Source organism: Scophthalmus maximus, chromosome 1 (genome assembly GCF_022379125.1).
Source record: "Scophthalmus maximus strain ysfricsl-2021 chromosome 1, ASM2237912v1, whole genome shotgun sequence".
In the NCBI taxonomy this organism is placed as follows: Eukaryota; Metazoa; Chordata; class Actinopteri; order Pleuronectiformes; family Scophthalmidae; genus Scophthalmus; species Scophthalmus maximus.
In genome coordinates this window covers 21,866,418-22,006,091 of record NC_061515.1, presented here as the reverse complement: position 1 = coordinate 22,006,091, position 139,674 = coordinate 21,866,418, and the positions used below count along the sequence as shown (strand labels likewise).

The 139,674-nt window shown below is 44.2% G+C and overlaps 10 protein-coding genes and 1 long non-coding RNA gene across 28 annotated transcripts in view; 6 read left to right on the top strand and 5 right to left on the bottom strand.

Moving 5' to 3' along the window:
* Positions 1-1,382, bottom strand: part of LOC118302493 (cell adhesion molecule 4) — a 4,853-nt gene extending 3,471 nt beyond the window's left edge. The window contains exons 1-2 of one of the 2 annotated variants that reach the window (XM_035628708.2): positions 1,231-1,382; positions 349-454 (exon numbers count right to left, since the gene is read on the bottom strand). In XM_035628708.2, coding sequence (XP_035484601.1) covers positions 349-442 — 94 coding nt within the window. In that variant the 5' untranslated portion in view covers positions 443-454; positions 1,231-1,382. Of the gene's footprint in view, positions 1-348; positions 455-1,031; positions 1,054-1,230 lie in introns of those variants that run through there. The other variant, XM_035628785.1, reaches the window with a different exon arrangement.
* Positions 1,383-2,596: 1,214 nt separating this feature from the next.
* s100b (S100 calcium binding protein, beta (neural)) lies at positions 2,597-5,353 on the bottom strand. Its single transcript, XM_035628911.2, has 3 exons — positions 5,226-5,353; positions 4,414-4,579; positions 2,597-3,992 (listed from the first exon to the last, which is right to left on the bottom strand). The coding sequence occupies exons 2-3, from the start codon at positions 4,549-4,551 to the stop codon at positions 3,846-3,848; spliced, it is 285 nt and encodes a 94-aa protein (XP_035484804.1). The 5' UTR covers positions 4,552-4,579; positions 5,226-5,353; the 3' UTR covers positions 2,597-3,845.
* Positions 5,354-20,469: 15,116 nt separating this feature from the next.
* On the top strand, positions 20,470-39,660 carry sh3bp4a (SH3-domain binding protein 4a). Of its 3 annotated transcripts, none has more exons than XM_035636234.2 (5): positions 20,470-20,688; positions 27,053-27,220; positions 27,623-29,970; positions 37,118-37,306; positions 37,454-39,660. In XM_035636234.2, exons 2-5 carry the CDS (start codon positions 27,097-27,099, stop codon positions 37,676-37,678), a joined length of 2,886 nt encoding a protein of 961 aa, XP_035492127.1. In that variant the 5' UTR covers positions 20,470-20,688; positions 27,053-27,096; the 3' UTR covers positions 37,679-39,660. The 3 variants fall into 3 exon arrangements, with proteins under 3 accessions (XP_035492127.1, XP_035492120.1, XP_035492137.1); XM_035636227.2 differs by having other exon boundaries at positions 20,470-20,778; XM_035636244.2 differs by having other exon boundaries at positions 20,478-20,546.
* A 3,608-nt stretch (positions 39,661-43,268) lies between these two features.
* Positions 43,269-46,764, top strand: arl4ca (ADP-ribosylation factor-like 4Ca). The gene has a single exon (XM_035638516.2). The coding sequence runs from the start codon at positions 43,727-43,729 to the stop codon at positions 44,309-44,311; it is 585 nt and encodes a 194-aa protein (XP_035494409.1). The 5' UTR covers positions 43,269-43,726; the 3' UTR covers positions 44,312-46,764.
* Positions 46,765-53,335: 6,571 nt separating this feature from the next.
* On the top strand, positions 53,336-66,202 carry aox6 (aldehyde oxidase 6). Of its 3 annotated transcripts, none has more exons than XM_035613697.2 (35): positions 53,336-53,444; positions 54,194-54,251; positions 54,393-54,489; positions 55,594-55,702; positions 55,882-56,008; positions 56,241-56,302; positions 56,917-56,994; positions 57,303-57,383; positions 57,566-57,710; positions 58,111-58,203; positions 58,385-58,536; positions 58,624-58,717; positions 58,813-58,922; positions 59,414-59,598; positions 59,823-59,985; positions 60,101-60,178; positions 60,265-60,434; positions 60,538-60,664; positions 60,800-60,922; positions 61,026-61,122; positions 61,367-61,491; positions 61,819-61,952; positions 62,083-62,170; positions 62,548-62,634; positions 62,731-62,922; positions 63,042-63,269; positions 63,420-63,515; positions 63,738-63,866; positions 64,000-64,074; positions 64,198-64,250; positions 64,420-64,534; positions 64,637-64,702; positions 64,854-65,042; positions 65,232-65,399; positions 65,939-66,202. In XM_035613697.2, the coding sequence occupies exons 1-35, from the start codon at positions 53,391-53,393 to the stop codon at positions 65,987-65,989; spliced, it is 3,999 nt and encodes a 1,332-aa protein (XP_035469590.2). In that variant the 5' UTR covers positions 53,336-53,390; the 3' UTR covers positions 65,990-66,202. The 3 variants fall into 3 exon arrangements, with proteins under 3 accessions (XP_035469590.2, XP_047187614.1, XP_035469673.2); XM_047331658.1 differs by having other exon boundaries at positions 59,823-60,023; positions 60,073-60,178; XM_035613780.2 differs by lacking the exon at positions 54,393-54,489 and having other exon boundaries at positions 53,361-53,444.
* On the bottom strand, positions 65,740-79,594 carry aox5 (aldehyde oxidase 5). 5 transcript variants are annotated; one of them, XM_035615148.2, is made up of 35 exons: positions 79,479-79,594; positions 77,901-77,958; positions 77,450-77,546; positions 77,242-77,350; positions 77,010-77,136; positions 76,465-76,532; positions 76,258-76,350; positions 76,075-76,155; positions 75,815-75,959; positions 75,501-75,593; positions 75,096-75,247; positions 74,910-75,003; positions 74,598-74,707; positions 74,108-74,292; positions 73,792-73,954; positions 73,609-73,698; positions 72,951-73,120; positions 72,617-72,743; positions 72,014-72,136; positions 71,796-71,892; positions 71,308-71,432; positions 71,076-71,209; positions 70,891-70,978; positions 70,478-70,564; positions 70,011-70,202; positions 69,510-69,740; positions 69,245-69,340; positions 69,029-69,157; positions 68,489-68,563; positions 68,332-68,384; positions 68,097-68,211; positions 67,694-67,759; positions 67,026-67,214; positions 66,752-66,919; positions 65,740-66,405 (listed from the first exon to the last, which is right to left on the bottom strand). In XM_035615148.2, the coding sequence occupies exons 1-35, from the start codon at positions 79,533-79,535 to the stop codon at positions 66,355-66,357; spliced, it is 4,038 nt and encodes a 1,345-aa protein (XP_035471041.2). In that variant the 5' UTR covers positions 79,536-79,594; the 3' UTR covers positions 65,740-66,354. The 5 variants fall into 5 exon arrangements, 4 of the variants coding, with proteins under 4 accessions (XP_035471041.2, XP_047187613.1, XP_047187612.1 ...); XM_047331657.1 differs by having other exon boundaries at positions 77,242-77,546; XM_047331656.1 differs by having other exon boundaries at positions 76,075-76,350.
* On the top strand, positions 75,677-80,179 carry LOC118288763. Its single transcript, XR_004785922.2, has 2 exons — positions 75,677-75,794; positions 76,981-80,179. It is a non-coding gene; the product is annotated as an uncharacterized LOC118288763 (long non-coding RNA).
* A 474-nt stretch (positions 80,180-80,653) lies between these two features.
* bzw1a (basic leucine zipper and W2 domains 1a) lies at positions 80,654-86,144 on the top strand. Its single transcript, XM_035614676.2, has 12 exons — positions 80,654-80,796; positions 82,139-82,212; positions 82,338-82,514; positions 82,693-82,787; positions 82,899-82,964; positions 83,463-83,598; positions 83,729-83,838; positions 83,993-84,163; positions 84,361-84,507; positions 84,829-84,967; positions 85,117-85,239; positions 85,423-86,144. Exons 2-12 carry the CDS (start codon positions 82,149-82,151, stop codon positions 85,452-85,454), a joined length of 1,260 nt encoding a protein of 419 aa, XP_035470569.1. The 5' UTR covers positions 80,654-80,796; positions 82,139-82,148; the 3' UTR covers positions 85,455-86,144.
* A 2,512-nt stretch (positions 86,145-88,656) lies between these two features.
* si:ch211-246m6.4 (transcription factor 15) lies at positions 88,657-92,134 on the bottom strand. 2 transcript variants are annotated; one of them, XM_035614807.2, is made up of 2 exons: positions 91,445-92,134; positions 88,657-90,524 (listed from the first exon to the last, which is right to left on the bottom strand). In XM_035614807.2, the coding sequence occupies exons 1-2, from the start codon at positions 92,126-92,128 to the stop codon at positions 90,498-90,500; spliced, it is 711 nt and encodes a 236-aa protein (XP_035470700.1). In that variant the 5' UTR covers positions 92,129-92,134; the 3' UTR covers positions 88,657-90,497. The 2 variants fall into 2 exon arrangements, with proteins under 2 accessions (XP_035470700.1, XP_035470781.1); XM_035614888.2 differs by having other exon boundaries at positions 88,657-90,458.
* A 2,625-nt stretch (positions 92,135-94,759) lies between these two features.
* Positions 94,760-117,235, bottom strand: si:ch211-246m6.5 (von Willebrand factor D and EGF domain-containing protein). Its single transcript, XM_035615008.2, has 33 exons — positions 116,820-117,235; positions 113,863-114,047; positions 113,523-113,751; positions 113,164-113,229; positions 112,853-113,085; positions 111,644-111,733; positions 111,349-111,490; positions 110,419-110,636; positions 109,332-109,405; positions 108,904-109,177; positions 108,508-108,710; positions 107,448-108,343; positions 107,235-107,371; positions 106,992-107,153; positions 106,798-106,902; positions 105,537-105,651; positions 103,917-104,188; positions 103,547-103,766; positions 103,312-103,449; positions 101,524-102,012; positions 101,111-101,281; positions 100,075-100,466; positions 99,457-99,964; positions 99,192-99,287; positions 98,987-99,082; positions 98,613-98,708; positions 98,344-98,439; positions 98,155-98,250; positions 97,899-97,994; positions 97,451-97,546; positions 96,447-96,542; positions 96,199-96,296; positions 94,760-95,518 (listed from the first exon to the last, which is right to left on the bottom strand). The coding sequence occupies exons 1-33, from the start codon at positions 116,917-116,919 to the stop codon at positions 95,498-95,500; spliced, it is 6,306 nt and encodes a 2,101-aa protein (XP_035470901.2). The 5' UTR covers positions 116,920-117,235; the 3' UTR covers positions 94,760-95,497.
* On the top strand, positions 104,953-129,353 carry kynu (kynureninase). Of its 8 annotated transcripts, XM_035614138.2 has the most exons (18): positions 104,953-105,089; positions 105,549-105,695; positions 106,811-106,928; positions 111,342-111,524; positions 122,033-122,179; positions 124,424-124,619; positions 124,746-124,866; positions 124,960-125,042; positions 125,492-125,553; positions 125,831-125,902; positions 126,029-126,103; positions 126,603-126,749; positions 126,873-126,971; positions 127,101-127,174; positions 127,450-127,502; positions 127,828-127,913; positions 128,187-128,417; positions 128,684-129,353. In XM_035614138.2, exons 5-18 carry the CDS (start codon positions 122,156-122,158, stop codon positions 128,798-128,800), a joined length of 1,440 nt encoding a protein of 479 aa, XP_035470031.2. In that variant the 5' UTR covers positions 104,953-105,089; positions 105,549-105,695; positions 106,811-106,928; positions 111,342-111,524; positions 122,033-122,155; the 3' UTR covers positions 128,801-129,353. The 8 variants fall into 8 exon arrangements, with proteins under 8 accessions (XP_035470031.2, XP_035470101.2, XP_035469942.2 ...); XM_035614208.2 differs by lacking the exon at positions 106,811-106,928; XM_035614049.2 differs by lacking the exons at positions 104,953-105,089; positions 105,549-105,695; positions 106,811-106,928 and adding exons at positions 108,220-108,405; positions 108,502-108,973.
* Positions 129,354-139,674: the final 10,321 nt, after the last annotated feature.

Here is a 139,674-nt window from a genome sequence, read left to right as displayed (position 1 = left end):
CTCTGAGGGTTTCTGAACTATTAGGAAACATTGTGTAGGAAATACACCTACATGTACTGACTCTGTATAACGGCCTTTATAAATCCAAGTTCAAATTTTTGGACTGTTATTATTTACTGTAATGTCCAAAGTCAGATGAGGCGATTGATATCACTGTCCTGTCTGTGCCGTTTCACATGGAGCAACAGCAAGCAGCTGGTTAGCTTAGCTTAGCATCAAGACTGTTTGTATATTTTATATTTAAAGCACAAATTTGGTATCAATCCTGCCATCTAACCCTCGAGGAGTGTCTGTCCAAAATATTGTTCATCCTTCAGCGGCGTTGCATCATCGCGCTCTTGAACGTACCCTTTGTCAGTACGAAGGTCACAGCCTCTGGAAGAGGAGGATGAGTTCCCGCCGACATCGGAACTCCTGGGCCGGGGGTCGTGTACACGTTCATGCTGACGTCAACCTGAACAGACAAAAAAAAAAAAATCTGTTTCTGAGGCAGGCGTGAGAAATGGTAACTCAGTGAGCTGAGGAAAAAAGGCTTGGGATCATCCTCTGAGCACCACGAACGTCTGTGCAAAGGCAATTTGTCCAGTAGTTGTTGTTGTTGGTATATTTTTTTCGTCTGGAAGTTCTCTTGCAATGATTTTGATCAGGTGTTCTCCTAAAAAACCTGAATGTGATCTCAGTGATCTATATCATAAACGAGGGTATACAAACAGTAGATATGCAGCTCCCTGTTTGTAAGGACATTTTTACTGCAAAATGATCAATTGTTGTTGAGTTCACCAAAATGTCGTAGTCAGCCTGCAGTTTTTCCTCATACTGAACCACGACACCGAGCTGCATCAAAAGTGTCGGTGTTTGTCTCTGTAACAAGAGTCATGCCGCTCACAGCTGCAGAGCATCAGGATCAAACCACATCTCAGGGGAGAACTAAATGTCCCCTTCTCTTCCACATCATCTTAACATAATTTAGGTGTGCAGCAAAGTTAACCGTATCTTACAAAAAATAATAAGCAAACCGGGGCAAAGGTTACGTTGAGTGAGGGTACACGACTTTATCAGCATCGTCACCGGCTGAGTCCGAATAACAGCTGTAAGTGGCTGTCGCTGTGGAGGGTGAGATTGCGTCTGCCAAATGCATGACGTGAGAATATCACACAAAAAAACGAAAATGAAAGTAATTTATAAGAAAACTTCAAACTGTATTAAAGATAAGCAAAACAAATAACTCACCACTTCTGAGAATCTGCAGGCAGCTCCTCATCCGCCAAGAACGTCGAGAAAGAGAAGAAGTGTGCTGCACCACGCACACACACGCACACACACACACACACACACACACACACACACACACACACACACACACACACACACGGATGGGTGTGGTGTCGGTCCCCAGGCTCGGGATCCGTTCCCCTGCTGGCCAATAGTGAGGATGGCTCCACCTCTCTGATGCTAAACAGCCTGCAGATGTCTGAAACTGTGCAGCACGCAACGCCTCTTACATCATATGCTAGACATCACACACACACACACACACACACACACACACACACACACTCTCACCAGATAGTTTGTGTGTGTGTGTGTGTGTGTCTGTGTGTCTGTGTGCATGTCACAGTGTTTAATATTCATGTCTTCCGCCTGTTTATTAATCGTCTGTAGTCCTGCATGTTTTGCATGGTGCTGTTTTAATAAATTGCTGTTCGACAGTGGATTAATCTGTGGTTGTGCCTCAACTCCGGGGACACACGGAGGCCGACGGGAGACTTTTCAGTTTAGTCAATTACGTGACATGTTAGCCGTTTGTGTTGCTTTTGCTTTTTTTGCTGCGTTTATCACAGGTGAAAAACTTTGGAATATGTCCAGATTCCATGTCTGAAAAACAGCTTTTTATACTGACCTGGGAATATTCCGTTGTCTTGTCGTTTACTATAATCTACATGAAGCAGTAAAATGCAGGAATTGATTTAGGAAGTTTTGTTTTTTTAAAGGCTAGAAGATGATCTGCTTTCACCCCCATGTCTCTGGTTGACTTGTCATATTTGAGCTGTAAATGTGACGTCACAGGGATACGCTAAGTCCCGGCACATGTGTGAATCATATTTCAGATACTCACAGGGGAAATCAAAAAATAACTGTCGCTGGCTAATGGCTAAACAGCGTCGCACTTTTGAAGGCTTTTCAGGCTCCGGTTGGTGTTGTTCTTATCAAAACCAGACTTCAGACCCTCCTATAAAAAATAAATAAATATATATATATATATATATATATATATGAAAAAGAAACTGAGAACATTTTTAGGGATTAAAATCAGTCCTAGTGTCTTCGACTTCGGGAATTCTGTTTATGTGAACCAGGAAACATCTGCAGTGGAGGAAAACACTGAGAAAAACAACATTGGACAGATGTTCCTCAGTTGAAGTACGTCGTCGAGCATCTGTCAGGATCGGCGCAGATTAGTGCCTTCAGAAAACGTGCGCTACAGTGTTGTTAGTCAGCATCTCCACATTTAATCAGCTTTCATTGTGTAAACTCATTTGAACACATGTTCGCTGTACCTGCATCAGCTCTATCCCACAAAAAACAAACTCAAGAGTCAGTGACACATTAATTTAATCCCTTTCATTTCATGTCGCCAACATCCCAGAACCAAACCGGGCTCCACATTTCAAAATAAACACCATCGTCACAGGCTCTCCTCCTCCACGCTGTTTCGATCAACACTTTCAGAGCTAGGATTTATGTTTTTCTCTGCATGGAGAGAGTTCTCTTTTGTTGTTGTTTAGATTGTTTAAAAGTTTATACTGCACTGGACTCTATCAGGATCAAACCTGCGGCAGAAGCAGGGAGGGAAACTCGACTCATCTCGTCTACAGGCGACAGCGGCTACTAAGCGCCAACATTTTCTGATTCTATTTCAGCAGCCAACTTGACATTTGGAAAGTCAAATGACTCGAATAACTGTTGATTACTCGCTTAGCAGTTACCTAAATATGAGGTAAAAATATTTTTCTATACAAAAAAAATACTACCGAGCACAGATCGGGCAAATTGTCAGCCACTCTAACTATTTCACGGGCCTCATTGTTAATACAGACATCAAAAATTTCCCAGGCATTGATTTGGTTTTCTGCCCAAGGGGCAGCTACAATAAAAACTGAACAAAGGGGTTAACTGGATTCAACCAAACTAGCAGCTGGACCGGCTAAAACTCAAAACAACAAATTTAGAAAAACGTCTACGAGCCGATCCGAGTGTTTTTCAGATCGCGACAACACTTGCATGCCACTTTCTTTCTTTAATTGGTTATTCTTTAGGCTTAAGATTTTCAAAAGAAAAAAAAAAAATCTATTTCACGACCAACCAAATGTTTTTAGTACGACAACTAACTTACTAGTCTCTGTAAATATTTGAGTCAACCATGATCTTAATAATTAATTGATCCATGTGGAGCCACCTGGATTTTTAACATGTACAACAAATCTCAATAGTGTTAAAGAAAGCCAACATTTGAACTACTTTAATTCACTGGTCGACTTTGAGAGTTTAACAAACGCTACACCAAAATAATATTGACAACTTTCAAAAAAACGTCTAGATATTGAGAGTACGAGTAGAAAGTGGGAGGATTTCTGAAAACATGGTTGATATCAGCCAAACTTGACAGGACTGATCTCCAGCCGCCAGCCCAACCAGATTGCTGGCCGGATTTTTGTTTTCCCACCCTGCGCTGCTCTGAGGGCACCGACAGGCCTGTGCGTCGCTGGGCTCCTGCTTCTTTTTTTTTTTTGCAATTCACTGTAGCCCCCCCCCCCCCCCCCCCCCTTCACCTCCGTCCCGCCTTGCTACTCGTCCCCGTGCTCGAAAAACTCGTGGCAACAGACGGTAACCACGGAGATGAATGTCATGAACTCCTGGAAGTCGCACTCGGCGTCGCCGTCTGCGTCCAGGGTTTCCATCAGACTGTCCAGCGCCGCCTGGTCTTTCACATGCTGCAGGGGAGGGAGGAGGGGGTGGGGGTGAGAGGGGGTTCAGATCGGGCCAAACACAACAAGAGACCAAATCAATGTGTGGATTCAAATAGATACCCAACCTTTCAGATATTTTTCATTTGTTGACAAGAGACTTGTGCTTGAATAGAAGTCGCACAATCTAAGCCCGCTAATACAAATCTTTAGCCAGTTACTTTTGTCATTTTCTTCTCTCTCTGTCCTCTGCCCTCATTTTCTGCCTTAAATTCTTTTATTCTTCCTTAAAGTTTTCTTTCCTTTACCAACCTCCCCAGAACAACTTAACTGATCTAAAGTGTTCCAAAGTGGAAGATTTAAATATTGACTATATTCTCTCTCTGCCTCCTCTACATCCTCTCCACAGATCCATCTCTCGTCGCCGGCGAGTTCGCCTGCGTCTCACCGCCATCAGATCCGGCAGCTCGTCGTGGAGCAGGTCTTTCAGCTCGCTCTTCTTCAGTTTGTGTTTGTCCCCCTCCCTCTCGGAGTACTTCTGAAACACCGCGATGATGGTCGCCATCGACGTCTCCAGGTCGGTCATTGTCGTCTGCCTTTTTTTTTTTTTCCTCCTTCGACATGAATACGAAAAACAGATTTACGTTTTTAAATCACAAACGGCAGAATTCAGGATTCCCTTAGTGCTGCGCTCTCCCGTGGCAAAACTCTGAATTTTCCGAAGGTAATGTAATGGTGCAGAAAAAGTTGTGAGAAGTCAAGACTTCTTCGTTTCCCTTTGTCTTTGACATTTAAAATCAGCTCAATTTTTTCTGATTGCATCTTATTTTACTACATATATTAAATAGAAATAATTGTGTCTCACATGAGGAGATGTTCTTTGAAACAAAGCACTGTGCTTGTATCCATTTTAAAATATATATACCACCATGTATTCAAATGACAAGAATTGATATTTTAATATCTGATTTGATGCTATAAAAGAAAAATCTGTTAAATATAATCCATACAATATAGAATTCATATCAGCATCCTCCAATGACAAATCACATTTTGACAAATATCTTGTCAATGGCATCAAATCATGTTTTAACCAGAATGACGGTGCAACTACGTGAATTAACTCAACTCATTTTTTTATGCTTTATACTTGATATGTTTAGCACATTGGCAGAAAAAAATATAATAAAGCCTACAAATCTTCCTTCTGTCAATTTGTTTCTTATTACCCCTTAATGAAAAAAAGGCTGACGAGCTTACCTCAGGGCTCGTCCGGGCAGAAGTCTTGTTGTTGTGTATCCAGGCGGTGGAGGCTGAGGATGGAGCGCAGGCTTTATACTGCAGCAGTGTGGTGTGGGCGATGGTGTGGACGGTGCAGTGCTGAGGTCAGCCAGCCTGTCAATCAAACCCGCCGACCAATCCCGTCCATCTGACCTCCCCCTCACTCCACTGCCACCCTGCACATGCCAGCACTGATCTGACTGACAAACCGTCGTGTGCAATAATGTAAAAACTTTTCCCGATGAAGACAGAAAGAATGTTTATCTTACTCATGCTGCTTTTAGAGAATATTGGGTTTGATATCATGAGACATTTTAAAATGTACTTTCAGAGGGAATTTGATCAAGGACTTTTTAAGGTTCTTAAGAACTTTTTTAGCTTCAGTCGTTCATGTTTGCTGCTGCTTTGATTGTTAATAAGCAACACCAAAGAGACATGTAGCCTTCATTTATGATGAAACTTTGACTATTGCCCATTTGTGCTCATATATCACATTATTTTCACATAGCTGGATACATCAACACGTTTTTAACTCACCATCAGTTGTTCAGTTCATTTAATTTGCCTGGAGGCTCAAAATTGTAGTAAAGAAAAGCAGGCGACATCACCAACCTTTATTAAATAACTTTTTGATTATTGTAAGTAAGCTTTTCTGTTTTTAAGACTTTGGTCCAGATGGAAATAGCTTGACAGGTATTATATGGACTGTAAAGAGATTTTATGCAGATATTCATGGTCATCAGAGGATGTATCCTGCCGACTTTGGTGAGCCCCTGACAATATGTTCACTACTTTGGATTATTAATGAAAACCTGCAAATAAAAAGCCATTAGCCTCAGGTATTAGGATGATAACTCTAAGATGTTGACATGTTGTAAAACACACTGGGAGGGAGCTGTTAATGAACCTAACGTAATGACTCATAAGATGGCATGTTGGATAAGTTACAGGAGGAGCAGCAGGTCTTTTCCAATGGAGATACCAAGGCCTTGCCAGGCGGCACCTCCTGAACTTATTAAGATTCAATGAGATGAACAAACAAGCGTAAAAGGTGCCAAACACCTCGCTGTGTATCTCTGTCTGTCCATCGCGGATCGTATACCATCCATCTGTGTCCCCCCCTTTGATCCAGATCTGGCTCTCCTCCTCGTGTTCCAGCATTTGCTGGCCGACAAAGGCCCGTTTCAGAGGAAGTGCATGGCCGTGCATGTTAATGAACACGTTCTTTTCACAGTCAAAGTCGCCCAGACGTGTGCCCTCCTCTCACAAACACCGCTGCTGCAGCCAAACAGGCTGAAGTTCAGTGACGTCCCAGTGGCAGGCTTTTTGCCGTAGACAAGCTCATGGGACTTTAAAGAAAAAGAAAGCTGTGGAATTTATTTCATGTTAAACATTTGAGCCAGTAAAAAGTTTTGGGGAAAGGAAAGAGGGAAAAACCTGAACATGATGAATTGCAATGTAACATTATAACAAGGCAGGTATATCTCGTGAATAGTGCATCATGGGTCAATAGTCTCCACAATTTCCCGAACGCCCCAGATGACCACACCCGTTCTGAACTCTGACCTTCCTACACTCTCTGTATTTTCTGTCAGGCAGCGCTTTGGATAAACGGATAAACTGTTTCTTTGTTCGATGATAAATACACTCCTCACGCGGATGGCTACAAACTCTTTCATTGTTTCCTTCAAACACTGAAACTCTGTGAAAATGGATCGAAACACAGCCAACAACATTGGAAACTAGAGTCACACAGCCGGACGAGAGAGCATCATCTGTCTTATCTTCCTCTGTCTCTCTCTCTCTCTCGTTCAATGTGTCAGGGGAATAATGGATTCGTCATCATCACAGGAAGGGAGAAGAAATACGATTTTACTTTAAAATATAATTAAAGCAATTACATTTGCTTAAATGTCTCCCTAAAAAGTAGATACAATTTTTTTTTTTTATTTATCAGTTTCACCAACAAAAAGTTTCTCACAGCATAAAACCACAACCCAGAGAGATTTTTCACCTCAACATTTCACACTGAACCTCTCTCTCTCCTCCCTTGTGTTGTGTTTCTTTCAGCATATTTGCTCCTGGGAGATGGCGTCCTCAAACGCCCCACGGCGTCCCCAGAGCCCAGCCGGGTTCCTGGAACTCAGCCGTCGCTGTGGCAACCACTCATCGCCTCCCGCTGGTCCGGAGAAGGTCTGCCAGGCCGCTGAGTCACCACCTGGCATCCCAGCACAACCTGAGATTAACACAGAGGCAGGTGCACGCACGCACGCACACACACACACACACACACACACACACAGACACACACACACACACACACACACACACACACACACACGCGGTTCCTTTTCTTCCTTGAGGATTTTTTATTATATTTTTAGTTAAATTTGTTTCTAAGGTCAAGTAAATTGTGACCTCTGACCTTTAATCCACAAGTTTTTCCTCTAACGTTCTTAAAGTCTCTCTGGAGGACAAAAAAACAAAACACTGGGATATATTTGAAATGAAAAATAATACCATGCATTTCTCTGTTCCTTCCGTACTTGTCTCAGTGATAACTGACCATTAGAGGGCAGCAGCGTGTCATGCACAAATTATAAAGTTCTGGGGAAATGAAGGTGTGAAGGAGGTTCTACTCCTCTTTCTGTCTCCTCCTTCAAGGTGAGACCTCACGGTGGCACTACAAGACAGTTTGAGACTCGATATTAGAGATTAGGCATTATTTTGTTGAATCGTTGAATCCAAATTCTCATCACCTACCTGAATGATGCATGGCCAAAACTAAAAAAGGCAATCAGTCAATCAAATTTTATTTGCATTGCCCATATTCACAAATTACAAGGCTTAACAAGCTCTACAACATGATGCGTCATCCTCTTTCCTAAACCTTCGATTCGAGTGAGGACAAACTACACCCCTCAAAATAAAATCTTTTAATGGGGAAAAAAATGCAAATAGTAAAATCTAAATTATACTTCAGCTTCTCCATAATGATGTTTGCTTTTTGCGTCCTTTTTTTCAAATAGTATAACCACTGCTGGTATTTTTTTACTTTACTTGTGTTGCGTCACAACAAGCTTCTGACGGAGAAACACAATATCCATCCATTCATCACCATGATGGACAAAGGCCCGTCCTGGCTGGTGTCGCCCTCCGCTGGGTTGCTCCCTGGCAGAGCATGCATATGTCTGGCTACCAATCACAGCATAATCTGGACGAATCCCCAATATGTCATTCAAACCCAAATCCCATCTGGCTCATTTGGTTGTTCACGCCGCAGCGGCCGACGAACCGCCATAAACCTGGATAATACGGAGGTGGAAAGTGTTTTGTAGGAGGGTCAGGGCTGCCGTGAGTGTTACTCTGCCGGGTATAACACTGAGTTATGGCTGCAATCATGCCACTCGGATGATTTGTGTAGGTCGTCCGTTGTTGCCCGGGGCTCGCAGAAGATGATTTTCCGTCTTTCTGTCTCCTCCTCTCTCCCCGAACACACTCCGCAAAACAACATCCATCTTGACAAGTTATTGAGTTTAATATTTTCACCCTTTAGTCAGATTTTATTGAACGAAGAAAAAAACTTGAATGAACTCAAAAATGACAGGGGGAGGGGGGGGGTTACTAAGTTCAGAGGCTGAATGTTGAAAATACAATCGTTTGCTTAAAAATATGACTCATCTTATGAATCTTTAAGATTCGTATCAATTCAACTTCCTCATAGACAGTTCATCATCATAGACATCACTTTTATTAGGACAGTCTGTCCAAGAAGATGTCCAAGTTGTTTAAATGTTACCAGGCAACGAAAAAGTATGTTGACGTTATTGACACCAAAACTCGTCATGTATTTTGCAGATGCGTTAGTAGTTTGGTGTTTTTTAAGTCAAAATAAGCCTCAGTATGTGTTAATATTCGTCTTCTGTGTGAAAGTACTTGAAAAAAATATATTGACGAGGCGGATAAAAAGGAAATTTTAAATAAATTTGGTAAAATAAGATTAAGATGTTATTGGAATTCATTCAAAGTGTGCTAACCAAAAAACTAGCATGGTTATATCAAGCAATATTTCTCGTTTCATTTTGGTTCAGTTCACTTCTAGGTCGTACTTGGGAACTGTGGGACATTTATTATGTTGTCGTGTTTGCGTTTGCCACTATATAACGGGTGTAAAATGTTTCCCCTTACCAGTATTAACAGATGTTTATAAAACCTAAGAATGCTCCTGTATGCAGATGATGCGAGATTACATTTGAACTAACGAAACTAACATTCGTCATTGGTGTCGTAGTGAGCCACTCGCTGTGACAGATTTAAACTGCGGCGACCCCGAGCATGCTAGCTGCAGAGTGGCCATCTCATGTCTCATCTCACCCTCCCTAATCCTCTAATCTTCTGCTGCCACCACTCTCACCCCCCCAACCACCCACCCGATCGGATTATAGGCTCCTGGATCAGATCAGCGTGCCCTATCCTACACACACACACACACACACACCCACACGCACACACACACACCTGATGGCCTACATATCTACCTGCACCGACGGGAAATGTAAACTGCGAGACAATAAACCGGTTTACACACTAATTACAACAGACTCTACACTGAATGACGGTCAGCGAGGAATCACTACGAGCAACAGCAACACTAAAATCTTCTTTTCTCACAAAATTCTTCACTTGTTGAAGGACACACTCTTTAAAAGACAAATCTATGTGCTCCGAGTGCTTCCTTGAATAGAGACATTTTGTACTCGATTATATAACTCAGTAAATGTCTCAAGATTATGATTTTTTTGTGAAAGTGTTAATGCTAAATAAATCAATCTAGTACCAGTCTAGATTGATTTATTTAGCATTAACACTTTCACAAAAAAATCTTAATCTTGAGACATTTACTGAGTTATATAATTGAGTGAAGTGCATAAATCTGGGATAGATTGGGGGGATGGTTATTTGAAATTTGAAACTTTTTTTATTTTAAAGTTTATAAGCATAACACAGAGTCAGAATCAAGGAATACATTAGGGACCAACTTTCATCATGATCATTTTATCTTAATAAGCTTGAACCTCACTTTGTCACTTTGGAACTCATTTCGATATCTAAAGCTTTCAGGAGCTGTTTGAAACAAATACAACGAGGACCACTTTGTGAATTTTTTAATGCATCAAACAGTCATTATTATTCTATCCTCATGACATTCCCTACGGCTCTGTGTCCGACCCAGTTTCTCAGTTTCACCAGCAACAGATGAATCAGGCGGACATGTTTAACGTGAACGATTTTGATACAAATCTATGCAAACGCAGAAAATCAGAGGAGCATAGTGCCCATGATTTTTGGCCTTGCTGCACCTCAGGATCTCTTGGATCTCCTCAACGTCACCGTCGCTGGCAGGGTCACCAGAGCCATTTTTAACCCCGTTAGCCGGTCGATAAAGTGAACCAGATCACAGACAGATCTCACAGCTGGTGGAAGTCCTGCCGGAGAGGAAGGAAGGAGGGAGGGGAAAGAAGGAAGTGGCACGTTTGGACTAAAGCTCCTCCTTCATAAGCAGCCAGCACGGCTTCAGGGCCTGATTTAGCTGACCTCGTCCCAGATGCGGTTTTCAGACCAGAGACGAATGTATCTGCGGCCGAAGCCAGCGCTCGTTTCATCTGAGTGAGCCAGACGCGCCTCAGGTCTGACCTCAGGTCTGACCTCAGGCCTGAACGCAGGTCGTCATGTGAAGGAAAAAGCTTGGAGAAGAGCCCACTACACCATTGTGAATGATTTGATATTGTCTACATTTTCTCCATGAAATGTTTCTATGAACTCACTTTAGACATGTCAGAGATTGAAAAAAGATGGACAGGAATTGAAACGTCACCTTTATGCAACTGAGGCTGGAATTCTGCCAAGGAAATTGTGGCGGAGAATATTGATATTGTACCTTCATGTAAACAAAAAGTGCTTTTTGGAACAAAGTCACGCAGGCTGCCAATGCGACACACCCGGGACACACCAAGAGGGGAGATGTTGAGTTGTTCCTCGTACAGTTTATCACGAGAGGATTGTCCGATTTATTATTCTGAACTGTGGAACAACGCGGGAGCTGTAAATCCATTTACCCCCAATTAAACCGGATGTGACTCCATCAGCTGAAGAGTTGGCTGGGGACGGCTGTTATCGCCGAGAGGACGTCATGTTGTGCGTTCGACGCATGGCCCAAGTGAGACAAACCATGTCCCTGCAGCCACAGAACCCAGCGCACGCGCCTGAGGACCAAGCTGAAAACACACACTCAAGTTTGATCTTGGTCAGCATAGCTCAGATTTCCACCTTTTTTTTCCACCGCAATACGTCTGATTCGGAGCAATGGAAGAAGAGTGACCTTACAGCTTGCAGTGCCTTTACAGCAAACAGAAAGCAATTTGTCAGACCCACTTGGCACTTTATTAACATGCGTCGTCTCCCGTGTTGCGACGGCGTCATAGGGGACACCGAAATCTCCCCCACACACACAAAAACAGCTCTTACAACCACAACACCATATGGCAAAACGCTAAGCCCCTCGCAGGTCAAACAGTAACAAAGCAAAGCTTCAAACCTCTGAGGGAGGCTGACACGTCGCTGCCCTGACTTCACCACGGGGCCATCGGGGGGGATTATTGTAGCTTGGGTCCAAAGATTTATTTATGATATATTATAATGAAATGAAGAAGCGATGAAAGTGATTTCTTTCCTCTGTTGTGTCAACCTATTGTGAGCTGTGTCAGTGTAGTGAAACACTAAAGTATTCAGTCCCGTGTGGAGTTGGAAGACTCCCCTGTCACATTCAGAGGCGGATTTCTCCATCTCGCCGTTATCATCCGACGACCGACGCTGTGATTTACATTTCACTCTCTGGATTTCAAAGTGGCTCGCGGCTGAGCGGTGCGACCGACAGACAGGTTAATGAAGTCGTTTTTGTTAATCTTGCCGGGAAGCTCCCTGGCTGATTTCGTAATAAGCTCTCTTGCTCCTGTTTCAAGTCCACGCGGCGGCGGCCGTTTGAATGTTCACATCATAGAGAGAATGGAGGGCACTTCCTGTCACTGGTGCAACCGTTGATGGCCACGTGTCCTTGAGCGAGGCCTGAAACTCTTCTGATCATCTCTAGTCCATGAGAAGGAGAGTTCGGGCCGAATTGTGCAGCCTCTGGCTACTAATTTGATTTTTTTCATTTGGCCTCAGGCCAATGTATCTTCCTGTAAAGTCTGAACTTTTTCATGTAGTAATTAGCTCTGACAGTTTCACTCCCTGCAAGGCCAAATCAAGAGAATATAATTCATTTAATATATAAAGATAGAGCTTGTTTTCCCTCTGCTCGTGACACTTGGCGTCATTGCTTAAAAAATGTACAGGCTCAAACACGCACACACTCACACACACACACACACACACACACACCTCACACACACACACACACACACACATACACACATACGCCTGTCTCCTCCGTCTAATTCACACATTACAATTAAACGGTTTCATAACTGTGATGAATAAATCTGAATAAGAAATTGCTCAATCCTGCAGAAAGTAATTTATCGCTGCTCTAACATATAAAAAACACAAAAAAAACCTCACAGGCGAGCCCGTCGGACAGCTCAGGTTGCCATGGTAAACCCCTGGAGAGAGGGTCTCGTGTGTAATTGGTGTTGAAGTTGAAGTAGGTTATGGCATGGGTTGGGGTATGATGATTTTACAATGGAGGCCCAACAGAGAGGAGAATTACATCACCTGGACAGAGACTCTGTATCTGTCCCTCTATTGATCAATCGCCGGGTGTTGTTTGAGAAGCCCCGGATGAGATTTAGCTCCCGGGCCGCAAAGTATCTGTCTCCGCACTGAAGTAATCACCTCAGACCAGAGCGAAACAAACAGCCAGAGACAAAGTTCACCTTTAAAAGGTAAATGAGATCTCCTGTACATTTCCCGCAAATCCTCTCCAATGTTTTCAAGTGAAATTCTCCACAGTAAACATTATGAATGATTTAAAAGCTGCGTTCGGCGGTAATAGTTTTTAATATTCAACAAGTTCTGCAAGAACTTTGAAGTTGAAGTTGAAGAAATGGAGACACGTCTCTCCTTTACTTTTTTTTGAAGCCGCAGACACCCTAAAATGTTTAAAGTTTGGTTTTAAATGTTTCAGTTTATTTATGATTTCAAGTAGCATGAGGAAACTTGGTGGCACAACCTCAGTGTTGTAATATTTCTTTAGCTGCTCATTGCAACATCTGTTGTTGTGTGTTGAGTAATCCACGAGTTCCCCTTTTGCACTTTTCCAGGAAATGTCAATATCAATTTCATTGTTGACTTAACAGTGTTGGTTAATAGCTTTTACAGAACTCTATACTGTTTTTTTTGTAACGTAACACAGAAATGTGTTGTATGGAGGCGGACTGATTGATTTATTTACCCAGACTAAATGATTAATCATTTGTTGTAGGGAAAGCGAGGACGATCCAAAGCGTCCGTCGGCTGCGGAAACACTGAGCGCCGAGTTATTCAGAGCAGCTTTTTGCAATAGCATAAATCTGTCAAATACGTGCATGTATATCAAAACCGCTCCGCCTCCTACAGCCATTTACAAGGTTATTCTATATCTTCGGGGAACTATCCAGAGAGAGAGCAGTGCTGCTGCAATTTAAATTGAGTGAGCTATAAAATATTTGACCCCATCAATATGAGACATTGCTCATTTTCATCTTACAAGATGAATTTGTATCGTTTGAAGCAGCTGCCAAACACTATACATCCATTTGTGAGGAGGGGAGAAGAAAAAAAAATCATTAACCTTTGTAAATCGTCTTGTATCTCGACTTGAGTGGCCTTGAGCAAAACTCTAAAATCTCCTTCCCCTTCCTTACTCTCTCTGCGAGGTTTGCAAGCTCCAGGCAGTGAAATGGAAATCATTTAGTAACCAGGGGATTTGGGGATTTAAGGATTTAAAGGCCACCCTTCGGAAAATAGCATCATTTGGGTTTTGCGCGTGTTCACAAATTGGGGGTTTCTCTGTAGTTCAAACTGCCGATGGGGGGTCTCCGCTTGCAGGCAACCTGAAAACACGACATTGTGGACATTCCGCTTTACCTCCTGTAACTGACCTTTAACCGAAACCTCCAGTGGATTACCGACATGATTAATGGCTTGCTTGAATGCAAATGTTCTAATTCATCTTACGGAATTAACTCTAAATCCTGAAAATGCTGCGTAGGGACAGAAGAAGCTGCAGATTTCAGGTGGGCATTTTTTATTGTGTGTGTGTGTGTGTGTGTGTGTGTGTGTATGTGTGTGTTGGCCCAAAATAGGGCGCTCTAATCCGCGGCCTTTTTCCAACTGCTACGGCCGAGGAAATGATGAATAAGTAATTTCCCCATGAACAGGTTGTGCAGCCCAAAGTGTGGAGGGGCAAGTAATCGGACAAATGGAGGGAGGAGGATGAGAAATGGGATGTGTGTGTGTGTGTGTGTGTGTGTGTGTGTGTGTGTGTGTGTGTGTGTGTGTGTGTGTGTGTGTGTGTGTGTGTGTGTGTGTGTGTGTGTGTGTGTGAAGGGGGGGGGGTTTGAAGATGTGTTTGAAGATGACTCGTTCTGTCTGCAAAAAAAAATCTAAATTTCCTACTTTAAGGTTTAAGGTAGAAACAAGAGATGTAATATTACAGGAGAGATGGCTCGTTGACGGATGATGCATGATGTGCAGATTGGTTTAATCTCACTTTGTCTTCCTAATAATAATTTTATTATCTGATGGTTTCCTGAACCCCTTTTCCAAAAGTGAGGGGTCAGAATATTAGAAACCACTCACTATTATTCACTTTGTCATCACTGCTAAAAGCTATACGTTAATATAATAAACAACATAAAAACTCCTTTTCAACTTAAGATCTGTCGCCCCTTCCTTTTCGTCACTGGTATTTTCAGCATTTAGAAACAAATTCTTTGTCACCACATTTTTCAGGAAATTCTCGCATTTGCATTCAGAAATGGACCGAATTCCTGGAGTTTTCTTCCCATAACCGACCTGGCTGACAAGCGGACGCTCGGTCATTCTGATGCAAAGTAGCGGGCCGCACTGATAGCGAGGCTCCTCGCTAGAGCGGTGAATAGAAAAAGCTCCTTTTCAGATCCCCGCAGGCCCCCATTCAACCTCGGATGAATAGTCGCGTCAAATCCAGTCTGGGCCTCTCATAAGAGCTGAACTACGAGGGCAGCAACGGCCGCGCTGGCTGAAAACCTCTTTATACAACTCCGGACTTCTCAGGAAGCGTCTGCACGTCTCCACTCTGTTTAAGGTTCTTTTTAAAAATCCAATTCAACAGAATTAAATATTAAGAACTATTTGACCAAAACTCAGTGTATTTAATCTGTAGACTGTGTGATTGTCTCGGCTGACGGTGTACAGTAGTCATGTTGTCTTGTCTCCATCCTGATGCGACTTATTTTCATATCTACCAACCTAAGGAGTAAGATTTGCAGATACTAGCCTCACCAACATGTGTTGATAAATTTGGAGATTGCATAAAATGTCAGTGCAGTTTGGTCGAGACAGTTGCAAAGCCCAGAGGAGGGATTTTCTACAGACTTTGATGATCCTCTCACTTTTCGCTGTTGCGACATCATTGAGTTTTTACATTTGTGAACAGTGAAATGTCTCACTGGTTGGTTTGCCTGTTGCTTCATGAGCCATTTTGGATACAAGCAACCAAAACGATTCTAAGGGTCAGGAAGTGAGGAAGTCGGACACGAAGAGCCAGGAGCTGCTCGGCCCGAGATAAGCTGCACATCTTTTCATTTGAGAAGCTGGAACCAGATTATATTTCACATTTTTATCCTTTGATCGGCTTCTTAATTGACTCATTGTTTCGTAGTGGAAGTCGCCCCGAGAAGGTAGAGTAAGAGATGAAGATTTTTTGATTTGAAGCAAATGGTGGAGGCTAGACTGATTTTCGGTCGGCGGCTTCTTCAACCCAAGACGCTAAAAAAGAGGTGCCGGCCCAAGGTGACTCAGGGCGGCGGATTGTATATCAGAGCCCCTTAGCTGATCTCCACTCGCTTCATAACTCGCCGCACCGACATCCATCACACCTCCCTCGGCCCCCGACGCCCGCAGAATGACGCGGGGAGCACGAGCAGGGCGGTTTGGATAAATCGCGCTGCTTCTGCCGCTCCGAGGCTGCTGCTGCTGCAAATCAAAAGCTTCTTGCTGGGAAAAGTGAAAGAAATACGGATTTTTAAGTTGAGGCAGATAAGAAGAATGTGGCCTGACTTCTGTGAGATTAATTAGCACGATGCGATTTTCATTTCGGCTTTTCGAAAGAGTCGCTCCTCTCTCCTCTCCAGCTGTTGTCTGACTGTCGGTCTAATTAGCTGCCTTGTTGGAAACTATGGGTGCAGCCTTTTAAAGGCCCCCCCGGAGGGTGACCGGGAGGGGTGTGTGTGTGTGTGTGTGTGTGTGTGTGTGTGTGTGTCTCGCTGCAGCATGTGGGATCTTTTTCTCTGATCGTCCAGTTTTCACAGCTTTCCCCAGCAGAGCGGATCAAAGTCCAGAGTTCTCTCGGAGCCGCGGTCCACCCCTCGGTGCCACTGAGCTATTCACTTTCCGTCGTCGAAAAAACCTTTTTGATTTGATCTTGTGTATGTGATGGCGGATTTGGTGCAGGTCAGAGTCAGGGCTTCAGGCCCGTCGGGGATAGTGTTGCTGGTGATTAGTCAAACCCATAACTTTCTAAAACAGAGGCCACGGGTGGGGGGGATCGAGCAAAGGAACAAGTTTGAGAGTTGAGGTCTTTGTGATTTTTCACACCTTGTGATGCGAACAAGCGAACGCAAAACTCCCGAATGCCTCGAATGAAGTTCCCGTCTGAATCGAGCGAACCTGAGAGGCGTCTCTGAAGACAAGACCATGATTTTACTTGATTTATCTGAAGCAGTAAAGTATTTTTATTTTTTTTTTATGTCAGCAGCAGCTGACTAAAGATAGAGAACTCGATTAAGCACTCGGCCAACAGAGGTCAGCACCTTCTTGACCTCAAGGGGTGACAGCTGGCTTTAAACATGCTCCGCTGTGCTGCTGTCACTGTTGCCTCAAACGCGTTTGAATGTGACTTTAAAAAGAACCCACGTGTCAGAAAACACTGCTACGTCCTGAGCGGATGCACTTTCTCTGCTGAGGATTAAATAACGAGCTTAACAGGTTCTGTCTTGTCTATACTGGGACGGAAATCTTCATCAAACTCAAGCCGGACTGTGGAAAAATGGTGGCTGGGAAGGTGTCCGTTTAAATTATTGGACATTTCTGGAACTGGAACAACAGGTTTGAAAAGCACCCATTATCACACCCCTCACGCACAAAAGGTTTTCCATAAACAGTGTGTCCTCTCCCCGCTGCTCTTCTCCCTCTACACTAATGACTGTAAAACTCCTGAAGTTTGCAGATGACACCACCGTCATTGGGTTGATGGTGATGAGTCTGCTTACAGACAGGAGGTGGAACAGCTGGTCCAATGGTGCAGTCAGAATCACCTGGAGTTAAACCCCAAGAAGACTGTGGAGATGACAGTCCCCCCCCCCCCCCCCCCTCCATCCAGTACCTGTACCGGTCCAGGGTCAGGAAAAGGGCAGCAAAAATCTCTGCAGACTCCTCACATCCTGGTCACAAACTGTTCAACCTCCTTCCAGCTTCTTTCCCAAAGTAGTCACTCTGTTGAACGCTCAGAAATAGCCCCCACCCTCACACTGAACAAAGTCAATCAACACAGTTCTGCTCATCTACCTCATGTATATTTCAATCTTACAATTACAATATTGTTATTAATATATTGCCATTGCACTTAACTGCCTTGCACTATATTTATATTTATATTTAAAATCAGACTATACTGATATTGCACCATTCCTTCCCGCTCTTCAATTGTTATTATATCTTTTTTTTGTAAATTTGTAAATTCTATTGCATTGTTATACTGTGTACTTAACAGTATTTTTTCATATTTCTTTCTGTCCTTTCTGTTTTATTCTTTATATGTTAGGTGAGTGTTGTACTTTGAGAGCAAAGATTAGAGCAAAGATTAACAGAGTCAAATTCCTTGTAAGTTTACGCAAACCTGGCCAATAAAGCTGATTCTGATTCTGATTTCCAACACGTGTCAGTCCCCACATACAGAACCCTCACATGCGCGTCATCTTCTCTTCTGCATATCTGATCGATTCTGCTTCAGAGCTCAAATCATTTGAGCGGGTTATGTCAATGAGATGAAAGAGGAAGGTCTATTAGACCGATGGCAGCTGTTTTTTCTCCATTTCTGCCATGGGAGGAATCAGTAATATTAACTCTCAAAAAGGCATTTATAGAAGTTACTTTTGAAATCAAAATATCGTCTTCTGTCATGAGGAGTTTGTATTTTTTTCTCTCTCAGAACTGACGTGTTTGGACAAAAAGTACATGGAACTTCTATTGCCCCTGGATTTATTTTTTTCGAGGAACCACTGCAGTCCACCAGGCGGTAGTGACGCAGAAGTACTATACAACAACAAATGTGGAGATTCAAATCCTGCTGCTTCGGATTGTGATGTACTGCTTTGCAAAAGTGGAAACACTAAACGAGCATTCAGAAAGTCGCAGAATGCAAGACTTAAAAGTCAAGAAGCAGATTTGACAAGCTATTGAGCAGAGACATTGCACTGACATTGGAGTACTCAAACCAATAAGGCATCTTCAGTGCTTCAACCCTCAGCCCAAAGATGTGTAGAACCCGCCCCAGAAAGATTTCCGCAGAACTTGGTGAGTTCCTGGGTCCTGGGGGAAACTTCCCGCAGTGGAAACGCAGGAAACTCCTATGCATTTCTTTCAATGGAGACATTGACGTTTTACAATTTTTTTACGTGTGAAATTCACATCTTTTTTTTTTTCATGCACGAGACAGAAGGACATCCTCCCGTTTAGCGGCCACTTCTTCGTGTTGTTTGTGCGTTGACGGCGTCACACAGACCCCTGCGGCCCCGAGGACGGATTTAGTCTCGCTGGTGGCATTTAATCACCGAACTCTCAATGAACTGAGCCTCATTAATTGGAAGACCGTCCTGCTGCCTGAGCCATACACCCTTCGTCTCCGCTCCACTTTATTTATAGAGGCTCTTAAACGCCGCGGACAATTTGCACGACGCGTTGATCGTTACTTACTCCAAAGGCAGGTTTATTGCGTTTATTATTTTATGTTCTGTCTGTAGAGATTGTGTATTTTTATTAATTGATAATACCAAAACCAGTGTGGTTAAAAAAAATCTGATTTCATTGCAGTGTTGAGTGGTATTTGAGATGTAATGCGCAATTTGTTGTTGTGTCCGTTTTTTCGCAACTTGATTGAATTTTGAAGCGAGTCCAAATGAACGATTCAATCAGCGCGACTAGAAACGACAGAATACTGATGGGTGAGAGCAGAAGAACCGGGAAAGAGGAGCTGCAGGGGAGTCGGGAGGAGGTGAAAAGAAGTTGTGGACAAAGAAGGAATCCGCTTTTGTGCTTTTAGATGTCTGTATCTAATTGGATTTTGAGTTGGCCAAGAGAGACGGCGGACTGATTGTTGTTGTGTTTTTTTCCCTTTACAGCCTGAGTAATGTGAAATGTGAGGATGTGGCGGGAAAGGCCAGAGATGTCAACAACCTGTCGTGCCCGAAGCATCATTTAGCCCGCTGTCGCGAGAAAGAAGTATTTCTTCCATTGCAGCATTTGCACATTTGTTGCAAACTCTATCAACACAAAATACAGTGTTTATTGCAAATGGGATTTTGTGTAAGTCGGACCTGTTTGCCCCTCACTCTTCTGAGAGATGCGCAGGACAGAATGATGATGATGATTTACCCAACCTGAAGATGTAAATTAAGTGCTCCCAGACAAGATATGACGTGATATATGGCCGTCATATAGCACAACAAAAAACTAAATAAAGTCCCAGGCGAGCGATGAGTAAAGTGTTGCCTGATTTGCCGAGTGTGTGTTTTCCTATAAATCATTCAACTGGGTTAAGAGCTGATGAGTGAATCAAGTCATTACAGTCGTGGCGCACGAGAACATGGCTGCAGTTGGGCAGTGTAGAGAGAGAGAGAGAGAGAGTGTGTGTGTGTTTGTGTGTGTGTGTGTGGCCCCGCCCTCCCCGTGACGTCACCGCCCCTCATCCAGCGCGCAGCCTCTCCTCCAGTCCTCCGGCAGACCGGAGCCCAGACGCACAGGAGCGCGTCGCCTCTCGTCTGTCACCGGTGGAACAACTTCTTGGTACTGGAGAAAAGAAAGCTTTTTTATTTTCTATTTTTTATTTTCCTGTCCTCATTTGAATTCGCACGCTATTTTGAATCTCGGAAGACAAATGACGCGAGGGAAATAGCGAGAAGAGGAGGAGGAGGAGGAGGAAGAAAAAGTGAGGGCGCGATCTCCATCGGCACCAGTTCACCCTTCTTCTTCTCACACCGTCTCCCCTCTGCGCGTCCGGGCGTCCGGCCAACGAGAGGTCGGTTCACACTCAGATCAAATTCAGACTTCATCAGCGCCAATTATCTTTTCCACTTACTATTCACACGCGTGTATTGTTAATGAAGCAGAACGAGGCGGTGCAGATCAATTCGGCTCTGCTCTCGTCGCCGTGGTATCCTTACATTGCCCTGTCCTACTGTTCTCTCTCGCTGGGGCTCTATAATACATGTTGGTGTTGTTGTTCTAATTATTAGACCATGGGTTCTGTAGTAGTTTCAGAATATATAATTCTTTCAAGGATTGATTGTGGGAATTATTACGGCTTATTGCGAGTTGTGCTGCTTGTACGAGAGAAATGACCGGAGATGATGAAGTTGACAATTAGCAGGGCTACTCTCACGTGTTGTGCACGCGAACACGCGCGTGCACGCCTGCCAATAAGGTCATCTGATAAGCTGCAAATCCCCCCTCTCTCAAAGCACACACACACACACACACACACACACACATGGGTCTAATAGGAATGTGCATTTCTCTTTCACTGCCTCCTCGCTCTCTTCCCTCCCTCCTTCACCTCACTTGTTTCCCTTCCTCCTTCTCTTCCTCCTGTTTTTTTTGCTTCTCATCCCTTGTTCATCGTCGTCTGTCTTTTTTCCCTTCTCGTCCTCCAACTCCTTTTTGTTTATCATCTCCATTCTTCTTGTCCTCCTCTTCATACACCTTCCACCCGCCTCCCCTTTTCTCCCTCCCTCTCCTCCTTGTTTGCGAGTTCACCGAACTTGTCTCAGCTTCCGTCCTTCTTCCCCTTGTTATTTCTTTTCTCCCTATAGTTCCTAATCCTTCCATCTCTTCCTGGACTCTTCTCTTTTTCCTCTTCCTCCCATTTTCATCATATCTTCACACACCCCACACCTTCAGACACACACACACACACACACAAACACTCTGTTGTCCCCACCCCTGAGGCTTAGCCTGAAAACAAGCATGTCATCGTTTTTCGGCCCCATGTGAAGGTGCACTCCATTTTGTGATGAATTGCCACTCAACACACGCACACACACACACACACACACACACACACACACAGCATGCTGTTCCTTACACTTGCACAAATACTACTTGAGAGTATTTTGTTCCTATACAGAACTGAGGTTTTATTTTCTGCTCACTTTTCTGATACAGAGACACACACACACACACACACACACACACACACACACACACACACACACACACACACACACACACACACACACACACACACAGCATGCTGTTCCTTACACTTGCACAAATACTACTTGAGAGTATTTTGTTCCTATACAGAACTGAGGTTTTATTTTCTGCTCACTTTTCTGATACAGAGACACACACACACACACACACACACATAACAGACCGTACAATAAGCCAAACTCATCAACAAGTATAATGAACTGATCAGACTCATTTGCCTTTGCTCCCACTGGGATGTTGAAACCTTAACACAGCATCTGATGAACTTCAGTCAGAGGTGCACAACTGTTCAAAAAACTTTTTTAATAGCTGACATATTTCACACACAAACCCTCAGATAAACACGCAAAACGCTAATAGTTTTGAATTTTAAACTCCCCATTGGTAGATTTAGTCCACAGGCTGCAACCGATGAGGTAGTTTCAGTCACCAAGTTTCATTCACAGTGATGTACGACCGGGAAAAGCAGCACATTTGAGATGCTGGAGGGATCAAATGTTTGACTGTTCAGCTTTAAAATTGTCTTACATTTTTCATTTTAACCGACTTCTTGTTGCAGCTGCCTCGAAGGTAAAGTTTGGTAAATAAAAATGCAGCAATAATGAAGAAAAAAAAATGAGAGAGATGAAGCCCCTTGTATTGTAGTCCGGTTCAGGTTGAAGTGAAATATTTATAAAAAACCTGTTTGAAGATTAAAGTGGAGCTAAAAAAATAATTAGTTTTTAAAAAATCAACCACAAATGCCTTTGAAATGTTTTGGCATCGCATTGTCACATTACTGTGGAGGATTTAACAGCTCATGTCATAAAAAATAAATATGCTGAAACCTTTTCAAGGAATCATAGATGCTGCTTCATGTGAAAGTTGTCTACTCTGTGATTTGCTTCTGCGCCAGTGAAATGTACCGAACACTTAATGTTGAGAGTTGAACGACCTGCTGCCCTGAAGTTGACCTTGTTGACGTGCTCCAAAATGCCACTTCCTCTTCCCCTCTTCCTAGACTGTGCGGCTGAAGAATTTTCCTTCCGCGCTGCGGTGGAAGCGCCACTAAAAACTAGGAGAGAGAATGGTTGTGTTGTAATATTTTTTGGGATGAATTTCTCCGGTGATGAACAGCAACAGTTGGGGCAGAGCGGCACAGCAGACTGATGCACTTGACCTTGTGCCAAGTGAAGGTTTTTTTCATTTATTCATTTTTTTCGGCAGGTCAGATATCAGCAGGTGTTTTTCTGGGAAAAAACAACTGCAGGACAGTAAGAAAAACCACCAGAGAGGAATCAATCACTCGGCCTGCAGGAATGTAACGTGTGTCTATGTGTTTTACCTCACACCAAAACGCCACTTTGAGCCTTTAATAACTGCAAGTTTATGACATTGTACTGTACACTTTGGAGGAAGAAATGTATCAGCTTCCCGCCCTCCATTTTTCAATAATTCTTTCTAAATTAGCAACAGCGTTATCTTTGATTTATTAGACGTCTCATGATGACTCAGAGGCACGTTGGCGATAAGGGCCTTTTCCTCGAGGAAAGGCGCGAAGAAGCGCCGCACCATCGCACTGTCGAAAAACAGAGCGGGATGCATATTCTCGTAGATTATAAAATGCAGACGAGCGAGCTCAGAGGAGATCTCCGAGCGTGATTCTCCGCATCGCAAAGAACGAAGTGCAAAAAAAATAAACAATTTAAAAAGTTGCAGCCGAAGCAGTTTGTCCATTAAAGACAACTGTGTGATAGTGTACAGTCCATTAATGAACTATGATGTTGATGGCACTTCTTTCCCTATAAAGTCCTATAAAAATGGGGGGGGGCAGCGGGTGAAAGGTCAAGGATTCAAAGGCTGCAGAGTGTTTCTCAACTCTAACTGGATCAGGCTACTGAAGGATATCTTTACCTATAGGGCAACATTTCTCTGACTTGGGCATTTTTTAATCGGTATCTCAGAGGCACTTTTATTTCATTTCAGGATCACATTAGAAACTACACTTAGGTGGCTCACACGGGACAGTGGTGCACATCTGAATTGTCTTTGGTCATTTTTACTCCCAAGGACATTTTTGTTCCCCCTAAAATCGCCGGTCAGGTGTCTTACTCATCGAGACCTAATGTGTCTCTATCCCTGAGGCTAAGACTGACTTACATCCATTCAGTGCCCGTATTCAGTTTTATGCAAAATACTGCACATGAAGCGGGACGAGCACAACGCGCAGAGAAGGAGACAGGAAAGCTGCAGCTTGTTGCACTGATAAAGAAAAAGTTAAACAATCAATCACGTTCAGGGTGCTCTACTTTTTTCTTTTCTTGGCGGACTGAAACGAGAAAGAGAAAGAGCCCGCGTTGACCCAGCTCACCAATAATTCGGAGATATTGAAAAATAGACACATTATGCAATAGGTTTTATCGTCAGCAGGTGACACAGGGAGGGAAAGGAAAGTGATTTTTTTTAATATAAAAAAAACATGGGGAGTTAATATTTGTAGATGTTGTCCACTGATATCCTAACGTCTTCATTTCGTGTTATTAAACTGAATGTGAAGAACCGTGACTCAGGCTGAGCTGCACTGGAGCGGAATTTCAATTTAAATATTACATACCGTTGACGCGGTGTGATGTTTGACAGGACAGGTTTTTGTTTCCCAGCCACACATTTGACAGCTCCGTGTTGCTGCGCCTCTCTCTCTCTCTCTCTCTCTCTCTCTCTCTCTCTCTCTCTCCGTCCTGTAATCTGCTCATTTTAAAACAGCCGCGATGGGGAAGCGATAAACCCTCGGCGTGCATATGGCTGCTGGAAACGGTTATTACGGCGACATTCATCCAGGGATTAGGGCCGCCTGACTCTCGGCTAATTAAACCTTCGGCTCCCCGGCGTGCCCACCGCTCCTCCACCCTGTCAGTCTCACTGAAACAAGTTAATAATTTCATCCAATCACATATGAGTGCACCGGTGGGGGTAAAGAAATATCCCTGTTATTCTATTTTGAGGGCGGCCAACCCACAAGCCCTCCAGCAGTCTGCTGCTGATCCCCTGAAAGCTTCTTTTTTTGGGGGGGGGGCATTTCCTTTCTCTGTAATTGAAATTTCCCTGCTAATGTGAAGTAGATGAAAAGTAAAATTCATTTCCCCCAAATTCTGCATATGCTGTAACTTGTGTGACCCGAAGAACCCTGTCTGTAAAAGTCTCATCGTTTCAGACAAGGTCATACGCAGGTTAGATGGCTGATGTTTTCTCCTGCAACAAAAGCTTTCAGCTTCCAGGAGGCTGAGTGTGAATCTGCAGAGGTCTTTTAGAGGAACCCAGCGAGCTGCTCAGCCTCCCGCTGCGTTTCCTGTCGCAGAAGAACAGCAGCATCCAATTCCCATTTTCTTTTCTTCTTATGTTTTTTCTCTCTTCATCTCTCAGTCGTCCTCGCCTTCCGCTGCATTAAGCAGGGGATCACCTCGGTGTTGCATCAAAGCGGGCGACGGTGTCTTTGTCTGCCGGCTTGTTATTGATCACAGGCTCGCTAAGTGCTCACTTTTTATCGACGGGTGCCCAGCGCCCTGACGAGGGGAGACGGTGCAGATTGAAAATGAAATGTCACCTCGGAGGAGTTGGACTGGCTTTCGGCTTGGGCTCCTGGGTGAACAGATGCAGCCCTTAAACAAGCAACAATGCTCTGCTACAGTTTTACTCATCAGCCAATGAGAAAGTGCTCTGAAACAAATCTCAGGTGTCTTACAGAATTATCTGCAGTGCTCAGTGCAAAAAAAAAAAAGCTGAACTTTTTATTGTTTTGACTAAGTATGCACGTTTTTAAGCCTCATAATTGATCTCTAACCTTTGAAAACTTTAATGAGCAGTCTTGTGATTGACAAGTTGTCAGAATTATGTGTCGTGGGTCTAGATATGTTTGCCATGAATCTAAGTTTGCACATAGAGCAACAGGTGCATCACTGTGATTTTATTATATTAGAAGTAAGAATCAAGATCTCACAGGAACCTCCTCAGTGCGCCAAATTGTTAGTCATATTTTTCGGTTGATTGCATGGATGTGTGTATTCAGAGTTGATTTAATAATTTGGGAAGTTCTGGCCAAATATCTTGTATCTCATTGCTGGGGGATTCTGAATAATTTATATCAAACCTTGCTCATAAACCTGATGGTCTCTCTCCGATGGATGCTGGTGTTGTTGAAAACATTGCACGTGAATTAAAATCCTTTGTAATGTGAATACTTCCCGCTCCAAACGTGAAAGCTCTAATGAAGATAATCAGCGAAAAGGCGTTTTACACGGCGGCCTCTGCAGTCTGTGTTGCTTTTCATCAGATTAGAACGGCATCATTAGCGTGCAAATGCAAATGTTCCTGCTGTCGCCCCCTTCGCCACATCCTGTTGGATAAATAAATAACGAAGTCTCCTGCGACTGGGGGGAGCAACGTGTGCTGCTAAACAGTTTTGTGCAGCCTCTAATCGGATTACAGTCCTCTGCTGACTTTGTGTTTTCATACACAAATTGGTTACTTAGTTGATACAGTGAGAGTTTGTATTGCATCAAATAAATAAATGTTATGTCACCATTTTGAAAAGTGTGCTCACGACACTGTTTCCTCGTGCTCTACATTTATGTTTCCAACCTTCTTCATTGTCACTTTCACTCGATACTTGGATACCTTTTGGTTCTGTGCCTTTATTGCTTTTTTCGATTTGTCTCTCTCGCGAGTTATTTGCATTGATTTTTGGGATAAAACTTCCCCTTGTTCAGCTGGTAGCTCATTTCTTTCCTCAGCGCATCTTTCACTCAGTCCCCCCCCCAAAAAAGCAATGCTATTCGTCAACTTTATTTTCTGCTGCATCGCTCTGACCCTTGTTGCTGCTAAGTATGCTACTGATCTAGAAAATTAAGCTTCGTACTCCAGCATTGCTTTTGGATAATGGAGCGATACCAGAGTAGAGCGTCAGCTTGCAGCCTGAATAGATAGACAGATAGATAGATAAATACTTTATTCATCCCAAGCTGTGAAATTCTGGGAATGCAGATGTGTGTGAAATTTGCTGGCTGCTTCCACCGTGAAATCCTTTGTGTTCGTTTCCCATCCAGATGAAAAGCTGCCAATGAGCGAATGCTACGGAAAGCACTAGGCCATGGCTGCCCATCGAATCGTGAGAGTGACAAACAACAACCACGTCCTCCCTCGCTGTAAGTCTGAGGGAACACTCATTGACCTCAGCGAAGGGGTCACCGGGGCCAGTCTCAATGATGTCAAAGGTCAGTCACATGTTGCCTCACATTTTGTTGCTTTTTTTTTTTGTCATGAAAAAAAAAAATCTGTTATTTTAATGATTTGCTTTTCATCTTTTGCAAATAAATGATTTCATGAATTGAAAACAGTCCTATTCATGTTCTTGCTCTTTCACTTCACTAGTTGAATTAGAGCTTTGTTTACATGCTCCATATACGCTAATGAGGTGGACTAAAAATAGTCAATTATGCAGTTCATCTGCTCATACAATTAACTAGTGATGTGTAAATGTTGTAGCTGCATTCAGATGGTGATGATGATAATCAGCCCATGAATGATTAAGTGCACTTGTCTAAAATAGGTCCAAACCTGTTACAAAACACCTTGCAATCAAGACAAATAGAAGACCATGATTTTTTCCTTTTCAGTGCCTTCTCCCAGTGCCTTAAGGCTGGACACTTCATCCTCCTATGGAGCTGCACAGGAAGTGGTTGCCATAAAGGATTACTGCCCCAGCAGCTTCACCACACTGAAATTCTCCAAAGGTGATCGCCTCTATGTGTTGGACACGTCAGGTGGCGAGTGGTGGTATGCCCACAACAACATGGAGATGGGCTACATCCCAGCTGCTTACGTCCAACTGGTCAACGTCAGGAACTCTTCGCTTAGCGACAGCGGGATGATCGACAGTCTCGGTGAGGGAGACGAGGATGGGTCAAAGGACTTTGGAGATTTGGGGGAGTGGACAGGGATGACCTTAAAGCCCTCCCCAATTTACAACAACAGCCCCTTCTCTTTGAAACCCCCGATCAGTACTTTAGATCAAAACTGCAAAGATGTGGGTATAAGGAACTCATCAGACCTTATTCTGTTTGACGCTCTGGCATCACCATCATCCTGCACCAACTTTAACACAAGCACAATAAATGGATTCAGCAGCTGCGATGTTAACACAACCAACCCCACCAGCCCAAAGCAAGAGGTTGAACCTAATCTCTCCAGGGATAATCCATTTTTCAGGAGTAAACGGTCTCATAGTCTTTCAGAACTGTCCGTTCTGCAGGCCCAATCTAATCCAACCTTACCGTCTTCGGGGTTCTTCAAGGGCCTTAGTGCTCCTTCACCAGAGCAGTTCCAGAGCAGGGAGGATTTTAGGACTGCTTGGTTAAACCACAGAAAGCTAGCCCGGTCTTGTCATGACCTTCACTCCTTGGGCCAGAGTCCCGGATGGGGCCAGACACAGCCAGTGGAAACCAACATAGTTTGCAGGTTGGACAGTAATGGAGGGGTTGTTCAGCTTCCAGACACCCATATCAGTGTGCACATCCCTGAGGGCCATGTCAGCCATGGAGACTACCAGCAGATCTCCATGAAAGCCTTACTGGACCCTCCACTGGGGCTTCACACTGACCACTGCTCCGCTGTGAGCCCTGTGGTGGAAATAAAGCTAAGCAACATGGAGACCAAATCTTTCATCACGCTGGAGATGATGGTATCAGTAACTGTGAAGAAAGACGGTTGTCACACTGCTGAAGTGCTTTGTGTTCGCAGTGATTGCAAAGAAGGGCCTTACACACCAATCCCAAATGCTTACATTTACAAGGATACAGTCCAGGTGCAGTTGGATAGTCTAGAGCCTTGCATGTATTTGGCTGTTGTGGTTCAGTCACAGTACCTCAGCCACAATATGACTGTTTGGGACCATGTTCAAAGGAAAGTAACTTTGGGCGTCTATGGCCCCAAGCACATCCACCCTTCCTTCAAGACAGTTTTGGCTATGTTTGGGCATGACTGCGCCCCCCAGTCCTTGTTGGTAAGCGAGGTGGGACGGCAGGCTACTTCGACTCCCCCAGTGGCCCTTCAGCTGTGGGGGAAGCATCAGTTTGTGCTGGGGTACCCTCAGGACCTCCAGGTGGGATTGTACTCCAACATGTCAAACTACCAGGTGAAGGCGATAGAAGGGGCTGGGATGATTCGTGGATTTCAGGTCAAACTGGGAAAGGTCAGCAGGCTCCTGTACATGATAACATCGCACAACCCCAACAGCATCTCAGACTTCACTCTCAGGGTTCAAGTCAAGGATGCCCTCGACTGTATCATCACCCAGTTCTGTGTCCAAACCCCACAGCCACCACCAAATACTGGATCGAGGACAACAGGCCAGAGAAGGTTCTTGAAAAAGAAAGAAGTGGATAAGATTGTCCTCTCACCGCTGGCCGTCACCTCCAAATACCCAAAGTTTCAGGACCGGTGCATTACCAACCTAAAATTTGGGAAATTGATCAAAACAGTGATCAGGCAGCACAAGAGCACCTATTTGTTGGAGTACAGGAAGGGGGATGTTATTGCTTTGCTTAGTGAGGAGAAAATCAAACTGCGAGGGCAGCTGCGGACCAAGGAGTGGTACATTGGATACTATCAGGGGAAGATGGGGCTTGTCCATGCCAAGAACGTTCTGGTTCTGGGTAAGGTCAAGCCCATTTATTGGTGTGGGCCAGACCTAACAACCGCCATGCTGCTGGAACAGATCCTGAAGCCTTGCAAATTTCTTACATACATTTACGCAACCGTGAGGACGGTTTTAATGGAGAATGTAGGAAACTGGAGAGCGTTTGCCGATGCCCTGGGGTACGGGAATTTGCCGTTGAATTATTTTTGCCGGACCGAGCTGGACAATGAGCCGGAGAAGGTGGCGTCAGTTCTGGAGAAACTCAAAGAGGAGTGTACCAATATGGAGAGCAAGGAGAGGAAGTCCTTCCAGAGGGAACTCATGATGGTAAGAAGAACATGGCTGTAGTAGTGTTTTGTAGTGTAGTTTTCAATGTTCATAAAAGTCATCACTTTTTTAAGTACTTATTAAGCATTTCTCTACCAAAGTACTTATTAAGTATTTTGGCAGAGAAATGCTGGAGGAGAAAGGGAAAGAACAATAATTTTACATTAAGATGTCGTTAAGCAAGGCAAGATTTCACATACAGCATGTTCTTCCTCTTTAACTCCATGGTTATTTAACCAGCAGTTCTGAAGTGCATCGCTTTTTTTTCTAAAGGTCAAAACAATGAACCTGATCTTTAAAATTATGGCATTGTGGAGAATATTTGCAGTTATGCTTGAACACTATAATCCTTTTGGAAAGAATAGTGAATTGTCCTTGAGTAGAGAAATAACATTAAAAAAAAATAATTGGGGCCATTACCCTATTATCCTCCAACTCTGCCTCTGAAATAACATTCAAAGCATTTGCATCCCAGATAAATATAAAGAAATAAGAACTACATTACCCTAACAATGCTGCAATAGATTAAATGATGTACATTATGAACCGAGTGAGTGATGACTTCTATCAGTGTCTTTCAGCTGCTTGCTGCATCATTATTTAAGCTTTGTCGAGGCCTAAAAGAACAAAAATGCAATTTACTAAACAGTTTGAGTTGCTTGTTCCCTGATTTACGAATGCATTTTGACAACCACGGCTCCCAACATGATTTCTTCCTCCTCAGCCTGTGTTGCAGTCGGACAATGTGACATAGAAGGTGCCGTTGATTTTCACTCCTGTCAAGTCCCATCACATTCCCATGTAGTATCTATTCAGTGGGTTAATCTTTTGGCAATGCAACTGTTCTCCCGCCCGTTCACATTGGTATGTTTTGCTGTCTCATCCCAGTTTTGTATTGAATAGGGAAACTGACTCCCCTTCCCGCAGGAATCCGTGACCCATTCGATTCCAGAAAAATGTCAGCGTCTGACGCTGGGAGGATCTGAATCCTTGCGCCCAGTTACATGGGTGGTAAACAACTTGTGTTAGAGCCTGAGGTAGCTCACAGTGGGAACAGACATCACATGGAATATGAGGGGTGGGGTGGGGGCTGGAGGGGAAAACCCTATAAAGGGAAAGCACAGTAAAAATAAATTAACATCTGGAGTTTGAGCGAAAACAATTCTGTCAAGCGGACACACACAGGCCTCGGTGTGTTTTTCTATCTGACAGCGCTGGCACCCCTGGGGAAGGAAAAACGGTCCCGAGACATTTCCCTCATTAGACGCCATTATTCAAAAAGTACTTTAGCAAAATATATTTTTTCGCAACTGCTGTTTATCCAGACAGAGTTGATGAAGCGTGCACTCACTTCTGTCACAGTGACATGCTTCGCATGGCCACAGGTGTTTCGATGGCAGCTACGCCGCAGCAGCTCGAGGGTAAAGTGCCTTTGCTGAATAGCAGCTGTTACGATCAAGGAGAGTGGTACTTATTTAGTGTGCAGTTCACATGTAGCTGCCTCTCCTTGTTTGGCTACAAGTCATGTGACCTCCCCACAATCTCACTGAGTTTAAAGCTAAGGAGGCATGCTTTTATGTGGCATGAAAGGCTGTACCTGTACTTTACTATCTCTAAACTGGGCTTCATACTTGACTCGACTGAGCTCCTTGTATGGAACAATGTATGTAGTGTAAAGTGTGACAGCACATACAAAGACCAATACATGGTTTGTAATTGTATGGAATTTGACCCTCACATGATCATGGCTGAACACAGCAACAGAAAAAAACTGATTTTAAACCCTGCCATTGTGTTTAATAGTGAAATATATGGACACTTGCCTTCAGCGGAATAATAGATGAGATTCTTAATTTGTATGTAGCTATTTTTCTTGTACCCTACTTTGAGGATAAAAGAATTTGGTTCGTCTAATAAATTAACATTTTATATACCTGGTAGGGAAAAAGAATTTGAATTTGCCTACTCCCGAAGTGTGTGTGTGTGTTTGTGTGTGTGTGCGCGTGTGTGTGTGCGTGTGCCCTGTGAATGAAACATTCCTGCAGTGAGGACCTCTGGCTTTAATCCACGATTAGCAAACAAGGCATTTGTTGTTTTCTCTTAATAATGTCGCTTTTATCTGCTCTACCTTAATGCAAACTACTGTACCCTGCATAAGGGACAAACATTGTAATTATATTACACAACATGTCGGTCCACATTTTTGGAGGACCACACCTTCTTTTTTTTTCAAATTAGTTCATTGGGAAGACGTATTCGAAAAAGATGGGATGGAACATTCTCATCTAAAGTGGATCAGTGGAGCGTCGAATGAGAATCGATGAAGGGCGTGGGCGGGTAGAGGTCATGAGACTCCAGGATTCCATGGCCTCATTGTCTCTCACCTGGGGTTTCTGTAATGAGAGGAGGAAGCGAATGAGAAGAAAAAAATTTTTTTTTTGTGGATGTGAGAACTGATACAAGTGGGGGAGAACGAGTTCGGACACATTTACCGCAGGTAAAAAAAAATGGATTCTCACACACACTGCTTGTGGAAAGGCGCAAGGATTTCAAGTGTAGTTGGTAAAAGTGTATACACAATCTGAAATAAATAGAGCTAAGTTTTCCCCCTCTCTTGAGGTTCAAAGCAGAGCGGTGCTGCATTTCAGCTGCCCGACTTCAACGCCGCATCTCTGATGAATGAAAGTGTTGCAGCAGAACGAGCATTCTCCCCGAGTCTTCGGCGTCAGAGCAGCTCATCACGCCTCCCCCTCTGTGCCACGCTGTAGCCGACAGGTGTTCCCATGTGAAATGTGAGCAGCTATTGATCAGGACTGAGCTCCGAGGCCTGTCCGTTGGGGGGGGGGGGCATCCGACACCGCCCCGGCAGATCTTTTAACGCCGCGGCTCGAGTTACGAAGGCCGAGGACAGAGCGAGAAAGACATCCCTTGTGCTTGTCAGTGGCTGAAAGGCCGGGAGAGTGTTGTTTAATAATAGATCCGCGCAGAGAAGGCGAGGTGAAGCACTCCTGCAGGGGACGTAATCCATCCGCTGCTCGTAGACTACTCCTGTCTGAAACCGGGGCCTTCGGCCGTAACACTTTACAGCACCACAGTGAGCAGAGTCCACAGCTCAGAAAATGAGACTTTTTTTCACAAGTGTGCAGCCGCCTCAGTCCCCCTGTCACAACCAATAAGAAATAGCATGTTAATGTTAAGTGATGTGTCACTGAAAGCCGGCCGGATTATCTAGAACTGGCTGCGGCAGGTGTGTAGGACCACGAACTAGAAACAAGACGTCATGTGCAAGCTGAGCAGGAGGAACGTTTGTCAGAGCCGAGGGGGTTTCAAGGAAAATCACAGCGGAGAAAAACCTGCTCCAGAAAGGACGAGACTGGTCCGAAGTGACGAGTGAAATAAAGGGTTTCCTCAACCAAAGCAAGTGAGAACGCTTGCATATCTGTTTTCTTCATTCTTCATTTGCATTCTTGGCCACATCTGAAGATTTGGCAAATTAGACTGATACCGGGATTGAGCTGACATTTTTGAAGGCAGCAAGATACAGTTGTGTGACCGCATTTGTTGTTTTGAAAATAGTTTAATGTTGGAAAAACAGAAAGATGAGAAGTATATCCACAAAATACAAGGCGATGGGGTTGTTTGTACATAACTTCCCTGAAAACGTGTGCCAAGTTTAATGTGTTTTTCATTTTCATTTGTCGGGTGCCTGTTTTTCTCTTTTTAGACTGTTCATTAACCCGGTTGTTTGAACGTGAGGAACATCACGTTTAATTCCCGTCCCTTAAATCCTCCTTTTGGCTGAAGACAAACAGCGCTTTTGTTTGCAGACAGCTGAAATCTTTACACGAGTCGTGGCATGCGGCGTTTGTTCGAGGAGTTGATTATTTTATTTTTTTCAGAGCCACTACCTGACTCCCAATGATACCTGGCCAAACAAAAATGGTCAGATTTGATTGTAAATGCAATGAGAATACACAGAAACGGCTGCACATTCAGTTTCTCGCTCAGTTTTGAGTTCTCAGGGGAATTCAGACGAGACACATTTTAAAGTTGGTGTAATATCTTATTTATTTATGAAATGTTAAAAAGGACCTGCTGAGTCTAAGGACTGCAGTGATCGCATACAAATGTTTTTTTTTTAAATTTCAGTCCAAAGAATGAGTATTTATGACAGTTCCATGTTTTGTGCTGTGAACAAATGGAATACAACCGAATAAATTCCATTTTCCCTTCCTGCTGCAGCTCTTATCTCTCTCTCTCTCTCGTTCTATCTTTCTCCTCTCCCCTCCTTTCGCCTGCCTCATATTCCTTCCCTTTCCCTCTCTCTCTCTTTCATACCTGCCCCTATCATTGTCCGCCATGCTCCACCCACCACCCCGCCCTTCCCCCCTCCTTCCTGTTGAGGTTTTTGGAAGTGGAAGCTCATTCAGCTGACAGTCCCCCAGTCAGCTGTCAGCTCGGTCTGTCCGTCTGCCCCGGGGCTCCCCGCAGGTCGCCCCGCTATCTCATATTTTTCAGACACTTTCGTCTCTGATGGAGCAGGCGCTCTTCTATTAATAGATCAGAAAATCATCTTGTCGGTTAATGATGCGGAAACGTCAACAGTCCCAGGCAGAAAACAGGAGAGTAGATGGAAGAAAATGTGGTGCGATGCGGCTGCAGATAGAGCCGGTCACTTTGGCATTCTCGCATTTTATTAATAAAATCTGTCAAACTTAATCGATTTATCGTTTGCAAGAGGCATCGTTACTCATCAGGCCCTCTCACAATCGGCAATGCAGTGCCACAGGGGTCTATCTCTGACGCTTCACTATAAACGTAATTCCTGTTAACCAGTAAAATAAGTCAAATTTTTGCTGCAGATGATACAATTACATACGCTCCAAAAAACGCTCCATCCTCAGGCTGCCTTTGATGCTTTCGAGTCGTCACATCTTTTATCATAGACTTGATTAAATACAGATAAAAAATCTGCCTACACTGTGTCAAATAAATCACAAACTGACATTTTTGCAAATTTGTTAAAAAAACAAAAGCTTAATGTATAACATTAGTGTGCAAAAAGGAGAGGGGCCTGAATCAGCAGCTGACAAAGTGTCCTTGTGCAAGACGCTGACCTCTCATCTCCATCTGGTGCAGTTCGTGTGTGCAGCGTTTGTCTAGGAGGTAGATGACACTTGGCTTTTCTTCTTTTTTTTCCCAGAAAACAAAATTCTTATTTGATTATCTCATGAGTACGCCTATGCGCCCTCCCCGATAGCCCTGAGCTTTAATTTGAATCAAAGACTCCCTTCCTGTTCCCTATACTGTGTCTCCTGCTTTTAATCCTTTCCGGCTATAAAGGGACACATCTCCCGATTTGCATTCGAACACATCATGCTCATCTCCAGACAGCGGGCGGCTCAAGTGTGTGTGTGTGTGTGTGTGTGTGTGTGTGTTTGTGTTTGGATAGCCCGGCCTGACCAGGGTCTATATTTAGACTGAAACCTGTGTTTGAAGCCTGAATCAGCAGACGGAGGACATCACGGTAGAAGGCCAAAGTGCTCGTCAGCCAGGTGGTGGAGAGAGATAGGGACACGCAGGGTGAGAGGGTGAGAGAGAGAGAGGGGGAGCAGGAATATGCATATGCATATGCTTTAAACCTACAATCCAAAGTAGAGGAGGCTAAAAGAGATCCTGTCTTGTCATTTGCCAAATGTGTTGAATAGTCTGCTAGCCTGCGGACAAATCCACACTCCAAGGTCATCCGACTTGCTGACTCGAGCAGTTTATTTAAATGAAGGATTTGGAAGTGTACCAATCGAACGCACACCTCTATTTTCATTTTTCCGATTAATTCAAAACGAAATGTATTTCTCTTCCTACGGATCTACGGCCACATCATCGGTTCCTTCTCATTGAAATTATGGGAAACTGTGGAAGTAAACTCAAGCGTATCTCGGTGGACGTTAATAATTAATCAATTACTGGGAAGAAATTGATTGGCGAATAATATATTAGTCTTGGTTGAGCGTCGATTCCATTAGTGCAGGGGGTCACATCGGTGGTTGTCAATGGAAACCATTTTCCAGGTGCAGCAGTGTAAAAGCTGTACTTTGTCTCGATCGCTCGTCGGAGACCGACTCTCTCCTCATCGTTAATTGTCTATATGCTCACTTTCTAGAATTTTTTGGTCATCGGAAAAAAACGTTACGTATCAGGGGTCCATAAGAGTCCAATGTTCCCGTACTGTGCATGTGAGCAGATTGTAAAATGAGACTTTTTTTCCCTTCCATCCCTCCTTGCTTTTGCTTTGTTGGATTCCTTTACCGTCATTTTTAATTGGCCCCTGTGGCTCATCCTTTGGAGTCTGAGCTCAAAATGGCACATACCAGGAGATCTTAAACTTCTTAAAGTGAGAAAATTTGACCCTCTGTTCAAGCGTGCTTAGGTCCATAGTAAAAAAAAATGTTTGTGTGGATGTGAGACACAGCAGTTGTTGAGACCCCTGCTCTCCCGAACCCAAATCTTATCTCAGAATTGCCACACGCACACACACACTCACACACACACACACACACACACACACTTCTTATTTTATTTTATATTTCTCAGTAAAAAAAAAAGCACCTCAGCGGCTGTCGTGCCTCTTCCCTGCATCATATTTTCCACTCAGCCTGCAGGGCACGGCTGCTTATAGGGGAGAGGTTAAGGTTTATATTCGTGCGCTCTGTCACAGGGAGGACACAGTGTTTCTCCGTAACAACAGCATCCTCTGTTTTCAGGTTCGCTATTCTGCCCACGTGACGAGTTGAAAGAACTGATCTCGGAGGGGCTATACGTCTATACAACAAGGTTTTTTCCACCTGAAAGCATTAGTGATAAATTTCTTTGAGTTTGCCGTTCACATATGAAGAACAGCGGGAACATTTCTGGAACAGTCAGGCGAGGGGATGGTGTCTGGTTCTTGCATGCAGGGGGCTCTGAACTTCAGCGCATGTCTGAAAGCAGCCTTGGTGACGGCCCTTGTTTTTTCTTGCAGCCCATTCATCTCACAGCTATTCAGATCTTCCACACACTTACAGTTCTGCCTTATTAAAAGCTCAATCATCCTGTAAATTAAGACCCCCATTCATCTGCTGCCCTGTCTCTCTTCCCCCCCGCTCAGGCATTGCTGAAGATGGACTGCCAGGGTCTGGTTGCCAGGTTGGTCCTGGATTTTGTCTTGTTGACCACCGCCGTGGAGGTGGCGTCCCGGTGGAGGGAGCTGGCCGAGAAACTGGCCCGCGTGTCAAGACAGCAGATGGAGGCCTACGAGGCGCCACACTGCGACAGGAACGGGCTGCTGGACAGCGAGGTGAGACATTTGAGAAAGTACCCAGGGGAAAACCAGAGTAGAATCTAAAGCAAAGACAATCAAATATTTGCGTCCAATCTGTTGCCTTCCGTACTTAATAGCTTCTCCTTTCCATTTTATCTCTGACCCCTCTGTGACTCCATTCAGTCCATGTGGAAGCCAGCCTACGACTTCCTCCTGACGTGGGCGGCCCACGTCGGGGACAGCTACCGTGACGTGATCCAGGAGCTGCACCTCGGCCTGGACAAGATGAGGAACCCCATCACCAAGAGGTGGAAGCACCTGACCGGCACGCTCATCCTCGTCAACTGCCTGGACAGCCTCCGCAGTGCCGCCTTCTGCCCCACCGGATACGGAGACTTTGCCGTCTGAAGAGCTTTTCCTCTCTTTACAGAAGTGCGCAAGGACTTTTTTTGTGGCAGAAGTTTGCCTAGGCTCAGTGATCGCTGGTCAGTGATCGCTGGTGCAGAGAGTTTGGTTGACTCGAGTGGACAGTCTGAGGGACTGTACTTAGGACACACATTTTGGGATGGATATGAGAGATTAAATCATAAATCTCTAGGCTTTCCTCAGCCTTTCTTCTTTAGGTCCATGCTGTACACGCTGGCCTCCTCGAGAGTCTTGGTTTGGTACCGATGCAACGCTGAACACCAGAGGTAGAAACGCCATTGGACGAAATTCCGGCATTGGAAAAGTCAATGTGAAACTGAAGGATCTGCCTCTTTCTGTTTTCTTTTTTTTTTATGCCTCTTGTTATATTTGTTCTGCTTTATTTCCCTTGTACTCCTCTTCATCTCCTTTTCTACCTCACTCTTCCTCTTGATCACTTCATCTCTTCAGACATCTTCCATATTTTGTCTTTATCTCTCTACATTTTCTCTTCCTGTCTCAGACTGTGTTAACATTCTGTTGCTCTCATTTTTTTTCTCCCCCTATTTTGCTCCGGTTAATTAAAAGTTTGCATGAGTTGTGCTTTCTCAGGACATCAGAGACCTCAACCACTGCAGTTCAGACGTGAACACTTACTGAAACTGACCGCTCACTTAAAGCAATTTCCCCTCCAATTTCTAATTGGCAGTTACTATTAGAAATTAGCCTCTCACTGGCCCACTGGATGTTTCAAAATATGTCGTCAATCAAAACGAAATCAGAAATGGTTTCACACATTTACACGTTAAGAACTTTTGACTTTTGCCAAAAACGGCGAGCTCGATGCTAACTTTAATACTTACGCATGTCTCCTGATGCAAGATATACTTCTATTTTAATACAGATAATGTATCATGAACAGTGTTTCTCTGGTTTTGCACTTCGTGGAAGTGAGAACTTCTGTTTACCAGATTTAAAACATATATTTTTTGATTGGTCAAAGTTTACGAAATTGACAACCACATAACTTCCTTTTCAGCTAGAAATCCCAACAAAAGGTGCCGTTATATAGCATTATTGTTGTAAGTTTGGATTCATTTTTTTTTTTTTTTTAATCTTTTTGGCAATGCAGAATAAATCAAATTATATCTGTGTATATTTTAACCGGATTAATCAGAGGATGTTCTGTGTTTCATCAGCTGCAGTAAACCTGTGAACTTGGGGCTTCAGGACACCACATTCTTATTCTCAGTATAGTCATAAATGAAGTTTTAAAAGTAGGTTCGGGGAACAACGACCACGGCTATAGATATGATTTTTTTTTCTTTTTTTTCTGAAAGCAGCAATTAGGCGACTCTTTCCATCGAGCTTGCGAGCTGAGACTGTTACAGTTCACCCCTGGTTCTCTACCGTCTCACACCAGCATCTACTTTACACATCATCCATCCGTCCACAACCCTCCCTCCATCCCTCAAACCGTACCACCATCCCCTCGTCCCTCAACCCTCCCTCCGGACCATCAATCCATCCCTCCCACATCATATTGTGCGATAAATTATTCTGAATCCATATCTTATCTCTATTCGTGTGGTCTTTTGTTCCCGAAATCAGATGGGATTTTTGTTGAGATGTGAAAACACACACAATCAGAAATGATCTCGTTTTTTGTTCAATTTGTATTTAACGAAGCCCTTTTGTCTTTGAACTCGGCATGAATAATCAATCCGCTATGATGCTTTTGATGTTTTTTTCATTTTCTTTTTCTGTGGTTATTTCAACCGTCCTCTCAGTGTTTCTCTTCTGTATGTTTTGTGGCTGCTGCAGTGTCCCCGTATCTGTTCGTAATATGTTTTTTTTATATATTTGTACCAAACACTGACTGAATATTGAAACATTCTTCGGTGACGTTGTATCAACCGTGACAGGTCGCAGATCTGAAATCTGTTCAGTGTTTTTTGTTCAATAAAACTGAAAAATTGATAACACTGTGAAATGAAAATCCCTGTGTGTACATGTGCAAACAAATACTAATCAATATTCAAGTAATAACTATCAACTGCCAGTAAAAATTGTATTTAGAAGATATTATTTTATTGTGTCATCTCTGAACCAGATATGATGCCTTAGGGTTTTTCTGTAAAGGAGCGTTCATTAAGTGACTGTGTTGTGCAACGGCGCCATCATGAATTCCAAATAGACAATACAGCAGAGTCCTACTGCACACACACACACACACACACACACATCCTAATGTCACGCACAAATGATCTCATGCACTTACTCATACACAAACGTCACACTCGAGTGAACACAAATCCATCCACATGCTCACTTTCCCAGAAAACACACACACACACACATACACACACACACACACACACACACTGTCTAATGTACTTAATTAAAGCAGATGATTAGTCTGCCTCTGAGGACAGGCCACCTTGACAGACCCTTTCTTTGCCTTTCAATGACTCACCCTCAACATTCCTTGGAAATAATATTTGAAAAATAGAAAAATAGACATAGTGAACAGTTGAGGCTGTAATGCTGCAGATGCATTTTTGTCCTCAAATGTATTTACATTTTAAAACATTAGGGACAAAATGATTATACAAATACAATGATTTCTACACACTGGTTTGTTTTCACATTGTCATTCCATACATTGTTCTCAGGAAAACATGAAGTGTAGCTGCCTTTTTAAACAGATTTAATTTTACTTGACAGCTTTGAGCTTTATTTTCCAAATGCAAAGCAGATGGTGAGATGAAAAGCTTTGGGATGAGCTGTTGGCCTGTTTCATCCGCTGTTGTTTTTTTTCGTGTGTGAGTGTGTGTGTGCGGAAACATGTTCACCCCGTGGGTCTGGTCGAAAGTAAAAGGCCCATGCCTTGATTAGATAAAAGTAAATCTACCGTCATCAGCGTTTCCTCACATCTCGCTCCTTCAACACTGTGGACCCACCTGGGTGTTTTTGTTTAGTCCGTGAAACCTCTGCAGTTATGTGAACTTGCAGAAGCTTGTGGTTGACATGCATCCCTCATGGGCTGAACTTAATTTCACCTCAACTCAGGGGAACCTCCAGTGTCTTGGCTCCTTTGCATCTGAGGCCAGTCATTGGACGGCTGCCGTGGCGTTCTACTTCCTGCCTGAGTCTAAGCGGCCAAAGTCTATCCCCTTTGTTTCAGTCTATTTGTTTCAGCACAGAGGATTCAACCGCTTGTTAGGAAGCAGGTCTCCTTTTCCTTTTAACCTTTTTTTCTTTCTTTTTATCTGCTCACCGCTCTTCGGCTGTTACCTGAGGTACAGCTGAGGAGACGGGTGGAATAAATTAGAGGCAAAAAGAAAGAGGCGACTCAGCCTGGAGAGAGAGGAGTGCAGCTCGAGTGAGTCGTGTGTGTGTGTGTGTGTGTGTGTGTCGTTCTATTGATCCCACACACACTCATTAGAGAGGAAGTCGATGAGGGAGGAGGGCAGAGAGAACAATTAGGGAGGTCTTGATGACTCAGGTTGTGTTGGCACCTTTCTCCCTCATTAATCTACAACTAATTCTAATACTACTACTTCTTTTAGATGCCCTGTTTTACTTATTCTGGCCAATCACACCTAGTTGCAGGTTTTCTGAGAGTTTTCAGGGGTCATAATAAACTTTGTGCATTCATACGTTTTAATATATATATATATATATATATATATATATATATATATATATATATATATATATATATATATATATATATATATATATGTTGAGCTAAAACAGGAAGGGCAAAACCATAAACAGAGTCTGCAAGAAACCTATTTTGCAGCTAAAATTCATTGTTTGGCAGCTTTTCACCGTTGTTCATCTGTGCTTTTCACTTTTTCTATATTTTGTTTACTTGTACTTGCAAACAAACCGTGCTGTACTAATGTGTTTGTGTGGAACTGAAATAATGGGAAAATGATGGCCGTTTGGCACCGACTCTCTCTCTCTCTCTGTGTGCTGCATGAAGCTGATTCCCAGATTCCAAACTGCTGGAAACTGTCTGCAAGTTGAGATTTCACGCTGGAAAAGTGACTAAATATAGTATATTCAAAGCAGTCTGGGATATTACTGTATTAATATTCAATATGTAATGTTTCCCCCAACGATTTCTGTTTCCTGACCTAACCCCAGCCTTGGACCTGACACTACAGTAAGTCTTGGCCACAACCGCAGAGGGCAGTGATCCAGAGGGAACTAACAGAATTCAGCCCAACCTCTCATTAATATGTGTGTTTGCCAAAATAACAGTTGCAATAAAGCAGCTGTCAGTCAATCAAGCCAGATCTGACCACACCCACTAAAGACCAATCGGCTGCAGGTGAGGTGAAAGATTCCAGTCAGGCTCATTTTATTTACACAGTTCAGTGTTACACATTTGCTTTGAGGAGATTTAAAATGTGTGCAACATAAGATCTTTGATCGGGTTGAATTGAAACTCCAGCAAAAAGAAACTTAATAGCAACAGACGAGGGATCCCTCCTTCAGGATGGACTGACAAGAATAAGGTACAGTGAAGACACAATTCTTAAAATGTTATGTTTCATTTCAAACTGCAGCTTTATTGTCCAGTTTGCTGATTGCAGATTTTCTTTTTTTCCACCCTTGCAAATGTAATACCACGCTGCCATCTAGTGGTGCAAATGTCACACGACCTAAAAAGACGATGCCACTGTTTATGCATTATGTACTGTAAATAATGAACGATTTATATCGATACCAACTATTTTTCAATCATGCTGAACGATTTTTTCAGAGGGTGTTTAGTTTCCATTCATTGTGATATGAATATCCGCTCTTAGAGAATAAAAAGCTGTTATGTAGTTCTATATGTCTCTATTAATCCACATGTAGGCCTACTGACATTATTTCCTTTCATACTGTGATGTGTTCTTGTAGATCTTTTGTTTTTAATCAAAGACTGAATGGATAATCTTCAGAATTTCACATGATAAACTGTGATGTGTCAGAGCCCAGAGCGCAGAGCCAGTCCAACGGAGGTTTAAGATTAAATTAGAAAATATTAAGAAAACCCAGACTAAATGTAGATTGATATAGTTTAAAAAACAGATCAGCCTTCACATCTGCAAATGTTGGAACAACAGGACAATAACAACCAAGTGAATAAATGCAAGATATGATTTCAAATGGTTTCCAGATGTGCAAACAATATATTTACAACTTTTAGTCACTATGTAATTCTTTCAAAAAAAACATGTGGTAATTACCTATAGACAATACTTGTGTCAACCCACATTACTTGCTAATATTTTATAATTTAAATTTTGATATATATCACAAGCACTAGTTTTGCCATAGGCTTTAAACAAGCATTCCATCCCATCTAGTAGTTGCCTGTATAGTTGGATTGATGGGTCAACGTTGTTGTCCTATTTCACCAGTAGGTGTCAGGCTTTCAGCAGCTCGGGTTGCTCAGTGCGCAGAGGAAACGCCGCAGCAACAACACGAATGGATGCCTTTCAAAATAAGATCCTCTCTCACCCTGCCGTCACATAATAGGCTTTTATTTTGGAGTGGACGCAACTTAACCAGAACCAGAGAGAGAGAAAGAGAGAGAGAGGAGAGAGAGAGAGAGAGAGAGAGAGGTGTGTGTGTTGGTACTTGAGATACTACGCACTTTGACACAGACACACACAGACCCATAGACACGATGTGAGATTCGGCCGCGCGTAATTTACGCATTTGGAGAGCGGTGCGCACTGTTAACGCGTCGCCTTGTTGTGCGGTGACTTGTCTGTTTCTGGACGCCTGATGCCGTTGGAGTGAGTCCAGGGATGCTGCGGCTTGTCTGGCTGCCAGAGTGCCGCCGCGCAACGTGGGGCTGCGTCCGCCACATCTGATGAACCGGGTGAGGCGCGGATCAGGCGTTTTCTCCGAACATGATCTGACTGTCATCGGGGGGGAATAACCCACCATGCATCACTCGGGGGGCATTTAAGCATCTCCTGCGGTGATATCGCTCGCTACGGGGACGGTGGGAGTGCACCCGCTTCCCCAGCCTGCAGGATGGGTAATAGTTTCTCCAATTTGGCTGCCTTCCAGTCTTTGCACATAGTCATGCTCGGGCTGGACTCCGCGGGCAAAACCACCGTGCTGTATCGGCTGAAATTCAACGAGTTCGTCAACACGGTGCCCACCATCGGCTTCAACACGGAGAGGATCCGGCTGGGCGGCGCGGGGGCCTCCCGGGGCATCAGCTGCCACTTCTGGGACGTCGGTGGCCAGGAGAAGCTGCGGCCCCTGTGGAAGCCCTACAGCCGCTGCACGGACGGCATCGTGTACGTGGTGGACTCCGTGGACGCCGAGCGGCTGGAGGAGGCCCGGACTGAGCTGCACAAGATCACCCGCTTCTCGGAGAACCAGGGGACCCCGCTGCTGGTCATCGCCAACAAGCAGGACCTGCCGCGGGCGCTGGATGTCGGGGAGATCGAGAGGCAGCTGGCCCTGGCCGAGCTGAGCCCCTCCACCCCGTACCACGTCCAGCCGGCCTGCGCCATCATAGGAGAGGGGCTGGACGAGGGCATGGACAAGCTGTACGAGATGATTGTGAAGAGGAGGAAGTCACTGAAGCAGAAGAAGAAGAGACAGTGATGTCAGATTTTGGCTGGAGGGTTATAATTTAAATATCATATGGATAGCAATATTTTTTTAAAAGTGATAGCCATGTAGCAAAAGAGCATAAATATCATTACCGAACAGCAGAAACATTGCAAATCTCTATACATGATGGGAAAATATAAATATATATATATATATAGTGATGCCACATGAGCTAAACTCATTCACATCCATACAGTATGTCCCACTAGGAATGTTAAAGAGGAGATAGTTCAGATGATCTTGTGACATTGTCAAATATGATACAATTTCTCAAAACTAATCAGAACAAAAATAATTGATGGGAAAAGTATTGATGATGATGATACACCTTCTTCACAGAGAGAGAGAGAGGGAGAGGGAGAGAGAGAGATGAACTGTGGCACTGTGTGTTGGTAAGTCCCAGAGTGGGGGATATGAATAGGACTGCTTCGTGACGGATGTGTTCCATGAGCTATAAAAGTGTGTGGATGCTGGCAGAGTGCCCTGTTGCTGCCGTTTTGTGCTGTGCACAAGATGTGAGTCAGTTGTAAAATGTGATTAGGTATGCACTGATGCACAGGCCAGCATTTAGAGCCATGAGACGGTGCGACGCCAGAGACGACCCTCATGAGAAGACACACAACTCTTTCCCCCTGCTCCTCCATCCTCCGGTGTTTTGTAGTTTACAGCCCTCCCTCCCACTTTGAGATGAACACATAAATCCCAAAAGAATGAATGAGACCCCGTCCATGAATCTTCTTTAAGGTTCCGGAAGATGCTAAGTAGTCAACATCAAGGTCACCGAGGAATATCTTTATGTGTTCTATTTTGCACTTGACATAATTATATGGAGCATAAATTCTCTCCAGAGAGAAATGAGCAACATGGCAGCAATTTAAGAGAATTCTCCAACTGACCCATGTCATTTTCTGAGTGTGTGTCTTTCCCAGAGAGAAACCCTCTTAGCTTACACCCTTCACCTCTGCGAACAGCTGATTTGGTCTCTGCAGATCACAGCAGATGTCTGCTTCACACTGGAAATTGGCCGTTTTATCACGGCTTCCTCGGATTCGTTTGAACTCTTCTCACAGTTGCGCCCTTGATTTATGGCATGATTTCGGCTATACGCTCATCCGTGGTGCAGCATTGCCACCTTTCTTCCATGCACAAGAAAAATAGTTGCTTGCAAAAGTTGCCATGTGTTATTTGTTATTTTACAGCGGGATAAGTTTGCTTATAGGATCTGCAAATCATCTCCAACTGCCCTCATTTTATGCCAAACACTTGTAGTGAACCATTTTTTTAGTGGCCAGAAACGAATGATATATTTGTTGCGAGTGGCTTTTTATGGCCAGCGATTCAAAACACTGATAAATGCTGGATTCTTGATGGGATTTTTTAAACAATCCAACATATTGAATTTAGAACTACAGAATCCTGGACTTATTTTCATCATTTGCTTTTAGAATTCAGCGACCTTTCACAGGATCGAGAAAAAAATGCCAATTACAAGTGTCCAGAGTCCAGAGGTGACTCTTCAGAAACAATTTTCTTGATTTACTTTTCCTCCTGACAACTTATAACAGCACTCTTTGTAGTCGTCAGCAAAAAGGTAGAACAGAAAAGCGGAACATATGAGATGCAGCCATGGATATAATCTGATTCGGTCTAATGTCCGTCACATGACCTCCCGACAAGGTCACCGTTCGTGCTGTTCTGAAAAGAGAAATGTTTTTTTTCTCCTCGTGTACCAGCTGTTCGTCAGAGTTGTTGAGAACGTGTTATGAGTGCGTCCCACGCTGTTGTCGACCTGCTGGCAGAGGCGAGGAGCCAAGTGTCTTCCTGTAATGACGGTGTAGTGAAACCGAACCCAACAGGCTGGAACCTGTTAAGCTGCTTGTAAAAAAAAAAGATAAACCAAAACATGCTATGTCTGGGAGTTCAACTCGCACCATAGTTCCTATGAAGTTCCTGCGATAAGCAGTTTGTCTCTAATCTGGACTGTTGAACGTCTCAAATGGATCGTAGTCTCATGCTATGTTCACGTCAAAAGAGGACATCGTACGGATCTTATTGCTGCAGCTTGATGTCCAAAAAAACAATATTAACTTCAAACCACAGACTGCAGCATGTTGCTCCATTTTTAAGTAGTCGATTGTATTATGAAGGTGATTTGATCATTATTATTAATATCTTGAAATGCAAAATGCACCAGGAGGCAGACATGAATGTTATTTATTCAAAACATCACGTTGCTGGCATAAATCCGACGTGGACGTGGCGTTCCTCCTCCGCTGATCAGTCGAGCTGCGTTCAACATTGCATGACAGCCACTATTTCAGACAATGAAAATTATACAGTATAGTGTTACAGCCAAGATACAGCAAGACCAAACAATGTGTTACGTGCCAAAATGGGAGAAAAAATAAGTATTTTTGGGATTAAACTCTTTGTAATGGAATGTGTTTGTTGTCTGTTGTGTATTTCATTTCCAAAGGTTGTAATGGGGGTGCATGGGAACTTCCTATCTTAATTATTAAAGATAATATCCAGTACTTTGTTACTCAAAGAATAAACTTTTCTATTTTTTAAACTTTTTAACATTACTACCAGACAATAATGGACTCCCAGACCGTTATTATACAATTTTGCCTAAGGGGGTGTTTATAAAAATATATGAACAATTATTGATTTCACTTCCAAACAGTATTTTGCCACTCGCCAGATTTAAACTTGCAATATGTATCTCATAATTGTATTTAAAAAAGCACACATGGAAAATGTATATCTCCAGAGGCCGAAGAACATGTTTCCCTCCTGTTTCTGTTTGTCTGCCAAATATATCTTTGTGCAGTCGCTGTTTATGGCTAAACATTCTTCTTATTATGGTGTGTATAATCTATGTCTACAGCAGAGGAGAGCCGCTATCGTGTGTAATCACCAATGGAGGAAAATGTTATTTATACATTCTACTGAGACACGTTCGTGTAACTGCACTGAACAAACACTGTGCCCCCTGAAATAACAGTTTTCATCCCTCCTCTCGGGGGTTTAATGGTCTGGAGGAAGGAAAAAAAGAAGAAGAAGAATGTGCTTGTGTGTTGAATTATCAGAATATATATATATTATCTGAAGCTGGAGAAGTCGGTTTACATACAGAAAGGTTACCGGTTCAAATCTTGGACGTGGGAATCATGTCCTCGTACACGTAAACAAATATTTTAAGTTTTGATAGGGATCTGAAAAATTGTCCCATAGCAAGACACATGAGGGCCATGGCATTTATTTTAGCATGTTTGCTCCCACTTAATACAAAATGCCTCAAATATCATTCTTTAGCACACCATCCTGCTTGAATCAATTTTTTTTTACTTCTCTTGTTGTCCAGTTATTGGATAAGATCTACTGTACAGCCTAATCTACACCCACAGGTATTCGACATCACGATAATTTGTTTGGTCATGCTTAATTAAGCCTTTTTTAAAAAAGGTCTATTCAAATCCGAAGCCTATTTTCCCTCCAAAACCTGTTCCTTATATTCAAGCACTGTATATTCATACTCACTCGATTTAGATTCTAACGTCCCCTTTTTCAAAATGCTGACAGAGCCCATTGGTTTCAGCTGTTTCGTTTGCCTTCTCCCTCTCTTCCTTCCACTTGTACATTTCTGTGGGTGGCTGTGAATGGGATTTCATGTTTCATCGGTGCGTTCTCCTGGATTATAATCCCTAACAATCCCCCACCCTCACTCATCCAAAAGGAGTGCTGCATTTCTGCTGAGCGCACAAAAGCCTTACATCCATAGACATATGAGTGGGAGGGAGCATCATGTTGTTGTTATGCACACCAGCACAAGCAGATGTTTTTGTTGATGGCACAGACCTTTTTGTTTTTGCGATTCTGCTGAGTTTTCTTCTGGGTTTTATTTCAGTACACTCCAATGTCTAATGTCCCCAAGCCCTTGGCTTGTCCAGAAGCCCAGGGCCTTTTGTCTTTTTAATCTCTGATCTGTCTAATCTGGTCTCAATCTCTCTACACTCTGGTCTCTCCATCCATCCATCCATCGTCTACCTTTTTATCCACTTAAGGGTCGTGGGGGGCTGGAGCCAATCCCAGCTGACATTGGGCGAGAGGCGGGGTTCACCCTGGACAGGTCGCCAGCCTATCGCAGGGCCACATACAGACACGGACCATTCACTCTCACAGTCACACCTACGGTCAATTTAGAATCTTCAATCAACCTAACCCCAACAACCCCACACCACCGTGCAGCCCCACTCTGGTCTCTGGCATCCCGGAATTGGACCCGAGATGAGGGTCATAGTGGAAATCAGACATCGTTGGCTGTGAATGTTGAGGGAATATCCCTCATTCAGCACTGTGACATTTCAAATACCACTGAGCGCGTCATCATTTCTCGTCTTCTCCTCAGAATGGATCAATCGCACTTTGGAAAAATGAACTCTTCCCATTAACATGCAAATTCCACTTATGTGTGCTGCTGTTCCAGTTGGTTTGGAGTCATCCCCGCCGCCGCGAGCCAGTTCAGTTAGAGGCTAATCCGGCCGCGCCTCCTCCTGCCAGAAGTGTGTCGGGGGGAAACCAGAGTCACAGCTGACGGCTCATTATATTTTTTTTGATTACAGGCTGGAGTCTGGGAAAGAGAGAGAAACTGAATGAGAGCCACCAACAAGCTATTTCATGTCCATTTAGGGGTTTAGATCTGAAATATGTCACGTGAGCCTTGAATGTAAATGGTTATATACTTGAATCTAAATTGCTTTTGTGTTTTCTTGACTGCTCCTTTGAATAGACTTCAGTACAGCGTCTGGTGATAAAAACAGAAACCAATACTCTGAATATTCATGAAGTATGGAGCAGATTTTGCAGTTGTCTTGATCACACAAAACACATCCATGGAAAGGATCTGTGGAATTTCCTATAACCCCGCCATATGTTTTATGTATGGATGTTAAAACGCACTTTGCATCTGCCAAACTGATTGCACACAATATGAACATGCTGTACAGGTGTTAAGTACCACATGTACTGAATTCAGCTGTGATTTGTTTCTCAAGAAACATAAGCAGCAGCTGCTGCAGGTTTCTTCCTCCTTCTGCAATGAGAGGAACCTGCTCAGATGTGTTTTCTGCGTAGGTGGCAGCGAAAGCCCTGATTCTCTCTTTGCTACTGACACATGCACACAACACACATAGACTGGTAGATTTATGACATGCACAATAACGAGGAAACGCTCCTCTTCTCCTTTTTGGAAATAAAATGCAGGATGAAAAAGGAGGACAGAGGTCTGAAGGAAGGAGGGGAAGACGTGAAAACTGGGGAGTAGATTCAACGCAGAGCGACAAGGGGACAGATTTAGCACTTTGGTGGAGCGTGTCATTAACATGTTCAAATTACACAGGTCACCTCTGTAATCCAGAGGGGCGGGGTCTCCATCCCGCAGCAGCACCCACCCCAGAGGATGCTGGGAGAACATTTGACCGAAAATAGACTGAAACATGCTGAAGCTCATCTGCCAGACACTGTAGTTTTCATAGTATTTTCAGTTAGATCATTTCCTGACAGATTTTCATGAAGCTTAACCAGAAACGTTAAATCCAGAGTGTGTTTAACTTTCATGTGAAGCCAACGCAGTCACACTGATGTTCACATGGTCCTCACCCAGACAGATGTCAGAATTTTATTTACAGGATGATGACATTATGGACGTCATGAAAAAAATCTATAAAAACTTTTCGTGAAATCCATATCAGGGCTAAAGCTATAAGGACCCAGCTATAATTTTGAGATGCTTCGGAGGCGACTTTTCCGTCTTTCCAATAACTCTGGACACTTTCTCCTCACGATCTCCGTGTCTAATAAGCCAAATAAGTTAATAAAAGTGGTAGTTTCCTTGCTTGGCTCACGCAAGCTGTACTTATGGAAAGTAAAATTATCTCCCGCTGCCCGTCCAGTGTGGCTGAAAATTGGCAGTGCTCAACTGCATACATGCTTCGGTGGGTTACAGCCTCATAATGTTTTCCGATGAAAAGTGTTTCTTGTGACACGTCGAGGCCAAAATTTTCCACCTAAAGTCTAACGCTAACGTCTTTACGTCACGCTTTCAGCTGACACTGGTGGAAATCACTACCGCTTTTAAAATCATGGCAAAACTCCAAAAGAAAAGCAAGGTCAGCGGGGGTCAAAGACACATTTGACCTCAGCAGGAGATGAACCAACAGACCGAACAGTGGAGGAGGCAGAAGATTGATCTGTTTTCACTAGATGACAGGAGATAGTTGACTGACGCTTAGCCCAGAATAACTTGGAAATGGAAAAACAAACCCCCACAGGTCCAGGCCTGTTCTTTTGACCCTGTGATAATTGGTTTTGGCAGACATTTTTTATTTTTTATTTTTTTGTGAATTCAGAAAATTAACACAATTATGCATTGTGCAGCAAATTATTTGTATTTGGATTGTCAGTGACTGGACTGAAGTTTCATTCACACGGGTCATCATCCGACGGAGTGATGTTCATTCCAATGGTATGACACAGAATTTGGACTGAAATTTTAAAAAAGGGTTAATTCATGTCATCATTCAGAGTGAAATGTGGGAAAAAATAGAATTAAAACTTCTGAAACCTTGAGAGTGTCTATTTGAATTGAAAAAAAACAAATCCATCACATATTGGAGCCAAAACATAATTTTCACTGCACAATCCAGGTAAACATTTGTCTCTGCAGCAGGATGACAGGAGTTTACAGTCTGTTTGAACCTCAGGAGCCCCAGTGTGTGTGTGTGTGTGTGTGTGTGTGTGTTTTGCTGCTGTGGCACTTTTGACCTGTCTGCTGCGTCTTAAGCTGTAAATCTCAACCAAACATGCCGTGAATTGTGAAAATAAACCAAACCTGTCTGAGGAGGAATGTGCTTGCCTCAAACTGTGTCCATGGTTTTGTAAGAATGAGGGGGGAAACAAATGTGCACGTTAACCCCTTGGAGGTTGGCGAGCACAGCACAACACCCAAAAAATGGGTGGCTCAGAGGTGATCTTTTAATGAGAAACACAGAGGCGGGGAAAGTACACGCTGGGCTGTAACGTAAGACATGCTTTCTTTGTCTTCGAGGGAGTTTTATTTATTCCTCAGGAATCATACCTGGTGTAATAAGTGAAAGAAACTCAATCATCTGAGAAAAGGGTTCGGCCATTAATGTTTAACCTGCAACAAAAGCTGAGTAAATAAACCCTGGGGGGGGGATCAAACAGGGACAGGGGTGACTGATCGCTCGCTATAAGGACTTTCCCACACTCAGAGAAATGGTGTGCTGCTTTATCAGGTTTTATATCAGCACTGGAACTCTCAGGAAATCTATTTTCCAAGGACTTCAGCTACTAGTATGAGGCGACTGGGTCCATGGTCTCTGTGTCTTTTTCTAGGAATTACTCTGCAGTATGGTGGATATGTTTATATCTATACTCTCTTTATAAATTCCCTTGCATTCAGGGCCATGAAAAAATAAGTGTACCATACAAATGACCTCATGCTTTCACCCCAGCAGAATTATTACTTAGGGCTAGGGGTAGATAGATGTTGCTACACCATGATTTGACCTAGCAACACCTAAGCAACACCAAGATTTTGCTATGAAAACTATTTTCAGACCGATCAACTAACCACTACTTGGTTACATCAACCAAGTGACGTAAGTGACGTTTGTAAAAGGGCTGAAATTACTTTGCAGGACAACATTGCAAACAACAGTTTTTGTGGATTCAGTAAGGCCAACCCCCTGCTAATAAAACCACATTCTGTCAACATAAGAAATAACCTTTATTAAATGAATTTTACCCCCCCCCCCCAAAATGACAGTGGCAGCAAAACGCAGCTGACACTCGTGGATATATTCTGCAGTTGAACCGATAGCTGTTATGCTATGTTATGCAATGACAAGACTCTGATTTGCATCCATTAATCGCTCAATTTGATTATCTTTGTTTCTTTTAATCGACGGCCATGGCTCCGTGACAGGCAGTGAGGATATTTTTTAGTAATGAAGAAGAAAAGGAAAATATTACAGGAGACAAAAAAGAATAAAGGCAAGCTGTGACTTTCATTTATACATGGTGAATTTATGAGCTGAGCACTCAACCTCTACAGGTAATAATTCATGATACGCCTCTCCAAGCGATGCTGCACGAAGAAGAAAATATATAAGAACTGTTGGGTAAAACATGTAACTGTGGAAAGTAAGTTCCAAGACAATTTGACTATAAAAATCATTTATTTTAAAAATGTTTTTTTTCTTGTTATTTCTTTTGTCTTCTTCTAATTTCCCGCCATTTCCCACCTGGTTGGTCCAGAATCATTCCTTCGTGAGCTGATATTTTCCATATTCTCTTTGCCTTTGTCTCCCCCTTGTGGCACTACTCTGCTTGTGCACCCTCTGTCTCTGATTGAAAACAAACACTGCGTTTTTGTTACCATCTTCCACTTCTATTTCTCATCAGCTGACGAATGTGAGTCATGCCACAGTGAATCACACATACAGACCATGGGCAGATCAGGTCGCCCAGGGAAAATTTGATTATGATCGGAAGAGTTACGTTCAATTTTTTGTGAGAGATTAATAAAGCCAGTGCTTTTCTGACACGTGTCATGTGTCACATGTTTGTCTACCTCTTCTAGAGTGTAGGTGGAGATTTAAGAAATTAACATGAAGATATAAACTGTAAATTGATAATCACCCATCAGATTTTTTTGTCAGACAGTTAAATGGTCAGGAGATCATCAGGTGTACATCTGCAGGGAATTCAGGGAATATTCCAGGAAGCAGGATTACAAAACCTGCAAAACATGGAATACACCCCTGGCTTAGGGTTAGGGTTATATATATATATATATATATGTATCATCCACTTCTCCACTGCAACTTCCCTCAAAATGCAAATCATGTTTATGTTGCATAGCCATCCCCCCGCCCCGCCCTTTGCGTTTTTGCATGTCTAAGAGGCTCTTTTATTTTGAAAGTCTGGCGCAGTCCGAAGTGCAGAAGCGGGTGTTCGGTCGTGTGCAGTGTGCACTTGAAACATGTCTGCAGGCAGAGAAGGAGACGATCTGTACTTCTACATCAACGGGAAAAAGGTACGTTTTTGCACACGTTTTCTTATTGCAGCTTTTGCAGTTTCTTGCTGCTTTTTTAAAAATCTGTTGGCTGCACGATTTTTTTCCCGCCTGCGTCCGTATTCGTATGTACAGTATGTGATCAACTATTAATTTTTCAGTTTGGATTAATCATTTTTTAAAAGTTGTGCTTTTTTCCGAGCATTTTATTTGTTCACAGTGCTTTAGCGCTACTTTTACTAAGTTTATGGATTCTGATTATTTACACCCCTGTTGGTCAGCAGTAGATTCAGGTTTGACTAATTCATTTTGCAAATGTATTTGCAGTTAATTTGCCTCCCATGATATTCAACATTGACATAGAAAAATACATTTTGACGATATGGCTGCCTTTGCCTCTGCCATATGGTTGCATTTGGTTCCACTTCTACTGCATGGAACCTTGGAGTTATTTTTGACCAGGACATGTCTCATGTGCCCAGTATAATGAAGCGTCCTGTTCATCCATCCCAGTGCTCTGTAAATGAAATTCATTATTATTATTATTATTAGTTGATCCAAAATGCCGCAGTACAAGTTCTGACCTCCCCTGTAATATCCAGAGGAGAACAAGAGCACTGACCTGCACCAAGGCTGAGCAATCCTATCCATTCCAGTCCAGTCCAGTCCATTCCAGTCCAGTCCAGTCCAGTCCAGTCCAGTCCAGTCCAATCCAATCTCCATCTGACCTACATATCAGGGTAATATAAGGTTGCCTTCTGTCAAAACAGGTAACGGAGAACCATGCAGACCCTGAGATGACGCTCCTATCCTTCCTCAGAGAGAAACGTATCCTTCCGACCTTCAAATCTACTACCACATGTAAAGTTTCATGAACCCCAAAATTCACGAGTTCAAACAAGTCACGAAATTCTGATCTGCTGTTGTTTCACCACCCGTGGCGGGTCATTTCCTTGACTGTGACTCCAGTGAGGTTAACCGGGACCAAGTTTGGCTGTGGCGGCGGAGGCTGCGGTGCGTGCACAGTCATGGTATCTCGCTATCGACCTGCCACCAAAGAAATCATGTATCCTTTATTATAAAATAAATCAGTTGTCGGACGAAGAAATAAAACATTTCAGCTAATGCATTTTCATCTATATGCTTCACTTAAACCAGATGAAGCTGGTAAAAATATCTAACTCGCATGATCGTTTTGACTGACATTAAGGACCGGATGGCCCAACATTTCTTACAACTTAATGCAGATAAGACTGAGCTAATAATAATCTACTCTCAGAAATCTTGTAGTTATATTTGACCAGTCCATGCTCACCTTGCGCATTGTAGTCTTTGAATCCATGCATACTTATTGTCCTTCTGATGCATATTTATTGTTTATTAATACTTTTATGTTGCAATTTCATTTAAGTGGAGAACTTTGGGCCTTTTTTTTTCTCAGAAAGGTGCCATACTAAATAAACATAACTTACTTGCTTACTTACTCGCTCATGATTATATCAATGTAGCGCTTTTCTAGTCTTATCGACCACTCAGAGAGCTTTTACTGTACAAGTCACATTCACCCATTCACACACACACACACATTCATACAGTGCTGCTATTTACCGCGCTTTTTCTGTCACAATTATACACTGCTGGAATAGACGTCAAAGGCAATGTATGGTTAAGTGTCTTGCCCAAGGAGACTTTGGCATGCGGACTGGGGGAAGCTGGGATCAAGCCACCTACAGTACCTTAGGGGTATGTGGACAGCCTGTGTACCTCCTGAGCCACAGCCGTTCGCAACTTGGGAATATTTTCGTTATCAATTGCTTTGCCAATTATTTTCTTGATCAAGTGTGAGATCTATAAAATTGTCAAAGTTAATTAATTACTGACTGATCGGTCTGAATGCAAAGCTCAGGCAAATCTCAATGAACATGACCTTTTAACATCCAATGATTTTCAGAGACTTGTGTCTTAAACACAAATTCCTGGCAGTGTAATAGATACATATGGCATACTTACAAAAAATAAAGAGCGTAACCTCTTTGGCTCAGGTGATAAAGACTTTCTTGAAGAGAAGTTGCTGAATTTGGCACCAGTGGCAGTACGAACAAGAGAGACAGAAGCCCACTTCGGCATGTGTCCGATCCATCAGCACAGTTTGCCTTCACTGTGCCGTCAGACATTACTCGGCCAACGCCTGCCTGCTGCCGCTCTGTCAGCTCCACGGAGCCGCAGTCACCACGGTGGAGGGCATAGGCAGCACCAAGACCAGGATTCACCCCGTGCAGGTGAGTGCTCGGAGGCCTTCCTCGTCACCAGCTCATCATCATGTGCGGGAGGAGTGGCGAACTTCATTTATTTATTGATTTGTTGAGTCGCAATATGGGATTTCAGTAACTGAGGAGTGAAAAGACGACAGCGGTAGAGCCCCCTCTTGACATGGGCTGTGGGTGTTGTGTGTCTGCAGGAGCGAATAGCGAAGGCCCACGGCTCCCAGTGTGGCTTCTGCACTCCGGGGATGGTGATGTCCATGTACACCCTGCTGAGAAACAGACCCCAGCCCACCATGGAGGACATCACCGAGACTCTGGCTGGTTTGTTCGCCCTTGTTTAGACCTGTTTATTCTACCATTATGTTTGGAGGTGGAGATAACTGTACATTTTCAATGCCAACTCTCACTTCCGATACGTTTTTCTTGCTGATCCAATTGTTTGGGAATTGATCCAACTAGAGTCATATTCTTCTTAAAGTAGATATGAGAACAGAAATCTGACACACACCCTGGCCCTGTCCTCACCGTGTGTTGTTGCTTTTTTTTTTTAAAGGTAATCTGTGTCGGTGCACCGGATATCGCCCTATCATTGATGGATGCAGGACCTTCTGTCAGGTACGAAGCTCAGCCAGTGCATCAGGAATAGTCAACATTGATACTGGTTGAAGTGGCTATATGAATAAAATAAGGGAAAACAAATGGTTAAGGTCAAAGTAGGAAAATAATCTTGGGCTGGGAAAAATTCCAAATCCAGAGTCCAATGTCCAGGTCAGTATTGAATGTAGTCTACGTTAACTGTAGCATTTTGTCAAGCAAACAGTTTGAAACAAACAAATTCAAACTAACAAAAAATGGCGTCTCTCTCCCTAGTGAAAACCATTAGCCCATGACCATTAAAAAAAAGGAAAAAAAAAGAGAAAACCATTAGCCCTCCACGATGCCCGTCGATGACAATAATAATACAAACAGCAACCAAACAACTAAATGAAATGAAGAAAGATTTCCTCAATATTGCTCAACAAAAGAATAGCTCCAACACTGGTCAGAATGTCAGTGATATCACAGTTTTATTTCTGATTCATAACTTATTCTGTTGGCACGGAGTTTTTTGAATTGACAGGGGTAAAGACTGTAAGTGCTTCTGATCTGATGATGAAAACAAAATGTCAACCGACGTGAAATGGCTGCGTGCAGCGTGAAATCCATGTGATGACGACGATTCTCAACAGGAAACCAACTGCTGCCAAACCAATGGATCGGGAAACTGTTGCCTCGATGGAGGGAAAAGTACTGAGGAACCAGAGCAGGTGAGTTCATATTTGTCTTTTACAATTTTTCTTCGACTCTCATTTCCCCCCCGTCTTTGTGTGCCTTCATCCTCTTTCAGTTACTATTCATGCTCTAACTCTTCCAGCTTCTACTCATTTGTAACTTCTTAACCCAATTGCTCCGCTTCTTTGTATCTTTCTTTATTGAACTTATAATGAATACCAGTCAGAAGACCCTTCAGAAGTTGTTGAGGTCAGTTGAAGTTGTTGAAGTCAGCCCGGACGTGTGTTTATTTCCTCCCGTGACGAATCCCATTTCAGTGTATTCCTTTCTGCTCATTTCCCAGGAAAAGCCACAGTTGTTTGACAGGGAAGAGTTTTTGCCGCTGGACCCGACGCAGGAGCTGATTTTCCCCCCTGAACTGATCGTGAGTCATCACGCGTTGTTTCGTGCAGTGAATTTGTTGTCGGCACTTTTCCGAGAAGGCGCTGGTCAAAATCAAACCCCTCAGAAAACGAATTTGAATGAGCACACGGTTTCACATTTCTTTCGTAGCCTGCACTCCATTTAATAGCAATCGTGGTATATTAATGTCCCCCCTCTCCAAAGCTGATGGCAGAGACGGCGAGCCCACGGACGCTCACCTTCCACGGGGAGAGGACAAGCTGGGTGTTCCCCACCTCTCTGGAGGAGTTGGTCCGGCTGAAGACCAGTAACCCTGAAGCCCCGCTGGTCATGGGCAACACCAACATAGGTGAACATCGTAAAGCCACTTTTTGCTTTTCCTTTTATCAGAGAGAATTAGGCCAAAGTTCACTGGAAACACAGCAGTGTTTATTCACACATGTGATACAGCTTTATCGCTAATTCTCATCTTCAGAGGCTGAGCAGACATGATTGAATTAGTTCATCGTCATTACTATTTCTAACTATCATTTGATTCACACACTGACAAAGGCAACTGTGATTGTGGGCTTAGTTCACATTAGATAGCTCTTGTCGTCGTCGTTTCATAATCGTGTCTCCAAACTGAGAGCTCCGCCATTTGCACTTTTTAAACATTTAAACATTTTTTTTCAGTTATCTAAGGAGGAAAAGAAACCCAGTTGACCCAGTTACTTACAGCTGCTGTGTGTCTCTGCTTTGTGTCGAAGGTCCAGAAATAAAGTACAAAGGTGTCGTGCATCCGCTGATAATATCTCCGACCAGAGTCACGGAGCTGTTCGAGGTCACTCAAACACCACAGGGTGGGTAACCTCCTCTTCGTAGTTGGGCATCCATCTTGTTGTGAATTTTGTATCCACGGTCATTATGCTTAAAAGTACAAAAGATGATTGATGAAGTGATTTCTTGTAACATTTTTAATGTGCCGGACGACGTTCATAAAACAATCGCCAGACACTGTATGCGGGGTTCTTATTTCTGCAGGAGTTTGGTTGGGAGCGGGCTGCAGTTTGTCCGAGGTCCGGTCTCTTTTGGAGAAGCTGGTGCCTCAGTTTCCAGACGAGAAGACCGAACTCTTCAAGGCCCTGATCCAGCAGCTGGGGAACCTGGGAAGCCAGCAGATCCGCAATGTAGCAGTGAGTTGACTTCCCTTCTCCTCTCCTGTGGTTAGAAAAGTGTCCTGGATTTCTTTGTGTGTTAAATATTGTTTTTGACATATCTAGTCTCTTGGAGGCAACATCATGAGCGCGTATCCTAATTCAGACCTGAACCCTGTCTTGGCTGCGGGCAACTGCAAACTGAGCGCCATTTCCAGTGGTGAGTTGCCCACCATGGTGATTAGTGTTCAGGATTTTGTCAATAAATCAGAAAACACTGTACTCAGGCGTCAAACGCTTTCCTTGATCCACCAGGAGGAAGACGAGAAGTTTCTCTGAATCAGGACTTCTTTGTGAGCTTTGGGAAAACCGTCCTGAAACCGGAAGAGATTGTTGTCTCTGTTTTCATTCCCTTTTCCAGAAAGGTTAGAAAAATATGCGTGCCAATATTACTAATGTGTTTGGAGAGTTGTGTGACTGTATCTCAATGCATGTGTGTATAATTAAGTCTCTAAACGTGTAAAAATCTGTGAATGTGTAAAGAGATTTTGTACGAGATTTGTATGTGATGACATATCTGCATATGTGTGCGTAGATCTGTGAATGTGTAAATACAACTTTAAATGCATTTGTAAATATTAATGGTTGTGGGAATAGTGTTTCCAAATCACACAGATTCTGCAAACATTAGCAAATCTCTCGCAGATTCCTCTACCCGTTTGCAGATGTGTTCATGCACACATGGATTGCGAAAGAGTTGCACAACTCTCCGCACGCACACAGACAGTAATATTGCTGCATTACTGGCCCCATTGAGAAACTCGTTCTGAGGAAAATCAATTTACAACCTCAGTTTTTCGCATATTAAAAAAAGCACGTAAAAGTGTGATATAATGCCCCTATGTTTGTCCTGCAGTGGGAGTTTGTTCGAGCGTTCCGTCAGGCTCCGAGGAAGGAGAGCTCCTTCGCCACCGTGACGACGGGGATGCGGGTCTTTTTCTCCGAGGCATCTCGGGTGGTTCAGGACATCAGTATTTACTACGGAGGAATGGGACCGACGACAGTCAGTGCTGCCAGAACCTGCAAAGCTCTTATCGCGAGGTCAGTTTGACGTTAATCGCTTAACATGGCATAATGTAGTGTAATCAACGTTTTCCAAAGGCTAGAATACAACATTCTCCCCTTTCATTCTTTTTTATGTTCTACTTTCTCTCCCTTCTTTCTATTGATTGAATCCCGTCTTCCTGCCAACTAAATTTGCATTTAATTCCTTTCGTGCTCCTCTTCCACCACACTTTCCCCGGGTTCCCCCGTCTTTTCTTTAGGCCATGGGACGATGAAGTCCTCAGCCGGGCCTATGACGTCCTCCTGGACGAGTTGGCCCTCCTCCCTTCGGAGCCCGGAGGAAAAGTGGAGTTTCGGCGATCCCTGACTCTCAGCTTCCTCTTCAAGTTTAACCTGGAGATCTTGCAGAAGCTCCGGGAAGCGGTTGGACTGTGCAGTAGTTTAAAAAAAAGAACAAAAAGGCCACTAACATAAATCTTAAATGCAACATGAGATAAGAGAGAAGAGAAGAGTTTGCTTTGTTGCTTTTTCTTTGCAGAATGTGATCACGGATGAGCTTCCTGAGAAGATCCGGCCTTTACCCAGAGAGATCCAACCCAGCCTGCAGGAGTTCCAGGTCCCAAAAAATAATGTGTCTCCATATTTTCGAGGAAGTGATAGATTGTGAAATGAAGCTGACTGCTTCCTCTTCTCCCTCCTCAGCATGTGCCAAAGCTCCAGAGCGACCTGGACCCCGTGGGGCGTCCCATCATGCATCGCTCCGCCATCAGCCAGGCCACGGGTGAAGCTGTGTACTGCGACGACGTCCCCAGAACGGACGGGGAGCTCTCCCTGGCTCTGGTTACCAGCTCTCGAGCGCACGCTAAGATCACGTGAGAGTTGGAGGGTGGAGACTCCTGTTTTTTCCCAGCCAACAGTCTCTGAGCCACTGTCTGTGTAAATCTCCACGTCTTGTTTTTGCCTCCTGTCCGACAGGGGGCTGGACGCGAGCGAGGCCCTGCGGATTCCCGGCGTTGTTGATGTCATCACGGCCAAAGATATTCCTGGGACGAAAGTCCTTACGATGTTTGGATATGATGAGGAGCTCCTCGCTGAGAAAGAGGTTGTACGCGCATGTGTGTGTGTCTAAATTAGCTTCTATTGTATTGAAACTATCGCGCGAAAGCTCAAAACAAGCTGCTGCGACCATCTTGTTTAATATCTGCAGGAAAAAATCCCTACCTATTTGTGCCCCCAGGTGTCGTGCGTCGGTCAGATTGTCTGCGCAGTGGTCGCGGACACAAGGGCGCACGCCAAACAAGGCGCAGCAGCCGTGAAGGTCAGCTATGAGGACCTGCCGGACCCTATTTTCACCGCAGAGGTACAGTATGTGATGATGCCATGCGTGATCTGATCGCAGGTTAGGAAAAAGTATTGACGTTTTCACGGCGCCTCGTGGCGTTTATCCTCTTCCACTGTGACAGGAAGCCATCGAGAAGTCGTCTTTCTTCGAGCCACGGAGGATGATCGAGAAAGGAAGCGTAACCGAGGCCTTTAAAAGTGTTGATCGTGTTCATGAAGGTATGCATCTAAATCATGAGGAAGTGTCATGCTGTTTGGGATTAGAAGGCAAAGATGATTATTTAAGCAGGGCGAGTTAAGATGAATATAACTTTTGAGGTGTGGCGTGTTTCTCTCCTAATATTCACTGTGGCTCCTCCTGCACCGTAGCACATCTCACACTAGGGTTTGGCTGTGGCTTTTTTTTGGTTTGTTTTCATTTTGTCAGTCTCCATCTGACTGCGTTTGCATTTGTCTTCCCCAGGAGAGATTCGAGTGGGTGGCCAGGAGCACTTCTACATGGAGACTCAGAGTATGCTGGTCATTCCCATCGGCGAGGAGACGGAGTTCAACGTCTACGTCTCCACCCAGTGGCCGACTTTTACTCAGGTGCACAGAGACACTTGGAAACTGGACTTTTGATTTATTTTTTGTCAGTGCAATTGACTGCATAAAAATAATTATATAATTCCTCTGCACTGTACAGTATGATTTCATGATCTGCATTGTATTGTTGTCTTAGCTTTTTTTGTTTTGTTAAATGATAAAAGCAACATACCTGATCTCACCTGTGAGTTGTAGACATTTTAGAGATTGTGTGTGGTGTGTGTGTGTGTGACAAGTGTGTGTGATGGCTGAATAACATGGCTTAAAGAGAAGTCAGAGCAGAAGAGGATTCATATGTTTAAGAGTGATGTCTTATTTTCCTGACTGCAGGGCACAGTCGCAAAAATGCTGGGCATCCCGTCAAACAGAGTCACCTGCCATATCAAAAGGATCGGCGGAGCGTTCGGAGGGAAGATAACTAAAACCTCCATCCTGGCTTCGATCGCCTCTGTGGCTGCTTGGAAGTAAGTCGCAGTGGGCTCAATTCTGTGGCAGTACAGCAAGCAGGTTTTGATTCATCGTACGAGCGTCTTGAAATTAAATTTGATTTTTGTAAAAAGAGAGCTTGGGGTTTTTCTCTTTCTTTGTGTTCAGGACCAATCGTGCAGTCCGCTGTGTCCTGGATCGAGGTGAGGACATGCTGATCACAGGGGGTCGTCACCCTCTCCTGGGCAGGTACAAGGTAAACACACTCTAGCTTTCACTTCAGGGGTGTTCTCAAGAAAAGTGGTTCAATCCACTGTGAGGCCCCATGATGGTTCTGACCGTCTCCAAAATTATTGATTGTTGATTAGGGTTTAAAGCAATAAACACAAGAATCTTGGTTTAAAGTTATTTTTGTGTTGTGTTTCTTTTCCCCCACCTTATAAAAAAAAATCTCTCGATACATTCACTTACTTCTAGATCTCCAAAAAAGTCGTCATTTTTTAACACTAAACTTAAAAAAAAAAAAAAATGGAAAATAAGGTTTTAATATGAGCTGACTAGCGGGGGAGTCATCATTTTATGTCAGCAAAGATTTAAAGAAACCCTAATAGTTGCTGCTTGTGCTTGTGTCAGGTGGGTTTCATGAACGACGGGAGCATTGTGGCTGCAGATATCCAGTGCTACATCAATGCTGGAAACGCTGTGGACGAATCTATTCAGGTTGGTGAAAGAGATTTTCTTTTACTCGAGTTTTCAAAACCACCAAAACATCAAATGCAATCATTGATTTCTTTCTTTTTTTTCATCTTTCTGCAGGTCACTGAGAAGATTCTGCTGCACATAGACAATGTTTACAACATCCCCAACTTGCGAGCCAGCTGCGCTGCCTGCAGGACCAACCTGCCCTCCAACACTGCCTTCAGGGGCTTCGGCGTGCCCCAGAGCTTAATTGTCATTGAGAACATTGTCGATAATGTGGCTGCGGTGCTGGGACGCCCCGCAGACCAGGTCATATTCCATGGACTTGAATTTGTTGGGTTTTTTTACCTTGTACGAGTCGATAGTCGATATCTAATTGCTAGACATCGCTTTGATCCCGTTTCAATTCATTTTTTATTTTCCATCAGATTCGAGAGATCAACATGTACAAGGGGAAGTCCGTCACCCACTACAAGTTTGAGTTCAGCCCGGAGAACATGCTGCGCTGCTGGGACGAGTGCAAGGCCAAGTCTGACTACAGCGCCCGCCGCAGAGACGTCGAGCAGTTTAACCAGCAGCACCGCTGGAAGAAGAGAGGGTTGTCCATCGTCCCCATTAAATATGGCATCGCGTTTGCCGAGGCCTTCTTAAATCAGGTCACTGGGATACAGTTTTGTCATAGTGAACTTTTCAATATTTTTGTCAGGGATGCATCGACTTGCTGTATGTATCCATTGCAACACGGACAACACAGAAACGTTTTAATCAGCTCTTTCTATTTTCCTGTACGTCACATCTGTTAACAGGCTGCTGCTTTGGTCCACATCTATACAGACGGCTCTGTTCTGGTCACTCATGGCGGGGCGGAGATGGGTCAGGGGATCCACACGAAAATGCAGCAGGTGCTTTGACTCTCGTCCTTTTTCGGTCACCGCGGTCATCCTGAATGCAAATGCCAAATGTGGATTCATTCGCTGCTGTAACTCTTCCCGGACGAATGTATACGAGAGTGACCAGCTGCTTTGAGCCTTTTTTAAAAAAAAGATGTTGAGCCGTGAGCCAAAGAGAAAAATATCTCTGGTGTTATCTTTTAAGCTCAAGGACTGTTTCCTGTGTGCTGTCAGGTTGCAAGCCGGGAGCTTCACATCCCGCCCTCTCAGATCTACATCAGCGAAACCAGCACCAGCACGGTTCCCAACACCTGCCCCAGCGCCGCGTCCTTCGGCACCGACTCCAACGGCATGGCAGTCAAGGTAACGTCCAGCTCCTGCTGTAACATATTTTGGTATCACCGCTGCAGATAACAGATAATAATAATCAGGGGGTGACACTGACAATAAAACTAATAATATTTGTGTGAACCTTTTTTTAATTTCTCTCATTCAGAACGCATGCCAGACTCTGTTCCAGCGACTGCAGCCGATCAGGGAGAAGTACCCCAAAGGATCATGGAAAAGTTGGGTATGATTTGACGAGCGCAGATCAATCCCTGGAACATAGCCGGGGAAATTCAGCGTTTCATTGAACACCAGCCAAGAGACATTAATCTATTTATTTTCTTTTCTTTTTTCTTGTTTTATTCAGGTCAATGCAGCGTTTTTTGAGAAAATCAGTTTATCAGCCACTGGATTCCACAGGTGAGACACGTATGGACTTTCGGAAAATAATTCCTTGAACCGACAAATAACAGGGACCTTCTTCATACCTGGCGCCGACATGCGTCTTGGGTTTGATCCCATCGCCCAGGACACGTGTTAATGCCAGGTATGAACTGGGCCAGTGACAGCGTCTCCTGTGTGTCCCCAGGGGTCCCGACCTTCACATGGACTGGGACAAGATGGAGGGTCAGCCCTACGCCTACTACGTGTTCGGAGCGTGCTGCTGCGAGGTGGAGCTAGACTGCCTCACAGGGGACTCCAGGGTCAGATCTCACAGCTTTTAATCTTTATGCCAAACCTCATAACTTGACTTTCTATACTTGAAGAGAATTTATGTACTTATTGATTTTTTGTGGATCTTGTAGACCGTCAGGACAGACATTGTGGCCGACATCGGCAGGAGTTTGAACCCCTCCGTGGACATCGGGCAGGTGAGACCACCTCACCTAAACGATCTGAGGGCCGTCCCGGTGGAGCAGTCAGCTAAAAATCCTTTTCTTGCATTTTGATCTTGTGACTTTTGTCCTTTTCTTCCCTCCTCCTTCTACTCCCTTGTCTCCCCCCTTTTCTCCGATCACTCAGATTGAAGGAGCGTTCATGCAGGGTTTGGGTCTCTACACTCTGGAGGAGCTGAAGTATTCCCCCTCTGGGCTCCTGTACACCCGGGGTCCCTCTCAGTACAAGATCCCCGCGGTGTGCGACATGCCGCTTCAATTCAACGTCTATCTGCTGTCTGACTCCCACAATCCCCACGCCATCTACTCCTCGAAGGTTATATGATTTCCTTTTTTCCTTTCTCTTCTTTTTTTGATTCAAAAACATGTTGATGTGAGGACTCCTGTTCCGGAGATATTAAAACACAGATGCAAGACTTGACATGAAATGAAACAATAGATTCCCGCTGGCATCGCTTCAATCTCCACAACCAGTAACGTTCCCGTTGATCCTTTGGCACCGCAGGGTATCGGAGAGCCCATCCTCTCCCTGGGCAGTACGGTGTTCTTCGCCATCAAAGAGGCCATCGCCGCGGCTCGCTCAGAATCCGGTCTAGTCGGCCCTTTTCCCCTAGACAGCCCCGCCACACCAGAGAGGGTCTATCTGGCCTGTGCCTCACCGTTCACTCAGAAGGTAAAATACTATACAGTAAATAAAAAGATCTTTCTCCCAAATATTATTTTCTCCTCTTAAAACTCACCACTGAAACCTAAAACAAATTCATAGGCGTTTAGGGGAGAATTATTATTTCACTGAAAATATCTAAATGGTTCAATGAAAAATTGGGTTTCTCCAACCCAATCATCTCTGTAACTGTGGTCAGACAACACCTTGCATATTATCAGATATTTAATTATGTTTCAGTGTGGATTGTAGCAGAATGATTATTTTTATGTTGCCCTTTGTTTTCTGTTTGTGAGGAGAAACAGATGAAATGACAGTTGAACTGTAGATTAAGACACAAAAAAGTGGGTAGACAAATTATATTTAATCCAGATAGAGTGAATTGATTTTAACAAAGAAAGGGAAGAAAAACGAGTGAAATCTCTTCATAGTTTTTTCTTAATAATATAAAATAGACAAGTTGCCAAAACAACAAAAAAAATGATAGCCATACATATGCCATTCATTTATTTTAATTCAATTTGTTTGTTGTTTTACTTTGTTTCCAGATTCCAGTCAGCAAACCAGGATCTTTCAAACCATGGGCCTTAAACATCTAAAACTGGATTCTTTTGCTTTTTTGTGGTCAAACTAAATCTAGATTGACTGTAGACTAAATGTAACAAATAATAATTACCTAGTACAGTTATCATATGAATATGCCATGAAATAATTTTTACATATAATTAAAATACCAACAATATGTGAACTGAATGCATTAAAGCATCAAATCTCAAATGTATAACAGAATAAATAATTATATATGCAGCAAATATTTGAATGTGTCAAATAAATCCATCGTTTGCTCTGTGTTCACTCAGTAGCAGGACACAAGCACAGAAAAAAAAGTGCAGAAGAAAGAAAGAAAAGCCCATAATTACTTACTAAACTAAAACTGACTTGTCTTCTCGTGGTCTGTGGACGATCACACCTGAATGCACCACGGAGTCGCTGTCCCATTCGTCTGAGGCGAGGCCTGCAAGAGTGACAGGAAGTACTGTTAATCAGGTGTTTGAGAGAGAAACCCAGAGGTCGTTAGAAGCAGCAGTTATTTCCCAATATCCAGATGGTTTGAATGCTGACAGTGTGCAGGACTTCACTGAAGTCCTCTGCATTTTTCATGCTCTGACACTGACAGGTATGCATTAGGCTTATTTCACCTTTTTGCCAAACAAGCTGTGACACATTTTAGTCGTGCTCCCATTGGCAGGCGAGTGCACAAGTGGGTTGGGTTCTTTAGTTATTAATCTTGTTCATTCGGTTTAGCATAATGATAATAATGATGCATAATAATCAGTTCAGCAGCCTGTCGTCAGTTGTACCATTTCAGTGAATTGGTCCTGGCAGGCCATGCGGATCTTCTCAGCTGTAGCGGGTGAGCTCAGGGGGAAAGGCTCGCCGAGGCCTCTCTCTCTCCGTGCCTCTGCGATGGCCGCCTTGATGGCGAAGAAAAGAGTGGCGCCGAAGAAGACCGGAGGCTCACCAACGCCCTGGAACGACAAGACATGCGACAGGTCACTCAAGCTTTCAGAAATTCTAACCAGAGTGTCACCCAGAGTCTGTTTGGTTTTTGAAGGCATAGGTGGACCATGTTACCTTTGACATGTAGATGGCACAAGGGTTTTCGGAGTCGGCAAGCAGGTGAACGTTGAGCTGAGCCGGGACGTCACAGAGTGCCGGCACCTTGTACTGGGACGGCCCTCTGGTGAGCAGGACTCCGGCCGGGGAGAACTGCAGCTCCTCGATGGTGTACAGGCCGACGCCCTGAACGAAGCCTCCCTCCACCTGGTGAACGTCACGCTACTGATGTGATTTACCTAGAAAGCTACAGTTCTGTTCTGCGACGAACACGTGACTTAAAGTTCAACCAAGGACATTAGCCGTGAAAGTAAAGATGTTCTGACAATATAAGATAAATACAGTTGTTAATTAGTTTAATAGTCTCCTCGAACTCTATACATCAGATTCAGATGATCGTTGGCAGTAGAAAGGGCAGTTTAGTTTGGTTTTGGGGTTCAACTAGTAATACGTTTTTTTTATGGTGTGCCATTTAATATCTGACATTGATTCATAGAGAAACATAGCTATGGCTAAATATATTTTCAATCTACATTTACTCAAAAGGAGTTACTCAAAACTAACTTTACTTGTAAGAGAAGAAGTTTGGTGTCTGACTGTTTTCACAGCTCCTAGAATTGTTAGGTCAAAAATGCGAGGAGGAAGATGAGGAGGAGGAGGCAGTGGTGGTGGTGTTGCACATGTACCTGTCCAATGTCCAAAGCAGGATTGATGCTCTTCCCAACATCCATCACGATGTCGGTTCGGATGTTCTGCCACAAAGAAAAAACGTTTTCTTTGTGCAAAACGTATCATACATTATATCTCAGTTCAGATATTTTATACAATTCTAAAAAAGCATATCTCACATTAGTAACTATCCCCTATTATATATATATATATATATATATATATATATATATATATGTGTGTGTGTGTGTGTGTGTGTGTGTATATATATATATATATATATATATATATATATATATATATATATATATGTGTGTGTGTGTGTGTGTATATATATATATATATATATATATATATATATGTGTGTGTGTATATATATATATATATATATATATATACATATATAATACCTGTTAATACCTTGTGATCCCCAGTGAGACAGTCGATCTCCACTTCGGAGCAGCAGGCGCCATAGGTGAAGTAGTAGTACGCTGCACCTTCGCCCTTCTCCCAGTCCACATTGGTGGGTGGTCCCCTGTAACACACACACGCACACACACACATCCACACACACAGTCAGTGATATTACATTTATATATTTTGACATTAGCATAAGTGCTTCACTTTAAAGTGATGCCATTGTAAATTAGCCTACATGAAGAATCCAGTCGCGGATAAACTGATCTTCTGGAAGAAAGCGTCGTTGACCTGCAGGAGGACAAAAAAACCCTGTTGGCCTTCACTCGCACATTCTCGCGTTCAAATTCAAGCTTCAGCTCTAAAGTGCAGCTGTGACGTTTTTCGTCAGTCACCCATTGCTTCCATGTGTTCCGGGGATTCTTCTCCATCAGTGGTTTCAGGCGTCTCATCAGCTTCTCACAAGCATCCTCAGGGGAAATAAGACACAAACCATAGAACAGGCACTTTGAAAGTTTTAGTTTGTGGAATACGACTTTACATTCCTGCTGGAACCACTTCAAACAAACAACAGACAAATGGCTGACTGTGATTATTTAATTGTAGACAGCACAGTGACGCTGAGTAATGCAAACTAAGTTTTTCCCACGAATAAACATTGAATAATAACACCGGCTTCTTGTGAGTTTACACAGCTCTGCATGCTGGTATGCCTGATTTGGAATTGTGTGAGTTTCTTTGTTTTTTTTGCTTTTGTTTTCTTAGTTTAGGTGCTTTACATATGGGATCAGAATGAAGCAGAGAAAACTATTAAAACAAAATGAAAGAAATCTCTGGAAGATAAAGCTTCCTTAGATACAAGTCCACAGTCTGATTCATAGTCCTGTACCATCCCTCTGAACAAAACTTGTTTCCTCAAAATAAGAAGCAGGTACCTTGACGGCCATGCCCACACTGTCGGTGCCGAAGGAGGCGGCAGACGGTGCTGCGTTTGGGACGTTTCCTGTGCACGTCTCTTTGATGAAGATGGAGGCCATGGGGACGTTGAGGACGCGGCTGGCTATCTGGAACACGAGGTGAGACGGTTAACAAGTTCAGTGCCTTTGCTTTACTTCCTTTTGAAGGCCCGGGAGAAAACACTGAAATCTCACCTGCACGGCCTTGGTGTGGATGCCCTGGCCCATCTCCGTCCCTCCGTGTGTCACCAGCACCGAGCCGTCTTTGAAGATGTTTACCAGAGCGGCACCCTGGAGAACGCAAATGAATGAAGGACTGAAGGCAATCTGTTTTGTTTTATGTTTTGACAATCATTTGGCATTGGGTGGAAAGTTTAGTACGCTCCAAACTGTCAGACTTTAAAAAGCACATGCTGTACCACTGAATCAGCACTCAGAGACTAAACCGACCGGTCCTCACTTGATTATAGAAACCTTTGGAGAAGCCCACACCGAATTTCTGCGGCACGGCAGCGATGCCTCTCTTCCTCCAGCGGTTGGCGGAGTTGAAGAGCTGGATGGACCGCAGTCTCTCCTGGTAGTCGGCCCTCTCCAGACACTCGTCCCAGCAGCGGACCATGTTGGTGGGGCAGAAGGGCTGCTTGTAGTGCGTGTGGCACAGCTCCTCCCTGTACATGTTCATGTCTCTGACCTGGAGGGGGGGGGGGGGGCGACGACGACACACCAACGTATTTACTGAAATAAATACTGAAAACAGACCTAGCTTCAAATTTTTCCTCGTGGACATTTTCAATGCATCAGGCTCTTTCCTATAAAACAATAATGCTTTGTGACCAAGAGCTGCGATGACTCCCAACTCCTGTCTGAGCAAATCCACTTCCTTCAATAACTTGATTTCTTTCTTGTTAAAACCCCCTTAGAAACGGAAGCACCCTTGGGCCACATCCCGGTGACCTCTGACCTTTTCGGGAGGCAGGCCGCAGCGGACGGCCACCTCGTGCAGGACGCTCTCGATCACGGTCAGGCCTTGGGGGCCCCCGAAGCCCCGGAAGGCTGTGTAAGACGGCAGGTAGGTTTTACACACCACGCCCCGACCTCGCAGGTTGGGGATCTTGTAGCCGTTGTCCATATGGAGGACAGCTTTGTCCATTATCTGAAAAAAAAACAGCCCGCAGCAGGGCAATTACAGATGATTACAACCCAAAGGGTTGTCTGTTGATATCAGTGTCAGTATCAAGGGCTAATAGGTTCACAGTTCACAAACACCAAAATGAAATTTGATAAATTTGAGGAACTTTTTGTATGTAGTCGATTGCATTGGTGGTTTGGGCCAGACTGCGTCTTCTGTCTCTCTCACTTGATTTGTATTGAACACAGAGAGGTGGCTACGTGGCTCACAGACGACCCTCCATGTTCGTGTTCACTTACGAAGGACGACTCGTCCAGTGTGCACCCTCCATTGCTGTAGTAAATGATGTCTGCTGCGATGATGGTGCCGTCTCTGTTGTATCCGACCTGGAGACACAGCACCATTATCACAATATGTTTGAATCCAGGGGTGTGTTTAATGGTCATCAAAACTAGGGAGCGAGGACTGAATTTAAGCCCCACAGCAAAGATGCGCCCCAAGTTTTCAGTCTTATATTTCAATTTTTCTTAAATTTGAATAAAGTCAATCCAGCGAGGTAGAATACTCTTATGTTTTCTAATTTAAGGGAAGCAGCATCTGCAACAAAATACACACACCAGCTGTTATTTTTTCTGTTAAAACAAAACATATTACATGAATGTTCATTAAGGTGATATCAAAGTGATGTTTTTTGAAGATTCGAGGATTCTACCTTGTACTTTCCGAGGAACGGGTGTCTGCCGCTGGTGATCAGCATGTCATCGCCCCGCTCCAGACAGCAGCGCACCGCCCTCCCAGTCCTTGAATCAAAAATAAAAAAACAGAAACATTGACCGGAAAAACTCGTATCTGTTGTTCAGTCACAAGCACATCCGTGCTTCATCCGAAGCGTCTCACTTGTGTGCCGCGACAGCAGTGATGGCAGAGAGGGAGGCGATCTTCATCACCTTCCCCCCGAATCCTCCGCCCAGCCTCTTCACGTGACAGGTGATCTTGTTGGAGGCTATGCCCAGCGCCGTGCCGACCACCTCCTGGTGCAAAGAGACAAAAAAAACAAAAAAAAACACCCTATAAGTTTCAGGGTATCATTTTTAAAAGGGCAGAAGATTATTTTTTTTCCTTCTCTGACCTGAGTGAGGGCGGCGTGCTGAGTGGATACGAACAAATCCATCTCTTCATTTTCTCCTTTGGGAACGGCGATCAGTCCCTGAGTCTCCATGTAGAAGTGCTCCTGACCACCCATATAGATCTCATCTGCAGATAACCTCACATTTTATACTAGAATGGCTCTCGGTAGAGCGCATACATCCCCCAAGGCCCAGCAGTCCCTTTTTAGTCAATCAAGCTGCACCAAAATGTACACAATCATAGACACCAGTCTCCTAAATATGCCTGATTTTTGTCGTCATAAAGTTCCTTGAATTATTCCCTGGGAATTTGTGATAATGTCAGAAAAAAATCTGGGAATGTTAACAAAAGTGATCAAAAAATCCTGGATCTCTGTTCATCCTTGGCCCCGTGTCTCATCGTTTTGAAAAAAACATAAAACATAACCTCCTTGGCGGAGGTAACCATGGAGCTAAAAGGATTTCACATGTTATTATGAAGGTGGATTACCCTCCAGAATTTGTTCAGCCATCTTTAACGCTGCGTCCACGTCACCTCTCTCCACCTTCCTCCTCGGCTCAAAGAAAGACTTGTGCTTGATGGCGTCCTGGAGGACATAAAACTGAATTCAACTGAGAAGCCTTCACAAACACAAAAACATTAAAAAAACACCTTGGGAAAGTGAATTGTTGACATAAAACTTTGTTTTTCCATATTTCCAAAACTACCTGTATGGTGAAGAAGACGGGCTGGAGGTCCTGGTAGGTGATCTGGACCGTCTCAGCCGCTCTTCTGGCCTGTTCCCTGCTTTCCGCCACCACGGCACAGATGATCTGACCCACACAAATCACCTGCAAACATTTTCAGAAACCCAAAAATCTATCGTTACAAATGCACTAATACGACGTTCATACTCGTGTGGATTGGACTGATGTATCGTATATTTCAGTTTTATTTTTTTGATTGGTATAAAAAAACACTCTCCCAGAGTCCAAACTGACATGTTCTAACTTCCTGCCTTAACTGATCAAAAATCCTAAACTCAAAACTTAGTTTAGATAAAAGCAGCAAATCCTCACATCTTAAAAACCAAAACCAGCAAATGTTTGTCACTATTTCTTGATACGTAAATGAGTAGCTGATTATTACAACCAATGATGATTTATCGAACAGTTGATTTATGAGTGACTAAACCAACAAAAGGAAAACATTCAGAGAGAACAATATTCTTATTCATTGGTGTCAGCCTGGAAGGAAATCTCTGATAATTTTGTTGTTTTAAAAAAACCCTGTTCTCTCGGGACATGTACGTGACGAGCAGTTTCCAGCACCTCTTCCGTGGCAAAGAGTTCCTCTGTGTAGTTCATGAAGAGTCTGCGGTTCGCCCCGGGAACGTCTCCGGCAGAGATACAAGTAACCACACCGGGCATTTTCAGGGCCTCTGACGGGTCGATGTTACTGGTTCATGAAGAGAGACACAACGCTGATGTTGTTTGGTATGTGCTGACATAACTTATCGAGACAAATTACTGAATAAATATGATTTTTGATTGATGGTTTAAAGCCAGAGGGCTGTAGTCCTCCAATGTGACCTTAGGAGGGCAGCATTTCACCTTTACTCTGAGAACTCAAAGCTTTTACTCTTTCAAATAGGATGATACTGACATGATTTTGGCGTGGGCCCTGGTGCTCGTCACCATGAAGATGAAGAGCTCTCCCTTCACCGGCGGCAGGTCGTCGTAATACTTGGCTTCGCCCGTGGCCTGCTGGAAAGCAGACTGGTGCATGCTGGGGTGACCCACTGGATCAGCGGAGGGCTGGGCCTCGGATACGAGCTGGGGATGAGGGGGTGATTACAGCCTGTCAGCTGATTTTATTTGATCCGATACATGTATGCCACAGAGAAGGGAGGGTGAAGTGGGGCCAACGGAGCACAGACTAGGCTTTGTTAGACTCTGTCAAGTGGACATGGGAAACAAACACTCTGTATACTGTGGGCCAGGTCCAAACAGTTTCTTCATTTTCACTTTGCCTGCCCGTTTGTCATGAAAAATGTTTAAAGAATGGATCTTCCTTCCAAGTGAAGGCTGTGGTTTGTTCAAGATATATGCTGTGTGGTATATGACTGAAGAACAAACTGGGCAGGAGGAGAATTTTCACTGATTTTTTTGCTGGAAAAATCCACAACCCCCAAAAAATCAGTGCAAGAGTTTCTGTGGCAGATAAACCAGCAGCTTTTGGCAGGACAGGCCCAGTGAAAATTGCTCTCATACAGCACTTTTATCTCGGATCAATGTACAAGTCATTGGCTCTACGATCCAACCTGGTAGGACTGTTGACCCTGTGGCACTTCGTTCTTGAAGGGCTTGAGTGCGCTCAGGTATTCCAGGGGAAGATCCACATCTGAAACACCCTATAAGGTGGTATTGAAATGAAAAGTTACTGTTGGATACTTTCAAATGTTTTAACATATTAAATACTGGGCTGTTATTTGCAGTTTGCCCACCCTCTCTCTCATCTCCAGGGCAACTTGCATGTAAAACTTGAAGAAGAAGCTGATGGCGAGGGTCTTGCGATACTCCGCCCGCCCTCCGTGGATCGACAAAGAAACGTCCACGTCTTCCTTTATGAATCGGCAGGCGTCTGTGAGAAGATCCTCTCCCCACCGCCTGGAGGACACCACGGTTAGTTCTGTCACAGCGCTGAATACTCTGCAGGCACTACACTGATGGTAAATGAGTTCAAAATAGCGTCTGCAGCATAATCTGAAGCTAATAGTTTAATTTTGTATGAATTATTTTAGATCTGAATTGCAGACATACCGCCCAACGAGCTGCTGGCACGTCCGTCCGCATTTGACCAGAGTCGATCCAACTCCCCCGTAGTAGACGTTGAGGGACTCCACGATGTCGGTTCCCTCCCTCACGGCCACCTTCATACCAGCGTTCACAATGGCAAAGGCAAACTCCCGTCTCTGGGCCTGCCGGTACCAAGCCACAGACTCCCACTGCGGACACAGCAGGGTCACACAGTGTCACGTTTGGCATTCTATAGCTCATCCAAGGATCATGTAAATATGCTTGTTTCCAGTTTCCTGCTTGTTGCTGTTCAATGAAGTATTCAAGGAGCATTCAAGGAAATGGCTGGCAAAATCATCACATCGGTGTTTTAAGATCACGATGAACAGGTTCCTTCGTCAGTTAGGGCTTCAGGGACATTTCTGCTCACGCTTTACTTAGTGCAGTTATCTGAGAATATGAGCATCGGCTTAATGTGGAGTGTGTGGGGGTGCATTAAAGCGGCGTGTCTCACAGGTTTGGAGTAGGGAATGTCGATGGACAGTAGGACTTCGTTGGGCCTGAGGGATGTTTTTCCAAAGTCGGGGAAGAGCTTTTCGTTCATGTGGATGTCCCTCATCCCATCTGAAGATGAACACAGGACAAAACATTTAAGAAACAGTTAAGAAACATTTACTCCAGTGCCAGTTCAACCCGCTTTTTAAAAAAACGGATGCTTATTGTGTGATTTAACCTGGTTTCCCCCAGGGCAGTTAAAGGTTCGATCCATCAGCACATCACACTTTTCACTGTATTTAAAAACAGGATTATAGCAACAAATCTTTGCCTTTGGAGATGACGTGCAGGGTGCAGTCCAGGGCAGCCATAACGCTGCCGAGGTCGTATTTGGAATCGGCACTGAGGAGATTCCCACCGACACTCTGCAAATACAAATTTGTTTTTTTTCCATGTCTTCTACTCGCCAACGTTGGCTGAACATCGCTTCGTTTCCGATATTAACTTTGATACTTGCCGCCATGTTGCGTATCTGCTTCCCTGCCAGACACTGAAGGGTCTGCAGTATCAGGCGGTATGCCCTGGCCCTCTCTTCCTCCATCTCCGCCACGGCCTTCTCCAGCTCCTCCTTCAGCACGCTGAGGCTGCAGGCAGCTCCCACTGTCAGACCTGCGAGACAGGTGAGGAGGACAGGTGGTCCTGTTTTCTCTGCCTTATTACCGTTCTAATTTTTTTCATTCTATTTTTAATTTACTTGTCCTGTATCTGCCTCTGTGGTCCAGCTGCTAGTCAATAATAACAGAAAGGTGGATCATGATCTCCCTCAGGATGTGTGTACACATTTTTTGGCAAATCCAGGTAAAATTCACAAATTGCCTGGTAACAGAGAGACCTGATAACAGAGAGCAGTGCGTTAACCAACCATTCTCCCCCCACGTCACAGCTCTGAGCTCGGAAATCCTTCCGACGTAGACCACCAGAGGATGATGGACTCCTTTTAGAAGCCTTTTCGGCCCTGGTAAGAAGAAAAAAATGAGGAACAGTATCTAATCAACTGAAACTGTACGTGCAAAGCTGACCACAATTCATTTCTCAATCCGAATGTCTGAGCATATGAAACATTCACGTGGACAGAGGCGGTTTGAACAGTTTCTCCGGATGTTTCAACATATAATTTTAGCCGTGAAAACTCGCCAGCCTTGTTGCCGATGACAAGGTAAGTCAGTGTATATTTACCGATGGTCGTGTTGCCGACAGTCAGTGGAGCTGAGGGATGTTCGGCTTTCAGCTCCAGGAGGTGCAGCAGCTCAGAGGGAGCCACCAAACTCACTCTCTGCCCTTGGAAATGGAGAGCGTCGCCACTGAATTTCTTCTCCATGATCTACAGCAGAAGGAAAATCCATTGGCAATTGAAATTCATGCTTTTCCTTCTCAAGTTTAGGAGGACATTTTTAGGGTAAATATTGGTTTAAGGTTCATATAAGAAAAGGAATCACCAGCAGCTCTGGAGGGAAGATGAGATCCTGGGAAGGATCGAGGGGTAACAGGTCGTCCATTGGGGAAAATTCCTGAGAGATCTGACCCAGGACAAAACAACATATTAACAATTTATAAATCAAGTGTACACAGCAGCAGCAGCAGCACAGGGAACCCCATGGAACTTGACATTTTGGACATACATCACTTTCCTCATCACTGTTGCTTTTACTCCCATTTGTTCCATTTTCCATACAGCATTTTCCTCCTCCGTTTTGACAGCAGCCCGATGTCTCCTGAAAATATCCATTTCATCACATTTTGCTGTGGTGATAATTTTTTTTGCACCATATGGTTAATTGGAATAACTGGGCATACGTGCCGTACAGAGATGTCTTCTCATGGCCTACCTCGCGTCCACAGAAAGTCTTAAATCCATCAATGATTGGCCTGTAGCCAGTGCAGCGGCAAATATTCCCTGGAAAATGAAAGGAAATGGTCGTGACTTTATGCAAAGTGACTGGCGACTGTCATGAGGTGCAATAAATTGTGCTTTTGACATGTTGCGACCAAACTTTACTTATATACGGTTAATAAAGCTAGTCTTATGATTTAAATCTTCTCAATTGAATAAAGCTGGCAATACTTCCCAATAAAAAGCAGTGGAGTTGAAGTATGAAGTATAATAAAATGGAAATATTGTAGTACCTCAAATATTTACTCTGGTACAGTACTTGAGTAAATGTATTTAATTACATTCCACCTCTTGATGGGTAAACTATGTCCATGTGTGTAATCTATAAATAGTGCAGTTTATAGTTTAAACAACATGCCATATTATAGCGAATTGAAAAATTCTCTTCTTTTAAACTCATCCAGTGCAAATATATGTTGACATTAACGATTTCATCTGCATCTGTCTGCAGCCCGTCGACCAATCTCTGATTGTTGTCACCGCAGAGCGCTTCCTTGATGTCCTCCATGGTGGGCCGGGGCTTGTTCCTCAGCAGGGTGTACATCGACATCACCATCCCTGGAGTGCAGAAACCACACTGGGTGCCGTGAGCTTTCGCTATTCGCTCCTGCAAGTCAGAAGAAATTTAAAAAAACGTAACAGCCTTTTTCGCTGCAGATGGGTAACTGGTCACTGTAAACACCGCAATAGGTGTGCTGGGGAGACGTGTTACCTGAACAGGGTGGAGTTTGGTCCTAGTGCTGCCGACGCCTTCGACCGTCACCACCGCTGCACCGTGCAGGGTGACGATCGGCTGCAGACAGGCGTTGACCGTGTAGTGCCTGCATGGGTCAAAGGTCAAGATACATAAACTCTTATTTTTGAGAAAGGCCTTGTTTAAAAAAATCCATCTTGTCGTGGAAAGTACAAAAAAAGGATACATGACTCTTTCTTGGTGGCCGCTGTAGCTGGACACCATGACGGTGCAGGCTCCACAGCCTCCAGTGCCACAGCCGTACTTGGTACCAGTCAAACCAGCTGGTGGACAAGAATGTGAATGATAGTTCAATAAACCCCACCATACGTACATTTCATAAATGATTTATACTACATATTAAATCAAACCAAATAAACATTTATTCAATTATGTTTAAACCATTTTTTAATTTACTTTAGTTATATTATTTTTTTTATATCTCACATGTAATTACTTTTAATTGTACAACGTCAATTTCTTTTTAAAATCCAACTAAATAATGGCCTTCAATTGCTCCAAATATTCTTCTTAACCTGGTTTAACACAGGTGTTTTTGACTTTACCAACCCCTTCACACGGTAAGCACTATGGATAATAGAGGGATGAATGAAGAATAAATTAGAATAAAAATCAACCTTTTCTCCTCAGATAGCTGAGCAGCACCTCTTCTGGATCTGCATTCTTCTCAATCATCTGGAGGAAAGGGAAGGGGGAACATAGAAGGGAACAAACAAAAGCAATGAGGGAGGGAAGAGGGTATATCAAATAAGTGATGAAAACAAGCAGAAGCGGAATAATCACAAGTAAAGAAAAGGCTCATAAACAGAGGAAAACAAATCACAGAACAACCGCAGCTTTGAAGGAGAGTTGTGCGGGGCATCAGCCTTCCGTCAGGTGACTTCAGGCATATAAGTTTGTATATAATCAGAGGGGCTTTTGGCTAATTGACACAGTTCATGTGAAAATTGATCACAGTGTGTGACGTGGTGGAACACAGGCTCATGAGAGTCAGCTGATTTTTCAAGCACGCTTTTTTTCCCTTTAGAAATCCAGCAGCTGGCATAGCTTGGAGGTCAGAGTTCAATTCCAAGTCATCCCAATGTGGGCCCTTGATGCCATCTGGCCCCCAACCCTTAAAAATTAAGCAAGTGACTGCGAGCAGTGTTGCCAGATACGGCTGATGGTTTCCAGCCCAAAAAAACCCCAAAATATTTGATCAATATCTTGTTCAGTACTAATATTTCAACTGCCACGATACTTTACTGTATCATATTTGAAAGCAATGCACACATAAAACATTCAAGCGATAAAAAACAGCCAACCGCCACAGTCAGAGTTTTTAGTTGCATTGCCGCCACCTTCTGGACTGGAGTCTTGCCCCCCATATAGATAAATAATGGTGAAATGTGAACATCATCGACACTTGTTTATAAGGCGACTGATGTCTTTGTGCATCTTGCCCTAATTTCAATGACATGATGACTGTAGGGCAGAGAGCTGAACAAAACAACAACAGCACTCACAAACAACTACCGCTTGTCATGTGAAAGCAGCAGCCTAAGTATGACAATAAACTATCTATGCTCCTCTTCACACTCTTCACCTTAATAACACAGTTGAACATATCAACATTTAGAGAACTTTGTATAGTCTGGCTGAGCTATGGAATCTTGTGATATTACCATAATGTCCCGATTGAAAACTACAGCACAGGGATTCTGTATTTCACTAATATGATTTTGTAAGATCTTTCAATCCAGTAACAACCTGATATCTAAACCTTTTCTGTAATATGGTAACTGTACAGCATTGATCTAAAATTATTTCTTTGAGATGAGTGAGTTTGCAAAAACAAAGTGCACATTGCCGATTTGTTCACACATTAACCCCAAAAAATAAAAAAATGCACAATTGAGAATGTTAGAAAGAGTTGAAACACAATGATTACTCCATAGCTGGGGAAACTAAATTTACTGTAACACCACATAGGCACATTGAAAAAGTCAAAAATGTTAAAAGTACAAGTGCATTCATCAGTAATAGTAAAATGAGCATTCATGTAATAGTGCTCTCGTTGTTTTGAACCTTTTCACAGTTTACACAATTTCCATCATTTACCCTATTTTTAAAAAAAACAAAAGGCAATTAATCAATTACAGTAATAGCTAATTAATGGAAGTAAATCTAAATAGATTGCTGTTGAATGCTCTCACCTTTTTTCCATTGACAAAGAAGATCAGCTCACGAGACACAGCATTGAGATCAGACATGCTGATGAGTTTGAATGTTGAGCTCTGGGTCCCCAGGCTTCACATTTATAGACGTGGCGTAGGCACAAATTGGGGCTGGAAACGTACGTACGCCACTTCCCACGCATATGAGACCCCAGCCCTTGAAGTACTGAATCCTATGACTTTATGTCACATGTTGTCCCTTAGACACGCAATTGAAATGGTTACATAATTATTATCGTTATGTTACTGGAACAAAGGTCACATTTTCAATTATTCTGTGTTTTTTCAACCTCCCAATTAAATGGTAAATGGATAATATGGACTCTATTTATACAGTGCTGTTCTAGTCTTATTGACCACTCAAAGGGATTTACAGTGCAAGTCATATTCGCCCATTCACACACCTTCATACAGTGCCGCTGTTTGCCGTGCTTTCTCTGTCACATTCACACATTATCTCCATTAATATTAAGTGTCTTGCCCAAGGACACCACGGCATGCCGACTATGGGACGCTGGGATCGAACCAGCCTAACATTCTGGTTAGTGGATGAGACGACCGACTCCACCTCCTGTGCCTCATGCCGCCTGATATGACACATTATACAAGATGGAAAAGCAACAAATCCTGCTGAATCTCTGGAGAGTGTGAATTGTCAATAAATAATTGTTGCCAATTGATTTCCTGTTGATGACATTGTTGATTGACCATTTAAATTATTCCAAGAAATTTGATTTGGGAAGGAAGTGGCAAATCGATGAAGATTTGTTTGGTGGCATTTCCAATTTTTCTCTGGGATTAGTTATTTATCCTGAGAAGTATAACTATATGCAGCAGATCTTTTTTCCTGAGTGAAAATAATAACAATATTTTACAGAAATAAATCCATTATGGATTAAGTCAGTATATATATAAGTACATGTATGTATATATGTGTATATATATATATGTGTGTGTATGTATAATAAAGTTTATTTTAAATGTTAACATTTCTGAGCAAAAAAAATAATAGATTTAATACATATATATGTATATATATATATATATATATATATATATATATATATATATATATATATCCCTCATTAAAACAAGAATAGAATACAAAAGATATGTAGTTATCTTTATTTATTTATTTATTTTGCTGAACGGAAAGCCCCTTTAAATCGCGCATGCGCGGCGGGCGGAGTTTACGGAGGTCCCGACGGAAAGGTCTTTTTGTTTGGGCCGATTAGAGACTCGACACTTGGTTTTGATTCCCCTGGTTAACAACCGTTTTTTATCTGCATTAATTTCGGTGAGTACCTTTGTGTGTCCCCCCGTCCTCCGTCGCAACCCTCTCGTAAACGCCGCAACGTATCACGCGGCGGAGCGATCGCGTGGTTAAAGAGTGAGGGTTTTTAACGCAGGAGTGTTTTAATCAAGTACGCAGCTGGAGGGCGAGTGCTGGTTTCCTCCGGTTCGGCTAGCTAGCTTAGCATTAGCCTCGTCACAGCACACACAAACACACACGCGCGCGTACGCTTTCTTGATATTAAATCTAAAACTTGTAATGGCATTTCGACAACAGGTGATGCCTCGGGACACATTAGAGCACCGCAATGGTCACTGGCGTGCAAATCGAGTAGTTACTTTATTATCAAACCCGATTAGCTACCTGGCTAGCCGGCCCGGCTAACGAAGCGCTCGTTCGGCGCATGGCGAGGCCCCGGAGTTAGCCGATGCTAACCTACAATTAGCCAGCTGCGATACGAGATCTGCCCTTTTCACATCGAAGCCAACGTGTAGCAGTGTATTCTTTTCCTCAAATAAATCTCACTTAACACGTCCAGCTCGCAGGTCACACTTGTTGACACGCATTAAACATCAAACTTGCGACACCTGACTGATAATCCCACCCGCTCCACTTTGCCTCCTGCTCGTGTCTTTTGTTAGCTTTTCTCTCACTTTGTTTATTAAAGTTACACATCCTGTTGTGGTCCACTTGTCGGCTGGTGAAATACCTCACACCAGTGGCAGAGACGGATTGTTTGATGAGGATTCATTATTTTTTTTGTAACTGCGTACGGTGTGCGATGTTGCCGTTGGTAAAACATCTATCAATTATTTTTATCCTGTTTAATTTCTCCAATTAACATCATTTTATGGATTACATCAACTGGTGAATTGTTTTGTTTGTTATTTATTAAAAATAAAAATGGCTCAATGACACATGTAAAATCACACATTTTTTTATATTAGGGTCTTTTGTCACCACAACCTATACTGCCCAGATTAATTGTCCTTAAAGGATTATTACACCAAGTGTAATGGTTTTAAGATGGCTTTAGGACAAGAATGTCTCTCTGTATAAGATGGTACCTGTTTGTACAGTTTTTTTTTTCTTCGTTCGTCTCACCGGCCTTCTTCCTGGTATTACAGGTACCATGCTTTCAGCTCTATTGTGAAACTTTGGAGTTGTGCAATAACTATTTACAGTATTTGGCTCTGACACTGATTCTGTGCTCGCCAAAGTTACGCCCCATACACAGGCAGTTGGAAACACACTAAGAGGAACACCTTGTACTGTTCTGTTATATTGGCGCGTAATCTGCACAACTCGAGCAAACACTAACTCTATGCAAATGTTTTTTTTTCAGAGTGTCTTTTATGAATAATCAAAAGCAGCAAAAGCCAACGCTTACCGGCCAGCGTTTCAAAACGAGGAAAAGAGGTCAGTATTCACCATTGCTGCTTTAATTGTTTTCTACTGTGTATATCTTACTCTGCACAAATCTTGTTTTGTCCCAGGAGTTTTTTCTTTTCTTCTTCTTCTAACATGTGCGCTCTCCTCCACAGATGAAAAGGAGAGGTTTGACCCTACTCAGTTTCAAGAAAGTATCGTACAAGGCTTGAATCAAACTGGCTCGGACTTGGAAGCGGTCGCGAAGTTCCTTGATGCCTCTGGCGCCAAGCTTGACTACCGCCGCTATGCAGAGACACTCTTTGACATCCTGGTGGCTGGCGGAATGCTGGGTGAGTTGTCAAAAAAGTTATTCACACTGATTTCTGTCAATCTTAAAGGTGACTAACTCCCCTGAATAATGGGGCAGTTTTACTCATGCACCACAATGTGAGTAAGAAAAAAGGTTCAAAGTGTAATAAATATGTAGACCTTTTACTTTACTTACTGTTTTTGTTTTCTCCCCTACAGCCCCAGGAGGGACTCTGTCTGACGACATGACCCGCACTGAATTCTGCCTCTTCACGGCACAAGAAGACCTGGAGACAATGCAAGCGTACGCTCAGGTAACGAGCAGCTACTGTTTGTGCAAAGAAATTTACAATGACCGGTCATTTGTGTGTATAAGTCTTTTGTTAATTGTTGTTTCTTTTTTTTTTCTCTCTCACCAAAAATAGGTCTTTAACAAGCTGATCAGGCGTTACAAGTACCTGGAGAAGGGTTTCGAAGAAGAGATCAAGAAGGTGAGCATTTCAGAACACTCTGGTCCAATATGTTAAAACTAAACCCAACAGCTGCTACTTTAGCCGGACGTGTCTCCAAGATGGGGTGTGTGCGCATCATGCTGATGTGCAGTTACTTTAATCCAGATGGAGAACAAACTGTTGCCAGTGACAGTTTGACACTGATTCTGCAGGTGTTGGTTGGTAACATCAGTTAATTGTAGTTTAGAGGTTTTCACGATTTGTTTCATTTGGCGAGGAACTGTGACATGTGACACATAGCATGTGAGCAGGAAATGGGGAACTTGTGTAGAGTACCTGTTCATCTTTTTGTAGGTGCGAGACAAAATCTCTTCGCGGAAAGTAAAGAAGAAAACTTTGCCACACCTGAAGGGACTTGAGCCATTTTAAACCTGCACACTGTCAGATTACAATTGAAGGATCAGTCAACCTCTAACTTGCACAATCAACAAACCTGTGTGTGTATATATGTGTATTTTTTCCCCCCGGTTCCTGTAGTTGCTGCTGTTTCTGAAGGGTTTTACTGAGTCTGAGCGCAACAAACTGGCCATGCTGACTGGTATTCTGCTGGCCAATGGCAACATATCAGCCTCCATCCTGAACAGCCTCTACAACGAGAACCTCGTCAAGGAGGGTGAGGACACCTTTTTTATTTTAGAAAACACGGAAAATTAGCCTGTGAGCAGGGGTTTTGAGTTTTTAAGGTGAGCTGCCTACATTCAGTTATAGTACAGCAGAAACAAACTTCTCGTCTCTCTGTTCAGGAGTGTCTGCAGCCTTCGCTGTCAAGCTGTTCAAGTCTTGGATCAATGAGAAGGACATCAACTGTGTCGCTGGCAGTCTCCGCAAAGTCGGCATGGACAACAGACTCATGGTGAGTGATCTGTCATCTACTGGAATCTTCAGCTCTGTGTAAAATGGTGGCCCTGCACCCTTTGCAAATTGCTCCATTGCTTGCATCAAAGATGACTGGCGGTTGATGCACTTGCCTTATATTTAATTCACTTTCAAAAATCTCTGGCCCACAGGAACTCTTTCCTGCCAACAAACGGAGCTGTGAGCATTTTTCTAAGTACTTCACCGATGCCGGGCTGAAGGAGCTATCTGACTTCGCCCGGAACCAGCAATCCATCGGCGCCCGCAAGGAGCTGCAGAAGGAGCTCCAGGAAATGATGGCCCGCGGTGATCCCCAGAAGGAGGTGAGGGGGGTTAAGGGTCAAGATTTACCACTCACGGTCACAACCCCAGCTAGACTGATGCAGCTAGTATGAAGTTAAACTTAGCACCATGTCTGTATTTATGAAATGGTTAAATAAGAAAGACAGAAAAAGACCAGGTAGCCAATGCCTCGTTGCTGCCCTAACCCGGCTGTGTGTGTGCTTTCCCAACCGTTTAGATAATCGCCTTCACCAGGGATGAGATGAAAAAGGCCGGCCTCTCCGAGCAGGCCATGATCAGCATCATCTGGACCAGTGTGATGAGCTGCGTGGAGTGGAACAAGAAGGAAGAGCTGGTGTGTGAACAAGCCATCAAACACTTGAAGGTATGACACCTCTTTAAAGGCATATCCTGGAAGTACTCTGTTGCAAAAACTGTAAGACAAACGGATTGCTAAGCAAGTCATCTTGGAAAATGGAGCAAAATCTGGCAGGTGTCCTGATGTAGAGCTGTGTGGAGAAACCTGTACAAACCCGTCCCGCTGCTCTAAGTTGAATATTTGCCGTTTAAGTTCAGTGTGCAAAATGAAAACAAAGCTGAAGAACGCACAGTTGTTGTGATCAAAATCTCGATCCCAATGTAAATCGACTGCGGTGATTTTTTTTTTCTCTGCGGTCTCCTCATTCATGTGTCTCGTCTCCCGCAGCAATACAGCCCTCTGCTGAAATCCTTCACCTCCCAGGGTCTGTCCGAGCTCAGTCTGCTGCTGAAGATCCAGGAGTACTGTTACGACAACATCCACTTCATGAAGGCCTTTCAGAAGATCGTGGTGCTCCTCTACAAAGGTTGGCATCAGCCTTCCGACCAAAACATCAGATTTTCTTAAAGAAACCCATTGCAAATGCATATTTCATGCATTTCGAGCTTATGCTCAGTATAGTGTTTGACGGTCCTCCTTCACAGCTTTGACATGTCTCACCTTTTCTCCTCACAGCGGACGTATTGAGTGAAGAGGCCATTCTGAAGTGGTACAGCGAAGCCCACGTTGCCAAGGGGAAGAGCGTTTTTCTCGAGCAGATGAAAAAATTTGTTGAGTGGCTGAAGAACGCCGAGGAAGGTAAAAAACAAACGCACACACCGCCAGCCACTGGGCACTTAATATTATTACGGCAAATACTTTGATCTGTCACTGCAGGAAAAGCGCACGTGGAGCTATTATTAGTTTGTCATCACCGACGTGTCAGTTAGCAAGTATACACTAGAATAGGTTTGATTGTTTTCTTTTGTTTTTTTCCTCCAGAGTCTGAATCGGAGGAAGAGGAGGCAGACTAAAACCTCCATGGCCAGATGAGCTTTTTTTTCCTCCTTTTTTTCTTTTTAAGTAGCAGCAGGAGCAGTAGAATGTCTCGTTCCCCCCCTTTCTCTTCTACCTCCTGTTACTTACTTATCCCCCAAATACACGCGTTCACCACTCAAAAAGCGTTAAAATGTTATTCAAGCAAATCAAAAAGGGCTCCGGTCCTTATTAGTAACATGGTGTCGCGGCTGGTGGTGGAAGAAGAATACTATGAATCCTCCCCTCTTTATTATAATCATGGAATTATTGTCGTAATGCCTTCTGAAATTTGGATACAAAACATTCCACGTGACCTCGGTGGCCGCTGCTTGTCTGAATCTGAACTAGAATTTGGATAAAATTCCAGTTTGCCTTTTTGCCACGCGACTCCGAGGCCGACAAAAACGTTGACGCGATTCAGCCAAAGTTTTGCCCAATTCTCCCTTTTTTACTTTTAATTTTGCCCCAAAAATGTTTTGGCTCCTGTTGGGTCATAAACTTCACCACCTCCTTGACTTTTTGGGTAAACCTGTACCGCGTGTCGAGGTCACTCTGGTCAGTCCGTCAGACGACACGCGCCCCTGTAACATGCCTCGCCAGCTAAGTGATTATTTTTGCTTTCTACTTTCTTTAATCTGATATAAACCAATTTGACTTTTTTATGAAATAAAGATTATTGAAATGTTCCTATTGTGTTTTTAAGTAGTTTTTGTATTAATATAGAAAATTGGAAACATGACTACTCCTAAATGGGAAGCAAGACCTAAGATTTCCTAGATTATGTCTGAATACAGTGTGGAACATTTGATAACAAGTCAAACCTTAAAGCTTATATGAAACTGTAATATCACACCTTATAAGACAGTTATTGAACACACTTTAGGAGTGAAGAATTAGTAACAGATTTTAAGTGTCGGGATCAGATTTTTCCAACAAATTCTATTACTACTAAAATCATGCTGCCTCAAACTGAAAAAAATAAATAAACATGAAGTAACTTCTACTTTCAGTTATCCAAAAGAAATGTAATATCTCTTTCGCACCAAATTGCTGTGTAGACCAGGGTTTTTTAAACTCGGGTCAGCAATTGGCCACTTTCACACTGCGAGCAGACCAGGGTCTGATGATCGACAGGTGGTGGCCATAGATGGCGGTAGAGAGCGGTACGTGCCATAAAACAAAGAAGAAGAACAGTGTAGTAAACAACACAGCATGGTAGCCAGTGAGCCGGTGGTCAACGTTATCTTATATCTTGTACTTGTCACTCTTTCAAAGTTTACAAACTCAGCTCAGTGTTACGAGCCGAGGCCAGCCTGGCCCTTTAAGCAGGTGGCCATATGGGTTTTGAACTGTGTATGAGAGAAGAAGAAGCTTGGCTTTGCGTGCTGTTGTTGTGTACGTGGCTGCAGCCACAATGAGAATGGGTTCCGCACATCATCCATGTTACTGACAGTTTATGGCTACTGTGTAATGAGAGACCGCCTGATGAGGCTGTGTATGTCCGCCGAAGGGTTGAAATAAAGTGCCCCGTTCTAAACCTCATCGATGATATGGATTAGGGATGCACCGGTCCAGCTTTTTCAGTCCCGATCCGATACCGACACCTGGGCTTAGCGTATTGGCCGATAACCGATACCGATCCAATACCACTGTTGAATTAATAAACTGTACACCAGGGTTCCCCAATTAGTTTTAAATGTTCTTCCATACACCAACACTAAAAAAAACAAACAAGAAGCATTTTAATTTACAGCACCCACATAGGGGCTCAACATAAAGGAAGACAATGAGGGAGCAGTAGTTCAAAAGGTCCCCGGTGTGTGGGATATATTCTGATATTCACAACAGCAAAAAGCATTTATTAATAACACTATAGCAAGAGGCACACAGATATGCATGCCATCAATACCATTAGTGCAGATTTTTAAACCCATCTGCAAAATGTCCACAAATACAGCTGTCAGCAGCATCTGTACAACCCTTCACCTCAAGAAGAGCAATCGAGCGACTTTGTGAGACGCGTGTAAACAGAGAGCGCGTCAGCTGTCAGTTTGTCACTCAGCGTCGGCATGGTCCGGTAAAATAAAACAAATCTCATCAGTCCAGTCACTTTGCCACCTTTTGGTGCAGGCCATGTTATTAATCATCTGACTTGGATATTTCACTCAGAGGACCACCCTGATATGATCCTTTTTTTTTTTCTTTCTCCACCGCGCGGCATGTCTTCACGTGTACGCGCTCTCTACACAAGCGGAGGTCGACGTATAGCGTGGGATGACATTGAAATAATGTAGAGCAGTGCGCACCTTATCGCTCATGTTGCTCACTTAGTTTCATATTAAGAAGGGTGCGTCAGAGCCAGCGGATCGTCATGGACTTGGGGGTCAGACAATTGGCCCTTGGGGGCTGGATGTGGCCAGTGGGCCGTCTAATGGGCTTGGCTGCTGGTCACCTCGCCATGTGGAAGACAGTGAAGGCATCGGGCTGGACTCTAACATTACTTTCCTACACGTGTTGTAGCGGCGTCACTTACATAGAATTGAAGTGAATAGATTGGCTCATGGATGGGCCTCATTTATCCAATATCCGATCCAGCTAATTAGTCAATATGGGAGCCGATATCCGATCCTAATATCGGATCGTGCATCCATGATCTGGATTGTGTTAGTTGTTACCACCAACGAGCCAAAGCTAGGCTAAGCGAGCTAGCTACATGCGAGGTCTCTCTACTACAGCTGGTGAGGTGACAGCAGTTACCGACGGAGGAGTCGAGCCTTCGTTGCCTCCGTCATCGAGCAAATTAGCGGGTTCACCCGGCTATGACGTTCACATCAATGCCGATCGGAGGTGAAGCCGATATTATTATCTATCGCATAGGTCATTTGACCCGATTAAACGTCACACTGCAGAAAACTCCTGGTGCTAGCGGGTTTAAACTGTTTTTTTGGCCAGTGTGAAAAGGGCTCAATTGAGTAATAATGTAATACATATTCCAAACCCAATTTATGCCAGGAAAATGGTAAAGAAGCGATAAATTAAACGAAAAAGTAATTATCATTAAAAGTTATAATTGAAATCAAAGTTTTAATCAGATTTAATCTGGATTATTTTTACCATGAACATTTTTGTTTGAATTTAGCTTTGAACCACTAGTTAGTTGACGCCGATCTGAGCAATTGAGGACAATAAACAAAGGCACTTTATTATTTTAAACTTTTATTGTACAAAAATTCATTTTTCTTCAACAGCTTCTCAGTATTTGCGATGTGCAAAGGACACATTTGTCAGGTATTCAAGTATATCTTAATACAGGCATGTTACACGTTAGATTTAGAGGTAGGCCTTCATATTTAAAACTGGTCTGAGGTAGTGTGCAACATTTTCCCACTGATAGTTTTCATCCATATTTGCTGTGTATTTTCATTTTAAGGGATCCAGTTCATTGTAAAAGATTATATTTCTATATTTCCCCCAAATAAATGTAAGAGGCAGCCTAATGCACTTTGTATAAGCCCGGACATTCCACATTCCATGTGCACACAAAACGTCAAGTTTTGCGTTTTTAAAGTGATACAGAAATTGTGCAACAACGCAAAAGTAAACATTTCGCCACACTGCAAATATATTTATCTTCACAGTACATCTTGAATTCAGGCCAAAAACCAAAACTTTTCACAAACAAAATTTTGACAAAATTCCACATCTCTAAAAAATGTGAATCAAATCACTTATTTGTGGATTAGGGTTGATTTTGTTTTCTGAAGTTAAGATTTTAAACCTAAATATAATCTTTTGCACATGATCTTTAAATCAGAACAAATCTCTGTCTGCTTTTCCTCCATCGCACCAGTCGCTGCGTAAGCGTTTGCTGCCATCAGAAGTTTGCCCTTCACAGGAGAAACAATACTTATGTCTTGCATGAAGCAAAACTTCCTGGTGCAGACAAATATGAAAATGAAATTCTTTTTTTCCTTTGTCCATTGCAGGATGTGATTATTTGATTTGCGAAGAAATGTAAAGGGTCACGTCAGATGAGGCTCAAAAACTCTTAACTGACCAATAGACTTAATGAACTCTGCCTTAGTGGAATTAAAATCATCCCCTGAGTTAATCAAAAGTCATTTGAATATCTATAGAAGTTCCATCACATTTATTTGTGATGTATTGAAACTCCAACAGTTTTTCCTCATCTCCACATTTGGCTTCAGGGCTAATTTGCATCCACTTTCCACTGACTTCGCTGTTACGTTGCATCTAAAAATTAACAATTAAATGTAACTGGATTAAAATGACAAAAAACAACATCTTAAAATTGTGCGATTAATGTTGCGGAGTAGAAAGCTCCGCTTTGTGTAGGATACTTACAGGCCCGATCAGGCTGCAGAGGTAGCATTTTCCTGAGATGTTGCTATATAATGTTTTAGCACGCAGAGACAAACCAGGAGTTCCTCCAGGTCCAGCCACTAGAGGCGATAGATCAGTTGATGCCCCTTTATAGCGCCCCTTGCATAATTGCGATTTTTCAGGGAGCACTTGAAGGCAGCGTTAACGCCCGTCAACTGACAGCGACCGCTGCAGTAGCAGATCTTCGCTGTCCTTCATGTGACTGACAGTGACTTTTTTTTAGGAGTCGGACATGGGTTAGAGAGGGGGGTTAGCGCTATTCCTGGGACCAAAATAGCCCCCTCCCTTCCCCGTCAGGTGCAGCTTTACACATCGGCTCAGGTTACAGCCCAAGCAAAACACAAGAGGTTTCAGAAGCACACCAGCGTGAACAGAAAGTGCTTTTCAGTGTTCAGTTCTGTCTTTGGGTTTTCTCGTCTAATGGAAAAAATAAATAAATAAACATATTTATATATGTACAAAATCCTACAGGTGCGTTTCTACGCCACGTGTCTACGTGTAAACAACATCACGGTGTGTGTGGGGGGTCTCCTCGTCCGCACGTTGCCGCTCGGCCTCACACAGCTGCCGACGAGTGCTTCCCTTCATTCTCTGAGCTGCGGAAGCAAAGAGACCTTGTTTTTTAAAAACACGGTTCACTGAAGGCATCGTTGACAGGTCACCTGTAAACACCAATGTTAAAATGGACAGTTTAATTTGCTTTTCAATGTTTCAGCAAAAATTCTGCTCTCAAAAAACTAATTTAAGAAATATCAGGCGTACTGATGCTGCTGTGATAGTAAACAATTGTTAAAAATAACCTAACATTTAAAAGTTAATAGAGACATTACTTCTGATCTTGTGCCAGTTTCTTGTCCCTATTTTTAACTGTAGTGTCCTGACACACGTCACCACATACTATAAACAATTCTAGTAACCACTTCTAGTAAAAGATAAATCAACAGTGTTATTTTATATTGATACTGTATTTTTATGGACGCCCCGTGAACCAATTCCATTAAGTCTGAACTGTACAAATAGAACAAACATACATCATTATTCATCATTCTTAAGAACCAAGTCTGCCTTAGTTCTGCCACAGAAATCTACTGCTCTACTCCAATAACCATATTTATCTATTAATTGTTGTGTGTTGTGGAGTGTGCTCAACTTTCTCCTAAAACAGTTTATTTTTTGTTCGAGAACAACACTTGAGTTTAGGTCGATCAGATGATCCAGTCTGCAACTGAGTTCATGGCTTACTTGAGAGTCCTGAATGCACCAAGGCATGTTTTCATTTTGTGTTGTCAATCACTGGAGGAACAGGTGCCACAAGCCAAATCGTCTTTGAACCGTATCTCCTCATGCAAACTCATCATTAAAAATCCTTATTTCCAGTTTAACGATGATGTAGCCACATTGGATGCATACGTATAGAAGTATAGATCCATCTCACTGGATGTGGAGACTTTGGGCAACGTATGTGTGGGTTTTTACGCAAGAACAGAACAGAAAGGTCCATGCGTAAAAGTCCAGTTACGCAGTAAGCGGTTCAGGGGCGCAGACCCTGCTGCAACGGGCTCTATTAAAAATGTCCACTTACCAGTTTCCTCTGGTTGCCGAGGCAGAAAGTGCAGATGGGCCGCAGGGAGGGCGCGCTGAGCGCAGCGGGGCCGTGCAGGATGCTCTGGTAGCGCAGGCAGGGCTGTCCGTCCTGACAGTCGTCCCCCAGCAGCAGCACGTTGGCCAGGTGGGAGATGTAGCTGGAGGCCAGGCGCAGCGTCTCTATCTTGGAGAGCTTCCTGTCGGCGGGCTCCGTGGGGATGAGCGTGCGCAGCGCGGTGAAGGCCGTGTTCACGCTGTGCGTCCGGTCCCGCTCCCGCGCGTTGGCCGCCTGCCGCTGCTTGCTCATGCCGGACGGACGCGCGTCGCCGCCGCTGCCTCCTCTTCCATCTCCGCCGCTGTTGCGTCTCCGCATTCGCCTCCATGGCGGGGCCCCAGTGCGCAAACCCCCGCCGCCGGTGGACTTCCCGTCGGAGCTGTCGCTGCTGCTGTCCAGATCGTCTAGGTCGGAGGTGAAGCCGTCGGGCTGCGCGGTGCCCTCGCTGCCTGTGGACTTCATCCTGGCTGTGCTCGGGTCTGACTGGGGCTGCGGGGGCCGTGCCGGCGGGCGGCTGCTGCACATCGCTTTATCCTGAGGGTGAAAATAGCACCCGGGGCCGAGCAGGTGCCGCCGATCCGGTGACCGATGGCGGTTTGAGCCGCCCGGCCCCCGGTGGATCGGCATACCATTTGTAATGAATGACGACTGCTTTCTAGGTCGCCAGCAGAAGAGGGGAGACAGGTGGGGCCTGAGGGGGGCACCTGTCGGGGTCCGGACAGACGACACATAATTAAGCACAACCGATTTGGGTCTCGCCACGGAGCCGATACTGATGATATTTTCATAAGAAATGTGTTGACTTTACTAATATTGAGACTAAAAATGTATTGTTCCATATTTTATGCACAATAGTTGTTTATAATACACTTTGTTCATCAAGCAGACCTTTCCATCTCAATAAATGTGTATTTATTTGGCATATATTATGGTTTTGTGGACGCCCCATGTGCTGATTGATCAAATGTGTTTACTTTCATATGTGTTTATGAATGTAATGTTACATGTTGATGATGCACCCAGAGGTCCTGTAACAAATTTAACTGTTATTAAATATGGAAAAATGGGGATCAGAAAAAAAACAACAACCCTGAACGAGTGTGTTATTTACTCCATAATGCACCTGCACATCCACCACTGCATTGTTTAGTGGACATGTTCACACACTTGCAGTGGGCAAGTACAGATTTTGCTCCACAGAGACATCTGTGTGGACATGGGCACTAGTGAAATGACAATAAACTTCTATTTCATGCCCTTGTGTCTACAGTATGTGGACAAAATCAATTACAATTTCAGGTTTAGGGACACCGCACCTATTTACATCTGTGAACTGGATTGACAGGATATACTTGTCGTTCTCTAGTTGCAGTCAGGAAGAAAATCCAGCTGTGCGGCATTATCTGGACATAGTCTGAAACAGCTTGCAGGGAAATTATGAATTTTTTTCCCATCTTTTTTTTCTCATCTTTTTTTCACAGCTTCTCTAAATTAATTTTGTTTTGATTATGCATTTGGAAACTTTCTCAGCAGTGATATGAAATCTGTTGACTGCACATTGCTGATGAACTCGGTGGTGTTGCAGCAGTCCAGTTACGAATAACTAGTGTTTGTTTGTTTGGGTCTTGCCTGTTGGCATCCAGGATGGAGGAGAACTTTGCTGCCTTGGCCCCGGTGGCTCTGAGCGTCCATTGAGTGAACAGTCCAGGTGTACCCGCCCGCCCCGTCCCGTCCCGCTTCTGTCCGTGCCCACCCTGATGGACACATACACCCCCGTCCCTTCCTCCTCCTCCACCTTGCCAAGTGCCATCTTTGGGAGTGGATATAAATATCTGCGAACGGACGATGCCTTGTGTGTGTGTGTGTGTGTGTGTGTGTGTGTGTGTGCTGCTGTAAAGAATCTCACAACAACCTTCATGTTGGTTTGTCGATTACATTCGAATCACAGCAGAAGAGTGACACTGATTTGAACCTATTGAAGTTGTCTTGTAAATACATTTGGATATAATTTGAATTTCTACTGAGCTGTGGATTTCACAAACATTTCCTACCTAGGCCCTAGCAGAGCATTTTCAAATTCTTGATATTGGTACTAGTGCCAGCAGAGGGCAGTACATCCATAATGCTCATTTCTTTTTAGGTTTGTGTTTGTTTGTTTTTCCCTCGCAAAATATTGAATTTACCCAAACAGAAGATATCTAAGTAAGTGCTCAAGGTCAAAGTTCGCCTACCTGCAGGATTATATCGGCCTCAGGAGGTCTAATCAGAGAATCAGAGAAACGTATTTAGCAGAAATGTCCTCTATAACTGAAAACGTTTTCTAGAACACGTTATCATACGGGGATACGAGTGATCGAAACAAACATGACAGAAGAGCCATGCGTGTTGCCGCTGCTGCACCAACAAGCCATTCAGCTTCATCCTAATCTGTTGTAAAAAAAAAGGAAGAAAGAAAGAAAGAAAGAAAGAAAGAAAGTCAAATGGCTCTTTAGTTTTCAGCCAGGCGGAGGCGAGAGTCGAGGAGGGGGCAGAGTGGAATCCTAATTGGTGTGCAGCTAATGTGGCACCATTAATCTTTTAATCCTCATTTCCTTTGCAGCCCCAGTTGTCTTGACCCGCTGGCCGCGAACTTGTCTCTCCCCTGCAGCAAAGTCAAATGCTTCTCTGCTGCTGCTGCTGCTGATACAAACAGAAATTCCCAGAAATCGTGTCATGTGGTTTAGTTAAAAGGTGATGGCTCCAATGGCTGTGACAGAAGCCCCCAGGAGCTGCAGCTCTTATCTCGCTGTAGAGATCTGCGGCCTTTGACGTACGAGCAAGCACGTCCTGCCATCGGCACCCTCTGATATGCGCATCTGGTGCAAAGCACATTCTTGGCTTTAATCCCGTCTCAGTGGGCGTGATTTTAATGGACAGTCGTCCACGTCCCGTCGCCTCCCCACAGGGGGGCTTCGATGCCCCAGTTCTGGCGCCCCTTTGCAATATTAGCCACTTCCTTGGGTCTACACGCCCGCATCCCCTCACCAGATGACTCTCTGCTCGTCTCTCGAGACATAACTAAGCCCCTTTAAGACTGAACTCTTGTTCAAGCCAGCCAGACAATCTCTCCATCACAACGTCAAGCCCGAGATCGCCTCCTCACGTCTCGCCTCAGCCAAGGTTGGGAGAAACCTTGGAATAGTTGTAGAAATCCATCCTCCATATATATCAATTCAAGCCCATTCACCCATACCTTCAAAAAAGAATTTAAGACGTCAATACCTTATTAGGATCTTTATTTGTTTTCTTACAAAACAACAAATAATCAATGCTTTAATAAGAAATAACATAGATTACACAGCGATTAAGATATATACAATGAGAAATATGCAACAGTATAAAACAACCAAATAAATAAATATGCATACAGATGGTTGGGTTTGGAGTGTAGAACCTGGCAATGATGGCACTTAGAGAGAAAAAAAATAAAAGTATCCGAGCGGGGTTTATGACCTCGGCTACAGGTTAAAAATGAGAGAATGATTATCGATGAATAAAGTATCAGCTGATGGAGCCAGTCCTATTAGCCCATCTTAAAACGTAGACTAGAAGCAGAAACCGTGAGCAATAATGTGAGATAATTTGAAGTTTACTCTTGGAATACACAATTTATCGCCCTCCACCTCATCATATTTCTACCTGGCACCACTTGCTGTAGCTAGAGATGCAGGACAAAGAAATAAAAGTAGTAAGTGCAACAAGCACAAAGTCTGACTGTCCCCCCCGCCCCCCTGCTTCCTGTTTAAGAGCAAGGCCAGGTCCTGTACTGGACTCAGAGATGAATCTGACCTTTGGAGTGAGACTTTGTTCTGCTTGGTTTGCACAGAATTTGAACTTTGCAGTGTAATCCAGTGGGGGAGAACTTTAGACACTTTTTCTTCTGACGATGCTCTGCGCCGACGGCTCCGGGATCACCTGAAGGATTTATGGGTGCTAATCGGACTCCAGCTGTGGATCTCAACCTTGGACAATAGGGAGCTGAAGCAATAAAAGAATATGAGGTCAGACAGAAACACACACGGCAGACAAAAGAAAAAGAAAAAAACCCAACAGCATAGAGTAGGACAGAAATCAAAAAACGTATTAGGTAAAGAAAACATCCAATGTTAAAGATTCAATGTTTTGACCTCTCTTTCTCAGTCTCAATTTCTTCTGGATATCAGACTCCCAGGATTTTTCGCCATCCGAGGGTTTTAAACTTACTCTTTTTCCTATTTCTCTACAGAAATGCGTAAAGAGAATCTGACATGAAGCAAAAGGACAACCTATTGCAAGTTGGTAAGTTTTAAAAACTGTCACTGTGACAGAAAAATACACTTAATGAGTGTTGCGCAGATAAATTGCTGGGTGAATCTTTTTCGCACACTGGGGGTCATCGTCTGTGACGGGACAATCCATGGAATTGGATGCATTTTCACATGTTTCCAGTTTTCTTCATGTGCCGATCTACTGACTTACATATGTGAATCTCAGACCAGCTGGGGGGGGGGGGGGGGGGGGGGGGGGGGGGGGGGGGGGGGGGGGGGGGGGGGGGGGGGGGGGGGGGGTGGGGGGGGTAGGTACTGCAGTGAAAATATTCCTTTAGGAAACTACTGCAAATGTGTATTTTCAAACAAAAATAATGCACGAGAATCCCCATATCTTCGGTTCTTTCTTACCCTCCTGGAGCAGAGAGAGCCCGAGTATCCGCTCCGGCAGGCGCAGACATTCGGTTGGACACACCGGCTGCCGTACAGACATTTTTGTTCACAGTGAGCTGAGAAATCATGAAAATAAAAAATAAAACATAAATCAGAAGGTAAACGCAGTGAGATAAAATTATGTTACTCTCAGCAATTGCGTGGCCAATGTCAGCGTTCGTACGGGAACAGAAATTTCAAGCCGTGCTGTCATAATATATACTCACGGATCTGGCACAGCATGCCTTGCCACCCCGGGGCGCAGTGGCAGGTGTTGGGACCCACGCACTCGCCTCCGTTCAAACACCTCTGCAGACAACTGGCTGGAAAGGCAACACAAATTAAACCTCAGAGCTGCACAAAAGGTCAGAAGGGGCCGACAAGATACACTCCCTTTCTGTGTCATTATTAGCAGTGTCTGCTCGAGTTATGGCCTGAAATGCTGTTTATGTATGTCGGAGGTGCCAATAGGCATTGGCTCGGTCGACTGTGAGGCAGGCAGCCGCGGAACGAAAATAAAAACAACAGCAGCAACAATGGCAGAAAAAAAAAAGACATTTAAACCAAATGTTGCGGAAAACGGTGAAGATCATTGTCAAAATAGGCGTGTACACTCTGCAGATGCCTCGTGATCTCCGACAGGCCATCCTGATGAGTGACGGGAACCGATGACCGATGAGGTCAAGGCTAACGCCGCACCTTCAAAATAAAAGCTGCAGATTTGAGCTTTGGCAGATACAGCGAAGGCTTTCCGTGGTCAACTCCCTGACATTGGGATGTCTGTCTTTTAGGAAGCCGTGGAGAAGTCTGAAGGTCGGCCGCGTGAAACGCTGCAGACATCAGAACTGATGGGTCCCATATGTGAAGCTGCTTCTGTTGGGAGCTTCTGTCTGCAGAGCCTGGAGGGTTCAGATGTTCACCAACCCCAGCTGGCCAGTGTCACCTCACCTGCCTCTGCTTGGTGAGTTTTACTGTGAGATGATGGTCATATATATGAAATCCATTTCAGGAAGTGATGTACGTTAAGATTATATATGTGTATAAAATTTCGTGTTGATTTGGGACGACAGGACTGTGGTGAGGTGGTATTGGAGACAGGGGGAAGACACGGCAGTCAGGATTGATCCGGTGTCAACTACAGCAATCATGTCACTCACCGCGTTGGCCTGGTGGTTGATATCATTGTAATTATGAAGAATTTTTTATCCGACACGTGTATCGTTGCACTTACGTTTATCACACCTCCTCCCGCGCCAACCCGACGGACAATCGCAAACATCTGGACCCACACACCGGCCGCCGTTCATACACATGGGCTCACACACACCTGGAGAGAGGGAGATTGAGAGAAAGTATTTGACGCCATAAGAGAATAGTTGAAGATCAAACCAGAGTAGCCGTTTTTAGTTTGGTCTCCTCCTATGGAAAGATTGGTTCAAGAGAATCATCTGTTCTGATCTGCATGTGAAGAACTTCTTTTTAATTGTATGGATAATAATGAAGGAACTTTCAGGCGAAAGTGTAGGATGAGAGAGAAGGACATTGCAATGGCAAAGCAAAAAGAGGAGGAAGATGAATTTTGAATTAGAGGAAGGCGAGGGAAGTAGTGCCGAAGAGAAGAAAGAAAACAATAACAACGAGGAGTGGGATGATGAGGCGGACGGTGGAGGGGAACATACTTTTCTCGCAGCGCCTCCCGATGTATCCCTGTAGACAGGAGCAGATGTTGTTCCTCATACATACACCACCGTTTTTACAGGGTGGAGTACACACAGCTGGAGGGAGAGGAGGAAAACAAAAACTTGCTAAGATACTCGGGGAAACAAATGGGATTTGGATTTGCCCAGCACAACGTCAGATTTTGAGAATTAATCTTGTATTCCCGTCTAAATTGACGGCTTGAATTTGACTGGCAGACTGAAGTTGTGGATTTACCGTTCTGACACTGTGCTCCGTAGAAGCCATGGGGACACTCGCATACTTCCGGCCGAACACACGAGCCTCCATTCAGACAGACAGGAGAGCAGAGAGCTGGAGGAGAGAGAGGATCAGCACTTAGTGGTGAAAACACACACACACACACACACACACACACACACACACACACACATAATACACACTCACCGGTTTCACAAGATGGTCCGGTCCAGCCTGGCAGACACGTGCACTCATCCGGAGACGCACACTCACCTCCGTTGTGACAGTGGCGGTTACACACCACTATAATTAACAGAAAAAGCATATTCATCACACTAATGATATAGAAGGGAAATAACTTGATATGAGAAATGAGGCAAAATAAATTCTTAAATGTCAAATTGAAACATAATGAATAACATTATAAATTTGTATATATATATATACAGGTGAAATTATAGTGGCTGTAGACTCACTGGTCTCACATCGGGGTCCAACGAACCCATAAGGACAGGAACAAGTCTGCGGTCCCACACAGGTGCCTCCGTTTTCACATGGTACGCCACACAGAGCTGGAGAGGGGGATTTCGGTTTGTTTTATAATTTATTGTCGTTAATTCATCCGCCTAGTGATGTGCAATCGGGATTACTAAATATATCTAAATTGTTGTGAAATGTTATGGCCAATCTTGTTTGTTAATACAGTTTCTACCATGATTAATTTGATGAGATTTCAACTTTTGGAGAAGAATCTCTTCCCAAAACGTATTTGTAATGTCACTGGAAGATGCAGACGTGTTTATGAATGTATTTGATGACTAAAGAAACTTGACTGGAAAGCAAGACTTACCTTCCTGGCAAGTTTCACCTTGAAAACCTCTCAGACACTGACACACGCCTGGAGCGAGGCAGACGCCCCCGTTCATACACTCCGGATCACAGATTGCTAAAAATGTGTGGGAATAAAAAAAATTGAACAAAATAAACAAAAAATTAAATACCTGAATCATTTAAATACATACGGCCATAGATGCTAATAATACATTTTTTTTTACCTGTCTGACAATCATATCCAGTGAAGCCTGGCTTGCAGCGGCACGTATTCGGCGCAGCACACACCATGTTCCTACCGCATGTATGCCTGCAAACAGCTTAAGCACACACAGGGGGCGCCGTGCAGATGTTATGCCTGCGTACGTTTTTTTGAAAGATCTATTTAAGACTTGAATTGAGACCGTGTAAGTGTAAGTGTGATCAACCTAAAGAAATTTATAAAAGGTAACAGACATTTGTCGGGGCATTGAAGACAAGGAGTTGTACCTCGACAAGCTCGTCCATCACCAGTGTATCCCACAGGGCACCTCCCGCAGCTGAAGCCACCTTGCGCGACAGGTTCACACTGGACGCCAGGAAAGCACGGCAGGTCGTCGCAGGTCGTCGCATGTCTGTCGATTGTTGTACCACTCCTGACCCCCGGCTGGACAGAGGCAGCTCTCTGTAACGGGGCGCCGTAGAACGTCTTGCCCGGTGTTGTGAAGGTCAACGCCGGGACCACCTGCGGCATCTCTGCGCTTTCGGATCCCGGCTCGGCCTCGTCTCCGTCTGCGGAGAACTCCGTCTCGGACAGCGAGTAGGACAGAGCGGTGAGGGCCGCCGTGAGTGGGAGAGCCGGTCTAGGGGCGGTCCAGAGTTTGGCCTGGGTGGACGCCAGGTGGTTGGGCTGAGGCTTGGTTGTGTGTTTGGACTGTGTCACCTCACGAGTGGAGAGATGCGGAGCGGGCGGGGTTACCCTGAAAGGTGTGGCACCGGTCAGTGCGGCTTCAGCCTTCTGGGAGAAGACGGGAAGGTTCTTTAGATGCCAATTTCTGCATACATTTCCTTTATGAATCACGGCTGCTCTCATGGGTTCATGAAGAGGATGCAGAAATAGTTACTCACCTGGGAGACAGTCACACGGGAGACTTGGAACTTTCTGGAGGCGGTGGTACTAGTTGTCGCCAATGTCCTAGCGTCTGACCTAGAGTTGGCACTTTGCCGGGCGACGTGGGTGTTTGCACTGACGTGGACGGTGCTCAGCGATGTTTTTGTGACGTCTCTGGAAGCAGTCATGGCCTCTCTCCTCCCAGTGCCCCCTCCCCTCCCCGTTGCAGGAACCTGGCGCGGCAGTGCTTTCTCCTGGTGCGGTCTGGTGACGGACAAGGAGGACAGGTGTTTGATACCGTGTCTGCTGGGCAGGTTGGGCAGGTGGAGCTGGGAGACCTTGCTGCCAATTCCGTGCGGGGATCGGCTGGTCTTGCCCTCTGTCTGCTGCTGGGGGAGGTGATTGGATGCTGTGGAAAGACAGGTGGCGTCAGTGCCTTCGGCAAATGAAGACCTGCTTGTAAAAAAAATTTAAGTTTGACTGTTGATGAATTGAATCGTCAAGCTCTGTGAAGAAAGAAAAGGTGAAGGTCAAAGTCAAAAGCAGGAGTCGAGGGAAATCTGCTTTAATAATAGCATGTTGTCAGAATACAGACCTGTTAATAGCAATATTTTTATAGGCACTGATTTCAGTAATTCTTCATAACAAGAGTGAGTTGAGCAATACGTATTTGTGTGTGGCTGAAGGACTCATCTGCACAAACACTTTTGTTCAGCTTTGTGACTTTCCAGACAAACCCAGCGAGGGGATTGCAGTTGGAATGAAATTGTCTCTTCTGAGCTGTTACTCACTTCCTTACTCTCTGTGAGAAAGAAAAGCATTGAGCAATCTTCTTTTGAAGCTTTGCGGCCGAGTGCTGACTCAAAAAAGTACCAGAGGTGGTTGTTACAACCAGGCAGGCTCTCACCACTGTCAATAGATCTCCAGTGTGTTACGGGTTTGCAAAGGCTTTAGATTGTTGAGGGGTAACGAATTAGACTTTGGAGCTGCAGGTCAATTGGTTACAAAACTGAAAAAAATTCTGCATCAAATGCTGCACAAAGAATCCCATACCTGCCTTGGCGTTCTTCATACAGACACGTCCGTTGCCGTAAAGGCCGGGCGGGCAGCGGCCACAGGCGTAGCCCACGTGTGGAGGCCTGCGGTTGATGCACTGGACCCCGGGAAAGCAGGGCCTGCTGGCACACGTAGCCGACACATTGACAGCTGGAAACGGAACCGAACCTGGGAGACACAAACTGTAGTTACTAAATCCTCCCCTGTACATTTGATTGCATCTCTAGCATCATGCGTTTTTCCTCTTTTTGTTTTCCTTTCACTGGATGAAAATTAAGCAGAAAATACTAATTTTCCTGTTCCCAAAATGCCTCTGACCACCATCCATATTAACAGCAAAAGAGGATGTGTATATTTTAGTATTTGGATTATTTCTTTGACATTGAGAAGGTTGGAAACGTTGCGCTTACCTAAAGCTGATCTGCCATTTCCTGGTGGTTGGGCTACAGCGGGTGTCTTGACTATAGTGTTGCTGATTTTGGACTGATCAGCCTTGACTTGGTCTGATGTAATTCCCGAAATGTTCTTGAGTGCGTCTGTGTTAATCCTGGGAGGCTGGAAGTCACTTCCTTGGTTTCCTCTCGACGCATCTGTCTTTGTATGGGAGAGACTTGATGCAATAGCTGTGATGCTCTTGCTGGTAACTGGCTTGCTTAGAGTCGGATTTAGGATCATTCCTGGAGTCTTTCTCCAAGTGGTGGTCTTGGCCTGTGATCGCCCTGGGTCAATTCTTGGAATTGTCTTCGCCGCCTCAGCCCTCGTCTGCGGGGAGCTACCGCTTGAGGTCTTCTGGAAAGTGTCTGTCTTAGTTTTGGGGGGTCCCAGCAAAACATCTGGTGCGTTGAAGACAGTCGTACGAGGAGCAGATGTGGGAGTGACGGTGGCCGGCCTGACGACTGCTGTGTGAAGAAAGACACACATTTTGGATTGCCATGTAATGCCTTTTGGGAAAAAGAGCCTATCTTGCAATGTTCAATTGCAAAAGTGTCCCATCCCTCCACCAAGCATGGTGCAAATCCACTCAGTGCTTTTATTGCATAATCAAAACTCAGAATTTGAATTTATTTAGACTTGACTCGTATGCGTTTGACAGCAACTCTGATCTCAACAGAGGACGAAGAAGAAAAAGAAGAAAGAATAATAAAAGAGGATCATTCATCACAGCTCGCTTTACATTCAGGACATGTAAGATTTAGGGACATCATGGGAGGCAGGCAGTATCAGGTACCATCAGCCATCTGGTTTCCATTCAGCGAAAGCACTGTGTCCCTCACAAGGGTCCCCGTGGAGCAACGTGGCTGCGACGAGCAATTTAGCTGATGCTCTTATCCATAATTGATATCTATGATTTATAACAAAATAATTAAGATACATTTTTTGCGGGGTTGCATGCAAACAATCAGAAATAAAAAATTTGGACCAACATTATGGCTCCCAACGGATGATAGTACATGATAAAGAATTGTTGGGAAATGAATAAGTAGATAGAAAAGTCTATTCTTTAAAAAAATATATTACAATGTATATAATCACCGAATGTGAGAAAATATTGTACTGAAATTCAGTACTGAAGTTATAATCATACCTCTCTTAAATTGTTATTTTGGTAAAAGAAAGAGCAACAACTTGGACGGATAGTGAAGTTATTTTTCAATCTGCAGTTATCAGTTGCTCTAAATAATGATTAACTCGATATTTCAACAATAATGATGTCCATCGAAAACTGAAAATGCATCTGGATTTGAGTAAAATATCTCACTTTTTTTTTATGGCACAATTTTGAGACAGAATGTGATGGAATGATTTGTTCAGACTGAATTCAGAGTTTGATTTTACCATTCTGATTGTTTTCATCTTCTCAGATAGCTGAAGAGCGTAAGATGTTCTCATGTCATTCACATGATGTAATGATCTGACACTGTTTTATGTTCCTTATGCCATCAGATCTCAGGACTGGACTCCAGATTTCAGTGAACCCGCTACTGAATCACTCTTACATTGAAAAACCTGGTGCGTTTCTCCACAGCAGCATATGGCAGGCGAACGGGCTGGTGACTTTGCTCAAAAAGCAAAATATCTGTGATAATGGACGTATCTGCTGATGATAAACATTTGTGGACCATATTTTTTTGGGGAGTAGCTGTCCTGGCATAACACACCTTAAAAACATGCCTTTAACATATGCCCGTGGCCCTTACCCACACATTTCGTCCCATTTCCCAGCATGCCCTTGGGGCAGGGGCCACAGCCGTAGGAGCCGAAGCTATTGAAGCACTGAACTCCTGGGAAACAGGGCTTTCTTTCACACTCGTTGACATCTTCCAGACATGTTACACCTGCCAAAAACACACACACACACACACAGGAAACCCATTCTGTGATTATTATGGACAGTAATTGTGATGGCAGAGCAGTAAGGTCTTCAACTCTTACCTCTCAACCCTGCAGGACACTCGCATCTGTACCCGCCGACCGCGTTGACGCACTCGCCGGCCGCGCACGGCGCCGACAGACAGTCGTCTTCGCCCTCATCGCAGAGCTCGCCCTGCCGGCCCTCAGGACACACACACAGGTACTTCCCGCTGCCGGCAGGGAAGCTGACGTCAGGCACGCAAGTGCCGCCATTTCGGCAGCCGCATGGCACCACGTCAATCTGTGTGACGGATGGAAAAGATACACTGCTGAAAGATGTGAGGTGATCAGGTCAAGTTGAAACTTAATTTCTAAGCAATCCAACATTGTTTCCAGTAATTCTACTCCCCTCCTCTCTTATTCTCTCCTTCCTCTCCTCCCCCAACCCTACCTGCACAGTGAAGGTGCTCTGGGCGTTGCACTCGTCGGACAGCGCGAAGTGGAATGAGTGGCTCGACCGACGTCCCTGCTCCTCCGGAAGCACTGGGACCCTCCAGATAAGGAGGCCGGCCGGAGAGAGAACGGCCCCCGTCGGACCCTCCTCCAGCTGGAAGAGGAGCGCCGAGCCCTCGGGGTCCGATGCCGCAAACTGGAAGACAAAGTTCTCCCCGGCAAACGTCCGCAGGTCACTTTGAGGTCGGTGGAAGGCTGGTGGCTCGTTGACTGACAAAGGAGGGGAAAGTGAAAAATGTTAAATGTTATTTATACAAAACTGCAATTATTCCCACCATCTTCTTTATTATTGCAACTCCGTCTACAAGTGTTTGTGTTTTGAGGACAGGATTTGCTTCCAGTCCTGAAACAAACTCTTCGGAAGTGACTCGGAAAAAAACAAACATCCGTCCAGGCTGTTCCTGGAAGAATCGCTGTAAACACTAATGTCCATGGCAGGAGGTGTTTCCATCTCCTCTTTCCAACTGGGGCTCCCAGCGGCCATTCCAGCAAGATCACGTACAGTAGCATCCCCCCCACCTACTCAGAGCACGCTCTCACAGCAGATGTTCAACAGGTACTAAGTGAGGGGAATGCCTGCTCAGCGTGATAGTCAGCAAGAGGAGACAAGCTGATAATGAATTCTGAAGATGAGCAAAAAGTCTGGTGATGCGGTGGAATAATTCCTCTTCCATTCAACTTTCATCTGCCTCTTCTACCCCTCTTGTTATAATCTACTGTACAGCCGCACTGGACAGCCATTGCTTGATAAAACTATTAAAATGACTGTTCCAAGAAATTTGAGTTTTTGAGGTGAGATGAACTGATCTTTTACGTATTGCAGAGCACAACTATTACAGCCTCGACTGTTACAACTGATTCGTGGTTTGTTAAGGGTAAGAAAAGGATGAGCGTCAGTATATGTCGCCATTAGAAACCAACTGTGTGATTTACCCCCCTCTTCTCCCCTCCCCATCTCTCTCTCTCTCTCTCAGCGTGGCTAAGCGACAGGCCATGGCATGCTGGGAAACTTAAACCTCCGCTCCTTTGATCTGCTAATGGAGACAAACAGGACCACAGTTGGACGGCGCACATGGTGACAGACTGCCACAACTGCCACTGCCCTAATACAGTAAGACAAAAACTAGTTTGTCCTTGTTTTTGTCATCATTAGTGGGGCTGCAAGTGGAATAGAAAAACTACAACCTCTTCATAGAAAATGAGAGGGACCATTTCACCTGCTCTTTGGACTGATTCACATTAATATGCTGCTGTGGGGTTCAAGGCTTTGAAGACCAGTCAAGTTATTCCACACCAAAATGAGAAATCATTTCTTTGTGGACATAATTCTTTTTCTTCAAAACTAATGGGGCATGTCGCAAACCAAGCAAAAAGAGTCCACACCAAGAGTACACACAGAGGGGGTTTAGGACAACCCCTCTTCAGATATTCTTTGCCATAAAGTGCAAAGTAAATTTGTGTCGACCGCATGGACACATCCCACAAATTAGAAGATAATGGTTATGAAAGAGATGTTCTCTTCTAATCTGATGAGATAAACACGGCAACTTGTTGGCACCTTGGTTCACAGACCACGTGAATTTGGAGGTGTCCGGGTCACAGAGGAGGCAGGGGCTGCCGGGATTGGAGTCTCCCTCTGCAAAACACATCCCCTCGATGTTACACGTCCGCTCCTGGCCAACGGGAAACAGAGTAAAACAGAAGAAGAAGAAAAAAGGTTTGTTTGTGTACTCATATTTACAGTGTTGTTTTTAAAATGTTGACATGGTTACAGCGGGATTACGAGATTATATAACAGATTTTTTTCCGAGCTGTTTGTGCGTTCCCTTCGTGGGTTTCTCTGCAAGGTGAGGAACAGGAAATCAGCTCTAAAAAAACACACATCATCTGCTACAGCTGTACTTAAGATAATTCAATTTGTGTCTACAGCTGTTTGCACTGATGTGTGTGTGTGTGTGTGTGTGTGTGTATGTGTGTGTGTGTTAACTCAGGGTTGTTGGTAAGATTACATGTTTTTTCTGTCTGCACTCTCATAAAAAGCAGTTCCAGTAACAACAGGACCCCCCCCCCCCCCCCCCCCATCTGTATCATTTTGTTTTATGAATGTAAAGTTTTTAATCAGCTGCTGCATGGTGGGAGGATGGGGGTTCACTGTTCGGGGGTTTTCTGTTCTCTGGTTTAGTCATTCAGCCATGCTACAAGTTGGAGCGTGTGTCTGCACCCCTAGCAGAGCATATAAAACACATCTCCCAGTTTTTAAACTAAACGCTCCCACTGTCTCTGTTTATGTTCAAATAAACAAACAGTGGAGAGTCCAAGTTTTCTCTTGCAGTCATGTGAATTATGATTGTACTAACTTTAAATGTTCGAAGCTGGGGTGTTGAAAGGTTGCTGGTAGCATCTGTCTGGTGTCTCTTTAGAAAAACAAAAAAAACTATGCCCATATGGGCCAAACAAATTGTGACACTGTGACCTTGAACCTTGTTAATGACGATGGCAGGGGCTAAAACACATCCTGCAAAATATCTTCCAAGCAGCTGTCAAACCGTTAACAGAAACCGATTTTCCTCATTTTCTTGCAGTCACAGAATAATCACAAACCTAATTGCTAGATCTTTAGAAGTTCCATCTAGTTGAAATTTAATAATCATACAATCATGAAAGTGTTTGCTGAAGTGGGAACAAGGTTTCTTGGAACTGGCCTCGAAAAAATACGAAGTCAGTCCAATGTATCAGCTGTGAGGTAATCATTTCTCTGTGGAGAAGAACAACTCAGACAGGAAAAAAAAATACACTGTTCACTTTTATATGCGAGTTACCTTTAACTTACAGAGTCCTGAACGCAATGCCTGGCAGACCTGGCAGACCCCGTCGTAGATTGTCAGCACCTTGGCCTGGCTGTACTGGGAGCCATCGTTGGTCACCTGACGGATATGAGGGACGAGATACTGTGAGCAGCCATCGACCAACAAAAGACACTTTTATTTCAGCTTAGTATGAGAAGCAGTGTTACCTTGATCTCCCAGCGTGCATATGGTTTGTCATCCATCATGAAATCTTCTGTGTTGACAGCCGTGTTGCTCAAAGACGGGACGGCACAGTCTAACGCTTTGGAGCTGAGAAAGGTGGCTTTTGTCCTCTGTTTTTCCCCCGCGGCCCAAACTCCATTCATGTACTGTGGAGGCAGATCAACACAATAATAAGAAATAAAAAAACACTTTCGTCTTGAAGGCTCTCTGACCTTGCCTATCCTTACCTTCAGTCTGGTGGCGTGACAGCTGAGGTCAGGAGAGTCGATGAAGCCGAGGCCGAAGACTCGAACGTTGCGACAGTCAAAGGCTCGGATGTCACACAACCCACTGTTCTCCAAGTCTGTTAACTCTACTGGCTGGCCTGTAAGAGGAGATATTATTGTTTTTCCCCTTGAGTAAATTAGAAGTATTTTCCAGAAAAATGCTAATATACTCACTGATAGCCAGGCTGCAGTCATAGAAGCTGTGGCTGGGATAGCACTGGCAGCCCCATTCTGTACACTCGCCATTTCCATTGCAAAAGTTGGGGCAGCGCAGTGCCGTCATCACTTCCCCAGACACCCCTGGTGGACCTGACACCTCCAAAGCTCTCTGGGTCCGGTTTTCCAGCAGCCTCCTCTCGCACTCATTCTCCAGGTACGGCAGCAGTGCCTCCTCCCAGCCCAAGTCGTCTTTGAGCTGCAGGTCCAGGATACAGAGATCCACCGCCTCGTCCAGGCGCCGTCCCAGAAGTCCCCGGCACACTGTGCCAACGGTGGAGTTGGCCAAAGCCATCTGACACACCTCCAGAGCTTTGGCCGAGCTCAGGCCACTTGGTGTGGGCCACTGAGGTTGCACCTCCGGTCGGGCCGCTGCCAGGTGATCGTCGGGGAAAAAGTAAGCCAAATTCTCCAGTTCGGCCTGACTGAGGCTTTGGGCAGACTGGAATTCAAATGATGCCTGTCTCCTCTGCCTGACAGTGGAAAGCAGATAATCCTCCCTGAACTCGCCGTCTAGTTCAAGACCACTGTCTTGCTCGTTCTCACGCTGAAACCGAAGGTGCCTCCTCTCCAGAGGGTGACTGTTAAAGTCAGACATATCCAGGATGCTTTCCTCTCTTCCTGGACTCCTGATGTATTCCACGGTCGTGTCCATAGAGGGGAACACAGATGTGTAATCCACATTATCATGAGCTACGCAGTCGGCGTGAGCGGAAGGATTGTACAGGTTCCTCATCCCTCTGCCAGCGTGATGAGAAGTGCTGTATCCCTTGTGGCACTGACAGAAGGGTCGCCTGAACTCCTGTGTAGTCCCGGGAGGTGTCTTGTCAAATAAACTCTCACCTGGAGCTATCCTAGCTCACACACAAAAGAAGGAAAAACCACAGAAACAAATAGCTTTGTGGAGACTTAAAAGGTTCGACCATTTCAGCTAAACGAGGTCCAAGCAAAGCAAAGTTTATGTTTAAAGTAAAACAAAATAAAAGTGATATGAGTGTAATTGCTGTCACAGACTGACCTCCAGCCCTGTATGAAGCGAGGCAGGTCATCGGGGCCATAGGAGCCTCCGTCAGAGCTGTGGAAATCATTGTTGCCATTGCGATCGAAGGTGCCGCAGAGGCCTCTGGTGTTTCTGTAGTCTACGCTGGGCGCTCGGATGGACAGGCTCATCCCCCAATCGCCAACGTCGGCCCTAACAAAGGCCCCGGAAGGAAAGATCAACTACAAGAGGGGAGTCACATCCAGCAGCTTGTTAACATACTCTCCCCACGCAGAAAACGTTATTCACTCTTATTCTCTCGTTCAATAACAGAAAAAAAAGCCATTGATGTTCCTGAGAAGCAAAACTGCACATCACGATGTTGCCAGAAAAAAAATCGAATCTGCACCAGTGTCAAAATGTTCGGATACCTACGGTGACCTTCTTCCCCAGGTGGGACTCCAGCACCCTGACCCGGCTGCCCTCGTCACCGAGGCTCTTCAGGGTGAGTTGTGGTCTGGTCTCCTGCAGCTGGCCATTGCACATGTCATACACGGCGACCTCGTTGCCCTCTCGCACCGCGACGCCGCAGTTGCACGCGACGGCGTAGTGTCGGCTGCCGCAGTCCCACTGGCGAGAGTGGACCTCAAACTCCCGGGCGAGGCTCCGGTACAGGACAAACGTGCCAGTCTGGTGGTTTTCATAACGCCTGCACATGGCCGATTTGTAAAAGGTCATGTCAATGTCTCAGCACAATAATCAGATCTGAGCAGCCAAACTACTATCTATCATATCCTTACATTATACATATAAACAAATTACCACTTGACTACTGCTAACAATCAATGTGGAAATACGTTTACCTGCCGTCCAGCGTAATGACGTGTGGGTCAGTCAGGGAGTAGCACATGGCGGTAGGAACGTCCTGGACAGTGACCTGGTAGCAGGGGTCGGGAGAACAAAGATTAGTGCGGGCCCCTCCCTCTGACCCTTTCACCTTGGGCTTTGATGTTTTTCACTCCTCACAGATTCCCATCTGTTCCATGGACCCCTCCAGACAGAGTGTCTGGAGGGCTGACATCACGTCTTACGTAACGCAATAACTTGTGTGGACATAACTAATGACCACTTAGAGCATTGGCCCTCGAACTTCATGTCAGTCACACTCCACACTCCCCCTCCAACTTATTAAACCTCTGTATAAGTGTGTGTATATGTACACAGTGTGACAGAGTCATGTAATTAGAATGGTCGTTCTAATACTCTCTAATTAGAGTCATACTTATATAATTATATCACTCTGCTGTTGTTCGTCATTTAGATTTGGACCCTGGTGCCCTCTTAAGGGGATTCCCCTGCAGGAATCTTGAAGGGCCAACCTCCTCAAAGACCCCTTAGCCATCCTCAAGGAGTCCAGGAATGCCTGTAAGGACTGTGCCCTTTGCATAACACAAGACCCTTGTGGAGCATCCACAAGTACTCCTGGCTCTGACCACAGACCACCGTTATCTCCCCAGACGAGCCTGAAAAACTCATGGTAGCTTCCCAAGGAACCCCTTTAGTATTTTCTGTGACAATATCTCAAGGGCTACATAAATCCCTAAAAAGCTCCTTCAGTCCCAAGCAAATTTGATGCCTCAAATTCCAATTCCCTGACTTCCAGGAGCACCGGACGCCTCTCGGGTTTGATGGGAGTACACACCATTCCTCCTCTAAAACCCCTAAAAAGGACCCTCTAAGAATGATTTGAACTTTTTCCATGAACCCTTCAAGCACAAGGATCCTCAATGATCTCTGGAATCCTCTCAAGGGCCACGATTACAATTGTATACATCTCCCAGTCCCTCTGCATGGACTCAACAGTTTTAAAAATGACTGACTAAAATGCAGACCATCGGCTGTTGCTACTTGGCACGGTATTCACATCCAGGGAGTTTCACTTCAACCCACTTTAAGGGACGTCGGGACGTAGCTCCTCCAGAGTCGCGGTGCGTTGGGTCCGGGCTGAACACCGATCAGGCTCGGACGGTTCCCGTCCCGCGTGAAGTCTGTGACGGCGGTGACGACGAACGTTGTCTGACCACACCTGGCGTTGCCACAGGCGTCGGCCCGGAGCTCCACCTGGCAGGCGGACAGCGCCACGTTTGAGGCCTCGTGTCCAAGACTGTCTGCGGATGTCAACACGGCAGTAAGTTAGTGTTAACGGACGGCACACAGCTGCCTCCAGAGCTGTAATAAAGTCTCCCCGAGGTGACTTTGATGTTACGGTGTACAGGACAAGTTGGAGCACAACAGACGGAGAAAAAAAACCCAAGAAGGATAGGGAGGAAATTTAGTGCCAACAGCAGAAGGGTAGAAGAGTGAGGATAGCAACTTGACCCTCTAATCATCTTTAATAATAATGATGCTCTTTTTCAGGGCATCACCTGCTGTGTGCTGGAAATCTAAAAAGAAAAAAAAAGGACATGCAGCCATTTTTTGCTTTGATTTCAATCACTGACACATTGAAGGTCATGGTGTAAGCTCATGAAAAGATATTGTAATAGCCTGTTCATCGCCCACTGGAGTCTTTTTCTGATGTTACTGAAGTTCCTTAATGGGTCTTTATGCGTCCTTTTAAAGGATCTTAAATGGATTACTAAGAAAACAAAGTCTCGGTTACTAATTTCAGTTCCTCAGATTTGAAAGTAATGATCAAATTAATCCGATATTAAGGCTTAAAGTGTGGTATGTTTGGTCAGCTGTGAAGGTTGCTGCCGGCACTCTGTGTCCACAACCTGGACAAGATGGTTAACTGCTTAAACCGTGAGCATCATTATCCCCGCAGTTCAGTAAAGATAATGACACAGGCAATATCCTCCGCTTTCCCGTAGGTCTGACCTGGTTCGTGGACGCTCAGAGCCAGAGGGACTCCACATTGGTGGCCGTGGTCGGAGATGTAGCAGGGGACGGGCACTGTGCTGTGGATGGTCACCTCATGCTCCTGTCTGTTCTCTGCTACGTGGAGCGAGTCCGGGGAAAACTGAAGAGCAAGAGGGGGGAAGAACGAGCCTTTGGTGAGTCCGGCTGGGCACGTCTCAGCTCTGCAAGGTTTACTTTGTCGATGTATAAAGAAAATAGCTCTTTTTGTATCTCGGTGCAGACGGGAGGTTAACCATAACACAAGAATGTTTACCTTCAGCCCCGCGTAGAAACTCTCGCTTTCTTTCGGGGTAGACCTGGTGTGGCTGGAGTTGGCTCGGAAAGTTGACACACTGCAGGAGAACTGCGAGGACCGAGAAAAGGCATAATACAGTTTATTGTATCCATCCGTCAGGGATTGATTCCTCAAAAACATGTAGGACATAGGTCAAGTATGTATTTTTTTTAATTCAACATGATTCTAGACCTAATATTAAAATATAACATCAATCGAAATTGCATGTACAGTTTGCTGAGCAGGTGTGCAGCTGTTTTTTCCCCGTAATTTCTGCTATGGCATTAACGAGCAGGACTACTTTGTGTATTTGAAGAATAAGATCATTTTTAGGCTCTCGAGAACAGTACATTGTCTAAATGAACAATTTCTTTAAATTCCAACACTGTGAGACTGTGTGAGACTGTGTGAGTTACTCGTCAAAAAAGAGCGACACTGTATTTATGATTTATCAAAACATTTCCATGTGTAGCCCACAGTGCAGCCCCCCACCCTCCGATCCCTGGCTCTAAGAGCACTAACATTTGACTCATTCTCAGGGAGAGAAAAAACAATGGCGATGACCTTTGACCCATGTCAGCTGCAGCATCAACATGTGTTAAAGACGGGCCCCGTGAGCGAGCGATGTCCTCTGCAACACGTTCCAGGCGCAAGTAATACGAGCCCGGTGTCCAAATATGCGTCAATATGCAGGAAAAAAATTGCTTTATCATAATTATTCCCCCCTTTTTGCAGAAGAGCAATCATTACTTCTACTCAGCTTTAGCTGGCAGAAGGCAACTGTGTCAAGGAAGAAAGCTGCGGATGCTCAATGAGCGTATCAGTAGCACAAGGCTCTTGTATATTACATTTTTGACAGCATGTGTGCTGGAAGAGTTCCCTGTCTAACCCGAGCCGCATTTGAATCGTGATATAAAAGTCTTACGATGCAGTTCCTCGAACAGTTGCTAAATTCTGCTATCAAAGGAACAGTCTGATGTAACCACAGACCGACCTCAAACGTCCAGCGCTTACAAAAGCCGATTGATGAAATGCCTGATTACCGCCTCGTGTCATCTGGTAACGGACGGCTGATGCCCATCTGACATTAATGGCTAATCTGCAGCTCTCAGTGCCGCCCCAAAAAGCCCACTCCAGGGGTCAAACTCTCCGCGTGGAAAACGTCCAGCACGGTCCAGCGCCAATCACCGTTTCCCCGAGCCTGAAGTGAACCCCATCCATCTCCGCCAGAGAGAAGGGCTTCAGCGTGGATTCCTGCCTGATCTCGGCCTTCATGCTGTGGCCGATGTGTCTAGCCCAAACCACCTGGAAGCCCAGTGGCTGGCTCCACGGCGGCGGCACGAAGGAGCACCTCAGGTGGACGCTGTGGCCGATCAGCTCCGGGGCGATCACCGGCCACATGGGCAGGGATGGGACAGCAGCTGAAAAAACAAAGAGTTTGTTTTGAATAAAGGGGACGTTGAGATTGGAGTCAGAAGTTGACGTTTTCTGAGCCTTACCTTTGCATTGGCCGTTGACTTCCACCTCACCTGGGGGGCAGAGTCTTGGTCCCAAATTGGGAGTCACTGAAACATGAGAGATATTTTCTCATTACTTTATCTAGAAATGACAGTCATTATCTTTATTATACTTCTTACATCAATACTTTATTTTAAGGATAACCTTTCTAGCTTTTTCTGGAGCTTTCAGCTATATGACCCGGTCTTTTGTCAAACTTCTATTTCCAGGATTAAGAATGAACTGTCTTTACTTTGTGGCCACTGTGGATGAAAAGTACCATGGAAGAAACAATTGAGAAACCCCGTCAGTTCTCCGCCACTTGAGGTGAGATTTCATATTTGAGGTAAATTGTGGTCACCTTTGGCGCAGTATCCCATGCACCCCTGCGTGGGCTGCAGGTGGTAGAGCAGGAACTCGCCGCAGTTCCGCACCGTGATGGGGATGCGGAAGAGGCAGCAATCTTTGGCGCTGCCGTGGAAGAACTGCCAGGTGGCGCATGCGGAGAGCTGGCGGACCTCGCCGGGCCGCGGCAGGGAGGCGTCCTTTAGCGACAGCCACACGGGAGCCTGCGTGCCACAGCGGTTCATCTACGGTACAGTGGGGTGGAAAGGAACGGTCATTACCTGCAGTAAGGGGAGTCCTTAAACCCTCCAGCTGTGCTGATGGTGCTTGTGCAGAGCACAGTTTTGGTGTCGTACCTCAATGCAGGTGGTCGGCATCTCCGCCGGCTTGTTGTTGATCTTGAACCTGTACCAGCCCGGCGACAGCGAGTGGTCACAGATCAGATCCTGGATGGCAGTGTTCTGGATCTCTGTGGAGTCAAAGTCGACACTGCGGTAGGGGCTACGCAAAGTCCGGTGGCCTCCTGGGAAACACTCTGGCGCTGATGAGAAGAATGACAAGGACAATGTCAAACTGAACTGCAGTGCCGTTGAAAGTAAACGACCAGTGGAAACAACAAAAGAAAGAAAGTATTAAACAACTTATTTTAACTCAATTTTTATCATTTGGTGACACAAAGGTGATCCAACTGGATTTTGTCAGATCTTGGTGGTACAATGAATGTGAGTTATCCAGATGCAGAGGAAGATGAAACCTCCCCCTCCGAGGATCTTCAGGACGCATCAAAGTGGACAACAAAAAAGGGCTGCAAGAAAAAACGTGATAAACGTGTGTGTGTGATTGTACAAAGTGTGAGTTCAAGAGGTGAGCTGGAAAGATCAGATTCACCCCCAGAGGTTATCTAAATTGCTAAGAATAACAGACCTTCCTGTGATGCCCCATGGCTCTCAGGGCGCGCTCGAGAGGGATGCTGAAGCCACTGGCGCATGAGAGGCCTCTGAGCACTGCCTGCAGCTGGAGGACTAAAACAACCTGGGGGAATTACTTGAGCAGAACATGCGGTTTTCCACACTAGCACACTCTCCACAGCTCAACATCATGAAGCGAAATGGGTCAAAGATGTCAACAGACGCCTTTCCTTAACAAAACCTGAAAGGGGTAAAAAAAAGAAAAAAAGAATTGTTGTCTCATCAAGAGGACAAACATTTGTTTCCTTTCCTCTGTTTGAGTTGGTTATGGTGCAGGAATAAAGTCAGGGAACACACACATTGGGGGTATTTAGGATGTCAAGGCCCTGAATGGACTGGGCGAAGTTACTGCCAGTGATCCCAAGCCTAAACAAGGCCTTACAGGCTGGTCTCCACGTTGACAGCCCCTATAAGCAAACACTTTTGTTGACTTTGTCGCCCGTGTGCGCCGTCACCTCGTCTGGCAGCTCCGCTGACAAGATCCGAGGTCACAGGTTGTCCAAACAGCCGTCCTCTTCCCTGATCGTCCTCAGGGAAGAGGACGATCGGCGAGACTTCGGCTGCTGGCTAAACTACTCCAATTGGTGGCTTAATGAGTTTACAGAGCCGTGGGGGCGGGGGTGAGCTAATGAAGCGGCCCCCGGGCGGAGGAGATCCCCTGGGAGGGAGGCCCCTCAGCAGCCCAGATGTGCAGGGGGGACCCTGCAGGGAAACTCTCCTGTTTTTCAGGGGCAAAGATTAATTTGGGAGAGTGCGGTGTTAACATAACTGAGGTTACAGGTCTTTTCCCCAGAGGGCCCGTCACTCAATGCCAAGCAGAAACCGCAAGAGTCAGGCCGGCACAGATCAGGGGTTGTTGGTGTCCAGATAAGATCTGAAAAATGCTTAGATGATTTAAAGTCATTATGACGTATGAACACTTCACATGCTCGATTGACTGCTTTTTAAGGGCAGGGCTTGAATAACGAGTGATATTAGAAGGTTTTGGACTGAAGCGCTCGATGGGCTTTTTAGCCTACCTGAGTTGCCACTGTTTAATTGTAACTCTGGAAATGTGTCTCCCCCCTTTTGAGTTACAGCAGTTGTCTTAGATCCAGCTTCTGCAGAGAAGTCCAGCATTTTGGTTTTATGACGGCCTGCCCTAAACTTTACGGTTGTGTGCTTTGATCTGCTGTTGTGCAGCCTGGAGGCAGAGAACGTCTGAGAGGGGGAAGACAAGGTTGACCGAGACAACTAAGACATGATATATTCAAACATTGACAGGCCTTCGGATCCAGTCTTAATGTATGTTCATGCAATCTCATGTGAAATCCCATCCTTTTGACGATCACACAAAGCAAAACAAAAAGGATGAAATCAACTTGGGGACACTTTCGGCCGCAGCGTGAAACTCAAGTACAACTTTTGTGTAACTTTAACAATCCTCTTCTCCAGATTTACGGCCTCGCGTGTGCTGCAGTGGCATGAAAGACACGAGCGTGATGTGAGAGGAAATCTGACTGAACGACACTGAGGAAGAGGAGGAAGCGGCACAGATGCAGTTTATTGGATCATGTCATGCAACGAGTCATGATGCTTCACAAACTCTTTGTTTTCTGAGCTTGCTTCAATTACAGCCACGTTGTTTGAGGACTGATTTTTTTCGGATTCTGTTTGTTATGCTTTTATTTTCCGTTAATGTTGTTTTCACAGCGTTGCTTCACTCAGGAGGTTCCTAGTTGTAATTGAGTGCAGGGTTCGAGAATAATAGCGTCCAGGACTTGATCTCCTGTCTGTCTGTTAAAAGTGATAACTGGTGAATAAACACTGGAGCAGCAAATTGAGGAAGTTTTGCAGAAATTAAAAAGTTCTTTAACACATACATGACAGACAGCCACCGTTGCGTTTCATTGAGCAAAACAAATCTTTCTTTGACTCCTGTTGCTTGGCTTTGTTCTCGTGTCTTGTGGAGGGTCCATCTGACCTCTGGACCTGCTGAGTGATGGGAATGCAGCAGCACAGGCCAAACTCGTGCGCCTCTTCTGAATCTGCTGCTTGTATCAGGCAGGATGTTCCGATTTCTGCATTTTATGTTAAAGAATCCGGATTGTGGACGTTGTACGTGGAGCTCTGGATTGCATTAGACATCTGCTTCTACGCTTCCCTCGATCGTGAAGATGAAAAGTAGATTTTTCTTTTTCCTTTTATCCTAGAGGTAAAATCATCTGCTACATGGCAGCTGGGGACCATTTGGGAATTTTTTTTTTTTTGATGAACTCTGTGCATGCAGAGGGATTTAGGATTGTCTTGTTTTCTCTTAGACAACCCGTAAATTGAGCCTTGACACAAGTTGCACATGCACCTACCATGTTGGGCGAGCGCTCGTAATTGCACGACCCACAGCAGCGCGATGCGTAAATATCCAGGGAAGGAGAGGCGCACCGAAACATGTGCGCAACAGTCCATGGCTTCGGCTCCGGGGCGGGGGGGGGGATAGATGCAACGGGCTCGTCTCAGTCGTCTGGTCCCATTGAGAGTCTGGAGGAACCAAAAAAAAAATGCAAAAGTGGCGCAAACTGTACTTTATCTATAAGATACTTGTATTTGCGCTCGGCTCAGCGCAGACTGCTGCTTCTCCCGTGCGTAGCGCGAAGGAGACGACAGAGACAGAACGGGAGGGGGGGAGCAGACCACTGAGGAGTCGGTTCCTGTAGGTGGGTCTTTTCTGAACTCTCGAAACAAATTGAATCAATAATAGATCCATCCCATGTGTCGTGGCGAGAGCCGGAACCGTCTCGGCCTGCGGCGTCCCGGAGGCTTCACTGAGGTTTATCAAGGGCGTAAACACACGAGGGCTGTTTAGACTGGAAACCATGACACATGGATCCCTGCGCGCATATGACACACACACACACACACACACACACACACACAGAGTGCTATCTTCTACTTACATCATTGTCTCATTGTCTTATCATCTTCAGCCAAAGTGATCCATTTGGAGAACGAATACAGTTAATGCATTGTTCTGCAAAGTATAGAATCGCTTTTGTGCAGCAGAATATACCTGTAACTACACTGCATATACATGAACTCCTATGTGCACTTGGATAAACATTATGTCAACGATTGTAGAGGAAGTGAGTCTCCTGTCAGGTTTTACTTCATTCATGGAGAATTTCATCATCTTCATTTTGCACCTGTCTCACAAACTACCATGTAATTATTTTGAAGTTAATTGGTGCCTAATCCTAAACACATGAAAGCTCAAAACACATGAAAATGCAGAATCCCCAAATTTCAGGAACTTTTGAAGAAAATCACAGCAAATGACCTGTTTTAGGAATGCCCCTTCTAAACACCAACCCCTGGACGGGCCCTAATCTCTTTTCTCAGCTCATTATCTCCTCATGACTGAGAACGGTTTGTGACTGAGATGATTTCACTGCGGGGGGTGGGGTGGGGGGTGAGAACCGTGCGGCGCTGAAACAGAGAAGGTCGGCCTCCGCAGTGTAGAGTAAATATCAGGTGCTGGGGGCTTCAGAGACAAAGAGACATACCTCGCCACTAAATAAAAGACCTGAGCGCGGCAGCAGGTGTGTTCTGCGCCCGCCTTTTCATTCAGACTTGACTTCACGAGCTGTGAGAAAGTCTGTTGACCTTCACGTGGACTGCTTCTAATGCTGTTTGACTGTTCCGACAGTTTATTTGAAGCACGCTCAAGCTTGAGCTTTTAGGGATATATATATATATATATATATATATATTTTTTGCCATTGTATGCCTTGATTATACAGACAAGAAGATGTGCGGGTAGAGAGACGTGGAGTGAGATCCACAAACGTGGGATTTTACAGTTCATGGTCGGCACCTTGACCTTTGGCCTTAACCTCATTTTGATTAACTTGTAATGCTCAAGTAAGAAAAGCCATAAAACTCAAGATAACCCAAATTAACAGAGGTGTTGATTAAGTCACTGAGGTTACAGTAAATAATGGTGTTGTTTTGAAATACATTGTCTTGAGGTGTGTTTCTAATATTTGATACCCAACTAATATAGTCCTGTACTTTACACTATGATAGAAACCAACCAATCGATCCTTGCAACCTTTTCTTCTACAATCCCCTTTCATGTTTCCGGCTGCTCCTGCTCCCTGGCCTGTGCTTCTCAGCCTTTTCACACCTGTGACACCCACAAGTGTTCCTCAGTGCCATTACCGTCCCACAGTAGACTCTCTGGAACCTCTCTGATTTGAGGCCGAATATTGCTTGGCTCAACGCTGAAGCACCTTTACGGGAGAGAAAACATTATCAGCCACTTCCTTTGATGTGTGTGTTCGTGTGTGTGTGTGTGTGTGTGTGTGTGTGTGCCTTGGGAAACAACAAGAGGGGGGAAGTTTCAGTCCCGCCTCCTGAGCGCTTCCAGATGTCACACAAACTCTCTGACTGTGAGAAAAACAAGGGAAGAGCATACAAGCAGCATGTTCGCTGCACCAATGCCGCCGAACATCTTGCAGCCATATTGTTTTTGCATTCTTAAAAGACCATGAGTCATTTTTAACAGGTCTTCGTGCTCCTAAAACAGCAACCTGCACTTCCTCCAAACATGTTACATGTTTTTATTTACACAAGCAGCCGGGATACTTTTGTGACCATTGCATATGTTGAAAAAATGCTGAAATATGTACAATGACTCATCATCATTAGCGGCTGGTTTATGTCAGTCACCCCCCACAGAAGACAAACTAATTTGCAATTATTGAATCCAGCTCTTGTGGTAAACGCAAGGCTAAGCTCATTTTTTAAAAACACTGCATATTTGATTTGAGAAAAACAATGACCTGAAAATGATCTTTCAGTATCTGTAAACATAGTTGGCAGGGAGGAAAAGGTCAGAAGTCGATCAGCTTGACCTCGAGGGCACGTCATCATAATCATTATTTCTGAAGGTCATGTCTTAGGTCAGTTGTGGTTATTTTTTAACAATGCATGTGAGACTAGTGGATGGTTCATCAGCAACATGTATAGTTTTAAAGCACATGTGGACATTGTTCAGGAACAGCTACATAAAGCATAAAACAGGGGAGTGGGGAACCTTGGGTCTCCAGGCCAAAAATTATTAGAAATCGTAGACCTTAAATGTCTTTCAGAGTGGTTGCCTCTGGCTATTGATCAGTCAGGTCATACTCAGTGTGAACAGAACGCCAGCTATAACGTGTCGTAACGTGTCAAGCATCAAGAAAACGAAAGGGAGGGGCAGGATCTTGCGCTTTCCAAGAGAAATGCCCAAAAATCTTGTCTTTTTCGTTAACGAAAAACAGAAGCCATTGTGCATAGTTTGCAGAGATGTGCTTGCAGTGATGAAAAAAAGGCCAATGTATTATAAAAACAAACATTGGGGAACTCCTCAGATCCAATAAGAAGGTATACAACTTGTGTCAGGGTTAATGAGGAGTTCCTCAGTAGGACGGTTTCTGTACAACAGTCTCTGTGTGACGGTGGTCTTCATGTGATGGTCTCTGTGTGACGGTCTCTGTGTGACGGTGGTCTCCATGTGATGGTCTCTGTGTGACGGTCTCTGTGTGACGGTGGCCTTCATGTGATGGTCTCTGTGTGACGGTCTCTGTGTGACGGTCTCTGTGTGACGGTGGTCTTCATGTGACGGTCTCTGTGTGACGGTCTCTGTGTGACGGTGGTCTTCATGTGACGGTCTCTGTGTGACGGTCTCTGTGTGACGGTGGTCTCCATGTGATGGTCTCTGTGTGACGGTCTCTGTGTGACGGTGGTCTCCATGTGATGGTCTCTGTGTGACGGTCTCTGTGTGACGGTGGTCTCCATGTGACGGTCTCTGTGTGACGGTCTCTGTGTGACGGTGGTCTCCATGTGATGGTCTCTGTGTGACGGTCTCTGTGTGACGGTGGTCTCCATGTGATGGTCTCTGTGTGACGGTCTCTGTGTGACGGTGGTCTTCATGTGATGGTCTCTGTGTGACGGTCTCTGTGTGACGGTGGTCTCCATGTGATGGTCTCTGTGTGACGGTCTCTGTGTGACGGTGGTCTCCATGTGATGGTCTCTGTGTGACGGTCTCTGTATGACGGTCTCTGTGTGACGGTGGTCTCCATGTGATGGTCTCTGTGTGACGGTCTCTGTGTGACGGTGGTCTCCATGTGATGGTCTCTGTGTGACGGTCTCTGTGTGACGGTGGTCTCCATGTGACGGTCTCTGTGTGACGGTCTCTGTGTGACGGTGGTCTCCATGTGATGGTCTCTGTGTGATGGTCTCTGTGTGACGGTGGTCTCCATGTGACGGTCTCTGTGTGACGGTCTCTGTGTGACGGTCTCTGTGTGACGGTCTCTGTGTGACGGTGGTCTCCATGTGATGGTCTCTGTGTGACGGTCTCTGTATGACGGTCTCTGTGTGACGGTGGTCTCCATGTGATGGTCTCTGTGTGACGGTCTCTGTGTGACGGTGGTCTTCATGTGATGGTCTCTGTGTGACGGTCTCTGTGTGACGGTGGTCTCCATGTGATGGTCTCTGTGTGACGGTCTCTGTGTGACGGTGGTCTCCATGTGATGGTCTCTGTGTGACGGTCTCTGTGTGACGGTGGTCTCCATGTGACGGTCTCTGTGTGACGGTCTCTGTGTGACGGTGGTCTCCATGTGATGGTCTCTGTGTGACGGTCTCTGTATGACGGTGGTCTCCATGTGACGGTCTCTGTGTGACGGTCTCTGTGTGACGGTGGTCTCCATGTGATGGTCTCTGTGTGACGGTCTCTGTATGACGGTGGTCTCCATGTGACGGTCTCTGTGTGACGGTCTCTGTGTGACGGTGGTCTCCATGTGATGGTCTCTGTGTGACGGTCTCTGTATGACGGTCTCTGTGTGACGGTGGTCTCCATGTGATGGTCTCTGTGTGACGGTCTCTGTGTGACGGTCTCTGTGTGACGGTGGTCTCCATGTGACGGTCTCTGTGTGACGGTCTCTGTGTGACGGTGGTCTCCATGTGATGGTCTCTGTGTGACGGTCTCTGTGTGACGGTGGTCTCCATGTGACGGTCTCTGTGTGACGGTCTCTGTGTGACGGTGGTCTCCATGTGATGGTCTCTGTGTGACGGTCTCTGTATGACGGTCTCTGTGTGACGGTGGTCTCCATGTGATGGTCTCTGTGTGACGTGGTCTCCATGTGATGGTCTCTGTGTGATGGTCTCTGTATGACGGTGGTCTCCATGTGACGGTCTCTGTGTGACACTGCAAGTGTCTGGCCTCACTCAGGTCAAGTTACACCTTCATACAGTAGATCACGATACAGTGTGACCTCTGAACCCCGAGCTCTGGTTTTCTCACTCTGTCAAGTTTGATTACGAGACATTTCGCAAACAATGAGGTGTCACTGATGCAATGTCAGATTGCTTAGAGGAAGAGTCCGTTTTTTAATATAATAAAGATAATATAATAAATCCTAAAAACTGTATGGATTAGCTCTCCCCACTAAATGAAGCCTATTTTGTCATGTTTGAGTGAATATTTAATCTGCTTTCAAAACAAAATGATACAGTTAATACAAATGATGTGTTTTAATAGAGGCTCCCGCGGAGTCTGATGCAGTGTGGATGGAAAACATCACCTTCAGCAGGAGTTGGAGCTCCAGCTATTGTGATGAAATGAAAGCAGACGGCTTAGTGAGCTGCGAGAAAGATGTGAATAATGGCAGAAGCGGAAGGAAAGAAGGTTAGGCAGAAGACGAACAACACTGGCCACTTTGGTTGTGGAAATCAAAATGTGTTATTTATGTTAATTATACTGAAAACACAGGTGATAGAGTACAGTAAAACGCTAGTAGACCCTGAGCAGAGAAAAACAGACAAACTAAAAGTCCCAGAAATCTTCAGTCTCCATTTCCAAAACTGCCAGGACAAAGCTGTTATATTTCCATGAATGTGCCCTGTCTATAAGTATATTGCTTTGTGTATTCACTGCATATAGTAGTGTAGTATATTAGTTACACATGTGTTGGCCCTCACCTACAAGGATGACAATACTTTGCTGCCATCTAGTGGAAATGTGGTGAAACATGAAGCACTGGAGAAAAACAGAGACAAAGGTTTATTTCATAAATGCACTGAAGTCATCATAATCTCCTGAAATTTTCAGAAGGGCATTATGTGAGACCGCAGATGTTGCTCCGGACATTTTCCCTGCCGGCCCTGATCTGCCTGCAGCTCCGGGCACATCTAGTCGTGCACCTCCCACAAATGAACCGTTAAATTAATAGTTAACATACACATCCTCGGTTACGTCAATGCTATTATAAATTATTTCCTGAACTTGCTCTTTTTGATTTACTGCTGTTGGCCCTGATTGTCTGTCTTCTCCAGATGTGGCGAGGCTGCTGACGAATCTGGTTAACTTACTAAATGTATCTACTGTACAGCCAACTTGGCATTGTCATGTTAAAACTGATTGCATAGTGTAATGGCGATAGCAAAACGACACCATCAGCGTTTCCATTGGTCCCCTACATATATATATATATATATATATATATATATATATATATATATATATATATATATATATATATATATATATATATATATATATATATATATATATATATACAGTTTGCACAGGGGCCTGACCTCTGTGATGAGCTGGGACACAGACTCAGACGAATGAGTCTGCGCATGCGGGAACTTCACACTGTACGTTCTTTGGAATTTCAAAGTGAAACCATGATAATGGGGAACTCACTCTCGTCTGCCTGTTGCACAAAAGGACACGTAGTAGCGGGAATCTAGTCTGATCCAGGGCAGAGTTTAAAAAGGACATGTCCAGCTCTGTTTTTTATCTCGAGCCTGAGTTCAGTACAGTGGAAGAATGATTAACTTAAAGCTGCACACAGCGAGGTTAAAGAGCATTTCCAGAGCAGAGGATTGGCTCAGTCTGACCGTTGTCTCCAGAGAGGGAGCTCTGTTGATCAAACTGGCCGACCTGAACGTGGGTTGCAACTGTCGTTGCACTGCAGGCTTCACACTTCATCAAAGAACCCGCGACTGGCTGTTCATTTGATTCTCGAAGCGTCAGGTCTGTTTAACTTACCTGTTGCAATTTGTTCATTGGGCTACAATATAGATGGGACACTTATTGGCGTTGTATTTTTTTTATATTGAAATATGAAAGAAGACGAGAGAAGAAAGTTCTTATTAATGGTTGAAGGTGAGGGTGGAGCATTGTTACTTGTTTTTAAGTAAAAGTACAGGGTTTTAAAAAAACAGCTATCTGAGCAATCAACGAGAATAAATACAAAACAGTGACACATCTCATTCGATAAATGAACCGCGGGACATGTACATGAGGGAACCGCTTTGAGCCTGGCACCCTCACCCTCTGGGGAATGATCCTGTTGGAATACGTTTATATCTAATAAAGGTTTGACCCGCGTATGTATTTAATTCTTTTCATTCACCTCACCAGCCAAAATCAACAGTTAGGGGTTTTCCGACCATGTTGTTGTTGCACATAGCCGATCATAGAAAGAATATGTTAAAATGAATGAATGCAGTATGTATTCGACATAATTGTGATAATAATGACCAGAATCATGTTGGTTCCTACCTGCCATTGTTTACTGTGGGATAGATATAAAGGTGACAGTTGGGAGGAGTAAACAGTAGGATTGATGATCTCTCAAAGAAAAGTCTGTGATCTTTAGGTGAGTCTAGACTTAACTCAAAAAAGTATTTTGATGGTTTTAAAATCTCATAAAAACCACGTTAAGGACCCGGAAAGCCAACGTCGTGAGTAAATTACCGACCCATTGTGGTGAGAATTCTCAAAGAAGACTGCCCTGAAGGAGTCCAACAGGGACGGAAAGATCTTCTTCCAGCAATGAATGCAACTCAAGAGTAATTCATTTAAGTCAGTCGTTCACAAGTTCACTTTATAAACGCAGCGTTTTTCCTCCCTCTGCAGGCCAGCAGTTGCCCGATTCCCACCGCGATGGACCCCTTGGTCGGCTCAACTCCGAGAGAAACTCTGGAGCGGGTGTCGGCCTCGTTGGGCTGCAGTCCGACCTCTGCCCAAGTGGCCTCATACCTTGACGAGCATGACGAGCTGGGACACCTCAGGGAGAAGTTTCTGGTGCCCAAAATTGCAGACTTGCCTCCTTGTGAGTAAAAAGCCACCGCATTACAGAAGGCGGAGGGTAAATATGGGGTTTCAGTGCTCGATCACAGACTTTTAATAATGTGATAATGTCATTTTGGATTTCTTTCCTCATTCGATGCTTCTGCAGCGGATCTCTCACTGGTCGACGGCAGCAAGGAGTGCATCTACCTCGTGGGGAACTCACTGGGGCTGCAGCCCAAAATGGCCAGGATATATGTGGAGGAGGAGCTGGACAAGTGGGCGAAAATGTATTTGAGCACTTTATTTCCATATTGACCTAAAAGCTGAGATGAAGGTGTTTTTATTTTGCATTGAAACAAGCTTATATGTGTCGCCCCCAGGGGTGTTCATGGTCACACGGAGGGCTCTCGACCTTGGGCCTGGGCTGAAAACAACATAGAGGAGCTGATGGCTAATGTTGTCGGTAAGAGAGACTTCAACTGACATGAAATATTTTAACCTTTTGAGATGGAGGTATTTGTCAAATTGCACCTCCGCCCCCAGCCTTCTTTGTCCCGCACACAAAGCTCTTTAGTGGAATTATCCTATCAAGACTAGAACGCAAGTTGTAAATATTAATTTTCAGAGCCAAGAGTTGCACACAGAGCAGTTGAACACAGGTTGATTCTTGTTCGTACTTCATCTTTTGTTTTTCTGTCAATGTGATGTTCGTATACGTTATCCGTCTGTGCCGTTGCTTGTAAAGTTCACTGTACTTCTGCGCACGAACCTGTTTTGTAGAGTCCAAAGTGCACATGGAAGTAAAAAAAAACAAAACCCTGCAGTGACATACCAACTGTGTGTGTATAGGTTGTTTAGGTCGTCTCTGAAAGGTTGACGAAAGGAGAACATGACTCATTCGTTTTCTTACAGGAGCGAAACCTGAAGAAGTGGCACTGATGAACGGCCTGACGGTTAATTTACACCTCCTGATGGTGAGAAATATCTGTTTGAGTATGTTTATTAAATGTCATACCCCATATCTTAAGAATCCGCCTCATTCACGAGTGTTTGAAGCTGATTGTTGAACATAAGCAGCGGAAATGTCTCTACCTTTGACTTTGTACATTTTTTTCTGTCATATTTCATGCGAGACATGTCATTATCGCACATTGTAAAAGAACTGTAAAGAAGAAGAGGGAACAAGCACACGTAGAAATTAAAATAATTTCAATACTGACTAATCATAACCGACATGCCGTCATTCTGTAGCTTTCCTTCTACAACCCCACGGCAGCTCGGCACAAAATCCTGCTAGAAGACAAGGCCTTTCCCTCAGACCATGTAAGTGAAAGGAAAAAAAAGAAACCATTAAACAAAGAATTCTTATGCTCGGACATATATCAATACATGTTCATACTTAAATACAATTTAGAGATTATCGTGTCTGTCTCTCTCTCCTGTCTCCAGTACGCTGTGGAATCCCAGGTGAGGCTGCGGGGATTCGACCCTCAGGAGAGCACGCTGCTGCTGTCACCCAGAGCGGTACGTCCTCACCTTTCACTCCTCAACCAGAGCAGTGTGGTGCTGTATCTGCTCCTCATTTGTTATTACATTTTACAGTGTGTCTTTATCTGAAAGTTAGAATTCCTCACATTAACATCGTCTCTAAGCTGCCCTTTGAGAAAACATCTGGGAGTTGATTTGTATATTAACACCAACCAGGCTAAATTTGGATGAAAAATTACAGTTCACGTCATTATTTTATCCTCATTGGATTCTTTAAAGTTTTTATTGCATCTGATGATGTTTAAATGCTGTTTCAGCAGCATTTTGGGTGTGACCCAGAACCTGACTGCACAACATGATATCGTCTAAATGCCAGACATGACGTTCAGCCAGCATTCTGGTTTGGAAGACAAGCTTTTTGAACACAACGTACACATCTCTGTGCCTGTAGATAATTTATGGAAGGTTAGGGATGAACGAAAAATGCACAAAGGAGACTGGTGCGAGATAAATCTGACCTCTGCCCCCTGCTCAGGGAGAGGAGACTCTGCGGACGGAGGACATCCTGCAGGTGATCGAGAAGGAGGGCGACTCCATCGCTCTGGTGATGCTCAGCGGAGTTCAGTACTACACCGGTCAGCTGTTCAACCTGGCCGCCATCACGGAGGCCGGCCAGAGGAAGGTATAATTTGCACATTTGAGTCCCATCTACTTTTAGTAAGAGCACAACTGTGATAACAGGAAACTTATAACCAGCTTTAACTAACAGTGACTAACCAGCAATCCCCACCTGTTTGTCTGTCAGGGCTGTTACGTAGGGTTCGACTGCGCCCACGCTGCGGGGAACGCCGAGTTAAAGCTGCACGACTGGGGAGTCGACTTCGCCTGCTGGTGCTCCTACAAGGTCAGCTCACCTCGGGACCTGCTTTCTGTTTCCCCCCCCCCTCCCCACTGTGACTGAATGTGAGCAGACGAATACAGTACGTGACAGTAACGTACATGTCTGAACGACGACTGTCTTGTCGTGTCACAGTATCTAAATTCAGGTGCCGGTGGCTTAGCAGGAGCGTTTATCCACGAGAAACATAAAGACGCCATCAAACCAGCGTGAGTGCAAACACCTGACAAATAAATTGTGTATTTCATAATGTAGTTATATCCATATATCCAGAGATACATGTACATGACAGCACATACATAAAATAATATATTATTCACTTATCTGTAGACCAACTTTCTAAATTTGTATTTCTAATGTTCAACTCACCTGCTGTGCACTGACTTAAAGATATCTGAATATATATTTTTGTTGTATTTAAGTGCTACCTAAAGTGATTCAAAATGAATGTAATATTTATAATTGTCTTTCTCGTCTCCACCAGGCTGTTGGGATGGTGGGGACATGACCTGAAGACTCGGTTCCAAATGAATAACGGTAAGTGTCCGCATGCGACACATTGCAACATCCTCTTATCAAATCTTTTTAGTTAAATAGAAATTTCAAAAGTCCTCAAACTCCTCGGACACAGTGGCAGGATTTTAAAGTGGCTGTGTGCTGCTGCCATCTTGTGGTGTTATTTGATATTACATCTGAAGTACACTACTTGTGTTGAAAATATACTTTTTAGTATCCACATTTGTCTATTTTAAGGCCAAACCATCATATTTATGCACACAGGATATTTGTTTATACACTTTGTCATATAGGCTGTGAATTCATTATTTAAAACATCCACTTCTTTCCTCATTTTTGTTTTTAGAGTTGGAGCTGCAGCCTGGTGTGAGTGGCTTCAGACTCTCCAACCAGCCCATCCTGCTGGTCTGCCCCCTGCAGGCCAGTTTAGAGGTACAGTACCAACAATGCAACGTTGCATTTTTTAGATAATTCCGTAAGATTTAAATATGGTTTATTTAGCACTGATTTATAAAAATGTAACCTGCCTGCCTGTCTTTCTTCGGATACTCTGGCTTCCTCCCACAGTCCAGATGGATGGATACAAAAATTTCCAAACATTTAGACACATGGATTTCTGGACGACAACAATATGGGCAAAAAATTATTCTAAAAATAAACTTTTGAGAAGTGATAGTTCACTGACACCAACTTTAATCTTTCCAGGTATTTAACATGACCAGTATGCAGGCACTACGCAGGAAGTCCCACCTGCTGACGGGCTACCTGGAGTACCTGATCCAGCATTTCTACGCCGAGGACCCCGCCCAGCCCCACAAACCACACGTCCGCATCATCACGCCGTCGGACCCTCGGCAGAGAGGCTGCCAGCTCTCGCTCTCCTTCTCTGTCCCCATCACAAAGGTGTTCCAGGAGCTTGAGAAGAGGGGAGTCACTGTGAGTAGTTGACATTTTCTAGCACCTCGAGCAAGAGGCATGGCGTTTGCATTGGAAGAGCACAGACAGGCTGGTTCGAAAAGAAAAGTTTTGGAAGCATTATTTATTGATCTGTGCAGCCTAGTAAAAGCAGAATAAGTTGCAAACTCAGTGGTTTTATCCTACAATTCAAATCAATCAATCAATCAATCAATCATTAAAAAAGCCCTATACATAGCGGAACGGTGTTGGCTCTTCAGCAAAAGAATGTCCTGTTGTTTCCTCAGTGTGACATGAGGGAGCCCAGCGTGCTGCGAATCGCACCGGTGCCGCTCTACAACACCTTCAGCGACGTCCACGCCTTCATAGAGACACTGGGATCCGCTCTCGTAGCCAGTGGATGAAGAGTGGACCGAAAGGTTCGCTGTGAAAATATCAGCTCTGACCGCTGCAAAGTCATAAAGTTATAGGAAGAGTGGATTCTCAGCGGTGTGAATTTTTTTTTTTTAAAAGTTGTGTGTCATTGACTAAATGTCTATTTTAAGGTCTGATGGATATTTATCAGGGACTGTCTGGAATGAACAGATCCCCCCTCCATCAATCTAAGATAAACTGAAAACCAGTTGGAAAATAATATAGATGTTTCCTTTTTTTAATAGATTTTTCTATTTAAACACAAGCCAGAAAGATCAGAAGGTAAATGTAGTACGAACACAAAAGCCATTCGAGAAGTTTGATGAAATTAAAATGTCTAAAATTAAGGTTTATGATTAGGACAGATGATTAAGACAGAACACTATGGGAAGAGTTTGACATACAGACAAACCTTCTTATAATTCCGATTCTCAAAAGACAACTTGATGTTGGTCTAAGTTCAGGTGCATATTTAAAGTTTTACATGTCGGGGTTGCAATGTACAGTAAGCTTAAAAAATCCAAATAAAAGCTCCTACAATTCCCTGCTCTTGTGACTCTTCTCTTCAGTCCAGCACCCAAAGAGCTCCCAGCGTGGAATTTTTGCAAATTACGTGATTTTTTAGGGGCGGAGAAAATGTGATGAAACCTCGTCGTTCCTCCACAGCCGACTGTAAATTACACACATGAGTTAGCCGACAGACCCCCCAACTCCCACACACACACCCACTCACCAATAAACACCTATTTTATTATGACGCTGACTTCTCCCTAATGTTCTTGCATGTGTTTATGCACTATTACCTTGACGGATGCCCATTCCACGATCAGACGTAATTGGCATATCAATATGCAGAACCTAAATGGATTAACCTTCTTTATAACTAATGAGCACTTGGATGCCCAGCTGGGGAATGGACCGGAATTAGCATTTGTCATCTTTTTTCGGGTGATGTGAGAATAAATAATTGAGGAGAGGCTGGGCATTGTCTTCCCCTGGGCTACTTCAGCTTAAAGTGATGCTACTGTAAAAAAAAAAAAAAATAGGAATATGCAGATTTACCTTCTTAATGATGACCACGGGCTTGATGGTTTCACACTTAGAGACAAAAGCACAAAGAAAGTAGAAAATGGTCAAATGGTTTGGAAGTTAAAAAATAATAAAGTAAATGTGCATTAGTTTGATTTAAAAACACAAAAATGATTTGTGATCAGAGGTGACAAAAGGACAAAAAACATCCTACTAGCAAACAGTTCAAGCACAAGCCAATAGACTTCATATTGACATCTAAATTCTTATGTCTAATTATTTAGTAGGATCCTGGTTAATTAAGACCTTTTGTTTGTCTATGGAAACAAAGAAAGCACGAACCAATGCCACATAGCATCACTGCCTAACAGTTTGCGAGATCACTTGAGATGTCAGATAAGTTTTCACAATTCTAGAATTCGGATTTTGCCAACATTACCCTCGATCTCGCAAAAATACATTAATTATTCTTTCCTTCCATGTCCCTAGCCGTGCTCTGTAGAGTGTCCAGTCACAGGAAGCATAAATGTACTATAACTGATCTGAATACGTAATGCTGCATTTGTGCATATGTGTAAAGGCAAGGAAAAAAAATCCCATTATTCTGACATATGCATAATATAGGTGGATAGATAGATGTACTTTATTGTTCCCAAACTGAGGAATTCCAATTCCAGTATTCCAAGACTGTTGCCTCTGCTCGTCTTTTAGTCACACCAGATACAAAGCAAGTAAAACCAAATACAAAAAACTGTTTTAATTAGTCGAGTCTGTTAATGTTAATATTGCATACAATTTCGCCAGCAGCGTGCTGATACTGAGAGGTTGGATAAAAAATCCTCTTCCAAATTAGTTTTGACAGTAAACATCGACAGGGTGGATGTAGAACATCACCTGTCTTCGCCTCTGCTGTCGCTGTTTTTATCCCCTCGTCATGTGCGGGGACTGAGCGGCGCCCCGGGGCAGGTGGCGGTGGCAGCAGTCGACAGGTAATAGGGATTGAGAGCCGCGTGCATCCAAACTAATTACCCCAAATAGCCCCCGCCTCAGGCTTTGTTAGCCCACGTCTCTCCGATTTGACAGGTTTTGAAGGTAGCCGTTTCATCCCATTAATTAATTGGAGGGGGAACTAAACCGTGAAAAGCTACAGACAGGGAAACTTTAGTGGCCGCTCTCTTGGCAGGTCTGCCACGCCAGCAAGGGGAAGGCCACATAAAAAAACAAATCAGGTGCAAAAGGGAAAAGTAAAAAAGAAAACGAGCGGATTAGTCTTGGGTGGTTTAACTCCATTTTGGGTTGAGCTGAACTTGGAAGAAATCCATCAAGCTTTTCCCCCCGTTTAATAAAGTGGATAAAAGCAACTTGTTTTTAAGTCAGAAAAATGGCTTTGTTTGAAGAGCGGCCTTCATGAATAAGAGAAGAAAATCACAATGGAGAAAAGAAAGGAAAAGGCAAAATATTAGCCCAAAAGAAAAAAGGAAGGAAGGGCGCGCGCTCAGATGATTTTGGAATCAGATACCACAACGTTGTTAGCATCGCGAGCTGATTTCCATATTAACGACCCCTTCAGAACCTTCAAAGTAATGAATAATTGACAACAAATGAAATGTTTTGATTGTCGCCAGCGCCCCGGCGTGTTTAATGTTTCATATGTTGCTTCCCGAGCTAATTACGAAGATGGCACATTTGTCAGAAACGCGTCCCCCTCGCAACCCCTGCGCGACCCTCCCACTGTCCTCCGCAGATGCCCGTGTGTTCCCAGACAGGAGGTGGAGGTGGTGGGGGGGATGCAGACGACTACAGGCCCTGTTGTAATTAGCAAGCAGGGAATGCTCAATGACCTGGGAGTGGGTCTGCCAGTGCTTACAGGCATTGTTTGGCCACAGACACACCAGATATTACAAGTCACAGTTTATCTGCATGCAGAGGAAACTGCCACTGCGCTTGTTATTGTTCAAATGGGCTTTGTAGAAACACGGAGGCCCGATTTCCATCCAATCACGTGGCAGTTCTGAAACTGACAACATCTCCAAAGACGTGCACCTTACCGGTTAAACCCTGGAAAATGAAACGTGGGAGATTCAAGGTGTACTTTTGCAGTCTACTTTAGAAATCACTCAACATCCCTCTTTTGTAGATGAGGTCAGCGCTGTCGAGCTATTGGCCCATGGAACAATCTTTTCTCTCCCGAACACTTCTTTTCTTCACTTTTTTTCTGAAGGATTAGCCTCATCTTTCATCCTCCCTGTAAACACGGGCAGGCGCTGCATTTCAGAGCTGCGAGTTTTCAGAAGCAGTCAGTTGTTGACGGGACTTTTGGGCAGACACCTTGTCTCCCTGATGCACCTTGACAAGACGAGAGACAAACCGGAGCTGACAAAGGTCCTCTGCATCAGACAGGCAGACAGACAGACAGACAGACAGCTGGGGAGGGCTATATTTGGTTACAGCTTGTGTCTGTGTACGCTACAAGTGCTTGTTTGTGCGTATGAATGTGAGCTCAAGTGTTTATCTATGCATGTGTTTTTACTTTCCCTGTGTGTGTGTGTGTGTGTGTGTGTGTGTGTGTGTGTGTGTGCGTGTGTCATGGTACAGTCAGGTCAGAGTATCCTGAAGACACTGTCAGGCAGGATTGATTTCCTCTCTGCCGATGCGTGGAAGCGTTCCTGTAACACAGCTGACCCCCCGAGTTGCGTTACCTTGTCATTTTGCGACACAGATCAGAGCGGAGACGAGCTGGAAATAGCCGCACGGTGACCTTGACCTCTGTTTGATTTGACAGAGGGTTTCAAACTCAACAAAGACAAACACACACATATATATATACACACTGTACGCAGGTTCATGCATGCACGTAGGTTTGCACCGAGGCAGATTCTGACTAAGCAACAGATTTTTCCAGTGGGAAGTAGACAAACACAAAAACACACTATCTAAAGTCATCATGATGCTGCCGACTGCAGAGGTAAACCTTTATGCATTGTTGACACATCATTGAAGGTGGAGCTTAATTATATTTTGTATTAATCTGAACCTACTTTTAAATAAAGATGTCAGATAAATGTAGTTTATGTTTATGGAGTAAATATAACATATTGTTGACTGCACTTATGTAGACTGGCAACTTTGCCAGGTTACGTTAAAGCGTTCAAGTCTTACATCTTATAAAATTTTATAAATGATTCTCACATTCATCAAGTTAAAAAAAGTCTGTTACAAGCTGATGGCTTTTCCTAGAGCATTTTAGATTTGAAATATATTTTTGTTATTCAATCTGAGCACAGAAATAAAGACTCAAAACGAAATCTGAAATGGCTGACTGTAAACGGGAATTCAAGATTAAAATATGAGGAATACTGACATGCAATACCAACCAATACATGCAAGAATACTCGCATCTTAACGTGAACATTACTTGTGACCAAATACCTCCTCTTATTCAACCTGCCCCACTTCCCCTGTGCAGCCAGTAGAGGGCAAAACAACACCAGGAAACACCTGAAACCAGACCAGCAGCATCATCCACCACAGACAGTTTTAAATCCTGAGTCACACACACACACACACACACACACACACACACACACACACACACACACACACGCACACACACCTTTAACCCTGAGGTACCAGGAACTGCGTCAGGCTGGTGGTCAATTGGTGAAACCCAGAGGTTGAAGGTGAAGGAATTTAAAATTAGAGGCCTCAAATATTTTAATGTCTCCATATTATAAACTTTAAAGATAACAGTGTGTGTATCCACCATACAGTGTACTGATTAATGTTGACAAAGAAACAACTCAGGTCTTTAAATGTATTTACCAAAAACTGCAGAGAAGCTCAAATTTATTGCCATAAGAAAATGAGTGCGTTTAAGTGAAATCAGTCATTTTACAACTGTATAATTGCATATTTTTTCCACAGGTCTGTGCCGGTTTATCTTGTGTCTTCGGTATCTTTTTTAACCACCACATTTCTCTCTCTTCAGGTGATCCACCTAATTTCACCAACAGTATGCTGGGAGTCGCCTGTGTCATCTGCTCCCTCCTCCTCCTCCTCCCACCATAACACACACATACACACACACACACACACACACACACACACACACTCACACGCAGTGAGAGAGTGTCGAGGCCCAGCTGGGTAAATGAGCCGCACTCTCTCCCTCTCTCAGAGGTATTTGGTTGGTTATGGATCCCTGAGGGACGCCGCTGCCTCCTGTGAGCAGAGGATCCATGCCAGGCCCTCGGTTGAATCGTGTGTGTGTTAGAGAGAGAGAGGGGGAGATACCCTCTGGCTGGCACTTTCTCAATGCGATGATGATGATGGTGTGTGTATGTGTGTGCAAACACACTAACGAAGGTTCGCAGTTTTTTCATGTTGTAGGATGAAGTATTCGGGAAAACGTTCTTCTTGTGAGCTCTGTCGCAAAGACTAGAGCGCTGTACTGTACACCGCTGCCTTATCGACAAACGTAACTCGAGCATTTAACAACTTTTTACCAGTTGGCCAGTGTGTCTGAGCCCTAGTCGAACCGAAATGAAATGTGATTTTTCCTAAGCGGTAGTTAACTGTAGCTGTAGAGCTGAGGGTGACTCAGCAGCAGGGATACATTATGAGACGATGAGCCCCAGAGGACAGACATGTTGAAGCCCCCCCCCTCCCCGCAAACTGCACTGGTTTTGTATCTATTTGTGGTTGTTTTGTGCGTCTTAGTAATTCGTTTGATTGTTTTTCCAAAAAGAAATGTTCCAAGTCATTTCAGACTGAGATCCAGTTGCCCCTCCGTCCCCTGGGGCCACAGGGCCTGTGTCCAGCAGACCCCTTCTCCATAAAGCCTCCGTGTTGTGAATGGACGGACGTCTCCAATCGCCAACGGTAAAGAAGCAACAAATAACACATATCAACATCCGCAGGCAATGTAGATCTATGATGCACAAGAAGCACTGTGGACGAAGAGAACAGCGCATCTCTTAGCAACGCTGGCTCAAAAATGTCAGTCAGCCGTTGCCATGGGAAACTTTCCCATGGCAAAGGAAAACTTTACGATTACATTATTATTTATTTTCTTAATGGGACAACTGCACAGTAGCTTCAGTATTTGTGTATATTTCCTGTGACAAAAACACGGAGAATTTTTTAGAAAGTCAGGCGAACTTTAATATTTCCGCATCTGAAAATTTTAACAAGCCATAATTGTTCTATATTACTGAGACCATAAATGCACATGAATGCACACATCTTAATGCAGACATATTTGAGATTTTCGAGCATCAGGTACCATGTTGTCAGTGTCAAGCTTGAGCTCAACTTCCTTAAGTTCAAACTTCTGCTGGGAAAACAAGACTGTTCTTCATATCTCCCCTAAACGTGATTTTCATTCCATTTACCTCCTCTCCTCCCTTTCTACTTCTTCTCACTTTCACGCAGAACAAATGTGACAGAGTCAAATGCAAATGCTGTTGTTCATGCCCGTTTTTAATTGTGTGTTGATCCCGCAGCTTTGGCATTTTGCATATGTAATAAAACTACTTTTCTCTTCTCACTCGCAGCTCTAAATTTCCAGCTCTTAGTTTCAGTTTCTGCCTCGCCTTTTCTGGCTCAGACAACTTTGTTCCATTTCTCATTCTCTGGCATAATTAAAGCATTCTCCAATGCTCGGGCAAGCTGGAGATACCCCCCCCCCCCCCCCCCCTCACTTTTTTGGGGTCTTTTTTTCGGTTTGGCTCTCATTAATAATTCACAGAAAGAGACTGGGAAATTTTAGTGCAATTTGCAGCTGCTGAATCCCAGTTATTGTTTTGCAGGGTGTTGCACAGAGAGAACAAACCTCGGATGAAGGCTTTGTAGTCCTGAATGTAATTTGGCTACGTCTCTATGACAGGCCACACATCATTAGGGGGGTGAAGGAGATGCGTGTGTGTGTGTGTGTGTGTGTGTGGGGGGGGGGGGGGGGGGGGGATAACGGCTCCGTCCAACCAGTCAAACACACTGTCCTCATCTGTCGCTCCAAACCCCTGACACACTGTGTCTCCTTAATGCTTTGAGATGCTGTTTGTTCATATTTATGCCTCATAACTATCTATGTTTTATTCCGTTTGTTTGCATTCGACCAGGCAGCCGCTGAATTATTCAGGGCGGGCCGAGCGGCTTTGGAAAGATGACAACAGGAAACTTTTTGGCTGCTTTTCTTTCAAAATGCAAGACCAGACGCAGCGTGTCTTTGTCAACCAACTTTTTTTTTCCGGGCATCCTGGTGACCTAGTGATTAAGATACATGCACTTTAACCCCAACTGCTAGATTCCAATTGTTTCTATGTGTTTATACCCCCCTCTTTATTCCCCCCCATCTTTCCTGTCTTCATGTTAACAATCAGCTATCCAGGCAAGGCTTCATCTTCGTCAAACCTCGTCGCGTGGGCCTTGAATAAAGCAGCAGAGAGACACTGTAGAGGTCAAAGTTGAAACACTTTAAATGAAGAACAACTAAAGCCACAGCTGTTGTAGATGCATTTCAGCTTTGCTAGGCTCTTATAAACATCAACTTTGTAATCTGGCTTCAGCACCAAGTCCCATGAATATTTACATTGAATGACAGAAAATTGCAATCAAAGTTAAGTTTTTTGATTTACGTCCCACTTTGTGACTATTTTCACCATGAATTGATTTTTTTGCCCCACATCTTCCACGTCCACTGCATTTCTCTCATAGTGTGAATTTTATTTTTCCTCACTTATCCCTTTGCAGGATTCTTATGTGAACTGTTTTAATATGAAATTTTCTTATATATTTCTTCCACACGTTCGGATTTCACACAGATTTGAAGAGTTACTTTCCTGATTCCTCATGTGCATGTATGTGTGTGACTGTGTCTTAAACCTGGTGCGTTTGTGTGTTTGCAGCCGCCAACCGCCGAGAGAAGAGTCCAGAAGCACCAGGGCTCAGAGGACAAAAGCAAAATAATAAACGGTGGAAAAAGATAAGAAATCACCCCCCACCCCCTTCTTTTTCTTCCTATTTTGCCTGGCCTGACCTATTTAGCACAGAGTATCTCATAACCAGAGAGTTTAGGGCTGTTTAATGCTAGGTGACACAGCAGTGTCCTGCAGTCTTTTCTTTCTTAATCCCTGGCATCTTCGGTAAAAGATCTCTCCGAAGAAACAGTGCTCCTTTCTGGCATCTAGCCGCCGGAGGGAAGGGGAGATTGTCAGGGCGCATTTCTTTGGTGCTCACCAGCCATTCCTCTGGAGGTGTGTGTGTGTGTGTGTGTGTGCTTTTGTATGTGTGTGTGTGTGTGGGTAAACCTCCCCCTTTTTTTGTTGGCGAGTTAGGTAAACTGAGCGGGAAGGCAAAGAAGAAAGAGAGGTGGCAGCTTTCCCCCATGGAGGACAATTCCACCTAAAGCTCTTTTTGGAAATTACAGGAATGTTTCTCTTGTATTGCTCTTGTCACCTTGCCTCCAACATGGCCGCAAAGAAGCTAAAGTGAAACTCAGTGATGCGTTTCCTCTAGAGTGGCGGAGCAAGGAGGAAGAAAAGGCGGAGGAGGTGGAGGAGGATGCCCTGCGGGCCAGTTTTTCGTGTCATCCTCTGATAGTGGGTTTCGTTTGGCCAGAGGAGGTTTATGCGCAGGGATGTTGAACTTGAGGCTTTCTGTGTGTAGAATCGCACTGACCTCGCTGCCCAGCTGCCAAAGAGGAAACACAGTGCGAGGCTGCTGGCCATTGTGAAGCTGGAACGGACTGTAATCCAGGTCTTACCCAACAAAATGTGTTGTTGCAAACAGAATCACAACGTACAATGAAATCACCTGCTCTCAGGACAAAGTCGGACACAGTTTATCATTTAGGTAAACTCGTGGTTTTATAACATGAGCTCTTGCACAACTGTTCAATATCTCCAGATTTAGTGTGCTCTGATTTAGAGCTCCATCTAAATGTTTTAAACGAGACCTGATTTGCATTCTGAAAGAGCTGACCTGCATGCGTTTGTAGGGATTTTCTGTAGGGGGAAAAAAGCAGAGACCAAGTTTAGCTGAGTTCCTTTCAGCTGCTGTTGGGTTGGTGCATAACAAAAGGATGTCATATCTGAAACACATGGATGGGGCTCTGACTTGTGTTCCTCTTAAGGTCAATGGATCAAATTGGCGACATTACCAATTATTCTTTTTTTAATCTTTACGATTTTATTTTTTACAGTGTACTTGCAAGCTTGTTTCACTATAAAAACACCAAGGCAAAATGTGTTTGGGTACATCAGTACCTTTCTACAGTGGGAAGCAAAGGCTGCGGAGTAACTTGTCTTTCTGCAGCAGAAGATAAGGATAGGGTCACAAGGAAGCTGGCCGTCCAGGAAACCCGTGTTTTCCCCAATCAAAAGTTCCATTAACCTGGAGCGCTGGGAGCTAATTGAGAGCCAGAGAGGGTGAGACACACCGCCGTGTCATTTCAGCCGCACGGCTCGCCAACGTGCCGTCGTCAGTGGACATCACACGGTGACACATTTGACATATTTGTAATTATCTGGGATAATAAGAAATGAAATAGAAACAAAACAGCCACGCCGAGGTTGATAGTTTTGGCTGGAAGTGGACTCCTCGAGGAGGAGACACTGAGCAGGAAGATCTGACCATCCTTTGATAACCCAGATCATGTTTTAAGCATTAGTAGTGCTATTTATAACAGGGAGAAGATCCACAAATCTGCATTGCTTTGTCGAAGCTTTATGAATCTCAACTTCACACATGCTCTTTGAGGTGGGAGATCACAAGTTCATTATGTTTTGCACGGTTTTCCGATGGTTGTGTCTCTCTTATCTCCATGAGAGGGCGAAAGATATTTTAATCTGTCACCCCAATAGCCTTAAGCCCTGGTACGGCTAGTTGGCCGACTTTTGTTCCATATAATCCCCCCACCGAAGAAAGGGGAGGTCACGTTTGTCAAAATGTGGCAAAATGAACACAATATTTTTTCCTCTCTCCTCCTCCTTCCCTGGCTTAAATTGGAATTAAAAATGCATGCGGATTTGAACTTTAGATCTCCGGAGAGAGCCGTAAACAAGTATGAAATTAAGTGTCTTTTGAAATGCTGTGACCGGGACGTGAATTGAATTGAGACATTCACATTATTCAGCGATGGCAGGCTTCAGAGGGGTGGGCGGCTGACCAGAGTGGCCCCTCAAGTCAAATCACTCATAGTTGGTCCATACTGAGAAAAACAGAGAGGACTGCTCGGAAACTGCAGATTTGATGAGACACTAAAAGAAGGTCCTATGTGTTTATAACTGAAACTAAAGATACAATTATTTATGATACATTTTTACATAGTTTTATCCAGTTTCACATAACTTCCTGCCATCTCGCAACTATATTGAATGTTTAAACATTTTGTAAATTAAAATTAACCAATGCCAGACTGCCTACAGTTAATGCTAACAATAAGGGACAGATACAGAATTAAAAATACTTTTTCTTTGTCTCTCTGCAGGGATCCAAATCCTGAAGAAATAGAGCTGAATGTATTTGAGTTGTACTCTGAAGTCATATTGGGGACACGTGTTAGTCAGTGTCTGCAGTCACAACACTCAGATGAAAGATATCATGTTATCAGAGTTGCTTGAGCTTCAGATTTTTGTGAAGCAGTGGAAGTAGAAGTTCTGAAAACATTCAAAATGTCTGGCTGAGTAGCTCAGTGAGGTAGTTACTGGCTTTGAAGCTTTGAGATTGTTGGTTCAATCTCCATCTAGAAATTTAAAGTCAAAGTCAATATTCAAGATTTAATCCCACACATCAAAGCTTCAGAACCCACACTTAACAGTCTGAGCTAATTGATCAG

Excerpts from the sequence above, each read along its gene's own strand:
- si:ch211-246m6.4 (XM_035614807.2), bottom strand. The coding sequence starts at position 92,128 with ATGCCGATCCACCGGGGGCCGGGCGGCTCAAACCGCCATCGGTCACCG. Across the intron at positions 90,525-91,444 it reads TCGGCAACCAGAGGAAACTG|GTGACCTGTCAACGATGCCT; the intron begins GTAAGTGGACAT and ends TGGTGTTTACAG.
- si:ch211-246m6.5 (XM_035615008.2), bottom strand. The coding sequence starts at position 116,919 with ATGGACTGTTGCGCACATGTTTCGGTGCGCCTCTCCTTCCCTGGATAT. Across the intron at positions 113,230-113,522 it reads CATGGGATACTGCGCCAAAG|TGACTCCCAATTTGGGACCA; the intron begins GTGACCACAATT and ends CTCATGTTTCAG. Across the intron at positions 110,637-111,348 it reads TCTGAGCGTCCACGAACCAG|ACAGTCTTGGACACGAGGCC; the intron begins GTCAGACCTACG and ends TGACATCCGCAG.
- aox5 (XM_047331648.1), bottom strand. The coding sequence starts at position 79,535 with ATGTCTGATCTCAATGCTGTGTCTCGTGAGCTGATCTTCTTTGTCAAT. Across the intron at positions 77,547-77,900 it reads CAGCTATCTGAGGAGAAAAG|CTGGTTTGACTGGTACCAAG; the intron begins GTTGATTTTTAT and ends CTTGTCCACCAG. Across the intron at positions 67,215-67,693 it reads CTGCTTTGGACATTGGACAG|GTGGAGGGAGGCTTCGTTCA; the intron begins GTACATGTGCAA and ends GACGTTCACCAG.
- arl4ca (XM_035638516.2), top strand. The coding sequence starts at position 43,727 with ATGGGTAATAGTTTCTCCAATTTGGCTGCCTTCCAGTCTTTGCACATA.
- kynu (XM_035614208.2), top strand. The coding sequence starts at position 122,156 with ATGGCAGAAGCGGAAGGAAAGAAG. Across the intron at positions 125,554-125,830 it reads TTAATTTACACCTCCTGATG|CTTTCCTTCTACAACCCCAC; the intron begins GTGAGAAATATC and ends GTCATTCTGTAG. Across the intron at positions 128,418-128,683 it reads TTGAGAAGAGGGGAGTCACT|TGTGACATGAGGGAGCCCAG; the intron begins GTGAGTAGTTGA and ends TTGTTTCCTCAG.
- sh3bp4a (XM_035636234.2), top strand. The coding sequence starts at position 27,097 with ATGGCTGCCCATCGAATCGTGAGAGTGACAAACAACAACCACGTCCTC. Across the intron at positions 27,221-27,622 it reads CAGTCTCAATGATGTCAAAG|TGCCTTCTCCCAGTGCCTTA; the intron begins GTCAGTCACATG and ends TTTCCTTTTCAG. Across the intron at positions 37,307-37,453 it reads ACGGGCTGCTGGACAGCGAG|TCCATGTGGAAGCCAGCCTA; the intron begins GTGAGACATTTG and ends GACTCCATTCAG.
- aox6 (XM_047331658.1), top strand. The coding sequence starts at position 53,391 with ATGTCTGCAGGCAGAGAAGGAGACGATCTGTACTTCTACATCAACGGG. Across the intron at positions 53,445-54,193 it reads TCTACATCAACGGGAAAAAG|GTAACGGAGAACCATGCAGA; the intron begins GTACGTTTTTGC and ends CTGTCAAAACAG. Across the intron at positions 61,492-61,818 it reads AGTGGCCGACTTTTACTCAG|GGCACAGTCGCAAAAATGCT; the intron begins GTGCACAGAGAC and ends TCCTGACTGCAG.
- s100b (XM_035628911.2), bottom strand. The coding sequence starts at position 4,551 with ATGACCGACCTGGAGACGTCGATGGCGACCATCATCGCGGTGTTTCAG. Across the intron at positions 3,993-4,413 it reads AGCTGCCGGATCTGATGGCG|CATGTGAAAGACCAGGCGGC; the intron begins GTGAGACGCAGG and ends CCTCCCCTGCAG.
- bzw1a (XM_035614676.2), top strand. The coding sequence starts at position 82,149 with ATGAATAATCAAAAGCAGCAAAAGCCAACGCTTACCGGCCAGCGTTTC. Across the intron at positions 82,788-82,898 it reads CAATGCAAGCGTACGCTCAG|GTCTTTAACAAGCTGATCAG; the intron begins GTAACGAGCAGC and ends CACCAAAAATAG. Across the intron at positions 84,508-84,828 it reads AAGCCATCAAACACTTGAAG|CAATACAGCCCTCTGCTGAA; the intron begins GTATGACACCTC and ends CGTCTCCCGCAG.